Source organism: Lipophrys pholis (assembly GCF_963383615.2).
Source record: "Lipophrys pholis genome assembly, chromosome: 2".
NCBI classification, from domain to species: Eukaryota; Metazoa; Chordata; class Actinopteri; order Blenniiformes; family Blenniidae; genus Lipophrys; species Lipophrys pholis.
Genome location: NC_137636.1, coordinates 34,235,032 through 34,346,933, shown reverse-complemented (window position 1 = coordinate 34,346,933; position 111,902 = coordinate 34,235,032). Strand labels below are relative to the sequence as shown.

General features: G+C 46.2%; 6 protein-coding genes across 7 annotated transcripts; 5 read left to right on the top strand and 1 right to left on the bottom strand.

The window, feature by feature from the left end:
* Window positions 1-6,561: 6,561 nt before the first annotated feature.
* eprs1 (glutamyl-prolyl-tRNA synthetase 1) lies at window positions 6,562-32,974 on the top strand. The gene is made up of 34 exons (XM_080493382.1): window positions 6,562-6,703; window positions 12,588-12,672; window positions 12,784-12,883; window positions 13,395-13,551; window positions 13,626-13,768; window positions 13,854-13,948; window positions 14,028-14,154; window positions 14,241-14,433; window positions 14,948-15,119; window positions 15,465-15,698; window positions 15,773-15,857; window positions 15,963-16,022; window positions 20,172-20,282; window positions 20,549-20,685; window positions 20,761-20,968; window positions 21,042-21,154; window positions 21,226-21,343; window positions 21,677-21,847; window positions 23,777-23,941; window positions 24,945-25,142; window positions 25,225-25,455; window positions 25,970-26,232; window positions 27,662-27,713; window positions 27,810-28,019; window positions 28,305-28,377; window positions 28,558-28,637; window positions 28,714-28,815; window positions 28,911-29,066; window positions 29,135-29,332; window positions 29,495-29,668; window positions 29,737-29,897; window positions 32,233-32,311; window positions 32,393-32,457; window positions 32,542-32,974. The coding sequence occupies exons 1-34, from the start codon at window positions 6,661-6,663 to the stop codon at window positions 32,690-32,692; spliced, it is 4,710 nt and encodes a 1,569-aa protein (XP_080349508.1). The 5' UTR covers window positions 6,562-6,660; the 3' UTR covers window positions 32,693-32,974.
* Window positions 32,975-35,698: 2,724 nt separating this feature from the next.
* On the bottom strand, window positions 35,699-46,579 carry LOC308106528 (lactoylglutathione lyase-like). The gene is made up of 6 exons (XM_080458334.1): window positions 46,449-46,579; window positions 38,704-38,786; window positions 38,440-38,580; window positions 38,268-38,335; window positions 37,582-37,671; window positions 35,699-37,403 (listed from the first exon to the last, which is right to left on the bottom strand). The coding sequence occupies exons 1-6, from the start codon at window positions 46,515-46,517 to the stop codon at window positions 37,309-37,311; spliced, it is 546 nt and encodes a 181-aa protein (XP_080314460.1). The 5' UTR covers window positions 46,518-46,579; the 3' UTR covers window positions 35,699-37,308.
* Window positions 46,580-56,257: 9,678 nt separating this feature from the next.
* LOC308106396 (high choriolytic enzyme 1-like) lies at window positions 56,258-57,043 on the top strand (the record flags this gene model as incomplete). The annotated part of the gene is made up of 1 exon (XM_080458094.1): window positions 56,258-57,043. One exon carries the CDS (start codon window positions 56,258-56,260, stop codon window positions 57,041-57,043), a length of 786 nt encoding a protein of 261 aa, XP_080314220.1.
* A 1,492-nt stretch (window positions 57,044-58,535) lies between these two features.
* On the top strand, window positions 58,536-61,100 carry LOC308106395 (high choriolytic enzyme 1-like; the record flags this gene model as incomplete). The annotated part of the gene is made up of 2 exons (XM_080458093.1): window positions 58,536-58,572; window positions 60,332-61,100. Exon 2 carries the CDS (start codon window positions 60,393-60,395, stop codon window positions 61,098-61,100), a length of 708 nt encoding a protein of 235 aa, XP_080314219.1. The 5' UTR covers window positions 58,536-58,572; window positions 60,332-60,392.
* Window positions 61,101-64,589: 3,489 nt separating this feature from the next.
* LOC308125665 (solute carrier organic anion transporter family member 3A1-like) lies at window positions 64,590-86,068 on the top strand. The gene is made up of 10 exons (XM_080489584.1): window positions 64,590-65,180; window positions 68,655-69,114; window positions 76,064-76,162; window positions 76,939-77,208; window positions 77,299-77,463; window positions 78,021-78,219; window positions 78,671-78,806; window positions 79,307-79,479; window positions 83,059-83,123; window positions 83,368-86,068. Exons 1-10 carry the CDS (start codon window positions 65,022-65,024, stop codon window positions 83,742-83,744), a joined length of 2,103 nt encoding a protein of 700 aa, XP_080345710.1. The 5' UTR covers window positions 64,590-65,021; the 3' UTR covers window positions 83,745-86,068.
* A 14,134-nt stretch (window positions 86,069-100,202) lies between these two features.
* Window positions 100,203-109,934, top strand: LOC308128134 (COUP transcription factor 2-like). 2 transcript variants are annotated; one of them, XR_013936540.1, is made up of 4 exons: window positions 100,203-101,200; window positions 102,358-102,882; window positions 107,805-108,584; window positions 108,631-109,934. XR_013936540.1 is itself a non-coding variant. In XM_080493403.1 (3 exons), exons 1-3 carry the CDS (start codon window positions 100,690-100,692, stop codon window positions 108,077-108,079), a joined length of 1,311 nt encoding a protein of 436 aa, XP_080349529.1. In that variant the 5' UTR covers window positions 100,203-100,689; the 3' UTR covers window positions 108,080-109,934. The 2 variants fall into 2 exon arrangements, 1 of the variants encoding a protein (XP_080349529.1); XM_080493403.1 differs by having other exon boundaries at window positions 107,805-109,934.
* The last annotated feature ends 1,968 nt before the right edge of the window (window positions 109,935-111,902 follow it).

The following is a 111,902-nucleotide window of genomic DNA, read 5'->3' as shown; positions in this document are numbered from 1 at the left end:
CCCGCCCCGGCTATAAGCTAGACCCTCCACAGCTGCTTCAATGTGAACCCAACTAGAGTTCCACATGTCGGGACACTGAATCAGACTGACAACAAACTGTGACTGGGGGAAAGATCTGTGTCTGGAAAAGGGAAATTCCTCCTCCAGCGAGAGCCAATAAATATGACTCTGATCATAAAGGGAAAGTCCACTCCTGAAGGAATGAATTCAAAAGCTCCTGTGTCCACCAGGGTTCATGAAAGACTGGAAGATAAACACAAGTCTTCAGTGTTTGTGAGTCTGTGCTTTAAGCATGTCAGACATCACAAGTCTGTAAATTATTTACACCAAAACATCAAATCAATGGGTGAGATTGTATTTTTATTTCTTGTGCTTCTTCGGTCTGCCAAGCAGAAGCCTTCCAGACATGCTGTTTTGAGATTATTTCCGCTTTCAGTTGATGCCTTCAAAGTTTCTGTGTAGAAACAAAAAACAATTATAACCAATAATAAGGTGAGCTGGAAATGGCGGCATAGAATTGGAAACCAAAAACAATGAGTAGAAATAAGTGTATTGTGAGGTTGCTGGTTTTACATCACATGTCACAGTGCAGAGGATGACCATATGAGAACATACAGACTGTAAATGATCTGGACCTGTAGTTGTTGTCTTCATCAACACGGTTTTGTAATAATGACCGGATGTGGAGGAGCAGAGTCTGTCTGCAGGAGGAGGACGGATCAGTCCAACTGGAACACTGAAGAAGCTCATTGGAGCTTATTGAACTCATTGAAGTCCTGTTTAGTCGTCCCTGTTTCTTCATTCAGGTCGACACGTACTGACAAGTTCCTTCTTCAGTGGATCATGACACTGCCGACAGAAAGTATGTGAACGCTTTGGCATTTAGTTCTTTTCATTAATTAGTTATAACATGTTGTTTGATGCAGTGTAGGTGCGTGCCGTGTTTAACATGCCACCACACAAACTGCTATATTATTATTTCATGTTTTGTTGGTTGTGGCCAGGACAACATGCAGAGTGCGGCTGGAAGAAGTCAACGAACCTTGGATACATCAGGTGGTTGAACTTCCTTTAGAGCAATAAGTTGTGCTGATCAGGCCTGAACGATTCTCCTTCAACGTCTTGGCCCATCCATATTCTCATTTCACAGCTTTCAGTTAGATGTTGGTGTTCGTTGTCCTGCTGCTGACGGACGTCATCCAGCAGGACATCCTGGAAAACTGTTCATGGTGTCGTGCTGATCCTGAAATGATGTGAAGCGCCTTCAGGCAGGTTTGAAAAGCCTTCATGGCACCGAGTCAGCTTTATTAAAGGCCCATGGAATTCTGGTCCTGCTTGACAAACCACTGCCTTGGATACTGTGAACCACCACATTTCATGTTGATGGATCGTTTTCAGCATCTCATGGGCATTTGTGGTTCTGCTCTGGACTGGTTCAGGTCCCATCTGTCAGAACCAGGAACATTTCTGATTCTGAGTTCTCCATTTCTCCATTCCTTGTTGATATGGAGTTCCACAGGGCTCAGTCTTTGGGCCCCTGCTTTTCTCTCTTCTTTTACTTCCCCTGGGCTCTGTTATAACGTGTGGTGTCTCCTGTTGCTATACTGACGACAGTCAAATGTATGTACCTCGGAAATGGAAGGATGTTACACCACTACTCTGTTACACCATGACTTGAAAGGCTAAACGACATTAAATCCTGGTTCTCTTGTCACTGCATCTGAGGCCCACAGTCACCAGCCTGGGCTTTCATCTGGGCCACCAAACTGCCAGTGTAGTGCAGTCCAATCTTTTTCATCCAAGCCAGTTGGCTCAAGTGAAGTGAAGCCTATTTGTAGAGCGCACTTTTAGATAGCAGTCACTGGCTGCCCGGGTTCTTTGGTGTTCCTTAGTTTCATTTTAAACTTCCACCCGCCATTTCAGAGCTCCTGCTCAGTCTCTTGGGTCAGATGATCAGCTGTTCCTGGTGATACCCAGAGTAGAAGCTCGAGTGTTTTCCACTGGTTTTGAACATATGGAAGCACAGAGGAGACAGCTTTATCAATTTTCTGGTTTTAAAGGTCCCATATTATACAGTTTTTCAACAATTTCACGTTGGTGTCAGAGGTCCAACAACATGGTACTCGAAGTGTGTTTTTCCCAAATCCATCCTTGCTCTTGAATTTCATCGGGTTTACAAGTCCCTCTGGTGGCTCCTCTGAGAACAGGCTGTTTCTTTGTACCTTTAAATGCTAATTCGCTGTGTCTGTTTTCCAGTAGCTTGAGAGGAAAAAATGGCAGCCAGCCTGCTTTCAATTTAACAGTGCAGAGCTCCTCTACCTGTGGGAGGGTCAAAGTGAGCATCACTACCAGAGAGAGGGTTTTTTTTTTTTTTTTTTTCACCCAAGTGAGGTCATGCAGGGAACCTCTGATTGGCCTGTATGAGCCCACATTCACTGACAGGTGGATCAAGCAAGTGGGAGAGGACAGACTTCCTTCACTTGTGGGGCCTCCTGCAGGCTCTGACGGGATGCTGGGTCCTGGTCCTGCTGGTTTCATTGTGTCCTACTTCAACCCAGCTGTTGGACTTGCTATCAGGCACTTTGTTTCAACCAGTTCTGTGAGAGTGCGTTGTGACGACGCTGGATCGTCCAGTAAATACATGAAATGGGTTGTGGGTTCTCAATATAGATTGCATTATATTTTATGAAAGTCCAGAGGGTTCACATACTTTCTCTTTCCACTGGTAGTAAGTCAAACTGGAGCTTCCTGTCCCTTCAGCATTAGACGTCCTCCGATATTGATGCTGTGGCTTCACCCCTCCTCTGCACTCAGCCGAACTCCTTCATGTCTCAGGTCCTTTCAGAAACCATCAAGATGCACCACAGGATCTAAACTTCAAATATTTTCATTCAGTCGACATCATTTGTAAAATGATAAATAGCTACACAGCGGAAACAGACTGTTTCTAATGTCCAGGTTTCATCCCTGTATTTTCTTTGTATCTTGATTATCTTCCTAAATTGTTTAGTTTTTTGTTTCCTCTGCCTGAAGGATTTTAAGTTGGCTGATAACTTTCTGTATCTTTCAGGCCATCAGAGAAATGGTCAAAAGTTTCACTTATACAGCTCTTTTCAACTGCTTGAGCATTCCCAGAGCGCTTTACACCGTAACAGCAAGGTGCCTAATCCCTCCGTTGGCAACAATTTGGGGTTCAGTGTCTTGCTCAAGGACACTTCGACAGGGGGACAGGCCACGATGGGAATTGAACGTGCAACCTTCCAATTGGGAGATGACCTGCTCTACCCCGGGGTGGGTCCACGATGCCATGGTGCTGTGGGACGCAGGCTGACCTGTGGTGTGTTGGCGGTGCGGTCCCTGCAGTCCCATTGTGATTCAATCAGGCCAGACTGGAACTCGGCCTTCACCCCTGAACAACTTTGTAAAGCAGTAAAAACAGTGGCGTCCATTTCATTCAGCCAATATGCTCATCTGTGTAAAACTGAAAGTGTCAAACCTCAACAGGATCTTTATTATATCAGTTTATTTTTATTTTATTTTTTTAATCCTCTTGTGTTTTTCTATTTGAAGATTTAGTGCCTTTTTTGGACGGTAGACTGTTCTGTAATCTCAGTGTAGTGAAGCTACACCTGCCTTTTGTTACCTTTTCATCTGTTGGAGAAACCTTATTTGTTCTTTTTAAGGTGTGTTTTTATTGATATTTACAAGGGAATAAAACCTGACCTGAGTCCAGTGCTGTGTTTTCTTTCCTCCTCAGTCAGTCTCCAGAGTATTGAAGGATTTTTCTCTGCTCTCCCTAAAACACATGCACTTTCTTTTTCCGCCGCCGCCGACTCGACCCTCTCCTCCCACCCCCTCCTCCTCCAGCCCTGAGCAGAGCGGTGCTAAGAAAAAAAAAAACTTTGTTTCTGCATTTCTTCGGCATGCAGACGATTTGTGATGACAGAGGTAAATATCTGTTGATAAAAATGGGGGGGGGGGGCTAAACTCAGTGGCTTTGATAAATGTGTATGGGCCAAATTTTGATGATCCCATTTTTTTAAGAATCTTTTTAACAATATATCCAACACAAATGTAATCTTGGGTGGAGACTTTAATTGTGTTCTTGATTCAGTTCTTGATCGGCAATGCTCTCAAATGAATACATTGAGGAGCAGTATCGCTCTTAATACTCTAATACAGTCTTATAATTTGGTGGACATTTGGAGGCTCATTAGTTCCACAGCAAGAGATTTTTCCTATTTTTCATCCGTTCATAAATCTTACTCAAGGATTGATTATTTTATATTGGCTTCTAAATTATCACAAGTTGTGGGTTGCACTTATAATATTCTCATTTCAGACCATGCCCCATGTTTCTTTAACGCTCAATCAGGGGGAATTTAACTGGGGCTTAAATAATACTGTACTGAAAGAGAAGGAATTTTGTTCTTATCTTTAAAGCCAAATTGATCTTTACATTGACACTAATGATAATGGTGAAGTTAGCGATGCCGCACTTTTGGAGTCCATGAAGTCTGTTCTCAGGGGCCACATCATATCTTATGATGCGATGGGAAAAAGAAAATCTAAAGCTACGTTAACTGAAATAGATAGTCAGCTATTAGATTTGGAAGCACTATATAGAGTTGATAATCAGCCTGTAGGACTGAAGAAAATCTCAGCATTAAGATATGAGTATAATTCTATATTGTCCAAAAATGTTTCACGCTTGTTGGCCCAAGTGAAACAAAAGTATTTTGAGTTTGGTGACAAACCTCAGGTGTTACTTGCCCGCCAGTTAAGACCGTCTCAGGGATCCGAGTCCGTACATTCTATCAAGGGGAATGACGGGACCCCCATGACGGATCCTAAGAGAATTAATGAATGTTTTGCTGATTTTTATGAAAACGTTTAACAGTCACAGGGTGGATATGATCAGGGGCTATGGGAAACTTTTTAAAAAATCTGGCACTGCCTAAATTATCAAAAGAATCTTCCTCCTCATTAGATGCAGACATCAATTTGAGTGCGGTAAAAGAAGTGATTTCCTCTCTCCCCAACAACAAGGCAGCGGGACCAGATGGCTTTTGGATAGAATTTTTCAAGGTGCTGAGCCATAAACTTTCCCCACTTATCCTACGAATGCTGAATCACTCGTTGGTTAGCTCTGGGTTGCCCCCCACTTTATATAGGGCCAATATTTCACTTATTCCCAAGCTTGTCTATTGAAACAAAAACAAAAATTCTTGGGAAAATCTTAGCCAATAGATTAAAGGAGCACATTTCTTCTATTATCCATCCTGACCAAACAGGATTCATGCCAGGTAGGCATATGCACTTCAATTTGCGCCGCTTGTTCCATATTTTATATACAGAACACACTGAAGAGACGGTAATAATTTCTTTAGATGCACAGCGTGCCTTTAATCAGGGCCCTCCTTTATGAAATGGATTGAGCTCATCTATTCACATCCAACTGCCTCTGTCATAACCAACCAAAATATCTCATGCCCTTTTGCAATAAGTCGTAGAACCCGTCAGGAGTGTCTCCTCTCCCCTTTCCTTTTCTCAATTATTATTGAACCGCGAGCAATCAGTATGAGACAAAGTCGTCTAATTTCTCCTATCAACATTTATGGACAAGAGCATCATATTTCACTATATGCACTTCCGGGATGAAGGAAAAGTCAATAGATAAGGAGATAGGAGGGACAATTCGGACATACCCTCTGTGTAATATGTCTAGGGTCAAAAACAACGTGATGGCCTTTCCCTAACTCCTTTAAGAAGGGTGCATCCGAATAGTCCCTCCCATCTCCTTTCCTATCTACTTTTCCTTAAACTCCGGAAGTGTTTCAGTGGCGGCCATGATAACGTTTGAATTCTCAATAATCTCGGGAAAGGAGGCTCAATGCTTCCTTTATAACCTTCTTTAGAATCGTAAACACTGATGCATTCTTTACCAAAGGAGAGGAGATAATGATTCCCCACAATTCCTTGCAGCGACAACATTTAAAGGGACCCGCTCATCTGAGCATTCAGGGAAACTCACGATGACTCAATGCAGATCATGTAAAATTACCAATGCAATAATCTGCCTTGAAAAACTTTAAATAATCTAAAACCCAGATCCCAACAATGAATGTTCTGCAGATGTTGTAAAACAAACACAGTAAAGTAAGTTTTTGTGCAGCCTATTCTCAGTTTGCATTCACCTGGCAGCCGTTTCACTTTGGTTTGTCGTAGCCTGGAGCCTCTTTTCCTTTGATTCCTTTTCAAGCCTTGTGATATTTTAGATTATATCAGCGGTCAGAGGCACAGGGGAAAGTGTTAGAAATGCCTTTTTGTAGTACGTCACCTAGTGAAAGTGCAGTCCGACTGTCACAACAGCGTGGTCGCCTTTCCCTCTCGCCTTTCCTTAACCCCGTGACGTCATCCATGGGGATGAATGGGGAAAATTAGATAGGAGGGACTATTCAGAAGCACCCCATGTTTACGTTACAAAACCTATTGTTGTCCTCCTGACCACGTGGCGGCGCTGTGGATTCTGAGCTGTTGCAGTCTGTTCCGCTCACGCTGTTTGGTTGTGTGTGTGTGTGAGTTAGAGCATCCTGTGCGGTGAGTGTGTGTCGGAGGAGCTCTGCTGTTCCTTGTGTCAGTTTGAAGAAGATTGTCAGAATGTCTCTGAACCTCACCTTCAGCTCCAGCAGCCCTCCTCTCGGTGAGTGATGACCGGCAGCAGCTTCCTGAGCGGCGGCGGCTTCTCTTCCAGGAGCACGACTGACAGTGGTGCAGCTCATGCTAACGCTAACGCAAACGAACTGTCGTCGTGGCACTCGGGAGAAACTCTGCAGCGGCACCGGGGTGCAGGGGGACCGCGGGACCGGGAGGGGGGGTCTGTTGGAAGTCGCTGTTGAGACACAGACATGAGTATTATTATCCAGACCGGGAGGAGGACCGGGAGGACACGCTGATGTTCGCTCTCATTAGCTCACAGGGCTAACGCTAAAGCTAGCGTCCCTGCTGCTCGTGCTTCGATTAACATGGACCTTCTCTGTGTGTGTGTGTGACTCTGTTCTCTGACGGCGCCAGTGAAAACATTACATCCTTTCAACAACAAGTTTATTGAAATGAGATCATATGAAGGCGAGCATTGACAGAAGCTCAGCAGCACCGCCCCTGTTCACACGCGGTAACTGCAGGCTGACGCAAGGCGCTGCAACTGGAGAGGCACCTCGGCATGCATACCTTGAATAACTTTAAAAACATCAAATAACATTAATAAGCCCACTCAATGACACGTGCAAATGTAAAATAACTTACTGAGAGCCACCACAACATGTTTGAAAAGTTTTTATAGTTTGATTTGTATAAATGTGTTGAAGGGAGGTTTTGAAGGCTTCTCGTGATTATTTGCTGAATGTCGTTCTCATTGTGCTTCGAGCACAGGTGTGGCCAACCCGCGGCTCGCGAGCTGCAAACAGCTCCTTGCATGTCACTTTACGGCTCTTCCAAGTATTAATAGTTCTCGAGTTCAGATTTTCATAAGTAGTACTTAAATGCACCACTCAATGTAACGTCCTTCTTACTCTTGTCACATTTTAACAGGAAACCTGCTGAACAAGACAATAATGAGGAGAACAATGAAGGAACGACAACAGAGAATAAATGAACAGAAATGCTGAACTATTAGCTTTAACTATGCTAAACATAGAAATAAAGTCCTGTGAAATAACCCACAATCCTCTGCCCCGCCCCCTCCACTGCATGGACACAGTCCACAGCGTTGTCACTAGGGATGCACTGATCCACGTTTTTTCACTTCTGATCCCGATACTTGAATTTGGATATCTGCCGATATCGATACCATTCCGATACCAGAGCTCTGTTTACTTTAATATTATTATCAATATTGTTGATTTTATATGAGGCTGTAATAAACAGCAGTGTTTCCAGCTGCACAAATGATTGGGAATATTTTTAGGGAGTTTTGTTTGGAGTACAGGGCAGATTCACGGAGGTGTGAATCGTCTGCTAGAGCCTGGAGGAGCTGCTTTTCATTGTTTTCATGTCAGCGCTGTTCTCCTCGGCAAGCTGGCGTTTTTTAACTGTGACGTCTGGCAGCAGAGTGGCCGCCTCGCTGTACAACGGCTTTGCAAACACCCACGTTGCTGTGTTGCTCTGCAGTGTTTTGAGCATAGATGCGTCCAAACAGCGACATGTTGGATAGCACAGTGCTACTACGTCAGCCTGCTGGCTGGCTTCAAACTGTGGAATGGATTTCCTGACTCATTACTCCGTGTCTCATTGAGACCCGCCTCCGTTCAGGAAGTTCCTCTGGAATGAAACGTCAGCACACAAACCACGCCTCTTTTCCATCGGTGTGGGGGAGGCAATATACTACCAGCTCACTTTGTCCAAAGTCTCTATCTTTGCAGCAGCGGAAACAATATTGTTCTCTATGAGCAGCCGCTGTGACCAGAGTGCAGGGATCGTCTGCAAATTACAAACTGCTGCAAGAATGAAGACAGAAACCACAGAAATACCATGACTGGTAATCACTGTGTCACCAGAATCACTCCAGCTTCACTTGATCACACTGCAACACTTGGTCTTATAGTGATATGGTTTGGAGTGTCTGTCTTCACTGTTGTAGTTTGCAGACGGTCCATGAACATTAGTGTGGCTGAGGGTGAAATTATTCTTGTTAATGCTGTAAATCCACACCTTGTGACTGTTGTCTAACTTTAGTAGTTCCACATGGAGGTGTATCAGACATTATGTATGTATTTCACTTTATGTCATTTGGTGTCTGTGAGAGTTTGTTTATCAGCCCAGTTTATAGGCTCTTTGTAGGACCATCGACGTTCTAGTGGCCCCTGGTCTCTGACTGGTTGGCCACCCCTGGTCTCTGACTGGTTGGCCACCCCTGGACTAGCAGATCTTTGCAGTGTATGACGCTATAACTTCTTCAAGCTGGTGAGCTGCAGCCTCTTTCTTCTTTCTGTGGTGGTTGACGTTGTAACGGGGCCGCGGTCTTTACATGCAGCTTGACTCATACCTTCAACCCCACCGAAACATGTGTGAGCAGCTGTTGAGGCCAGTAAGAGATCCTTTCCCCGGGGGTAATGCCTGAGCGCTGGTTTAGGTTCTCCACGGTATCCCTGTTTGGCCTTAGATCAGCTCAGTTTCACTCTGATCAAACTGTCCAGTGCTGCTGTGCCGTCGACAGCAGCCTCTGATGCTCCTCCACAACCATCCAGCTGCTCTGTTACCTTCGCCAGCAAAAGTTGAGGGTAAAGTTTTAGTCTTGTCTGCGTGTATTTATTGGTTTTCATGTATGTATTTTACCAACTGTTCGCAAAAACTATTAACTTGAATTGCATGAAATCTTCAATCTCCGCTCTCAGCCAATCACAGGCCAACTGGCTCGTCCAAGTAACACGAAAGAATAGAAACTAACCAGTGGTGGGCCGTCAGGGCCTGCAAGGCCTTCTCTGAAAGCCTAAGAAAAAGATCAGAATCACAGACTGAAGTTGATTATATTGTGTCCATGAATACTTATAAAATATTTCCAAATGGTCTGTCCACTTCTATGGCTTCTCCCCCGGCTGCGCTGCTTCCAGACGCGTACTTCCATGTTAAAGCTTTTAACCAATCACATTTCAGCCATCACCTGTTGCCAGGGGTAAAGAAATCTGCCTGAGGCCTTCAGATTCAATTCTGCAGGCGTCTGCAGTGTAAAACAAGCGTCGGTCACGCTGCTGCTTCAACCAATCAGATTTAGATATTGGCAACTCAGGACCTTCTGGAATGCCTAGGGTGACGTCAGAATATTCAAGCTGTCTGATTGGCTCGCCAGAGAGTTGACTCTCCAGCTTTAGCTTACTGCATCTGTAGCGAGCTGCACGAACAAAAATATAGTTGTGTTTATTTAATAGAGGTTTTGTCAACCTACAATGGCTGAAGGACACGATAAAGACATTTGGTTGCAGATTTATTGTAAAAATTATTTCCAAGAGGTCATTGAACGCACTGCAGCGCCCAGGTGGAATTTATCTGCGCTCACGACAAACTCATTGGCAGGATTCAGGATTATATTATTTGCCATTATATTATTTTTAAGACCACGAAAAGCTGATGTTTGTCACCGTCCTCAACCCCCAGAAGTTTTGGGAAAAGCAGCCGCTATTTTATGCAGCTACAGCAGGTGAACTTGGAATTTTTTCATCAGTAAAGGTATTTATTCTGGCTACACGAGTATCTATCTGTAATGTAAAGGCTTTTTATTATGCATTTCTGCATAGTAACATGTTTTTTGTAGCCATAAAAAAAAGGGTGGATTGAGTCAGACCAGCACTAGTGAAGGCCTAGGTCTGAAATGCACGGCCCGCCACTGGAACCAACAGAACATCGTCATTTAACCTGAACATTGCATGGTGGTGTTGGCAAAGGTGTGCGCTCTACCGAGTGCCGCTCTAGTTTCCGGTTGCTCAAATATTTTGGAGAATAGCTCAATTCAACTGTTCAGTTCAATTCAACTTCATATGAACACAGTCAAAACAAGGCTTTTACTGAGAAAACTAACAATCTATATGAGCAAACAGAAGAGAAACCTGCAGAACCACTCAGGAGAAACCTGCAGAGCCGGACTAAGGAGAAACCTGCAGAACCAGGCTCAGGGGATCAGAAACCTGCAGAACCAGGCTCAGGAGATGATAACCTTGCAGAACCAGACTCAGGAGGAAAAACCTGCAGAACCAGACTTGGAGGAGCTTCATTCATTTATATATTTATTGTTAGAGATGTCCAGATCGGTAGATATCGGATCGGGGCCAATATTGGTGATTTGTGAGTGATCGGGAATCGGCAAATCCAGCCGATCACCCTGCCGATCTAAAAAAAAACAACCAAACTTTTTCACGTCAGCTGCCGTAAAGCGAGCCCCGTTTGCGACCTGCCGTAAACTGCCGTTAGCAGCCTAAAGCCATTGAGTGGATAAAATGTCACCAGTCTGGAGGTATTTTAAGGTTCACAACGAAACTGGTCCAGCGGCCAGTTGTACTCTTTGCTTCGCTACAGTCCCAAGAGGTGGAGCACCAGAGCTTCGTTTAACACAACTAATTTGATAAGAAATCTAAAAAGTAAACACATGTGGCGGAGTACGCTCAGCAAAGACCATCATCCATGGAAAAAAAAGATGACGTAATCACCCCCCTCCCCCCGCCACCGCGGTCCGCAACGTCACCTAATAACCACAACAATCAGGGACTACAAGCTCCGGTTGAGCTGCAGAAGCTAGAAGCAGGCGGAGCGGGGCCATAGACCTATAAAGCTAGAGTTATAATAGTAGTTTATGTGTTTATGTGCGGAAGTCTACTTCTAAATTTCTATATGGTCTGTCTTCTTCTGCATTTTTGTTGTGTTTGGGGAGTCACGGCGCCCCTAAAGGTCTAGCGTGTGTACTACATGCCCTGAAGCCTCGTGTTGAGCCGTGTTCATAGTGAGGTGTGGACAGAGGTTTTTTGGGAGAAGGCCAGGGAGGAAAAAGATCGGGGTTTTTTTCGTCGTGTGGATGTACCTTCAGTTTACAACAACAACTAAAGAAAAAGCCGCATCGAAGCAGCAAACTCGGTGCGGCTTTAAAATAAATGATTTTAAAATAAAGGATAAGTACCCACAGGGGAGCGATACGGTGAAAAAAATAACCCAGACGGTTACGCTAGTTAGAAGGGAGACTGGAATATTCTGAATTAAGTTTTTGAGAGAACTATGTTTAGACTACTTTTGTCAAACAGGTTTTACCACCTTGAAGCGGAATTAAGTGTTTATAATTCACATTGAAATGTAAATGTTTAATGACAATTCAGGTCAAACCTCTCATACTGCTTTAAGGTAAACTGAAATTTAATACACAAAGAAGTTACATTGGAGCCTAAGAGCATTTATGTTTAAGATTTACTTATTTATTTTTATTATTGTATTTGCACTTTTTTAAGAGTTATTTTCAACTCAACCAGTCAAAGACACTTTGAAGTAGAATTGGGTTCTTCTGATAGGTTTTACTGAATACTGTTTATGTTGTAGTTTTTTATAGTTTCTATGTTAGTCAAACTGATTCACTAAGTTTCATTTTTTATTTTTATTTTGTTTACCACAAATCCAGGTGAAGTTGTTCACGTTAACATAAATAAGAGATACAAGACGGCAGAGTGTAATTTTTTTGTTGTTATGACTGAATAAAGTTTAAATAGGTTCTTAAGTCATTCTGAGAAGAATTTTGATTCAATAAGTGAGTTCTACAATAATTTCTAGCTAAACAAAGCTTCTGCCAATAGTGCTTTTAGCTTCAGACATCTTCATTGCTCCAAAAACAGACTATAGAGTATATTTGCAATAGGAATGTAAGTATCGGCCGATACTCAATTCTGAAAAATCGGATCGGTATCTGGGGCAAAAAAGTGTGATCGGGACATCCCTAGTTATTGTCTTAATGTGACAGGAATCCAACATTATTGCATGTTGATCACACAGCAACCAGATGACTGGAGGATACGGGAGCAGATGTTGTGTTGTCATCCTGTGACGTGTATTTTTTTTTTCAGGAGCCCTGCTGGCTGCAGAGCATGTGAAGAGCAGTGTGCAGGTATCGGTGGAGGAAGGCAAGGACACGCTGCTCCACATCTCGGAGTGAGTGTCACGGTTCCCCAGGCGGTGGATCCACCTTATTCCCTCTGATCAATGCGTCGCCATGCAGAATGTGCAGTCTGCTGCATTTCCTGTTTGTTCTCCATCTTTCAGCTCCATCCAGTTCAATGACGCCAACTCCATCTGTCGCTACCTGGCCCGGGTGGCTCCGGCTCTCGGCCTTTACGGGGCCAACATGATGGAGCAGACTGAGGTGTGTGTTCTGTTTCTTGACCTGTCGGTGAGGAATGCTGGTGGTCACTAACCCGTCGCTGAGACGTCACTGACCTGTCGCTGACCCGCCACTGAGGTGTCGCTGACCCGTCACTGAGGCGTCATTGACCTCTCACTGACCCGTCGCTGAGGTGTCACTGACCCGTCGCTGAGGTGTCACTGAGGCGTCATTGACCTCTCACTGACCCGTCGCTGAGGTGTCACTGACCCGTCGCTGAGGTGTCACTGAGGCGTCATTGACCTCTCACTGACCCGTCGCTGAGGTGTCACTGACCCGTCGCTGAGGTGTCACTGACCCGTCGCTGAGGTGTCACTGAGGCGTCATTGACCTCTCACTGACCCGTCGCTGAGGTGTCACTGACCCGTCGCTGATGTGTCACTGACCCGTCGCTGACCCGTCGCTGAGGTGTCACTGACCCGTCACTGAGGCGTCGCTGACTTCTCACTGACCTGTCGCTGAGGCGTCACTGACCCGTCTTCCCTCTGAGCAGGTTGACCACTGGCTGGAGTTCAGCGCCCGCCGTCTGAGCGAGCAGCCGGCTGTGAAGGCTGCGCTGGCTGAGCTGGACCAGGTGCTGTGTCTGAGGACTTTCCTGGTGGGACAGGGCCTCACCCTGGCCGACCTGTCTGTGTGGGCTGCACTCAAGGGTCAGTATCATCCCGCTAGCTCTGTTCTGTCTGGTGGAAGAGGGAGATCCACAGCACGGCTTGTCTCTCTGCAGGTCACGGTGTGTGGCCCAGCCAGGACCAGGAACAGTCCTTCCCCCACGTCAGCCGCTGGTTCTCCTTCCTTAGCTCTCAGGTTCCCTTCAAAGCCGTGGGCAGCAGGTACCTGAGCAAGAAGGCTCCGCCCACCAAGTCCAGTGTGAGTACCAGCAGATAGCTCCACCAGTTGCAACACACACCACAGTGCTGACTCAGGTCTGTCTGTCCGTCCATCCGTCCCACAGTCTGATGAGAAGAAGCAGGACGTGGGGAAGTTTGTGGATTTACCTGGAGCCGAGGTGGGCAAGGTGGTAGTCCGATTCCCTCCCGAGGCCAGTGGGTAAGAGCTGATGTGGCTTCTAGAAGCTTCCATGAGTAAAGTGAAGGTGTAATTTCTCACGTGGTTCTGTGTCTGTCAGATATCTGCACATTGGCCATGCGAAGGCTGCCCTGCTCAACCAGCACTACCAGCTCACCTTCAAAGGAAAGCTCATCATGCGCTTTGACGACACCAACCCCGAAAAGGAGAAGGAGGACTTTGAGAAGGTGAGCTGGCCGAGGCTATGACTTGGGGCTGTCGCTGCTCTGGGCGGGCACAGCCCTCAGAAGCTGAAACGTCGGTTTCTCCACAGGTGATCCTGGAGGACGTGTCAATGCTCCAGATCCATCCCGACCAATTCACCTACACCAGCGACCATTTCCCCACCATCATGAGGTTTGCTGAGCAGCTGCTCTCAGAGGGCAAGGCCTACATCGACGACACTCCTCCTGAGCAGATGAAGCAGGAGAGAGAGCAGCGCACCGAGTCCAGGTGCAGGAACAACAGTACGTCACCGCTCTGCAGTGTGGCTCTCTAATGGCTGCACCCGACATCTCAGTCACCCAACGTCTCGGTCAGCCGACTTCTCGGTCAGCCGACGTCTCGGTCAGCCGACTTCTCGGTCAGCCGACGTCTCGGTCAGCCGACGTCAGATCTCCACCCACAACCTCTCCACCCTCTCAGCTGGGCTAGACCCCAGGAAAGCAAACAGTGGAGCAGCACAAGGGTGAATACTGTAGAGCAGGGGTGTCCAAATTCAGTCCTGGAGGGTTGGTGTCCTGCAGGGTTTAGCTCTCTCCCAGTTGCAACACACCTGACTGCAATGAAGGGCTCGTCATTGGGTTTTTTCACAGCCTTGGTGATGACATAATCATTAGATTCAGGTATGCTGAAGCAGGGAGAGAACTGAAACATGCAGGACAGGGGCTCTCCGGGGCCGAGTTTGGAGACCCCTGCTGTAGAGAAATGCAGTGTGAAGCGGGTTGGTGAAGTAGCTCTTTGTGTGTGCGTGTGTTGCAGCTGTAGAGCAGAACTTGAAGATGTGGATGGAAATGAAGGCTGGGTCCGAGGTGGGTCAGAGCTGCTGTATGAGAGCTAAGATGGACATGAACTCCAACAATGGCTGCATGAGAGACCCCACCCTGTACCGCTGCAAGAACACCCCCCACCCTCGCACAGGAAGCACATACAGGTACTGTGAGCCACGCCCCCGGTCTATGTTCCATTCAGATCTCTACAAAGAATGTGTCTGTGTGTCTCCTTGATCTCAGGGGTTGAGCTGTAAGTTCCTGACTCAGTCTAATCGATAGGATCTTATCAGAGTCCTGCTATTTTTCTCTGGAGAGTCGAGGACAGTAATGTTATGGCTGAAGTCATGGTGTATGTGGCCATGCTGGATTACAGTCAGTTGGGATTCTAGTTAAAGCTCAAACACTCTGAACTATCCAGTCACACTTGTAGAAATACTGCAGACTGCGCCTAAAGAGCAGGCGTTCATGTTTGTTCAGATACCAACAACCTGTCACCTCTCTCCCAGAGTCTACCCCACATACGACTTTGCCTGTCCCATCGTGGACAGTCTAGAGGGGGTCACTCATGCCCTCAGGACCACCGAGTACCACGACCGTGACGAGCAGTTCTACTGGATCATCGAGGCTCTGCGCCTCAGAAAGCCCTACATCTGGGAGTACGCCAGACTCAACCTCAACAACACTGTGCTGTCCAAGAGGAAGCTCACCTGGTTTGTGGATCAGGGATACGTTGATGGATGGTGAGTGCCGTTGCTCTGTGAAGCTCCAGGAAGTGTCTTAAATCCTTACTGAAGACCTCCGTCTCCTCCTGAAGGGATGACCCCCGGTTCCCCACCGTTAGGGGGGTCCTGAGGAGAGGCATGACCGTGGAGGGATTGAAGCAGTTCATAGCAGCTCAGGTAATACAGAGGAGCCAGTGAAGGCCTGAGCGCTGATAGTTTTCCACATTCCGCCGCATGTCCCGTCAGCCAACTCACATTCCTGAATTTTTCTCCTGTTTGAAGGGAGGATCCAGGTCGGTGGTGAACATGGAGTGGGACAAGATCTGGGCCTTCAATAAGAAGGTAGGTTATTGAAGCTCGTCTTGAAACTGAATCATGAGCTGGTGTGAACCTGTTCAGGCTCCGACTCACCAGGCCTGCTTCATGGGTAAAACGTAGAAAGTGAATGGAGCAGACTGATTGTAATGGAGAGGCCTTCATCGCTGGAATGGCTTTTCATGTGCTGTTGGCTTCCGTTTCCCGCCTCCTCTGCATCTCATTAAACCCTCCATCACCAGCGCAGGCTGGAAACTAGCACTGCTGCTTGTTTGCGTTGGTTTCTCCTCTGGCTTTGTGCTGGTAGCTTGCTTCCACCTTTTGACTCACTCACTCACTCACTCACTCACTCACTCACTCACTCACTCACTCACTCACTCACTCACTCACTCACTCACTCGCAGCAGCAGCAGCTTCATGCATGTTTGACTAACCTCAGCTTCATGCTTCTTCTCATTAACTGCTGTGTTTCAGCCTTATTTATCCACTACTTCACACATTTCTTTTCACTGTCCCACATTTCATATTTGCCTTATTTTAAATCGGGGTGAGTTTCAAAGTCCAGTGGAACCAAACCAACCAGTTTGTGTGGAGCCTCAGGGTTTCTGAGGGACCCGACGCCTCACATATCTGAGCAGGTGAAACCTACTAAATGTCACTGCTTTCAGTTTGAGCTGCTCCCAGTATCCATCTGATATCAAATCGCCACCAGAAAGGCTTTTTCCACCTGAACAAAGACATTTTCCACAGCGTGACAGTGGTTAGAATGAAGGCGATATCCTCTCTGAGGATTCTCAAGCAGGAGGTTTTGCAGCAGTTTCTCAGCTCTGTGGGGATTACAATCTCTCTGCTGACACAAAACACAGCAATTTACACTCTTTTAGCTATTTTCTTAGGTAGTTAATTTTTCTCCACTTATCCTACAATGAAAGGAAGCGAGTCTCCACATTGATGGAAACTCTTATTTTTCTTTGGAGAAAATAGTGCAAGCAAAAGACTTGTTATCTTTGTGAGGCTGTGATCTGGACATTAACCAGCTGCAGGGGGTTGCAGGCAGGTAGAGGTTGAGAGGTGAAACGGATCGTGGGTAAACTGCTGGAGCTACCAGACGAGAGTTTATCTGACAGATTGTTTGCTGCCGATGCAGAAAGAAAAGGGATTATTAGTGTTGCTGGAGGAGCTGTGAGGTTCAGCGGTCTTGGCTCCACGCTGCAGTTACTGAATGTGGCTCTTCTGATGGCTGATGGCTGATATCTGAGCTCACTGCAGCTGTTCAGCCAAGTTGTTCAATGACACCAAAACTGAACCGTTTCTAGGTACATCACTGCTCCTGCACATTCCCCAGGTTTGACTGCTGTTCTTTGAATGAAATCTTCTTGTGCTGCTTTAGTTTACCAGTGGCTCACTGAACATCTAATTCAACCATTCATTTCACTGTTGGTCTGTTGATGCTGAAGGATGAGCTGCTCTCATGTTTCTGTTTGACACAACGCTTTGTAATTTCCTGCTTTAACAAGTTTTAAGTTCACCTGCTGCACTTTTCCCTCATTGGTCAGCTTCAGAAAGCCCACGTGAAGAGTGTGTGTAGTTTGACACCAGCCTTGTTGTCTTGATGGCTGTTGCAGTCCCTGGAACTAATGAATATATGAAGAAATGTGGAGCACGTTGGCATCGATCCACAGCTATATTCTTGTGGAATAAAAACAGGATGTACAATTGGGCCATTTGTTTAAACGAGCTGCCATAATTTTCATAACTCCTTACCTCATGTAGAACCTCGGATCAAAATTATTGAAGTTGACTGTCTGCCTTAGTTTGAATCCGAATCAGCCACTTTGAAACACTTGGAAATCCCTCTTTATTCCACAGTTATTTATTCTCTTCTCCCCGAATGATTAATGATGTATTTGTGTGAACTAAACTGCTTTGGTCCCTTTTGGAGCACTTTGTGTGTTTGTCACCGGGTTGTTGGCTCATCTGTAGCTGCTGTTGCTTCTGAAAAAGAAATGGCTGCATGGGCATGGTAGTGACGCCAAGCAATACCATTGAACTGTGAATGATCCATTTCTATGTTGTGGCCCTCTCTTCCTCCCTCCTCTCTGTCTGACATTAAGAGCATCTCACTCTCTGTTTCCAAGCTGCCAGTTAACTGTCTGAAGGTACTCTTCCTCTTCCTCGTCCTCCATCATGCTTTGGTTTCCATTAAAGTCCACTTGCTGCCTGCACCTCCTCTACCAAGCCGAGACGTGTTGAGAGACCATTAAAACCTGATAACGGGAGTCTGCAGCCTTTTAACAGAGTCTCACTGTGATGTCGTCAAATCACCAGCAGGATCAAGTTAAACTATATTAAACCTAAAAACAGGCTTCAAGATGTTCATTTCAAATAATTTCTGGGGTGGAACACATTTAATCAGTGTCGGTACTTTATGTTTACACAGGAAGTTTTCTCGATGCACCGGACAAAGTTTCTTTCACTTCCTGAACGTGGACGTATCCGAGCCGACAGCTCGCCGACTGTTTCTTGTTTTTTCACTTGTACTGAGGATGGAGGTCTTTACAGGATTGAAATAACCAGAACTCCTGAGTTGACGGCACATTTCCACCTGGTTAGGTTTGGTTTAAGATCAAGAGCTTCTAAAGGAGCCGGCACGTCGCCTTTAACCACACCTCCCCCGCACGTACACAACTTGTGTGTAGAGATTTTCCTCAGGGATCTGATGCAGTGGTCTGATTTTTAAAGGTGTGGCTGCTGAGAGCGCTTCAGTCGGTACTAGTTAGTATTGTGGAGCTGCCTGGCTCCTGAACCCCAGGCTACTGATCCACTAAAATACTTCCCAAAGTCAAAATCTCATCAACAATGAATTCAAAGTACTTTATTCCTGTTCACTGAAGACAGACTGAAGGAGAGGCTTTCACCAGAAATCTCGCAAACATGTTTTGAGAAAATAGAATGAAGCTAAATCTTTTCTCGTTCATGACGTACTTATGGCCTGGTGGCCAACGGTGGCCCTGCAGAGTCTCCAACCCGGCCTGCTATCAGACCATTTATGTGTAAATTAGACTTTCCCGTTAAAGTTGCTGCCATCTCTGAAATATTTACTGAGAATCAGTGTTTTATTGAAAGAGGTAGACTCTGCCTCTCTGAGCCAACAGCTTGTGAAGCAGCATTGGCATGGAAGCCAAAATGTGCCAGTGAATTTGTGAACACATTCAGGAGTCATGCAAACTGAAGACGACAGACTTTTACCAACATTAGCCTGAAGAGAAACGCTGGCCTAGAGGATTTCATTGCTTTACTCTGATTTACCCTCACAAAAAGTTGTTTTTAAAAGCATTTTCTTTACAAACAGCAGAAAGGTGCTAGTGTACCACAGAACAACCTCCATTTCTACTGTATTTCACTTTGAATGTTCTTAGCAGAATTTACAGTAAAAGTAGAAAACAGCTACAGAGACACTTCAGAGTGAGGGAGAAACTTGAAGGAGAAAAGACACTTGGTGCGATGAAAGGTAATCATGAGCTAAAGGCTGGGGAAGAAATTCAGAATGTTGTGGACCAGCAGCTGATGGACCTGGGTTATCAATACTGTCCTCTGGACATGCAGAATGATGCTGTGACACTCCTTTGGTTGACTGCTCTCCAACCTGTTGATGCTCCTTATAGCCTGTCTTGTTTGGGATCTCTGGGTTAATACTACACATTTCACGTCTTTTGCCTTGTGTTCCTTTGTCCTGAAACACATTGCTGCATCGGATCAGAGAATGCAGACGTTCTATAAATATTTCCAGACTTGCTGGAATGTTCTCTTCGGGTTTCCTCTGCTCCTTGTTACTGGAAACACTCTTTTCATGTTTGCGACACATGAAATGTGTTTGTGCTTTTTTTAAATGGTCATTTTTTGTGGTCATTTTGGGTTTTTTGTCTGTAGTGTGCGACAAGTACAGACGGTCTGTAGGTTGAGGCCGCAGCACAGCCGGTCTCTCCTCGAGTCCTCCAGCCTCCTGTATGCCTGCGCTGATCTGGCTCATCTTCTCCACATTTGTGTTGCTTTGCTCTCATACCAAACTTTTAATGATTGAATCTGTTGCATCATCCTGTCCTTTCTTCTGTCTTCATTGAGATCTTTGTGAGTGACCTCGGGTGTTTCTCAGACTGACCTGTGTGTGTTTGGCAGGTTATTGACCCGGTGGCTCCCAGGTTCACGGCTCTGTCCAGCTCGTACGTGGTTCCAGTATTGGTTCCTGAAGCTGCTGAGGAGAAGAAGGAAATAGCCAAACATCCGAAGGTTAGCTCCGGTTCACTTTCAGATTTGAGCTTGTATGATATTCAGATGTTGAAGAGGTTTTTTTGCAGCTGAAATATTGGCTGCGCAGTGTGTAATTCACCTTTCTGAACAAAGTCAGCTGGCTGGGAGCGTTAAACAGCTTTTGGTAATATATTCAGATGAAATTGACCATTTCTGTAAATTGTTAATGAAATGACAGTCAGTGGTTTGTTTACCCTGTGTGCTTATTGAAAAGCATCATGACGGAGGTGGTTGTGCTGCTGCAGAACACTGAGGTGGGGATGAAGGAGGTGTGGTATGGACCCAGAGTTCTGATCGAAGGAGCCGATGCAGAGACTTTAGCAGAAGGCGAGGTGGTCACCTTCATCAACTGGGGCAACCTCATCATCACCAAGATCAACAAGTATGTGATGGTTGCTGGGCTTGCCAGCCTCTGAAGGACCGGCTGGAGGTCATTCCTTCTCTTCTGTCTCCTCAGAGGTGCTGATGGTAAGGTCGTGTCCATGGAGGCTCGTCTCAACCTAGACAACAGGGACTACAAAAAGACTGCTAAGATCACGTGGCTGGCTGAAACCAGCAGCGCTCCTCTGCTGCCCACCATCTGCATCAACTACCAGCCGCTCATCTCAAAGGCTGTCATAACCAAGGACGACGACTTCAAGGATTACATCAATAAAAACAGCAAGGTCAGATACTGTACTTTGCATGGCACATGTGAGACATGTCCTGTATGGATTCTCATCGTGTCCTGCTTTTCAGTTGGAGGAGAAGATGCTGGGAGACCCCTGTCTGAAGAACCTGAAGAAGGGAGACCTCATCCAGCTGCAGAGACGAGGCTTCTACATCTGTGACCAGCCCTACGAGCCAATCAGGTGAGGGAGAGGAGGACCTGAAGCTGAGTTCGTCTGCCACGCCTTCCTGCTCTGACTGTGTTGATCTGCAGTCCTAACAGCTGTAAGGAAAGTCCTTGTGTCCTGTTCTACATCCCTGATGGCCACACCAAGGAGATGCCTACTGCAGGGTCCAAGGACAAGAGCAAGCTTCAATCCTCCAACAGCACAGTGAGTGAACAGGAAACCATGCAGGCCAACTCCATGCGCTGACATCAAATACCACTGTTTAGAGGAGCATTTGGTCCTGTTTCATTGATTCATTGGCTCCCAGTCAAATGGGGCTGCTATCATACCAGGCTGCAGCCTGAAGAGCACTTTATGAATAAACTTCACTTGCACTCCAACACAGAACATTCCTCAGACCACCGGACAAGCTTCCTTTCAAGTCATCACAGCGATGTACTGTCGTACAGTTATCCAGCCTGGTTTAGGCTGAATACTTTGTGCTGCCACACATCTGGGATGAACTGCCTTTTGATTTCTTTTTGTTTCTTTGCTCAGCCTGTCACCAAGACCAAGACTCCTTCGGCGGCCCCGGCTCCAGCCTCGGCCCCAGCAGCAGACCTCTTCTCCAGTGTTGCAGCTCAGGGTGAAACAGTCCGCCAGCTGAAGGCAGCCAAGGCGCCAAAGGATGAGGTGGACAAAGCAGTGCAGCTGCTGCTTTCTCTGAAGGTGAGTCAGCTGAAGGTGGTGGCGGAGACTGGACTGTAGTTTGATATGATCTAGGCCCTGTCCACACGAACCAAAAGCATAACTTTTCTCCACTTTTCTCCAAAAAATCTCATCCACACGTCACAATGGTCAACACGAGGCCTCAGGGCAGGTAGTACATATGCCAGGCCTTTAGGGGCGCTGTGACTCACCAAATACACCAAAAATGCAGAACTCGACACAGAGCACATAGAAATATAGAAGTAGACTCCTGCTCATAGACTTGTATATAACTCTGTGTTCTATAGGTCTATGCTCCTGCTCCTCCGGTTAGCGTCAGTAGCTTCTGCGGCGCCATCTGGAGCATGTAGTACGCCATTGTTGTGGTTATTAGATGACATCGTGGACCGCGGTGGGGGGGAGTGGCGCGGCGAATACGCCATATTTTTTCCACAGATGATAGTGTTTGCTGTCCACACCTCACAGCCGAGCCGGAGTTTTAGAATTTCCCAACTCTGGGACCCGTGTTTTTAAAAAAAAAAAAATGTTCTGGCTTCTAAAACTGCCTCGTGTGGATGATCGGGGAAAACGGTGCATTTACATGAACCAGCGTTCTGGTGTGGACAACCCCTTAGAATGGAGAAGGGAAAAGAGAAAGTTCAAGAATTCAGCCAGAAGACACTTATAAAGATAATAATTACAAAGTTTCCCTTATATGAAGACAAACGTCATCATCGAACCAATAAATGAAAGCTGGACTGACTTTCTGAATAAATAGAACTCAATGAAAAACGACTAACACGTTGAGCTGAGATCTGTTTATCTATGGAGGCCCAAGTCTACTATTCTCTCTCACACACACACACGCACACACACACACACACACACACACACACACACACACACACACACACACACACACACACACACACACCCCTATCTGTTGGCCTCACAGGCTACAGATGCTTTCAAATGATCGTAATTTCCGGACTATAAGCTGCTACGTTTTTCACGCACTATGATCCCTGCGACTTATACAATATATACGGCTAATATATGGATTTTTAACGGTTAACGGGCTACATCGCCGGGCTTTATTCACTTTTCAAAGAGTTCCATCTCACCCACCCCCTGGTGCTCTGCTTCACACCCCTCGCAGGCCGCTGCTCAGTCCGAGGAAGGCACACCGTCCCGGACACGCAGCTCTCTCTCTCACTCTTGCTCTCTCTCACTCACTCTGTCTCTCAATCTCTGTCTTTCGCTTTCGCTTTCCTCCCTCTCTTTCCCGTCAGCTGACCCAACTCACCACAGAACCCATGTTTAAAATGAGTTTTTTCTTTAGAAAAAAAATAAAACCCACAATCCTGTAAAAATCCTGCCGTGTTACAACGTGGACACCTGCAGTCAAGTGCGGCCTATATATGTACAATTCTTTTTTTCTTTTAAAGTAGGTGGGTACGGCTTATATTCAGGTGCACTCAATAGTCCAGAAATTACGGTAAACCTAAAGTTTTAAGTTTTTTCTTAAATATCTTCTATGGTTCCTTTTAGCCCCTCAATGACCCTGATAACCTGAAGTTTCAACTGTTTGTGTGGGTTTTTTTTAAACTTTTGTAGGAGTAGTAGATTGCATGAATATAAAGTACAACTTTTCAGTCTTTTCAGCATCATTGATGTAGTCAAGCTAATCCATGTTCACCAGGCACCGTGAGGCCTACAGTTTTTAATCTGCAGTTAAACTTCCCTCTGGCCAGGTCTAGAATAAATCTTGGTTTAGACCTGGAATGGCTCTAGTCTCCCCTCAAGACGAGGACATGTTTGAGACTATTTTAATCTGAGAAAGACATTTCAGTTGTCCGGGTTTAAAATGTGATTTATTAGTCTAGAACTAGATGTAGGCCTGGTTTGGCGTTCAGGGATTAAGTGTTTCGTTGTCACCTTGTTTTGCAGGCTCAGTTTAAGCAGCAGACCGGTGTGGACTACAAACCTGGCATGGCCCCGCCCACTTCTGCTGCAGCCCCGCCCACTGCCCCGGTGTCGGCCTCGTGTCCGTACGCCCGCGTGGCCGAGCAAGGAGAACTGGTCCGGAAACTGAAATCAGAGACGGCGCCCAAGGTATGGACATAGGTTTGCTCCTCGATGGTGTCTGAGCCTGGTCCTCCTGGTCCTGTTGGCCCTGGTCCTCCATGTTTCAACGCAGCAAACAGACTCTCTAGGACCAGGATGAGACTCCGTCCACCTCTTGGTCTCCGCTGGGTTCCTCCTTCACCTCATCCTGTTGTCTAGCTTCCCCATCCATTGTCTCCTGTCCCGTTAGTCCTCATGCTCGTGTCTTTCAGTCCTCACACTCGTGTCCCGTCAGTCTTCACACTGCCATAACGTATCCTCCCTCCCCGCCCCGCTCTGGCACGTACTGTGCAGTGGAACCGCAGCTAAAATGACCGAGGTTGTACATGTGGACTGACAAACCAACTCCCTCTCACACACATCCTCGGACCTGCAGCGCCTCTCTCTCTCTCTCTCTCTCTCTCTCTCTCTCTCTCGCTCTCTCGCTCTCTCGCTCTCTCGCTCTCTCGCTCTCTCGCTCTCTTTTCTTCTCCTTCTCCTTCTTCTTCTTCTTCTTCTTCTCTCTTCTTCTTCTTCTCTCTTCTTCTTCTTCTCTCTTCTTTCTCTTTCTCTTTCTCTTCTTCTCCTCCTCCTCCTCAATGGAGGTAAATTTTAATTCGGTGACAAAAGCCTTGTGAGGATCAAAATGGAAATTGGTGCACTGGCAGTGTAGTGGTTTGATACAGGAAGTCAAGTGTTCGACTCCCCGCCAAGAGGCTTTTTTGTTAGTTTTTTTGATCCGCGACACACTGACAAGCAAAGAACCGCAGGTTGGCCACCCCTGGTCTACAGACAAAGTCTGATGTGACTTTAGAATATTGGTTTCTCTTAGACATGCACCTAGTTTGTAATAACTATCAAATCTCAGAGCAGGGATTTAATTGTATATAACCCAGTAAACACAGCCTCTAAATTTGAGAAAGTTGAGTATGTTTTCCAGAGTTCCAGATATTTAACATTGCAGAAATCTCCAGATTGTGAAATGTCAACTGACAGAGTTTTGCTGTTTCAGGAGCAGGTGGATGCTGCTGTGAAGCAACTTATGGCCCTGAAGGCCGAGTACAAGCAAGCCACAGGTCAGGAATACAAGCCTGGAGCGGCCCCCACTTTGAAAGCCCCCCCGCCAGTTGCCGCTCACGGCAACCTCTTCGACCGGGTGGCTCAGCAGGGGGAGCTGGTCCGGAAGCTCAAAGGGGAGAAGGCTCCTAAAGTATGAAAATCCCAGTTGTGAGCGTCTGGTGTTGGTGACAGCGGCGGTCTGATCCTGTGTATGTATCTCTGGCTGTTGGCAGGATCAGGTGGACGCTGCCGTCAAGCAGCTGCTCGCGCTGAAAGCAGAGTACAAGCAGCAGACCGGACAGGAGTACAAACCAGGACAGCAGGCCCCCGCCCCTGCCCCCGTACCTGTGCCCGCCCCTGTGCCCACCCCTGGCTCCGCCCCCGCATCCTCGGCCCAGCTCTTCTCTCAGGTGGCCCAGCAGGGGGAGCTGGTGAGGAAGTTGAAATCTGAGAAGGCCCCGAAGGTGAGCGGTCCTGAGTGACTGGCCTGTTCACACCACAGAGTTCCAAGTGGAAACGCAAATCTTTTGTTGCGTTTTGAGTGTCCGTTGACGCAATCGTGGTCGGAGCCACTGGACATGCAACTCCTTGGAGATGGCTCCCAAGTAAAACACTCCGACTCATTGGTTGTCTAAACGGGGGAAAACAACACGCTCTGGCTCGCTGCGACCTAACTGCACCACAGTTCTTGTAACTAGTTCCTCTGCACATGCTCAGTAGATGACAATAACAACAATGGCGACCTCCACAGCTCTGCGTGTGCTGCTAACGCCATCCAGAAGTGTGGCACATGTACAGTTGGTTGGAGGAGTGTTGGTAAATTAAGTGGCGAGTCAACCGTTAAAGTAATTCCACTTTGTGTCTGTCCACACAAACTTCTGTGTACTCGGCATTTTTAAATATTTATAGCGGATTGTTCTCTGCGTGCATGTGTGTGTGTGTGTGGTTCTTGAGTAACTACTGTTGTGCTGCCTTCAGGATCAGGTGGACCAAGCTGTAAAGACTCTCCTCGACCTGAAGAGCAAATACAAGACGCTCACCGGCGAGGACTACAAACCAGTCAGTGCTGCTGGAGCCACCGGAGGAGAGGACAAGACCCGCAAGGAGAGGGAGAACAAGTCTGAGAAGCAGGGAGCAGGAGGGGGAGCAGGAGGGAGGAAGGGAAAAGGAGACAAGGCTGCTCAGGGGAAGGACTCCTCAGGAGGCGCAGGAGACGGTCAGGGACCCAAGAAGCAGACACGGTGAGACACTGAAAGCAAAAGCAATGAGAGGAATTTACTGTCTGCTCATCTTCACCTGGTGGAATATTTACTTCTTGTCCTGCTCTGAAGTGTGAAAGTCAGAGGAATTGAGGAACAAAATGTTTGACATTTTGCATCTGTCCTGTCACTGTGGAAGTGTACGGTGGCAATACATTTATTAGAGGTCAAATAAATACCATGCCCACAAAAGGATCTTGTGCAGAGTGATCATGTCAGCTGTCCTGAGTGCTCCTTTAAATCAACGCCAAACAACGATTCAGAAGAGATTACCAGACCTGGGTAGGTCTAATATGGAAAATAGTCTGAGAGGAAATGTCTCTGCTGCAGGCGGAGGTACACACAATCACACATTTCACACATAAATCACCTTGTACACTGTACTTGATAAACTGCTCCCAGATGTTAATAGATTCTCTCCACACATCTGCTATTTTGTATTAATGAAGGCAAACACTAAACTGGCAATTTATCTTTCACTCGCTCTCATTAGATCAGCTTCGGGTGTTTAGTCCTTCACTACGTGGTTAAAACACACACATCTTCAGTTTTGACTTTTGATGTGGACAGCTGTAACAACAGCAGCACAGCTGTAACAGCAGCAGTAACAGCAGCAGCAAGCAGTAACAGCAGCAGCAGCACAGCTGTAACAGCAGCACAGCTGTAACAGCAGCACAGCTGTAACAGCAGCACAGCTGTAACAGCAGCACAGCTGTAACAGCAGCAGCACAGCTGAACCCAGTGAAGAGGGCTTTCATAACCACTTGGTGAGTCTTCGTGGTTGTTGTGGTGTTCACTTGCATTATTCCAGCTTGTTGTGTTTCGGCATTGTGTTCAAGACGGTTCAAAGTTGCATTCATTTGATATGTATGCTTTGTGTTGAAATGGCCACTGGTTGGAATGAGAGTGTTCCCAGTGTAGCCTGTGGACTAACTGCAACCTGGTGTCATTTTCAAGTTGTAAATCGTGAAAGCTGCGCTCCGGGTCACCAGTCAGTCTGAGGCGGCCTTCTGAGCATGTTTGCATGTCGGCATGCTGCAGCACCATATCCTGTCCTGTCTTCAGAGCTCATTCCCCACAAGTTCTGCAAGATGCACCAAACCAAACATTTTGTTCCTCAGTTCAGTCAAATTCAGGATGAACATAGGCTGTGAACGCACTCTGTTCACTCTTCAATGATGTCAGAGAGCAGATTCATAAAAAATAAAGGTCCAGTTTTACAATGAAAATCTAAAATGTTGATTTGGTTATTTTGTGTATAACAGATGCATCATTTTTGTGATGCGTTAGTGAGGTTGCACCTCTATGACTGAAGAGTGAACTCACCAGGCATGATGCTGTTTTCAGCTGTGGAAGATAAAATAAGAGTCACAATAGCTGGAGCTGAATCCCACTGTGTTTCTGTCCTCAGACTGGGTTTAGAATTTAAGAAAGAGGAGAACCTGGCTGATTGGTACTCTCAGGTGAGTCTCCGTCACTCTCCTCTGTCTGTAATGTCTCCTGAATACCCGTCCTAACCCCCACCACCACCCCCTGTCACCACCACCACCACCGCGCAGGTCATCACTAAAGCAGAGATGATCGAGTACTACGATGTGAGCGGCTGCTACGTGCTGCGACCCTGGGCCTTCTCCATCTGGGAGGCCATCAAAGAGTTTTTTGACAGGGAGATCAAAAAACTGGGGGTGGAGAACTGCTACTTCCCCATGTTTGTTTCTCAGGCTGCTCTTGAGAAGGAAAAGTCCCACATCGCAGATTTTGCTCCAGAGGTAAAACCACGTTTTGCATCATGTCGTTGTGATAAATGAGAGGATGTTGATAAATGTGGAGTTGTTTGTGTAGCGTGTTGAACAGATTGAACAATTCACTGTGTGTGTTTGATCCATTGGTCTTCAGTAAATGAACAGTTTTGTTTCACTCATCATACAACTGAGGCAGAAAAATACAATGTCGATCCGCCGGTCGCTTGCCCGGCCCGTCGGTCGGTCGGTCAGTCGGCAGGTCGGTCGGTCAGTGCTCGCCGTGTGCTGTAATGTTGCTGCGCCCTGCTTCAGGTGGCCTGGGTGACCCGGTCGGGGAAGACGGAGCTGGCAGAGCCCATTGCTGTCAGACCCACCAGTGAGACAGGTATGAAGCTGTGGGCTTCTCTGGTGTTTCTTGTGTTGTGTGTTGTTTTTGTTGTTGGGTGGTGGTGTGTGTACGGTTTGAATAGTTTCTCCTGTAATCCCTGCTGTCTCCTTCAGCGATGTATCCTGTGTTGTTGTTGGTGTGTGTTGTTTGAATAGTTTCTCTTGCCGTCTCCTTCAGTGATGTATCCAGCCTACGCCAAGTGGGTGCAGTCTCACCGAGACCTTCCCATCAAGCTCAACCAGTGGTGTAACGTTGTGGTCAGTGTTCACTCTCACTCAGTCCTGGTCCGTTGAAGCTTCATGTCTGAGCAGAGTTCTCCGTCACTTCTTCCAGAGGTGGGAGTTCAAACACCCGCAGCCCTTCCTGAGGACCAGAGAGTTCCTGTGGCAGGAGGGGCACACGGCGTTCGCCACCAAGGAGGAGGCGGCCGAGGAGGTGAGGCTTCCTGCCGCCGCCGCCCGGCCAGGGGCACTCTCCCGGCGAGGGGCGCTCTCCTGCAGGTCTCATCCAGGGCCACTCTGTGTCTGCAGGTGCTGCAGATCCTGGATCTGTACGCCCGAGTGTACGAGGAGCTGATGGCCATCCCCGTGGTGAAGGGCAGGAAGACGGAGAAGGAGAAGTTTGCAGGGGGCGACTACACCACCACGGTGGAGGCGTTCATCTCCGCCAGCGGCCGAGCCATTCAGGTAACACTGGCTCCCCGACACACCACCGGGGGACCAGAACCGGTCCAGTAACCAGGCTCTCTCTGCAGGGTGCCACCTCCCATCACCTGGGCCAGAACTTCTCCAGGATGTTTGAGATCATGTTTGAGGATCCAAAGAAGCCGGGAGAGAAACAGCTGGCCTTCCAGAACTCCTGGGGCATCACCACCAGGACCATCGGAGTCCTCACCATGGTCCACGGGGACAACATGGGCCTGGTGCTGCCTCCCAGGGTCGCCTGCCTGCAGGTAACGCTCTGTGGGTGGGGGTTAGAACGTTCCACCTTGGGAGCCGTTCTCTAAAAGTTTCCACTTGAAGCGGTCGTCGTGGTGACGGGCCCTTCAAGGCTGCGGTGGATGATTGTTCCTTCTGAAGCGGAGCGTGAACTCTGTCGGTGTCTCCTCCTGCAGATCGTCATCATCCCGTGTGGAATCACAGCCTCACTTCCCGAGCAGGACAGAGACGCTCTGCTCACTCAGTGCAACAAATACCTCCGCCAGCTGCAGGACGCTGGCATCAGGGCCAAGTGTGACCTCCGAGACAACTACTCCCCTGGCTGGAAGTTCAACCACTGGGAGCTCAAGGTCTGGGAGCACAAGCTGCACTTGTTGTGTGTTGGGCCGTCTCTGACCGGAGTGTGTGTGTGTTGCAGGGGGTTCCTATCCGGGTGGAGGTGGGCCCTAAAGACATGCAGCAGCGTCAGTGTGTGGCGGTGAGGAGAGACTCGGGGGCCAAAGTCACCGTTCCAGAGGCCGAGGTGGAGAAGAAACTGTCCGCCATGTTGGAGGACATCCAGACCTCACTGTACAAGAAGTAAGTGTCTTGACTTGACAGCAGCCGGCAGTCAGCAGCACTCTTCACTAGGGTGGCGACAGAATTCCATACTTTAATAGGAACCGACTGAACGCCGTCGGTACTACCAAGTACTGATTCACGTAAAATGAACACCATGTTTTGTTACCTAAACGCATCCTTGTGACTGAGGGAGTGGAATAGTTGGAGATTTTACGAGCCGGACAACGGAGCAACATGGCGGAGAGAAAGCTTAATATTTAGAACGTGAAGAGCAAGGCCAGCGGCGGGAAAACTTCTAATCTGAGGAAGCTCCTGGCACGAGATGTTTCTCCAGGATGAAGAGATGCTCATTTGTCAACAGTTCTACCATCACAGTTCTACATCACAATTCTACCATAGTTTTTATTTATTTATTTATTTTTTGCAAATTCTATTTATAAGGAAATATATCAATTGACTATGTTAGTTTTCCAGTTGTTTTTTTTAGCTTTTTCAGACACACACTCAAAAAGAAACTAAACAAAAAACAACAACAAACAATAATAAACACAGATTAAACCCAACAACAACCACCCGTCCCACCCGGCTCAAATGGAGATCACACAAACTGTGCTTGACAAAACAGCACTTAGTCTGGCAGGACCTGTAATTCCTTCAAATATGAAATAAAAGGTTGCCATTTAGAAAAGAACCTGTCGGTACACCCTCTCATCGTGTATTTAATCTTCTCAAGTTTAAGGAAGAACATGACATCTGTAATCCACTGTGATACAGAAGGAGGGTCGGGGGATGTCCACTGAAGGAGGCGGCGGCGTTTGACAATTAAAGAAGTAAAATTTCTAATTTCTCTTTGAGACAAATTTAGTTGTGTCGGCTTAACAGGAGTGCCGAAGATAGCAATACATGGGCAGGGTTGTAAAGCAATTCCCATTATGGTGGACATTATATGAAAATAACTGGACCAGTAGTTATGCAGGTGTGGGAAAAGAAGAACAGACGACTCAAATGACACTGAATCTGAGCAATGGTCGCATTTGTCCTCTAACTCTGGGATGACTTTAGACAACTTTAATTTTGAAAAATGAGCCCTGTGTATCACCTTAAACTGGATAAGCGCCAGCCGTGCACAAGATGAGACCGTGCCTGACCTACTCACCAATCGTCATCAATTTTAAGACCCATCTTCTCCTTCCATGCAACCCTCGTTTCTGAGTTGGAGTGATCCCTGAGGTTCAGTATGCGGTTATACGTTACTGAGAGAACTCTCTACTTGGCGTCTTAAATGTGAGTAGATCTTCCCATACCTGACGAGGGGGTACAACGGGAAAAGATTTAGAAATAAAATGTCTTACTTAGGAGGTACCTAAACAGATGGTTTGTGGGCAAATCATATTGTGATGACAAATTGGCAAAACTATTGAAAGTACTATCTGAATACATTTCAAGGAAACAATGTATACCTTTGTTGCGCCATACTGAGAAAGCAGAATCCATATGTGAGGGGGAAAACAGGTGATTACTGCACAATGGACCCAGAAGAGATGCCACATGAAATTTGAAATATTTCCTGAAGTGAAACCAGATCTTTAAGGTGTTGAGCACAACAGGGCTTTTAACGTTTATCCAGACTTTAACTGGAAGAGAGGTGTATGTAAGAGCAGGCAGAGAAGATGCGTTAGAACAAGATTGATTTTCCAGTTTGTACCAAATTAAACGAGGACAATCAATCCAAAGACAGATTTTATGAATGTGTGAGTTTTTATTATTAATCAGCAAATGAACATTTCGTACCACATAAACACACGAAAATTGGTCCCGTTGAGTACCGGTATCGGTTCTGAAGTGAAAGGGTCCATCTCTACTCTTCACCCTGTTTTGGATGTAAAGGCTTCAGTCAGTTCACCACTTTCCACCAAATCAAATTTATACGAAGCCATGAGGCGCAGTGGTTAGCGCCCTCGCCTCACAGCAAGAAGGTCGTGGGTTCAAATCCAGCCAGGGCCTTTCTGTGTGGAGCCTGCATGTTCTCCCTGTGTGTGCATGGGTTTCCTCCGGGTACTCCGGTTTCCTCCCACATTCCCCAAAAAACATGCACTTGGGGTATCTAGTCATTTCATTACATGTTAGTGGTCGTTAATATTGTATGTGACAACAGAATAGGACTCAAACCAAAGCAGGAGTGGTATGACTCTCTCTCTCTTGACTCCTCCTGCTTGTCCTGGAATCATTTCTCTGCTGGAGTCCACACACTTTACATGTTGGATGGAAAGTGAAGCCCAGCAGGGGGCGCTGCAGCCTTGTGAATGTGTTTGTGAATGTATGAGAGGATTAATGAAGCTGTGCTGTTCATCAGAGCATCAGATGACTTGAAGAGTCACATGGTGGCAGTGGACACCATGGAGGAGTTCCAGAAGGAGCTGGACCTGGGGAAGGTCAGCACACACACACGCACGCACACACACACACACACACACACACACACAGAGCTGATGAAGCCTCTGCTCTGCCTGCAGATGGTCCAGATCCCGTTCTGTGGAGGAATGGAGTGTGAGGACTGGATCAAGAAAACCACTGCCAGGTAAGTCGAGTGTGAGAGCGAGCTGAGAGTCCTGTTGACTCCCGCTGAGTCAGTCGGTGTTTTATGAGCCTGGTTCTTCTGCAGGGACCAGGACCTGGAGCCAGGAGCTCCCTCCATGGGAGCCAAGAGCCTGTGCATCCCCTTCTCCCCACTGAGGAGCCTCCAGCCGGCCCAGCTGTGTGTCAGCGGCAAGGAGCCGGCGCAGTACTACACTCTGTTTGGACGCAGTTACTGAGGATCTGCTCTTCCTCCTGCTGCTCCTCCTCCTCCTCCTCCTGTTCTTTCTTTCTGTTGTTTCCTCCATGTGGACTTTATCAGCCACACCCCAGAGCAAGCAGGACCGCCGGCAGTGTGTCGCCGTGTGGAAAATACTTCTCCTGTTTTTTATTCAGCCTTTTTCATATTTCAGCCTCTAAAGAAGTGAAGTGAGAAAAGTCCGAATGCTGGTTGTGGAGAATCAAACCAGAGAAACTGGTTTCAGCTCCTCATCCACCTGGAATAAAGTCATCTGAAAGCAAAGTGTCTGTCTCTGCTGTGGTTTCTGTTCCTGTTGTCAGACAGTCCTCTCTGATCCGTCCTGATCCCAGTGGCTCTGAGCAGAACTCTTCTGTAGCTCTTCTTCCGCTGTGAAAACAGCCTCCATTGTTACACAGCTCAGCTTGTTTCAAGTGGAAATGTTCTATTCAGGTCGTCCTGATAACTTTGGGTTTTCCTCTGTGACTTGTTGAGAGCTGATGTAAGATGTTTTTCTTCCTGTAGTTCAGATCCTCTATGGAGACCAGGACCAGGTCCAGCTCAGGTTTACCTGCAGTCTGGTCTGTGCCATGTCACATGATGTTCATCCTAATACCCTGGTGGAGACGACATGTTTTCAGTCCTGAATGTAGTCCAGCCGTTGGTCTTCATACATTTTCATGTAAATATTATTCACTGACTCCCATTTTAATTGACCACCTTGCATCATATTTTAATCTACCTGCCCAGTTTTTAGTGTCTTTTAGCTTTTTTAACAAGCAGAGTCCAGGCTGGTGTTGGTGAACGGACACATGTCCAGCAGGAAGCTTTCAAACTCAGGCTCACCTCAGGGTTGTGTACTGTCTCCTTTACTTTTTATCATGTACCCAGAACATCACAGGAAGGCAGCTATATCGTCAGATTCTCTGATGACACTGTCCTCCTGAGTCTTCTTCACATCCAAGACCCCGACCATGGTCAGGCCTTACCTGCTTTAGTGGAATGGTGCGACGAGAACTTCCTGGACTTAAATGTGCTAAAAACCAAAGAGCTAATCATTGACTTTAGGCAGAACAATGACAGGCCGCAGGAAATCACCATTCACAACCAAAAGGTTGAAATTGTAGACTCCTATAGATATCTAGGCACAGTGTTTGACTCACAGCTTAAGTTCGACTTAAACACTGAGCTGATTGCCAAACGGGGTCAACAAAGTAATGAGGAAGCGAAGTTCTTTTAGGCAAGGGGAGGGAAGGAGGTTAGGTTTAGGTAAGGAAAAAGGGGTGTGGTTAGGATGGGGAAGTAGGGAAGGGAATAAAATACAAAATCAAATTATTCAAATTCATAAATTTAAGAATAAAAGTCAATTTTAAAATGCGAGTTAAGCGTCGTTGGGCGGAGATGTATTCATCAGTTTATTTATTGAAGTTGTCCTGGTTGGGGTTGAGGACGTCCCCGGGGAGCTCAGTTGGTAGAGCATGAGACTCGTAATCTCCAGATAGAGGGTTCATGTCCCACGCCGGGCGCCACCTTCCCGTGGGCTCACCCCCCGCAGGAAGGGTCTTAATCAGTGCAATGTGATCTGGGTGACAGTGCTCAGACTGACACCCCTGTGAAACAGATAAGCGGGAGAAGATGGATGTTGGGGATGAGTTATTGGCCCTCTGTGTGGAGCCGGTGGGAACAGCCATTGATGGTCCAGGTGACGGTACTTGTCCGCACTCGGCTGTGGAGCCTCGTTGGAATGGGAGCCCGGCTGTGTGGTCTGTGACACAATTTCACAACATTTTTACCATTCTTTTATTAAAAGCCTTTTATCCTTTTCCTTTACCTGCTGGTACGATGGGCTGTCTGTGAAAGACAAGAACAGCTTAGATAATGTCAAACTGTGCTCCAATATTATTGGAACTCCTCAGATGGACTTGGGCGCAATCTGGGAGGAACAAGTAGCTAGAAAAGCAAAATGAATCACCAGCCAAGCAGACCAGGTTCTATCTGAGGAATTCTCTCTCATGCCTTCCGGCAGACGTTCTTTTATGCCCTAAAGAAATGTGTTAGTGTTCTCAGTCCTCGAGGCAGCATGAGGCGTGTCTACAACCAACACAAGTTGCTCAGGATGTGCAGCTCATCCAAGCTGTGGCAACAAGGTTAGCTGTGTCTCCCAGCACAGTGTTCAGAGCATGGAGGACACATCAGGAGACAGGCCAGGAGACGTGAAGGGGGGTGTAGGAGGGCAACAAGCCAGCAGCAGGACTACTACGTCCTCCTTTGTACAAGAAGGAACAGGAGCGCCGCAAGAGCCCTGCAGGATGACCTCCAGCAGGCCACTAATGTGATGTTCTGCTCAAACTGTCAAACAGAATTCACCAGGGTGCTATGAGGGCCCACGGCCACAAGGGGGGCCTCTTCTTACAGCCCAACAATGGCATTTCTTTGGATGGCCCACAGCCCGCCATGTGCTCCCCAGAGCTACCCTGACTGCCATTAGGTACCAGGATTAGATCCTCAGACCCATTGTGAGACCAGATGCTGGTGCAGTGGTTCCTGGGTTCCTTCTGATGGGGGACAATGCCAGACCTCATGTGCAGGTCAATCAGAATGTTTACAGATGAGTTGCAGTGTTTCCTGCAACTTGATTCCATTCAGCTTTATTTTTATTGCACCAAACAACAGTCATTTCAAGGCTTTTTCTGTGAAAGGCAACCAGGATCCAGTTTAGAGTACAAGCCACTGCAGTGACCCCAGGCTGACAACCTGACAATACACACCTTCACCCTGGGTGGGAATCTAGAGTGGATTCACTGCTGTAAACTAGTCTAATGTAATCTAGTCTAATCTATTCTGATGGTGTCAACAGATCAATACATGTGATCAGTACAGGTTGTCCCTCATTAAGGTGTGAACAGTTATTGATTATATCATTTACACACGCAAACAGCTGTTAAATACAGAAAATGCCGACTTGAAATTGTTCTTCCATTGATTTGACGCCCCTGGAGCACAGCCTCGAGTTTCTTTGTTTATTAGAGCACAGAGCAAACTTCTCCTGAGTCGCAATGACAGTAAAACCTCGACAACTCCATGAATGAATGAATAAGAGCATTAGTCAGTGACTCTTTAGACTTTGCTCTTGGTTTCAGCTGCTTGTGAAGCGATGAAAAGATTCATGTGTTCAGGTTTTCACTGCAGCAGCAGCGATTCAGTGTGACTCCGCTTTACTCTTAAAGGAGACATATCATGCTTTTAAATCCTTCCTTTTTACATATAAATCATACAGTTGTGGTCTATACAACGCGAAACTGCAATGCTTGGGTCTGAATTCCTCATTATTAGAGCTCCACAGGCCCCTTTTCAACCCCTTTTCTGATGCGCTTCTGAGAGCAACTCGTTTTGGGGCGGTCTCTTCAAATGCAAATGACACACTTCATACCCCTCCTCCTCTCCAGGTTGCAGAGGTGACACTCGGTTCAACGCCACCCTGTTCGGCCATCTTTGTAGTTTGATAGAACAGATACAATTATCTAGCGGCGCAGAAACTTTATATTCACACATTATTTACAAAATGTCAACGGAAGATTTGTCCATCCAGCCATACATGTTGGAGCCAGAGTCGGACCCGGCGGAGCGAGATGAAAATGACGATGATGCAGCTGCAGAACAACGTCTTCATATGGATGTAACGCAATGGTGTGTTACTATATTTACACTAACTTCTCCATCCATGCCCACTACTACAATACTGCCTGTATTACAACGACTATTTAACACAGAAGTTACATTATAATCTAAAACGAGCACACAGCGCTAACATATGAAGACGGTGCAACTGCTAATGCTAACAAAACAATGACAGGGACGTCTTATCATCACACTTTTTAGCGTTATATACAGCTTACCGAAGTGCTCTGTTCGTCGTCTCCATAGATAGAAGGAACTGACCGCTCAATCAGACCAAGTCTTTCGGCAAATCCTTCTTTATACTGGCGGAGGTTGCTGAAGCAGTCGTCCTTAAAGTGATTCGCGCACACAAAAATGACCATTTCTGTGAAAAATAAAACTCAACCAGGCACTTCGAAAAGGTTCTGATGCTGGGAGACGGTGTAACGAAGCTTGTGGGTTACTACATCCAACAACCGAACATTTCGACTTATCCTCTCGTAACTTCGGTTGGACTACAAAATCGCAGCGAGAAACAAAAATGGCGGATTGCTCGAAATGTCGATGTCCTAATTTGGCAGTTCCGCTGAGAATACTGTGACGTCATTGTTCAAAAAACGTAATAGAGAATAGAAAAATCGAAACCGATCGCAAAATATGACCAAAACAGAATATAAAGATATCAACGGAGCACCTGAAGAGACTACTTTGAACTTTTCTGTACTTCTAAACACTCTAAATATACAACAAAATGCATTTAAGGGCTAAAAAAGTGGATTTAGCATGATATGTCCCCTTTAAAACTACAAATGTTTCATTTTGAACTCAAAAATGCACTTATTCTGAAAAGCTGTCTTTGTTTTTATTACACAATAATTCCAGCATCACATTCAAACTGATGAATCCAACAGTGACTCAGATTAGTTACTGGAGTATCTAAAGTATTTGCACACTGCAGCTTCAGGTGGAGGTGATGGAAACCATATTGTTGGGACTCAGGATCTCGATCCAGTAACCGTCAGGATCCTGGATGAAGGCCAAGCCCTTCATTTTACCTGCAGCAAGCAGAGGGGACAGCAGTTAGCCGGGGGGGGGGATGTCGCAGCTCTAAGTCTTCCCCAACAAACAAAACGTTGCTGCTTTAACCAGGAAGTGATAGCAAGGACGCAGGGACCATGTGATTCCCCGTGAAGTGTTGTGTCCGTGTGCTCAAAGACACAGACAACTTCTCACCATCATCTGGCTTCTTCACGAATTTGACTTCCTGTTCTTCAAACAACTTGCAGGCTGCGTAAACATCAGGAACGGCGATCCCGATGTGACCTGTGGAGGGTCGGCAGGAGTTGGTTTGAGAATCACCTGACCTGACTGTCCAGGAACCTCCATCACGGTACGGTACAGTGTTATAGTGTTCAGGAGGAACCTCCATCACGGTACGGTACAGTGTTGAAGTGTTCAGGAGGAACCTCCATCACGGTACGGTACCGTGTTAAAGTGTTCAGGAGGAACCTCCATCACGGTACGGTACCGTGTTAAAGTGTTCAGGAGGAACCTCCATCACGGTACGGTACCGTGTTAAAGTGTTCAGGAGGAACCTCCATCACGGTACGGTACCGTGTTAAAGTGTTCAGGAGGAACCTCCATCACGGTACGCTACCGTGTTGAAGTGTTCAGGAGGAACCTCCATCACGGTACGGTACCGTGTTGAAGTGTTCAGGAGGAACCTCCATCACGGTACGGTACCGTGTTGAAGTGTTCAGGAGGAACCTCCATCACGGTACGGTACCGTGTTGAAGTGTTCAGGAGGAACCTCCATCACGGTACGGTACCGTGTTATAGTGTTCAGGAGGAACCTCCTGCACATCATCCTGGTCACAGTAAAGTCAACAACAGGAACCTGGTGGCGGAGAAAATCTCACCAAAGCCTCGAGGGTCAGAGTTTCCGTTGTGATAAGACTGACTCTCGTCGGCCTCGGAGCCCCAGTTACTGAAACACAAGGAGACACGGGTCAGAGTGACGGACCGACCCTCGGACCGACCCTCGGACCGACCCTCGGACCGACCCTCGGACCGACCCTCGGACGTCCTCACTGTGTCAGCTCTATGGTTGCCCTCCTGGAGAACGTCCAAGCCGTCTGCTCCTTCACGTCTGTGGGAATCTCCTTCTTGTCCTCGTAGCCCAAGAAGAAGAGAGAGAACCGCATGGAGGGGAAGTCGAACTTCTGCAGGAGACTGACAGACATTTCAGAGAGGATGGAGTGAACACATCACCATCCTTATGTGCAGAACAATAACGGGAGAGAACAACAGCGGGAGTGAACGACGGGAGGAAGAGGAGGAGGACGTCAGACTCACGTCATGCCCAAAATCCTGGTGTAGAAATCCAGAGACTTTACCGGATCTTTGACCCGGAGCATCGTCTGCTGCATCATGAAGTCCTGTGTGAGTGAGATTATTTTTAAAAAATGTTTTATTTACATTTCATATTCTGTCACTACTTAAAAAAAAAAAAAATAAAACATTTTCACGTTCAAATTCAGGTTTTACAAAAACTGTTCACATCGATTTTGACTTGTCCCATAATTTAGTGTCCATCAATAAACTGGGTCAGACTCGGGTCTGAACGGATTATTGATGGACACTAATGGACCAGGACCAGTCCAGAACAGTCCTCCACCGGGTCAGGACCAGTCCAGAACAGCAGAATGGTTGCCCTCAAAGGGAGGGACGGACACACACACACACTTGCCTGAATTTACTGAAATATGTACGACCCCCACAATCCCACAATGAAATTCAAGTCCCCCATGGTCCATCATTGTAACTAACTTCACTTCCAGGTCTTGAATGGCGTTATGACGGCAGGCTGAGGTCTGCATGAGGCTGCGTTGTGCTGCGCTGTGAGACGCTCCAATATTAATTTTTACCCACAGAACTTCTTTATAATGAAGTCATACTTTTGGTTCATCAGTAACTACTAAACAAACTACTGTAAATGAAAGCTTGGATTTTTTTGCCATAAAATGAGCCTTTTAATGTCTTCATGTGAAAGAACTTTAATCAGTGTGCTTACGTCGGTTGCCATTGGAAACGGCTGTAGAGCTGCGTTCTATCATTCTACACCTCCATTCCTCCATGTTGAAGACTTTGATTCAGACATCTAGAAATAAAGTGAGAGGAGCAGAAATTCCCAACGTAATGCTGAAATGTTGTATGCTGTGCCCCATCAGGCCTGCAGCCCTGACATCTCTTGTTAAACATCACGTCGTCACAGCAGCAGGTTCTCAGCTTGATGACAGGCTGGTCCTGTGGATCCTGGATTTCCTAACCAGGATCCACAGGACCTGGTTAGGATCCTGGTCTCTGTTAACTAGAACAGAGAGTTCTGGTTAACAGTTTCTCCGACGTCGTCTCCACATCAACTGGCTCACCACAGGGCTTCTCTCTGTTCTCTCCCCTCTTCTGTTCGTCCTCTACACCGATGGGTCCAGGTCGACCCACCTGGTTCACCGAGGACACGGTCCTCCTGTCGCTGCTGTCCGGCTCATCAAACCACCACCTCACTCAGCCCCCCAGGTTTGGATGTTTGTGCTTACATGAACTACTCAGTGTGGGCTGTTTTTTTGAAATGGCCCCGAGGGGATAAATAAAGTATTTTGAATGTTGAATCAAAGCACTTTCATTGATGGTAAAGAGGGGAGACGTGATTCGGAGCTGCTCAGAATTAGATCCTCTCTGTTTGGACCAAGATGAGTTTAACGTTTCTGTAATTCACATAGTTTAGTTAGAAAACACCAACATCTAATGTGCTCCGCATCATTTCATCTCAAAGCTCCATGACAGAAAACAAGACAGGAATAGAGGCGACACTGGTGAACAAAGGGCACGAGTGGAGGAGTTACTGTCTCGTGGCCTCGGATCAAATCATCTCCTTCCCTCGCGTCATCATGACTTTAACTCTATGGCCAATCTGGGGCGCCATAGAAAACCAGCCTAGTGAGTCATTCTGTTCTTTCAGGAGGTCGTTTGACTTTCACCACAAGCTTCTTCGGTCTGAACACTTCCTGTTCAGTAAGCCCCGCCTCTCCTCGCACCTTTATGTTGACTGACAATGTTTAAGAAATGTTCTGCGTCCGGAAAATAGTCCTTAATACCTTCATCTTTTTCGTTCTTTGTTTGTTGTAGGAACCGTTTCATTCCTGGTACTCTAAATATTTTTCAGTCTCTTCAGCTGAGCTCAGATCCGCTTCAGGATTCTCTGGTGAACTCACAGCTTTTCCTTTGTTAGAGTTCACTTTCTTTGCTTTGGGGCTGCTCGCTTCGTCCTGCTTCCTTTTGTCTCTGAGCAGCCTCCACCAACCTCTTCTCCACCTGCACCTCTTACTGGTTCTTCACTGCATTCTGCAGTATTGGTTCTTCACTGCATTCTGCAGTATTGGTTCTTCACAGCAGTATTGGTTCTTCACAGCATTCTGCAGTATTGGTTCTTCACAGCATTCTGCAGTATTGGTTCTTCACTGCATTCTGCAGTATTGGTTCTTCATAGCAGTATTGGTTCTTCACTGCATTCTGCAGTATTGGTTCTTCACAGCAGTATTGGTTCTTCATAGCAGTATTGGTTCTTCATAGCAGTATTGGTTCTTCACTGCATTCTGCAGTATTGGTTCTTCATAGCAGTATTGGTTCTTCACAGCAGTATTCATTCTTCATAGCAGTATTGGTTCTTCACAGCATTCTGCAGTATTGGTTCTTCACAGCAGTATTCATTCTTCATAGCAGTATTGGTTCTTCACTGCATTCTGCAGTATTGGTTCTTCACAGCAGTATTCGTTCTTCATAGCAGTATTGGTTCTTAATAGCAGTATTGGTTTTTCACTGCAGGATTGCTTCTTCACAGTGTTCTGCAGTATTGGTTCTTCACCCTGCTCTCGTCTCCATGCGAGCGGAGACTCATCAGTCGTCTCGAGGTCAAGGAGAGTTCTGGAGCTGCACTGAGGATTGTGACGAGAACGTGTGAAACTTTCTCTGAAGCTGAGAAATCTGAACGTGAGAGAAGCTGAGTGGAGCTGGACCCTCCAGATAAACTCACCTTCATATGAAGGGAGAGAACCGACAGCACAGAGTGTAAACCAGTACCCGTACCACAGACAGACAGGAAGTCACTTTATGTGCTTCACACTATGGGTACGTCTGAATTGTCCCTCCTATCTCCTGATCTATCCACTTCTCCTTCACACCGGAAGTGTTTTGTGTGGCGGCCATGATAAGGACGGTCTGAATTCTCAATAAGCAAAGGAAAGGAGGCTGGTTGCTTCCTTTAGACTCGCATGTGTCGAACTCCGGGCCTCGAGGGCCGGAGCCCTGCATGTTTTCCATGTCTCCCTGCTTCAACGCAGCTGATTACAATGAGCAGCTCTTTATCTGGCTTTGTGCTGAACCATCCGGACATTCAGGGGAGGGAGACATGGAAAACATGCAGAGCTTCGGCCCTCAAGGATCCGAGTTTGACACCCGAGCCTTCTTTAGCTTAGGAACCACTGATGCATCCTTTATCAAAGGAGGCGAGCTCATGCTGACCCACAATTCCTTGTGGCGACAACATTTAAAGGGACCCGCTCATCGGAGCGTTCAGGGAAACTCACAATGTCGGAAAAAGGGAGCAAATCATGTAAGTTACCAAAGTAATAATCTGCCTTGAACAACTTTAAATCATATAAAACCCAAATGCGCTTTTTGTAGTTCATTTTCTGAAACTTGTAGTTCTTTCCCCACCATGTCGTCACTAACTTGCGCCGCTGTCGCATTATTATGACACCACTCAGTGAAAGTGCGGTCCGACTGCCACACTAACGTGATCGCCTTTCACTAACTCCTTTAGGAAGCCTTCTGACGCCTTTCCTTAACCCCGTGACATCATCCAGGGGGTTAAGGTAAAGACCATAGAGAAGGAGATAGGAGGGGCTTTTCGGACGTACCCTCCGTGACGTATCTCTCCCTGACAGCTGGACCTGTGAACCAGCTCTCTGCTCAACTGTGAACCAGCTCTCTGCTCTACTGTGAACCAGCTGTGTGTGTGTTTGTTGTCCCCAACATCCTGATGACAATCTGAAGGTTTAAATTCATCAAAATGTTCTAAGTCAAATGTTCCCAGTGAGTTAAGCACGCACGCACAAAGAGTGATGAACTTTGACCTTTCCAGTGCTCACTCAGGAGTTAAAACATTCCTCTGTGTACTGCAGAACAAACCTCCAGAAAAGGTCTAAAAGTTCAGGAATAAAATGTACAGCTGGTGACGTCTTTAACAGACTGTACAGGGACTGTACCAGAGATTAAACACCAACAGGACTCAAACTGCTGGGACCACACCTAAATACCATGCGCTAGTCCTGAACAAATCGCTCAAAACTCACCAGTCATTTTTATTCACTCCCAATTCAACTGGCAACCAGAGGAGCCGGTTCACTCACACCTTTCTGAGTGCAGGTAGATCTATGGGGGCATTATTATAGCTAAACTATTTATCAATGTGTATAGACAGTTGTCTGTCTGTATCTCAATCCGTCTGTCCAAAGTCAGAGTTGTCAATGTGTAAAAGAATTTGTTCATGTGAACCTGAGTCTGCAAAAGTCGTCTCTTAATTTGTCTGTCTGTAATTAGGTATTTATATGTGTAACAAATCTGCTCATCTGTATTAGAATGTGTACATGTAATGAGATTTGTCAATACGTACAAAGATATGTGTAATTGAAAAGTCTGTTTTCAGCTTCAAATCCTGAAAATACAGACAACTCACCAGTTACAAGTGGCGGTGGTGCATTTCAGACCTCGGCCTTCACTGGTGCTGCTCTGAGTCAATCCAGCCCTCAATAACTGTTTTATGGCTCCAAAAACAAGTTATCATGCAGAAATGTATAAAAAGCTTTTGCATTACAGATAGATACTCGAGTAGCCAGAATAAATACCTTTATGACCAGTGGTGGACTTGGCTGGTTTTCTGAAGAGTGTTTATGACGAAGACTGTTTATGATGATGAAAATAAATCTGAGTTCAGTCTCTCCTTCTGCTGCAGCTGCATAAAAAAGCGGCAGCTATTCCCAAAACTTCTGGGGCTTGAGGAGGGTGACAAACGTCAGTTTTTCGTGGTCTTGGAAATAATTTAATGGCAAATAACATAATCCTGAATCTTGCCAAGGAAGTTGTTATGAGCACAAGTAAATTGCACCGGACCTCCATGCGCTTGGAGCGCTGCGGTGCGTTCAAAGTCCATCTTGAAAATGGTTTTGACAATAAATCTGCAACCAAATGTCTTTATCTTCTCATTTAGTCATTGTAGGTTGATAAAACCGCTTTTAAATCAACACAACTATATTTTTGTTCGTCCAGCTCGCCTCCGATGCAGTCAGCTAGCGCTGGAGAGTGAACTCTCTGATGATCCAATCAGAGGGCTGAATATTCTGACGTCCCACTCGGCCTTCTAGAAGGCCCTGAGTCTCCAATATCAAAATCTGATTGGTTGAAGCAGCAGAGTGACCGACGCTTGTTTTACACTGCAGACGCCTGCAGAATTAAATCTGAAGGCTTCAGGCAGGTTTCTTTACCCGGCAACAGGTGATGACTGAACTGTGATTGGTTAAAAGCTTTAATATGGAAGCAGCGCAGCCGGCCAGGGCAGAAGCTATGAGAAGAAGCGGACAGACAGTGTGGTATTATTTAAGCAGTATTAATGAAGAAGATATAATCAACATTAGTCTGTGATTCTGATATTTTTCTTCGGCCTGCAGAGAAGGCCTTGCCGGTCTTTTTCACAGCACTGGGTTGATCACACGCTGTTTCCGCGGTTCCTGGGCCGCCCCCACCCCCCTCCACTAGAAGCTTCTTTTATTTTTATTTGCAGACGCACCCTGATGACGTAACACGTCCGTGCACTCGGTCAGTGGTGTTTGAAGGATGGATAGAGTTCTGGAAATAGATGCAACAAAATGTGCGAAGATTGGCAACTTTTTCATTAAAACCAGCCTCACGGTTAGAAACTACAAATGACGATGGAACAAGTAAGATGTTTAACTTTGCCTCCAAACAACTGTTCAATTTGATTATCAAGTCGATGAATTCTGTGGCGTTGTGGCATTTAACAAAATGATATAATGTTCATGGTAGTCTGATGCAAGGCCACATAACTGGTAAACTTTGTCTTTTAGCTCCTCAGAAACCAGATCCAGCAGCAAGCAGGCAGGACTGATCTCAGGATAGATCAGATTAGCATCTTCAATATAATGAAGAGTAGGATGGAGACCTGCTCCATATGAGAAATGCCCTGAGATTCTAGATGATTCAGCTCTACATTAATGAAACTGACCTGCACTTTGTAAAAAGGACAGATTTGTGCTGAGAATTTTTAAAAAGTGATTTAGTGTGAGAAGCAGAGCCAGTGGTGATGAGGGGATTGATCCCGTCACTATGGAAGGAACAGCTGAGCTGTTGGAACAGTGTGTGAACAATCAAGCAGTACTTCCTATAGATGAGACGTTTCTCAACGGTACATTTCATGAAAAACAGACTCAGGAGCACTTTGACCCAGAAGAAACTTCATGCTCATGAGCACTGAGGAAGAAATCCTCATGTCTTTGGATAATGATATTGTCATAAACAAAGAGGCAGAGACCGGTGCACTGCTCATGGCTTATTCATGTTCCAGGGTCGGTCATGTTTCTTTGAAAAACAGATCATAGTGTTATAAGAAAGTAAATTTTTTTATTCTATATTATGAATCTAATATTTTATGTTTTTGTTTAATTAAGGTTTGGATATCTGTTAACACTTATTTGAAATATAGATTTTGAAATTATAAAAAAAGATGGATTGTATAATGGAGAACTTGTGTTGAACTAAATTTTCTTTTTTCAATTTTCTTTATGTGGAGTCACTTAACAACAAATACAAAACTTTCATCTTTAAATCGGCATGAGAAGCGATCCTCTTTTTTAAATAAAGTAGAAGGAATAACACAAATGCAGAACATGCACAACAGAACATGGGGTGTTTTACACTATATGAAAAAAAAGGAAAATAGGGGTTGCACAATGTGTACTTTTCAAATAAAGCAATTACAAAAATGAGCAATCCAAGTGGAATATATAACAAAAATAAATAAAAATAAATAAATAAATCAGACGAAAGACGGACGTTTTGGGGACCTTTTTCCACTCGTTCCAGATTTTGCTTTCTGTAGCCTTGTTGAGAAAGTGATTCTCTCCATCAGAAAGATTTCATAGGTGATATCATGTCATTCATTAGCAGATGGGCCATCTGGCTTAAGCCATTTTCTTGTTATTGCCTTTCTGGCTGCTAGAGTCAGTATTCCAAATAAGCACTTGACATTTGTGGATGTGGATTGGAGCAAGCTGAAAAAGAGTTCTTTCCAGTTAAATTAATTTAGTCTTTTCCAATTATAGCAACTATTTCTTTGTGGATCATGTGCCAGAAAGTAATTACTTGGTTACTTGGCCCAAAATAAGAGAAAGTGGTTGGCTTCCTGGGCTCCACAGTTCCTCCAACAACAGACTGGTATCAAATTCCACCTACCAATATCTTCCTTTATTTTTTGGTTTGGAACTAAATTTTCATTATGAAGCAACCCCTTACTTGCAATGAAATGGAAACTTTGTCGAAAAATACAAACAATTAGAAGGCTTTACAGAATAGTGCTATGAACGTCACATTTTTAAGATTATAATTACGTGATTTTAAAAGGTGGTGAACCTAAAGTGGGCCGGTCTGAGATATGAAACTCCAGGGCTGAAAGTGAGTCCCACTCCGGCCCTGGTTTGGACTATTTCTGCACTCTCATGGTGACTCGGTAAGAAGGTTCGACTTTCTTCACTGAGTGAGTCACAAAGTTCGACTCAGTGAACAGAGCGGAACTGAACACTGCGCCGCTCGGACTTGTACCGAGTCTGATGATGGAGCTTCTAGTTTCTCGCCACAGCCCAGCAGCTACAGCCGGCAGCGAGTGCCGCGGGACCCGATGGAGCGAAGTTCGCAGCCCGTAGCGTGTCCGATATCAGACGCAGGCCGGGCCCGCTGTGTGTGAACGGGGTTACCTTGGTGACGGGAGCTCCGTCGCTGCAGGCCGCAGCCGCCGCTTCGTCTGACAGGCCCGAGTCGCTCATGTTCTCTGAAGCTGACAAACTGTCACTGAAGCGCCGTAAACAGCCGGGACACACGCCAAGCCAGAGGCCGAAAGCGGGGGAGGCATCCGGAAAGCTCTGTCACAATAAAAGTCTAACACCGGAAGCTCTAGAAACATCCGGTTAGTGCTGTCAGAATAAATGTCTAACGCAGCGGGAGCTTTTGAAGTATCCGGGCAGCTTTGTCAGAATAAAAGACCGCTTTTCCAATTATAAGTACACAAGTACATATTCAGAAGCATAGACATAAGGTACCCGATACGGAGAAGCCTCATTGACGCCTATCGGAGCTGACGTCGCAGCGCGACGCCATCTTGGATGGGGCACCCTTTGCCTCAAGTCCGTTTATTGCTACTGAGGAAGGTGTAGTCCAACTATAGTAATCATCACTTGCCGAATTTTCACACACACAAAGTACGTGCTTTCATGCTGAAATAATTTGTATTATGCTTCTTCACAAAGACTGACATATGATATGTCATAAATGTGTAACTTAAGAGACAAATTGATTGATCATTTGGAGTTCACCTTCACTCCCTCTCATACACGTGCAAACACCAGTAACACATCGTCTTCATATTTTTGTGGGCTGAGTATATTTATTTTTTTGTAACATATCTATCTATCTTTTCATTTATAAGATGTGAAAAGTGCATGTGTGTGTATGTCTAAAAAGAGTTGCACAAAGCAGGGGAGAGATTTTAATATGAGCAGAATCATGATGCTCACAGTTTTATGCAACATATCAAATACTCACATCATCAAACTGACGTTCACTTTCAGAGAAAGGCTGCGGAAGGTCCACTGGTCGGTTCTCTCCAGCTTTCTTCCAAGTTTTTGTAAACAAAACACCGACAAAGTTGTCGTTCTGCTTTAAGTCCCGTTGACTCTGGCGCTATCTGAGAGTGAGATACCCCATCCAATATGGCGGCGACGCTACATCACTCTTCAGCACGACATGAGGAGTCTATCCTTTATAATGTCTATGCTCAGAAGTAGGAGGAGGAGGACCCTGTTGCCTCTTTGGTTCAGGAGATGGCTGATTTGTTCATGACATTACAGGGTGAAATAAACTATACAACAATGTGGTAAATTAGTTTGTACCCTTTCTGTCACATACACGTAGGGTTGCCAACTCCCTGAACACTAAATAAGAGACACCTCACTGTCAAGCCAGCTGACCCAATTCCCTTCACCCATAGTGAATTTTTTTTTTGCCCTTTTTCTCAGTGTGTGAAACAATTTTTTTTAACAATTTGACTTGAGCCTGAATTTAAGTAGATGCACATTTTTGTGATATGAACACATTGAAAACAAATGATTATTTAGCAATTTATGTTTATTGCCAAAACACATCGTTAACAGGATAAAATCAATATCTTTCTTAAATAGAAACCCGTCTTGCTTCATAGAATAAACATACATATTTCTTTAACAGAACTGTCTTGCTTAAATTCCAACAGAAAAAAAATGTATAACTTATCTGTAACAGAACTCTGTCCTGCTTAACTTAGAATTGTATACATTAATGGAAAGTGCTAACAGAAAGTGTGTGAGAAAGATCTAAACATAAAATATTTAGTCCTCTAAGGGAATGACGGTAGGCTGCAGTTGAAGTAAAAAGAAAAAAAAGATTGAACTCATGAACTCAAAAGCTCAAGCGGCATATGATTACAAGTTGAGCTGAGTCATCAGTGGCACCAAGGTCAGTTACAGTAGTAAATAAAAGGAACAAAAATTGTATCGTATATATTTATAATGTTGTATAGTATTGTAACTAGTTTACTTTATTTATTATTTATTTATCCATCCATATATTAAGTTGGAACTGTTAGAATTTGTAAATTTTTGTATAAAAGATCATATATTTGTGTTTATACTGTAAAGTAATTTCATGATTACGGTTTTATTTGTATATATTATCAATCAACTGTATTTGTATTTACTGATTGCACAGACTGAAACGTTGTGCTGCGATACATCACGGGAGTTTGGGTTGGTGGGGCTATAAATGCCATTATGAGGGGGTTATATCAGGCTGGTAGTGTTGTGAGGGATTGTGTTGTGATTTTGTTGTTTAGTTAGTCGAGTTAGTTAGTTGGTCTGGTTTAGTTTAGTTTAATAATTGTAAGTTTGCAACTAGGAGTTCGGAGGCTTGTGTGTTTTATGTTGTGCTGCCGTGGTGCAGTGAATCATACTGGTAAAGGTTTGGGTGCCTCTGCTGATTGAGAAGTTACTGTTAGAGTCTTCCACTGGTTCATCACTTCATACTCGTGTGATTATGCTGTCAGCTCATTGATCACAGAGCTGGCGAGACGCCGAAGTTCCCCGTCACTCATTAATTCCATTGACATTATTGACCATTTTTGATTCTCCCAGTAATACGGGCCAAAGTGCGTAACCCTAATCCTGACCCTTTTCAACTCGATACGGGACGATTCTGTTTTTCAACGGACAATTAGCAACGCTACATACATGCTGTGTATAGTACAGCGTATAGTACAGCGTATAGTACTATGTTACTATCAATTCTAAACTCCTGTACAGCCTTTATATTAGTAATCATCTCCTTGGAGCGCAGTAATAATACATTTCCTACTAATACAGCAATTATTTTACTGTTTGTTTTACTGAAGATCCCTGATGTATATTAAATGAAGTAACCAGCTTTTCACATACCTGCCTGCTTGTTGTCATCCTTCTGGTCATGTCATTAATATGTACTGGATTACATATGTTCAATATACATCCTGCAGTGAAACACATCAATCATTAGCACTAATCATTTCTCTTCAGATTTATGTCCCGCTTAATAAGAAAGATGCCTTCTCACCTCTTCTGTCATGCCTTGATGACATTAAAGCCTGGATGGCTTTTAACTTTTTAAGTTTTAACGAAAACAAGACTGAGGTGATGGTGTTCGGGCCCAGTGGCTCCTGTGAAGCCCCTCTTTTCGACCTGGGTCCCCTGGCCCCACATGTGAAGCCAGTGGTTTTAAACCTAGGTTTTACAATGGACAGTGATTTTAAAATGGACTCTCAGATGAGGGCAGTGGTTAAGTCCAGCTTCTTCCACCTCAGAAGGTGAAGACCACTCTGGCACAGCAGCACTTTGAAACAGTAATCCATGCTTTTATTACATCCCGGCTGGATTACTGTAACGTACTTTATGTTGGAGTCAGCCAGTCCTCCCTCACACGTCTCCAGTTAGTCCAGAACGCTGCAGCCCGCCTTCTACCTGGAGCAGGTAAGAGGGAGCACATAACGCCCATTCTGGCTTCTCTCCACTGGCTGCCTCTGCATTTTAGAATTCGTTTTAAGATTCTTTTATTTGTTTTTAAATCTCTGAATGGTCTGGCCCCGCCCTACCTCTCTGAGCTGCTCCACCCCTACACCGCTGCTCGGTGCCTCCGGTCAGCTGATCAGCTTCTTCTGGAGGTACTGAGGTCCAAACCAAAGCTCAGAGGGGATAGGTCCTTTTCTGTTCAGCCCCTCTGGTGTGGAATGAGCTACCACTGCCCGTCAGACAATCCCCCCACTGTCCACTTTTAAAACTATTCTTAAGACCTATTTTGATTCCTTGGCTTTTAACCATGTTTGAGACTCTGTGCCTGGTTTTATTGTTGTTAATCTTATTGTTTGTTTTACTGTGTTTCACTGTTTTTACTCTCCTATTGTAATTTTTATTTTGTCTATTATGTGAAGCACTTTGGCTTCAGCCACAGCTGTTTTAAAGTGCTATATAAATAAAAGTGACTTGACTTTAGAGTAAATACATGAATACATACATGGCTACACTGTGTGAGAGTAAATACATAAATACGTACATGGCTCATACTGTTAAGCAAAGAAAGATATTCAGCATAAACAAACAACATAAGCAACACAAATAACAAAGCAAGTCAGAAGTTAAAAGAAATTTTATTTAACAAACTGCAAACGAACCTAGAGCAGTAAAAACACAAATAAGTTAGAAACATTGTATACATAAGAAAAATAACATTGCTTTAAAAGTTCTTTCTTTTATTTCCCATGAACCCCTGCAGGGATCCACAGGTCAATAATATTAAATGGACTCACTTATATAGCGCCTTTTCACTTACAGCAGCCCTAAAGTGCTTTACATGGTTCATCACATTCACCCATTCACACACCGTGCAAGGTGCTGTCACTTCAATGGGGGCCGTTTGGGATTCAGTGTCTTGCCTCGGCATGTAGGCAGGCAGAGATGGGAATTTAACCTGCAACATTCAAATTGGGAGACAACCGAGCTATGCCGATCCAATAATGTTCCTTTCCTGGACACTTTTATTTTTCCAGGATGTGACGTGACTCCAGTTTCCGGGTTGGGAGCACCAATATGTTGACACTAAAGCCCCGTTTCCACTGCACACAATGTGCCAGGACGGAATGCGACAGTCCGGTACGGTTCGGGTTTTCGTACGTTTCCACTGCAAGACTTGTGGATGGTACCGAAAGAACCAAAGGTTGACGTTTTTTCGTCACTTTTCTGGAGCCGTTTGCTGATTGGTCAGTGATTTATACCATACCCGCAATATTTAAATATGTTGGCTGCATGGATCCTCTGTTATTGTTAGCACATTCAGCTTTGCACTGTTTTTTTTTTTTTTTTGTGACTGCAGAGCTACAGTCGCAACTTTAACGTTGGTCCTAAAAGAGTGGATGCGATGCAGGGATGGAGGGCTCGGATGGAGGCGCTACGACCGTAACCGAACCAGGACCGGAGCTTGGAGGTGGCCGTCGGCCAGCTTGGAGGAGCTCCGGTGCAGTACCGAGTCTGCCAGTTGCATCAGTTGCAAACCCGGTACAACAGACACCATGGAGGAGGAGGAGGAAGACAGGAGGAATGTCCAGGGAGGAGGTAGGTCCAGGGAGGAGAAAGGTCCAGGCAAGAGGAGGGGGAGGAATGTTCAGGGAGGGGGGGGGGGGGTCCAGGCAAGAGGAGGGGGAGGAATGTCCAGGGAGGAGGAGGAGGAGGAGGAGGAGGAGGAGGAGGAGGAGGAGGAGGAAGAATGTCCAGGAAGGAAGGAGGAATGTCCAGGTCGTTGGAACGTCCAGGGATGAGGAGGAGGAATGTCGAGGAAGGGAGGGGGAAAGTCCACGGAGGAAGAGGAGGAAGGTCCCAGGAGGAGGAAGGTTCATGGAGGAGGGGGAGGAAGGTCCAGGGAGGAGGAGGAGGAGGAGGAGGAGGAGGAGAACGGTCCAGGGAGGAAGAGGAAGGTCAAGGGAGGAGGACGAGGAAGGTCCAGGAAGGAGGAGGGTCCTGGGAGGAGGGTGAGGGTCCTTGGAGGAGGAAGGTCCAGGGAGGAGGACGAGGAAGGTCCAGGCAGGAGGAGGAGGAGGAGGAGGAGGAGCAGGAGAAGGAGGAATGTCCAGGAAGGGAGGACGAAGCTCCAGGGAGGAGGAGGAATGTCCAGGAAAGGAGGAAGAAAGTCCAGGGAGGAAGGAGGTCCAGGGAGGAGGAGGAGGAGGAGGAGGAGGAGGAGGAAGGTTCATGGAGGAGGAAGAAGGTCGATGGAGAAGGAGGAGGAGGAGGAGGGTCCAGGGAGGAGGAGGAATGTCCATGGGGAAGGAGGAAGGTCCAGGGTGGAGGAGGGGTAGGAGGAATGTCCAGGGAGGATGAGGAAAGTCAATGGAGGAGGAAGGTCGGCAGAACTACATCCCGACAGGAAGCTCTCCTCATCATGTTCCCCAGTCATGTGTAAATATATGTAGATAGAACATAACATTTTCCCATTTATTTCTCTGTCGATCTCTCGGTCTTTATCCACCTTTTGTAACATCACTCCCCTCTCTTTGACACAGTCGTCCGTGATTGTAAATAATTGTATTTGACTGTAAATTATAGTACTTAACACTGTTTTATTTCCAAATGCAACGTGTACACTCAAGGAACAACAAACTTTTGGTTCCATCGGAACTTTTAACCGTCTGGCAGATTTTAACAGTCAGTTGGAACCTGAGCCAGCATCTGAAACTGTAGCCATTGTGAGGCACTTTTTTAAAAAAAAAAAATAATTTCAGTAGCATATCAACAAAACACAAGATGCAAAAGAAAAGAAAAGGAATAGTTCATACTCAAAAGGAGTAGGTAGAAGTTCACTGAACTTGTGAAAATCCTACCCCTCGTCATCCATTATACAATACAATCAATATGTACATAGAGTGAGGTTATAGACCTCTGATTTACAGTGGTATAAAATAAATATAAAAAAAAACTGAAGCGAATAGCACTGAGAGTGTTTTCCTTTAGGGTCTAACAGAAAAAAAATACAATTAAAATGAAATGTATGTTGCTATTTAAGGATGTGCACATATGGATTTAAAAGTCCAGAGTATTAATAGTCAAGTATTACTACTTAGTTCCTCTGCATATTTATGCAGGAAGTAATTTTTGTAAAGCTGGTTGAACTGCACTAAATGTTTACAGGCTTTGATATCATCCTAGGACTATTCCCTGAGTCCACTGCACCTCTGTTGACACACAGGCTTTACAGTTGTTCGGTAGTACTGTGTTTTTGGGTAGATTTTTCCTAAAATGTTTGACTCTCAAATCTAACAATATTGTCAAATAGAAAGGTCGAACATGAAGCTTTGTACACTTCCTGTTTGTCACAACATAAAACGGGCACAGTAGACCATGATGGCTGATAATGGCAGTTTTAGCTCAAAATGTTGATAGAATTTGGGTTTCTGTTGTGCTGGTGAGTGAAAGCTTTGTGATTTTTAAAACGAAAACCTCCTGTAGAGCTGATCTGAAGACACAGGAAACATACCAGCGCCTCAGTCATGTTGTAAGAGGTTGTTTTAGGCTTTTCTTTGAATGTGTGAAAGTTTTTTTTTTTTTTTTTTATACAATAGCAACATTCAGCTGGACTGCTCACACATTCTCACTGGTTCTCACTGGTCTCATCTGGTTTCTGGTCTGAATCCTCAGGCATGAGGACCAGCAGACTGACGGGACAGTGGGATCCCAGCTGTGCGCTCTGGGCGCTCACCCTGCAGTCTTTGGCTCACAATATTCCTCGGACAATTCCGACGCTCTATCAGGACCAATTCAATAACATCTGAAGCAGCATAATCTATCAGGCGAACTGTGGACTCAGCAGGGAGAGCATCATTTCTCAGGGAGTCACTCAGACTTCGCTGTGTGATTTAAGATCAAGCCTGGTGCCTGCTGATGCAGTGCAAGCCCAGTGAAGTGATTCTTCTGGGATCCTCTTCATCACAAGGTCCACTGAAATAATGCATGTGTGCTTTTCCCCTGTTACACAGAAGGAAATCATCTGGAGGAGCAGGTGACTCTCCTGACTCGTAATGCCAAAAACCTCTGTAGCCTTCATATGTTTGGACAGTTGGAGTGCTCACTCAGGCCAGGTTTTAAAGTCGATGTCATTGTTTTAATCTCAGGGGCATTTTTTCAGATTTTCCACAAATGATATTTTCTGCATGTGCATGTCGGGTTTGTCTCTACTGATGCATCCATCCCCTCTGAAGCTGGTGTGACCGCTAACCTGAGGTCCTGTTGGTTTAGTTGAACCCAACCCAGCAAAGTCAGGTAATCCAGTTAATGACCAGAGCTAACAGAGCATATGGACGAAGGGGGTTTGTCTGAGGACTCCTCCACTAACACATAGACTCAGGCTTGTGAAGAACCCAACCTATAATCTAGCAGCAGTAACTACAACAATGCAATCAGTCCAGCATCCTACTTCATCCATTTCTTTAGTGTCTGAGTCTGAGCAGAGCTGGCCCAGACCCTGTTGGAATGGAAGAGATAATTTCCTCCGCCATAGAGATTATAATATAATCTGCATTTATTTTTCTGTCTGTCTGTTAACAAGTTATCTCAAAATGTAATGAGCAGATCTTCATAAAAACTGGTCCACAGGAGCATTTGGATCAAAGGAAGAAGCCATTAAATGTTGGTGGTGATCCAGATCAAAATAATTGTTACAATAGAAAATTTTCATTTTGCAATATATTGTCTTATCTTGTGTTCTTTCAAATCATGAAATGAAATCATGGGACCACCAAACTGAGTAAATGAATAAAAGCAGTTGATCTGGATGTGGAATATGCGTCATTTCATGTGTCCATGTTGACCCTTGGCCAAGGTCAGAACTGTCTGATTGCTATTATTATTATTATTATTATTATTATTATTATTATTATTATTATTATTATTATTATTATATTTTTTTCTGCTGCCCAAACTGCTGCATGTTAGATGTCCTAAACGATCTCAAACCTTTGTGAAGATTTACACTGACTTCAGAAGTGGCAAACCATTTTAAATGTGCATGTGTCTGGCAAAATGTCTCTATAGCGCCCCCTGCATTGTTTTCAAATTTGTAACATCTAAAATGGGCAACACCTGCGTCCTAGAAACTTGGTGGACATATGCAGCACGTCGAGCCGCACAAGAATGTCACTGAAACCAAAACTCTAAACCCAACAGGAAGTCCGCGATTTTTCATTATGTGTGAAAACGTGAAACACAATCCTCCCTGGGGGGGGGGGGGGGAGTCCTAGAGACTTGAAATGTAGCCAGGATATAAAACAAGCCTTCCTGATGAAAACACATCAAAATATAACTATAATATCAAAGGGTGTGGCCATGGCGCTCCAATGAATATCTGACTGTTTGCCATGAAACAGGAAGTGATGTAACGCTGCTCTACATTCTGATATCTGCCTGGAACTTCACGTGTGTCATCGCAGTGCTGGTCTGAACACATCCATGTGCTAATGTCCATTCACAGTCATAACGCCACCTATTGGCAAGAGGAATTCTTTTCAAAAGTCAAAGGGTGTGGCCATGGTGCTCCAATGAATATCTGATTGGTATGAAACAGGAAGTGATGTGTCACTCTGCTCCACGTGCTGCAATGGGCCTAAAACTGTACATGCTTGATCAAAGACGTCCCCTGACCAAATCCATATGCCAATATCCATACACAGACATAGCGCCACCTGCTGGCAACAGGAAAGAGCATGTTTTGCATTTTTTATGTGTTATTATGAACTACTTGACCGTATTAACGTTAAATGTGGTCTTGTGAGTTTAAAAGATGTTGATGATGATTCACGGTGAGAATTGTGACTTTTCGCCAAAAGGCACATCTGAACTATGATATGTTGGGTCTGACAGACACAGGTCCTTCAGTGAGCTGCAGGCCCACTCTGGTGCCCCGCTGAGGAATCACACAGGGTCATTTCCATGGACACTGTGACTTGAGGTTTTGCTGACGGGAGGGGGAGGGGACAGCGGATCAGAAATATGGCATTTTTGGCATTTTCATGTCTTATTGTTTGTTCACATTTCCATCACACTATGACCTGCACAAACCCTTAACATGCACCACGTTCCAACGTGCATGGGTGTACGAGGACCCGTTCAACACCGCTTGCAGCTTTAATCGTATTTTGTATATCTAGCAAACCTACTCTTCAGGAACTGAAATATGTTCACGAGTTTTCTCAATCACCTATAGGACAGAAAACGTCCAGAGGCCAAATGATCCAAGATAACAAAGAGTGTGGATAAAGTGGGTTTGTCTGTGGAGTCCTCCCTTAAGTAGTGTATTTAGGACTGACAATGAGGACTCCAACCCATAATCCTCCAGCAGAGGAGAGTATAAGACCCAGACTTGGAGGAGTCTCTCCACAGAAAGTCTCCACAGCAGATCCACTCTGACAATGACTCTCTCTGCCAGCCTCCTACTGCTGCTGCTGCTCGGCCTCTCTCAGGCCGTTCCTCTGCAGGACGAAGAAGAGATAGAAGACGACCCAGAGTTTGAGGACATCAGCTCCAGGATTCTCACCACCAACAATGGCAGTGACCAGTTCCTGCTGGAGGGAGACTTGGTGGCTCCCGTGACGAGAAATGCCATGAACTGCTGGAGTAGTAACTGCTTGTGGCAGAAAGGCCATGACGGCTTGGTGACGATCCCCTACACGGTGAACAGGCAGTTTGGTCAAAGCCAGAGGCAGACCATCGAGGGCGGTTTGAGGTCCTTCCACAGAGTGAGCTGCATCCGCTTTGTCCCCAAGACAAACCAGAGGGACTACCTGCGCATTGAGAGCCAGAGCGGATGTTTCTCTGCTGTAGGCCGACAGGGAGGAGGACAGGTGCTCTCTCTCAACACCCAGGGCTGCGTCTCCCGTGGCATTGTCCAGCATGAGGTCCTCCATGCTCTGGGCTTCAGGCACGAGCACAACAGGAGCGACCGCGACTCACACGTCAGGATCAACTGGAATAACATCATACAACAGAGTGCCTACAACTTCAACAAGCAGAACACCAACAACCTGGGCGTTCCCTACGACTACTCCTCCATCATGCACTATGGAAAAACCGCATTCTCCGTGGACGGAAGGCAGCCAACCATCGTACCCATCCCAAACTCCCGTGTCTCCATCGGTCAGAGGCAGAGACTGTCCAACCAGGACGTCCTGAAGCTCAACAAGCTCTACAAGTGTTAACAAGGATGCTGATGCTGATCACTCTCCCTTCTTATTCTAGTTCTTTATGATTCCTTTGGTTTCCTGTACTTAATGAAGAGCTCCTCCGAACTCAGCAGAAATTATATCATCCAAACACCTGTTTCTGCTCAGTTATTCAGAAAGCTGAAAGTGTCATTTCTTCTCCTTCTGAATCTCCTTACAAATCTTTAATAAAGCATTTTAAAATGGACACATTCTGTCTACTTGCTGTGGTCATTTTACTTTCACACTCATTGGCACAAGCGGGTCATTCTTTCTATTTGGTGCTATTTCAGTCTCCATGGGAATATTTGCTATGTTTGGGACGAGGGGCCTCTTCTGACCCCATCTTACATGGTTAATGCAACATCTCTATTGTCAAAGATAATGTACGCCGGCTGTCGCCGTTTAAAATAATTCATCTGACAATGAATGAAAATAGATTGTGCAGCCATGTTTATCCAATTCACTTCAATTTCATTTATTTTTTAAATTTTTCTTATGAAGAGTTTCTTTTACCAATTATGCTGTGGAATGTGTGCTACGCTCAACCAAACATAATGTCCAGATCATTGTAGTGCATGTAATGCTCTTATTCACTACAGCATGGAATGTATAAATCTTGCAAAAACTGAACCAAAAAAGAATGGTGACCAACCCAAATACAACAGAAAAAAGGAGAAAACACGTACCGACCCCACCCCTGAAGCTGAAGCGTCACCCCGAACAAGACGCACGCAAATCCCACAAGGTACAGAAAACGTCCCGACACACTGTGGAAATACTACAGTCTACTGCCTCCTACAGGCTGCTGCGATAAGAAATAACGTGAAACCAAAACTGTAATGACATCTGTAAAGTGAAAGCAAAAGTGCTGAGATGTGAAATAAAGAATAATAGCTCACCAGGTGGATGAAGAAAAGGAGGTAAACAAGCCGCTTGTTCACGGAAACGACAGCCAGTTACCAGACTTTAAAATGGCTCCAGAGGAAACTCCAGTCTGAATGATTGCTTTTACAAAGTCCATCAAACTTCATCCAGCGGAGGGCGTCCTTCAGCACCTCATCCCCCTCTGGGCCCCGACCAGCCTGCAACTGTTCTTCCTCACTCTCCCCTCCAGGTCCTCGTGTTCCTCCGCCAGCCGCTTCACTTGACCTCTAATCCCGGCGACCGTAGAGTCCAATGTGGTTCAATGCTCCCTGTGGTCCGTGCAGATGCCCTGAATCACCGATCGCTAGGTCGTGAAGCTGAGCTTCTGTTGGATAGGTTCAACTTCATGCTTAAACTCCTCCTGGACCGAGGAGGTCTCAGCCACAAGTCGCAGGACAGCAAGTCTGTCTTTCTGCATATCAACACTTTTAGTGCGTTCAGCAAAGCCAGAAACGGTTCTGCGCTTGCAGCTGCTGGCAGGTTCTCGCCATGGCGGAGCCTCACATGAGTGCCTGGACTGCGTGCGGCTGCTCATGATGAGTCCGCTTTAGTCTGTGAAGTTTCCATCAGTGGTCAACACGTCCCAACACGTCCACCCGGTGAGTCCAAATAGCCATGTAATGTCACTGAGCCCCGGTCAAACTAAGTGGAATAACTGCTTTGAAAAGTTACATTTATCACAAACTCCTGGAGCGAGAGGGAGACTCCTACATGCTCGCCCCCTTCACGTGTCTGATGAAGCCTGGGCGGAGTGTTTTTATATTTGGTGCAGAAGGAGGGCTCCTGTTGAACCACCTGATAGGAGAATCATTTCAGCAGGATCTTATCCTGCTGCAGCCGGTTGGGTGGACTTGAACCTTCACAGAGAAACGAAGGACCTGGAGAGTTTTAATGAGAGCTGGTGTTACAATGACATGATGTGCTCTTCTAGCATGTTATTGAACAGGAAGTAGATGATGACATCATCTGCTCAGTGGTGGCTGGAGGTCTGTATTTTAGAACTTTATTTATTGTGAAAAGTAAATGTTTTTGGAAAATTGTTTAAACACTAGAGAATAAAATGTTTAACACCCCCCACCCCACACACACACACACACACACACACACACACACACACAAACACACACACACACACACACGATGGGAGGAGCGTCTTGACTCCGCTGTCAGGACGCAGATTCGCAGCCTGGACGCGGACTTAGGAGAACCGGAGACCCACAGAACCGGACCCAATGGCCCAGCGGCACCGAGAGGAGTGTGTGGCGCTCCAATGAATATCTGACTGTTTGCCATGAAACAGGAAGTGATGTAACGCTGCTCTACATTCTGATATCTGCCTGGAACTTCACGTGTGTCATCGCAGTGCTGGTCTGAACACATCCATGTGCTAATGTCCATTCACAGTCATAACGCCATCTATTGGCAAGAGGAATTATTTTCAAAAGTCAAAGGGTGTGGCCATGGTGCTCCAATGAATATCTGATTGGTATGAAACAGGAAGTGATGTGTCACTCTGCTCCACGTGCTGCAATGGGCCTAAAACTGTACATGCTTGATCAAAGACGTCCCCTGACCAAATCCATATGCCAATATCCATACACAGACATAGCGCCACCTGCTGGCAACAGGAAAGAGCATGTTTTGCATTTTTTATGTGTTATTATGAACTACTTGACCGTATTAACGTTAAATGTGGTCTTGTGAGTGTAAAAGATGTTGATGATGATTCACGGTGAGAATTGTGACTTTTCGCCAAAAGGCACATCTGAACTTTGATGTGTTGGGTCTGACAGACACAGGTCCTTCAGTGAGCTGCAGGCCCACTCTGGTGCCCCGCTGAGGAATCACACAGGGTCATTTCCATGGACACTGTGACTTGAGGTTTTGCTGACGGGAGGGGGAGGGGACAGCGCATCAGAAATATGGCATTTTGGGCATTTTCATGTCTTATTGTTTGTTCACATTTCCATCACACTATGACCTGCACAAACCCTTAACATGCACCGCGTTCCAACGTGCATGGGTGTGCGAGGACCCGTTCAACACCGCTTGCAGCTTTAATCGTATTTTGTATATCTAGCAAACCTACTCATCAGGAACTGAAATATGTTCACGAGTTTTCTCAATCACCGATAGGACAGAAAACGTCCAGAGGCCAAATGATCCAAGATAACAAAGAGTGTGGATAAAGTGGGTTTGTCTGTGGAGTCCTCCCTTAAGTAGTGTATTTAGGACTGACAATGAGGACTCTAACCCATAATCCTCCAGCAGAGGAGAGTATAAGACCCAGACTTGGAGGAGTCTCTCCACAGAAAGTCTCCACAGCAGATCCACTCTGACAATGACTCTCTCTGCCAGCCTCCTACTGCTGCTGCTGCTCGGCCTCTCTCAGGCCGTTCCTCTGCAGGACGAAGAAGAGATGGAAGACGACCCAGAGTTTGAGGACATCAGCTCCAGGATTCTCACCACCAACAATGGCAGTGACCAGTTCCTGCTGGAGGGAGACTTGGTGGCTCCCGTGACAAGAAATGCCATGAACTGCTGGAGTAGTGACTGCTTGTGGCAGAAAGGCCATGACGGCTTGGTGACGATCCCCTACACGGTGAACAGGCAGTTTGGTCAAAGCCAGAGGCAGACCATCGAGGGCGGTTTGAGGTCCTTCCACAGAGTGAGCTGCATCCGCTTTGTCCCCAGGACAAACCAGAGGGACTACCTGCGCATTGAGAGCCAGAGCGGATGTTTCTCTGCTGTAGGCCGACAGGGAGGAGGACAGGTGCTCTCTCTCAACACCCAGGGCTGCGTCTCCCGTGGCATTGTCCAGCATGAGGTCCTCCATGCTCTGGGCTTCAGGCACGAGCACAACAGGAGCGACCGCGACTCACACGTCAGGATCAACTGGAATAACATCATACAACAGAGTGCCTACAACTTCAACAAGCAGAACACCAACAACCTGGGCGTTCCCTACGACTACTCCTCCATCATGCACTATGGAAAAACCGCATTCTCCGTGGACGGAAGGCAGCCAACCATCGTACCCATCCCAAACTCCCGTGTCTCCATCGGTCAGAGGCAGAGACTGTCCAACCAGGACGTCCTGAAGCTCAACAAGCTCTACAAGTGTTAACAAGGATGCTGATGCTGATCACTCTCCCTTCTTATTCTAGTTCTTTATGATTCCTTTGGTTTCCTGTACTTAAAGGGGACATATCATGCTAAATCCACTTTTTTAGCCCTTAAATGCATTTTGTTGTATATTTAGAGTGTTTAGAAGTACAGAAAAGTTCAAAGCAGTCTCTTCAGGTGCTCCGTTGATATCTTTATATTCTGTTTTGGTCATATTTTGTGATCGGTTTCGATTTTTCTATTCTCTATTACGTTTTTTGAACAATGACGTCACAGTATTCTCAGCGGAACTGCCAAATTAGGACATCGACATTTCGAGCAATCCGCCATTTTTGTTTCTCGCTGCGATTTTGTAGTCCAACCGAAGTTACGAGAGGATAAGTCGAAATGTTCGGTTGTTGGATGTAGTAACCCACAAGCTTCGTTACACCGTCTCCCAGCATCAGAACCTTTTCGAAGTGCCTGGTTGAGTTTTATTTTTCACAGAAATGTACCCACATCTGTGGGTAAGGTCATTTTTGTGTGCGCGAATCACTTTAAGGACGACTGCTTCAACAACCTCCGCCAGTATAAAGAAGGATTTGCCGAAAGACTTGGTCTGATTGAGCGGTCAGTTCCTTCTATCTATGGAGACGACGAACAGAGCACATCGGTAAGCTGTATATAACGCTAAAAAGTGTGATGATAAGACGTCCCTGTCATTGTTTTGTTAGCATTAGCAGTTGCACCGTCTTCATATGTTAGCGCTGTGTGCTCGTTTTAGATTATAATGTAACTTCTGTGTTAAATAGTCGTTGTAATACAGGCAGTATTGTAGTAGTGGGCATGGATGGAGAAGTTAGTGTAAATATAGTAACACACCATTGCGTTACATCCATATGAAGACGTTGTTCTGTAGGTGCATCATCGTCATTTTCATCTCGCTCCGCCGGGTCCGACTCTGGCTCCAACATGTATGGCTGGATGGACAAATCTTCCGTTGTTGACATTTTGTAAATAATGTGTGAATATAAAGTTTCTGCGCCGCTAGATAATTGTATCTGTTCTATCAAACTACAAAGATGGCCGAACAGGGTGACGTTGAACCGAGTGTCACCTCTGCAACCTGGAGAGGAGGCGGGGTATGAAGTGTCTCATTTGCATTTGAAGAGACCGCCCCAAAACGAGTTGCTCTCAGAAGCGCATCAGAAAAGGGGTTGAAAAGGGGCCTGTGGAGCTATAATAATGAGGAATTCAGACCCAAGCATTGCAGTTTCGCGTTGTATAGACCACAACTGTATGATTTATATGTAAAAAGGAAGGATTTAAAAGCATGATATGTCTCCTTTAATGAAGAGCTCCTCCGAACTCAGCAGAAATGATATCATCCAAACACCTGTTTCTGCTCAGTTATTCAGAAAGCTGAAAGTGTCATTTCTTCTCCTTCTGAATCTCCTTACAAATCTTTAATAAAGCATTTTAAAATGGACACATTCTGTCTACTTGCTGTGGTCATTTTACTTTCGCACTCATTGGCACAAGCGGGTCATTCTTTCTGTTTGGTGCTATTTCAGTCTCCATGGGAATATTTGCTGTGTTTGGGATGAGGGGCCTCTTCTGACCCCATCTTACATTGTTAATGCAACATCTCTACTGTTTTTGATTGATTGAAATGTTTATTTCGAATAAGGTACGAAAACAAATAAGGAAAAAAAAAAATTAACAACAAAGTTTTCCTCTCAAATAAATAAATAAATGAATAACAGTAATACTAATATAAAATAAATCAAGTCAAAGATAATGTACGCCGGCTGTCGCCTTTTAAAATAATCCATCTGACAATGAATGAAAATAGATTGTGCAGCCATGTTTATTCAATTCATTTCAACTTTATATATTTTTGAACGTTTTCTTATGAAGAGTTTCTTTTACCAATTATGCTATGGAATGTGTGCTACGCTCAACCAAACATAATGTCCAGATCATTGTAGTGCATGTAATGCTCTTATTCACTACAGCATGGAATGTATAAATCTTGCAAAAATCAAACCAAAAAAGAATGGTGACCAACCCAAATACAACAGAAAAAAGGAGAAAACACATACCGACCCCACCCCTGAAGCTGAAGCGTCAACCCGAACAAGACGCACGCAAATCCCACAAGGTACAGAAAACGTCCCGACACACTGTGGAAATACTACAGTCTACTGCCTCCTACAGGCTGCTGCGATAAGAAATAACGTGAAACCAAAACTGTAATGACATCTGTAAAGTGAAAGCAAAAGTGCTGAGATGTGAAATAAAGAATAATAGCTCACCAGCTGGATGAAGAAAAGGAGGTAAACAAGCCGCTTGTTCACGGAAACGACAGCCAGTTACCAGACTTTAAAATGGCTCCAGAGGAAACTCCAGTCTGAATGATTGCTTTTACAAAGTCCATCAAACTTCATCCAGCGGAGGGCGTCCTTCAGCACCTCATCCCCCTCTGGGCCCCGACCAGCCTGCAGCTGTTCTTCCTCACACTCCCCTCCAGGTCCTTGTGTTCCTCCGCCAGCCGCTTCACTTGACCTCTAATCCCGGCGACCGTAGAGTCCAATGTGGTTCAATGCTCCCTGTGGTCCGTGCAGATGCCCTGAATCACCGATCGCTAGGTCGTGAAGCTGAGCTTCTGTTGGATAGGTTCAACTTCATGCTTAAACTCCTCCTGGACCGAGGAGGTCTCAGCCACAAGTCGCAGGACAGCAAGTCTGTCTTTCTGCATATCAACACTTTTAGTGCGTTCAGCAAAGCCAGAAACGGTTCTGCGCTTGCAGCTGCTGGCAGGTTCTCGCCATGGCGGAGCCTCACATGAGTGCCTGGACTGCGTGCGGCTGCTCATGATGAGTCCGCTTTAGTCTGTGAAGTTTCCATCAGTGGTCAACACGTCCCAACGAGTCCACCCGGTGAGTCCAAATAGCCATGTAATGTCACTGAGCCCCGGTCAAACTAAGTGGAATAACTGCTTTGAAAAGTTACATTTATCACAAACTCCTGGAGCGAGAGGGAGACTCCTACATGCTCGCCCCCTTCACGTGTCTGATGAAGCCTGGGCGGAGTGTTTTTATATTTGGTGCAGAAGGAGGGCTCCTGTTGAACCACCTGATAGGAGAATCATTTCAGCAGGATCTTATCCTGCTGCAGCCGGTTGGGTGGACTTGAACCTTCACAGAGAAACGAAGGACCTGGAGAGTTTTAATGAGAGCTGGTGTCACAATGACATGATGTGCTCTTCTAGCATGTTATTGAACAGGAAGTAGATGATGACATCATCTACTCTAGAAGCACGTTATTGAACAGGAAGTAGATGATGACATCATCTGCTCAGTGGTGGCTGGAGGTCTGTATTTTAGAACTTTATTTTTTGTGAAAAGTAAATGTGGAAATGTTTTTGGAAAATTGTTTAAACACTAGAGAATAAAATGTTTAACACCCCCCACCCCACACACACACACATACACACACACACACACACACACACGATGGGAGGAGCGTCTTGACTCCGCTGTCAGGACGCAGATTCGCAGCCTGGACGCGGACTTAGGAGAACCGGAGACCCACAGAACCGGACTCGATGGCCCAGCGGCACCGAGAGGAGATGTAACGTCCCGGATGTGATCCAGTCAGCCGGTGTCCGTGGTGAAGGTCCGTGCGTAGCTCGGTGATTCGATGGGATGCGGTGGCTGGAGTGTCCGGTAGCGGAGAAGCTGACGGACGGTGCGTCATGCTGAGTGGACAGCGGCGCTCCTCGCTCCGTGTTCCGACCTGAGACGCGTCTACCGACACACTGCTGGCGTTTCTTCTGCAGTGCAGCTCGTCATCATCCGAACCAGATGCTCGCCGCCGGAACCGAGCCCTTCATTTCGCCGCCGTCCGAGCCCACCGGAGCCTGAGCGCGAGCTGCAGGATGCAGGTGAAGAATCAGATGTGCACCGAGCAGAGCGGCACCGACGACCCGGAGCAGGATGACAGCCAGAAGAAGACGTCGTGTTTCTCCAACATCAAGATCTTCCTGGTGTCGGAATGTGCGCTGATGCTGGCGCAGGGCACCGTGGGCGCATATCTGGTGAGTTGGTCTGGAGGAAGGTGGTGTGTGTGTGTGTGTGTGTGTGGGGGGGGGGTTAACGCGGCGCGGCGCCCTTCACACCGGCAGACACAGTAACGATGCGACGCGTCGGCTCATGCGGTTAATAGTCCTATTATTGTGATCACATTAGTATAATCTCATCCTCCAGTAAGCCGGACGCGCAGCGCTCCTGATTGATGACTTGCTGCGTATTATTCGTCAGGCCTCTGCGCTAAGTGCGCGTCACCGCCGCGGCGGGGCTCCAGCCTGTTGTAACGCTGCATGCGGACATGGATCGGTGTGCTGGATGAGAGCAGCTTATGAAACAGTGGGCAGAGGTCCGCTCTGCAGCCACAGCGTCACAGGAGAGGCCGTTGACACCGGAGGATCTGGGCCTGGGAGATGACGTGATCTCCACAAAACACAGGAGCTCCTCAGTGCTGCAAACATCGTGCAACACATGACTGCATATTTGACCATATTAGACAATATTACACAATATCTTACCATACTAGGCTATATTAGATCAATTTAGTTGATATTTGACAATATTAGATGATATTAGAAGACATAAGCAGATATTTGACTGTATTAGACCGTGGTGGGTGATACTAGACAATATTTGATGATCATGTAATCATTATATGACTTGCAACAATAAGTATTGAGTGTGTTGTGTTAATGTCTTTGTGAGTTGGTAGTTGTCCTTTCTCCATCAGGATGCTCAAAGCTCTCCTCCACTCTGACCTCAGCTGCTCATGTTGACATGAGGGGCATTTGGAGCAGTGAGGCTTCATCTGATTGTTCATATGTGTTGACATGCAAAGGTGGTCGGTAGAACGGTTGTCTGCCAACCTGGAAGGTTATCGGTTCGATTCTTATCTCTGCCTGTCTGCATGCTGAAGTGTCCTTGGGCAAGACGCTGAACCCCAAATGCTCCCATTGGAGTGACAGTGCCTTGCATAGCTGCAGCCTCAAATGGTGTGGTGGATGTGTGTGTGAATGTGATGAACTATGTAAAGTGCTTTGGGGCTGCTGACACAGCTGAAAGGTGCCATATAGGTGAAGTCCATTTACCATCTCCAGCTGTTTACATGTGAAAGTGTCCTTGAGCAAGAACCTGAGCCCCAAACTGCTTCCAATGGATGGACTGAGTGTGTTGCATGCCTGCTGCCTCCATTGTGTGTGAATGGGTGAATGTGATGAACAGTGTAAAGTCCTTTGGGGACTGCTCACGTGGTGCGGAAGTACTATGTAGCTATAAAAGTCACACACACACACACACACACACACACACACACACACACACACACACACACACACACACACACACACACACACACACACACACACATATGCATACATTGCATGTTGGTATTGTGATGACATTAATTTGTGATATTTTGACCTACTAAACAGTATTAAAACTACGCTTTCTGAAGCATCATTAAGAAATGGTATCATGAGCTAAATCCTCTGGTCAGTATATAAACAAATGAGTAAATCACTAAACAACATAAACCAATGAGTAAAATTAATATCTTCAGTGCATTCTCACACAGAATCCCTTTTGAATTTTAGAGTGCAGTGCAGAGGTGATGAATGGCTGAATGACTTGAGTTCAGGCTCCATCTGCAGCCCAGTAAAACCTTCATAGACTGCAGCAGTCCATTCATATGGCTGAATTACAACTCCCCATGATTTCTCTTTCTTTTGTGCAAAGATTTGAAGTGTCATTCAGTCGTCTTACAAAACCTGAAATAGTTCAATCTTACAAAAAAATGCAAACAAGTTTAACCTTATCCTGGTTTTATGCTGCGAAACACTGAGAAATCTGGGGAAACCATTTTATCCATCCATCCATCAAAATAAAACCACCAAGTTGGATTGTTATTACGGTGGCTGTCAAAATAAAAGTACTAAGTCCCAGGAGAATATGGAGCCATGACACCACGTAAGAAACTTTGTTCTGATTGGCTCTACTGATCATGTGCAGAACATCTAGTTACAACCAACGTGGAGACCAGGAGCAGCACCAGAACCAGGACCAGGACCAGGAGCAGGAGCAGCACCAGTATCAGGAGTAGGAACAGAAACAGGACTAGAAGCAGCACCAGGAGTAGGACGAGGAGCAGCACCAGAACCATAAGCAGCACAAGGACCAGGAGTAAGACTAGGACCAGGACCAGAACCAGGTGTAGGACGTGGAGCAGGAACAACACCAGGACCATTAGTAGGACCGTGAGTAGGACCAGCACCAGGACCATTAGTGGGACCAGGAGTAGGACCAGCACCAGGACCATTAGTAGGACCAGGAGTAGGACCAGCACCAGGACCATTAGTAGGACCAGGAGTAGGACCAGCACCAGGACCATTAGTAGGACCAGCAGCAGGAACAACACCAGGACCATTAGTAGGACCAGGAGTAAGACCAGCACCAGGACCATTAGTAGGACCGTGAGTAGGACCAGCACCAGGACCATTAGTAGGACCAGGAGCAGGAACAACACCAGGACCATTAGTAGGACCAGGAGTAAGACCAGCACCAGGACCATTAGTAGGACCGTGAGTAGGACCAGCACCAGGACCATTAGTAGGACCAGGAGTAGGACCAGCACCAGGACCATTAGTAGGACCAGGAGCAGGACCAGGAGTAGGACCAGCACCTGGACCGTTAGTAGGACCAGGACCAAGACCAGAAGCAGAGATTCCTCGGCAGGTTCTACGGAGTCGGCAGGTTGTAGGGTTGCAGGGTTCCCTGATTCCGGGCCTTGAGGCCCAGTGTCCTGTAGGTTTTAGCTCTCTCCCAGCTTCAGCACATCTCAATCTGATGTTGATGTCATCCTCGGGCTTGTAAGTAAGCCAAGTAACGAGGCCCTTATTGCATTCAGGTGTGTTGCAACTGCGGGAAGAAAGTGGGAAAACAGAGAAAACATGGAGAGCCTGCAGACGACCATGTGCAGTGAATGAGTGCCTGATAAACATTAAAGTGTCTCCGGAACGATGTGCGGTGGAGCGACGTGAGTCCGTCTGCAGGACCATCGCGTCACTCCACGCTCGTCTGCAACATGTTTGAGAAGGAGGAAGTTAATGAAGATGTAGAAGGAAATCGACGGTGCAACAGCCTCCAGCCTGTTTTCTATTGGATGTTACCTGATGATGAATGTTCTCATTATTTTACACAAAATATATCAAATGTGCGCTCACTCAAGAATATGTACAGGAATTAATAGCATTGAAAGTATATTTTCAAAGACTGGTCCAGTTTGAGCAGGTAAAGACAAAGTTACAACATCTCAGCTTTCACACACACACACACACACACACACACACACACACACACACACACACACACACACACACACACACACACACTGAAAGCATGTGTCAATGTGTCGTTTTATAGTCATCTCAGAGAATGGGCCCTGGGTGGAGTGTATGATGTTAAGTGTGTCGTCATGGTTTCTCTGCCAGGTCAGCGTTCTCACCACTCTGGAGAGACGCTTCAACCTCCAGAGTGCCGATGTCGGCGTCATCGCCAGCAGCTTCGAGATCGGCAACCTGGCCCTCATCCTGTTCGTCAGCTACTTTGGAGCCAAGGCCCACCGGCCCCGCCTGATCGGCTGCGGGGGGATCGTCATGGCGCTGGGGGCCCTGCTGTCGGCTCTGCCGGAGTTCCTGACTCATCAGTATGAGTACGAGGCCGGGGACTCGTGGCACGCCGAGGACGGCAGAGATATTTGTTCTAACATCACCAGGTCAGAGAACCGAGACTCTGGCTTCAAATGCGGCAACAGGGCCAACACCAACATGATGTACCTGCTTCTGATCGGGGCCCAGGTGCTGCTGGGCATCGGGGCCACGCCCGTGCAGCCGCTGGGAGTGTCCTACATCGACGATCACGTCCACAGGAAGGACTCCTCACTGTATATAGGTGAGTTTTTCCAAAAGGCTTCTCTGTGGAAGCTCAGTCATTGTTTCGGCTACCTTTTCATTTTACCGATGCTGTGGTTAGCACTTTCATCGCAAACAAGTCCCCAGTTTGAGTCTGATTTCGGGTTTGGCGTTTGCATGTTCTCTCTGAGCTGTTTTCACTTGGTACTCTGGTGTCACAGTTTAAAAACCTGTGTCTGGTGACTGTTAATGTCCTGCAGGTGTGGATGTGAGTATGTGACTGTCATCATGTCCATCCATCACCAACCTCAGTTCCGTCTCAGGTTCTCATGGTCCACAAGCTGGATGAGGTGGTGTGGATGATGGATGGATGATGCTTCTATCAGCCAGCCCTGGGAGCAGCTCAGCTTGAATTAATTGAATTGAATTGAATTTATTTATTTTCTACAATTTCACATGTACAACAATGATTTTGACTTGTGCATGAATTTTGCAAAATTATGAAAAAACGGACACCCAAGAAAGCTTGGAGCTTATCGTGTTAGAGTCCAACACACCACCACCCTCAATTTATAGGAATATCTCTTCTTCTGCCCACCGACACAGGAGCAATCACACTCAGGAGTCTGTGTGCAGAGCGATTCAACTTAGCTATTCCTTACAACAGAGGAAGGAAACACCAACACTCTTGAAAAAGTCCACGTCCAACAACTAACCACCCAGAGATATTGGTGAATGATTTTATATGAAGAACAGTTTAGCCATTGAAAAAGCATAATGGTACATCCTGTAGTTAGACTCAGTCTGTAACTTCTCAGGATATACATAGGAATGTTTAAACAAGTCTTTATAACCTAAAGTGGGTTTGACAAAGCTGGTCACCAGATATGAATTGCTAAAAACCAATTGACTACCACCAACTACTGATGGACTCTGAAACAAAAACATTTACTGCTCGTCTTCATGCTCTCACATTGGCTAGGCTGTTCCCCTGGAATAAAGAAGCTTTGCCTGTATTCTGTAGTAAACAAAACTTCACTCAATTGTTTGGATTCTAGTAGTATGACAGGTCAACACTGGTAGTAAAACTAATAATATAATGCTCTCAATGTCCCGCAAGCCTGTCTAAAGAGGAGAGTTGCAGGAGCAGCTGCAGCAGAGAAAGCAGCTGACATGAAAGAAGTGGAGGCTCAGGACACTCGTACAGCGAAGCACAGCCATGTCTGCACTCTGCCTCATGTTACATTATTGTTATCATTATTATCACTTATATAATCTCCACTGAGTCATAATTAATCAGCAGTTGACCAGCTGGTTAGTCATTTCTTGGACAAGTTGTAAATGGAAGATGGTGCAGCAAACAAAGTAAAGGACTGAGCAGTGGTTGGTCCCTGAGGGACGCTGCTGTCGACAGTATGTCTAAAATATTCAATATATCCAATATGTCCAGTCTGTCTAAGATATCTGTTTTCTGGACCTCCTACAACATGACTGCTGCCATGGCTCTTTAATTACACATGTTCCTGGGTTTCCGTTGCGACGTGCAGGAGGTGCTGCTTGACAAGCTTGTTGTGAGAAAACGGAATAATGCAACGGAGCAGTGAGGAGTAGTGAACAGTAGTGAGGACCAGTGAGCAGTAGAGAGGAGCAGTGAGGAGCAGCGAGCTGTCGTGAGGAGCAGTGAGAAGCAGTGAGCTGTAGTGAGAAGCAGTGAGGAGCATTGAGCAGTAGTGAGGAGCAGTGAGGAGCATTGAGCAGCAGTGAGGAGTATTGAGGAGCATTGAGCAGTAGTGAGCAGTCGAGAGGGCCAGTGAGGAGCAGTGAGAAGTAGTGAGCATTAGTGAGGTGCAGTGAGTAGCAGAGAAGAGGAGTGAGGAGCAGTGAGCATTAGTGATTAGCAGAGAAGAGCAGTGAGCTGCAGTGAGCAGTGAGGAGCAGAGATGAGCAGTGAGGTGCAGTGAGCACTAGTGAGAAGCAATGAGCAATAGTAAGTAGCTGTGAGGAGCAGTGAGCACTAGTGAGTAGCAGAGAAGGCAGTGAGGAGCAGTGAGCAGTACTGTGCAGCAGTGAGGAACAGAGATGAACTGTGAGGAGCAGTGAGCAGTAGTTACCAGCAATAAGCACTAGTGAGCAGTGAGCAGTACTGAGGAGCGGAGATGAACAGTGAGCAGTAGTGAGGAGCAGTGAGCAGTACTGAGCAGCAGTGAGGAGCAGTGAGCAGTACTGAGCAGCAGTGTGCAGCCGTGAGGAACAGAGATGAACAGTGAGGAGCAGTGAGTTCGAGTGAGGAGCAGTGAGCAGTAGTGACCAGCAATAAGCACTGGTGTGGAGCAGTGAGCAGTAGTGAGCAGCAGAGAGGAGCAGTCAGCAGTCGTGAGGAGCAGTTCAGCTCTCAGGTCACCCTGCACGGATCAATACTGCCTCCAAGGACAGACGGAGGAAACACACACAACTGGAAAGTAATACTGACAACAAACGTGTTGTCATGGCAGCAGTGACCCAGCATGCACGGCGTGTGTGGGTGCGTGTGTGTACATTCCCTCAGATCACACTAAACTCTAATATGAGCATATTGAGTGCCGTCAGTTAAAAACTCCTGTCTTGTATTTAATGTATTTTTCAGTAGAATAAAAGTTTCACTGAAACTGAAACCCTGACATGACTGTCAACTTCCAACGCCTGGGGAAACATGTTTGTCATATTAGATGACATACTGAAGATTTTCATACTGGACAGCTGGAACTTTAATGAGTGTATGAGATGCTGAGTCACTCCAGCCCAGTACTGTTGGTACTGTAAAGCCGCGTTTCCACCGCACTTTTTGTGCCTGGACGTCGCAGGGCGGGACGGGTTTTCGCATGGTCCGACTGAAAAAGTTGTGGATGGTACGGAAAGAATCCGTGACCACAGAGAACTTGGACGGAGTTGCGGCCGGTTAAATCCGGCCGCCGCTGGCTGCTTCCGTGTTCTTCACTCGACGCGTCCCTGAGTCGTCCACAACCCCGCCTACATTTTAACCGTTACTTTCTGTGATGGGACTGTGTGACAGAGTTGGGCCTGGGTACGCTTTGCTGTACCGTACCCTCTCGCTCCGCCACTCTCCGGCGCGTACTGCGCGGTGGAACCTCAATTTAAGTAAGTCCAGTCCAGTACTGTTGAGACTTTTGGCACCGTAAACAGCCTTAACTCCAGTTCAGCTGTTGTCAGTGTTTCTCATCAGACCTCAGCTCTTCGGCTGTAACTCACACTGCTCACATTACTGGACGGGATTCACGCAATACCACTGCTGCTGCTGCATTTTATGTACGAAATGTGTATTTAAATGTCTGTATGTTCTTCTGTCTTCTCAGTCTGCATTAGAAGAGTCATGAATCCACCAAAATACACTAAAATAAAAGCCAATAAAGACACGCGACTCATTTTAAAACCAGAGATTCAGGCCGCGCTGACACATTTAAAGTGACAAAACGTCGTTTTCACGTTTCAGTTTCAGAAAAGTTTCATACTTACAAACGGCAACATTTAGAAAACGATGTCCGTTTCCACTGCAACAGCAGCAACAATGAAAATGATGTAGTTTTCATGTTGGTCCACTCGTTCATGCTGTTGTCAGTTTTAGTACTGAAAGCACACACACACGCAGCAATGGGCCCTAAACATTAACAATGGGAGAACACGGACTATCTAGTGGACAGACGACCAAGTTGGATTGCTATTATGGTGACTGTCAAAATAAAACTAACAAGTTGGATTGTTATCACAGTGAATGTCAAAATAAAAGTAAGTCCAGGAGAATATAGACTGGGGGTACGTCCAAATTGTCCCTCCTATCTCCTGATCCATCGACTCTTCCTTAAACCCGGAAGTGTTTTTTGTGGCGGCCATGATAAGGACTGTCTGAATTCTCAATAAGTAAAGGAAAGGAGGCTCGTTACTTCTTTTAGGTCCTCCTTTAGCTTAGGAACCAGCAGGAGCAGATCATGTAAGTTACCAAAGCAATAATCTGCCTTGAACAACTTTAAATCATATAAAACCCAAATGTGCTTTTTCTAGTCCATTTTCTGAAACTTGTAGTTCTTGCCCCACCATGGTGGACGTCACTAACTTGCGCCGTCGTCGCATTATTATGACGTCACTAAGTGAAAGTGCTGTCCGACTGCCACACCAACGTGATCGCCTTTCACTAACTCCTTTAGGAAGCCTCCTAACACCTTTCCTTAACCCCGTGACGTCATCCAGGGGGTTAAGGTAAAGACCATAGATAAGGAGACAGGAGGGACTTTTCGGACGTACCCTAAGAGTCATGACACCACAGAGGAAACACTGATCTGATTGGCTCGACTAACCATGGGCAGAACTACTAGTTACTACCAACGTGGTGACCAGGACTAGGACCTAGACCAGGAGAAGGACCAGCATCAGGACCAGCATCAGGACATGGACCAGGACCAGCACTAGGACCAACACCAGGACCAGACCAGCACCTGTACCAGCACCAGGACATGAACCAAGACCAGCACCAGGACCTGTACCAACATCAGGACCAGATCAGGACCAGATCAGAACCAGGACCTGTACCAGCACCAGGACCAGCACCAGGACCAGCACCAAGACCAACACCAACACCAAGACCAGCAGCAGTGTTTCTGGAACCCTTCTAGTCCTCTCTGGACATAGCCGGAGCATGTTGGTAAAATCCCAGAACCGTTTCCAGTGAAACTTTCTCCTCCTCAACTGGAAGTTGAATTCACTGTGAGCTTCATGTTTCCTGCAGAGGTGTGAACAGACCGTGGCGGCGGCATAGCGAGCCACACTGTGTTAGAGTCCAGGACGAGGCGACGTAGGGAACCACACTGTGTTAGAGTCCAGGACGAAGCAGCGTAGGGAACCACACTGAGTTAGAGTCCAGGACGAAGCGGCGGCGTAGGGAACCACACTGCGTTAGAGTCCAGGACGAGGCGGCGTAGGGAACCACACTGCGTTAGAGTCCAGGACGAAGCAGCGTAGGGAACCACACTGCGTTAGAGTCCAGGACGAAGCAGCGTAGGGAACCACACTGCGTTAGAGTCCAGGACGAGGCGGCGTAGGGAACCACACTGCGTTAGAGTCCAGGACGAAGCAGCGTAGGGAACCACACTGCGTTAGAGTCCAGGACGAAGCGGCGTAGGGAACCACACTGCGTTAGAGTCCAGGACGAGGCGGCGTAGGGAACCACACTGCGTTAGAGTCCAGGACGAAGCGGCGTAGGGAACCACACTGCGTTAGAGTCCAGGACGAAGCGGCGTAGGGAACCACACTGCGTTAGAGTCCAGGACGAAGCGGCGTAGGGAACCACACTGCGTTAGAGTCCAGGACGAAGCGGCGTAGGGAACCACACTGCGTTAGAGTCCAGGACGAGGCGGCGTAGGGAACCACACTGCGTTAGATTCTAGGACGAGGCAGCGGTGGTCTGGCTCTGTAGCCGGCAGCTTCGCGGCTCTCCTCTGGCTCCATATGCTCCTATATTCAGGGCTATAATGCCAGTAATGAAGCTGCTGGAGGAGATCTCACTGCAGCAATATGTTTTTCCTGCTCTGCAGTTATTACTCTTCAGTGTAGGACAGCAGAGGAAGCATATTTGCACCTCTTAGTGTGAAATGATTCATGTGCTGCCAGTGTGACCTGCTGCTGGACCAATGTGACCTTCCTTCTGCACTGTAACATCTACCACCACATCTTAAGTTACATTACCACTAGTGTTCAAACAGTTCACTCATTCACATCAAAGTCATTCATGCAGTTTTGCCACAATAACTCCACTGACTTGAAAACACTCACATTTCTACTCTACTTATTTTCAAAATTTTATTTTACATTTATTTTACCAGAAAATCCTTGTTGAGATTAAAAATCTCTTTTTCAAACGTGTCATGGCCAAGACAAGCAGCAGTACATTAAGGTACATAAAATACATAAAACATACAAAAATGTCAATACATTAAAAACATGCATATTTGCAAAATTAAAGAAAAAAAAAAAGTCTATGTATGTATATATATATAGATATATCTATAAATCTATATCCACACACACACACACACACACACACACACACACACACACACACACACACACACACACACACACACACACACACACACACACACACACACACACACAATTAAATCAAATTCGGACTTCAAGGAAAATTTTGCCAATCATAACTTCTTTTTATTTCCCCTACCAACCAACCCCACAAAAAGTGCCTTGAGAAAGTCAGAGAAGCTAAAAATCAATGATGTCGGGTCTTAATCTAAAATTACCAATATTGCATAACGATTTACTTTTGTTACATTGAGATACTTGCAACACAGCCTGTGTCAAGAAATTATATAAACAATGACATTTATTACTCATAACTACATACATTCAATGCAAATACATGTCAAATAGCAGGAAAATCAGTTCAGGCAGACATACTGCTTGTTTGCGTGCTTGTTGCCATGGACCCCCTCTGAGGTTTCCTTTGACACTCACCAGATGAATTAATTAAAATTTGAATTAAATTAGTTTATTTTTTCCAGCTTTATTAGTCTTCTGATTATATTAAGACTTCCCCCCTCCCAATAATTCCTCCATGAGGTTTCCACAGGATAGAGCTTTTCCTCGGCTTTAAAATGAGGTATTATTTGTGTTGATACGTGGACGAGCAAGCGAGCTACAATTTGTTGTTGGATTTTCTAGCCTGGGATCTATATGTTTAGCACAAGCAGGAGGACCTCCCCAAGATGGCGGACGGCGACGCATACCACAGGCAGAGCCAGTAGGCATCTAGTGTTTTATATCTATGATTACAGCAGCAGAGCTGTGAGTCCCTCGGCCTGGTTTCCAATCGCACAGTAGATTTAAGACGATCAGTCTGTTGATGCATGCTGCCCTCTGGTGGGGGATGATGTGAACTGCTCCTCACTGAGACGTAACAAGGGTTCTGGTGGTTCTGTCTCTTCCAGGTATCTTGTTCTCCACGCTGGTGTTCGGCCCGGCCTGTGGCTTCATCCTGGGTTCAGTCTGTACCAAAGTCTACGTTGATGCGGTCTTCATCGACACCAGTAAGTGAAACAAATATGATCACTTTTCAAAGTAAACCGTGTTGAAATGGAGATGTTAGAAAAGATGTTTTGTTCAGTTTAAAACTTCAGATTGAAGATGAGCCATGAGGCACCTTAGCCCTGAACCTAACCCTGAACCTAATCCTGAACTTAACCCTAACCCCTGACCCTGCCCCCCCAACCCCTGACCCTAACCCCCCCTAACCCCTGACCCTAACTCATAACCCTAACCCTATGTCTCAAAAAGAACTATAAATGTAAAATGCAAAAAGTACTAGTGTTACTAGTACTACTAGTGTTACTAGTGTTACTAGTACTACTGGCACCACTAGTATTAGTGTTAGTATTACTGGTCTTACTAGTACTACTAGTATTATCAGTGTTACCAATATTATGAATGCCACTAGCTGCATTAGAGTGTTTGCCTCCCAATTGGAAGGTTGCAGGTTCGATTCCCATCTCTACCTGCTTACATGCCGAAGTGTCCTTGGGCAAGACACTAAACCCAAAACTGCCTGGTGAATGCAGTGTGAGAGTGAGTTGGTGGTGGCCGGAGGGGCTGATGGCACAAAATGGCAGCCTTGCTTCCGTCACCCGTGTCTACATACGTAATTTACCACCATCGAGTATGGAATGAATAATCCAGTGTAAAGCATTGTTTGAGTGTCCAGAAAAGCTCTATATATTATATTATATTATAGTAATTATTACTACTAGTACTCTTAGTGTTAGCATTGAGACCAATGTGACCTTTGCTCCGGTTCCTTCCTGCACAGGTCAGCTGGACATCACCCCCGACGACCCCCGGTGGATCGGAGCGTGGTGGGGGGGCTTCCTGCTCTGCGGTGCCTTACTCTTCCTGTCGGCCCTCTTCATGTTCGGCTTCCCCCAGGCGCTCGACGGCCAGGACCTTGACAGTGGGGGAGAGAGTGAGCAGGCCATGCTACCCTCCTCTCTGACGCCGGAGTACCAGGGCTCCAAACCCAACGGCGCCGTCCACGGCTTCGACGCGACCAGCGGGCTGTCGGTGTGCGAGCACCTCAGAGGTGAGTGGCCGACGGGAGGACGCAGGAAGTGAGTGACTTGGCGTCCGGCAATCTGGTCATGCTTTGTTTCTGCTCCTCCCTCTGACCCAGTGATTCCCCGGGTGACTCGGCACCTTCTGTCCAACCCCGTCTTCAGCTGCATCACGCTGGCGGCCTGCATGGAGATCGCCGTGGTCGCCGGCTTTGCTGCTTTTCTGGGCAAATACTTGGAGCAGCAGTTCAACCTGACCACATCCTCGGCCAATCAGCTGCTTGGTAGGCGGAACCGCACCTGCTGGGCCTCTTGTGGTTTCTTACTTTCTTTTTTTAACTTTTTTTTCTTTTCTTTTCATTTCTTTAACAATAACAATCACAAACAGTGCTAAACAATAATACAGTGGGGGCATCTCCAGGAGGCATGTTTTTCTTTCTCAGTCCATTAGATTAGTCCATTTAGTTCTTGGTGTCATGTTCCTTGTAGGTGTTCCATTTCTTCCAGTTTCTCTCAAATGTGTGTCCCTTGAGTTTTAAGTAATGAGTCATCTTTTCCATCGTGTAAATATCCTTGATGATTTCGAGCCATTGCTCCATGCTTGGTGTTTCCACTTCGTGCCAGTTCCTGATTATGGCCTTTTTACTGACAATAAGTACAATTTTAACCAGATATCTGTCACGGATTCGTCAAGTTTTCCCAGATACATGACAACACAGTTGTTATAATAGATATTTATAGTTATTAATAGTTGTATCACTATACTCCAAAACATTTTTTTTTTCAGAACAGCACCAAAAAGTGTTTCAGTGAGTGTGACCGTCCTCTGTGCTCTCTGCAGGCATGACGGCCATCCCCTGCGCCTGCCTGGGAATCTTCCTCGGGGGCCTGCTGGTGAAGAAGCTCAACCTGTCAGCGCTGGGCGCCGTCCGCATGGCCATGCTGGTCAACCTGGTGTCCACCGCCTGCTACGTCTCCTTCCTCTTCTTAGGCTGCGACACCGGACCTGTGGCCGGAGTCACCGTGGCCTACAGCAACGAGTGAGACACACACACACACACACACACACACACACACACACACACACACACACACACACACACACAGGTCAGATCTGTGAGATCTGTTTCGGCAGAGATTTTCCTCTGAGCCGAGACAAATGTTCCCAGGATTTCAGCTTCATCCAGAGACGTTGGTGAACTCGGGGTCGTGTGTTGTCGTTCTCTTCAGGTTGACTCAGACACTGAACCGGCTCAGAGCAGCCGAAGCTGAAACCTCCATGTCTCAATCAGTTCTTCAAGTTCAGATTTCCAATAGCTGCATCGGAGTCATTGATAGCATATAAACGTCTTGCTGTTCTGACGTTCTGCGGTCTGTGTGTATTGTTCTGTCCCTGGATGTGTTCATTCGCTTTAATAACTTGTAGTGTTGTAATAAACTGGAACGTTTCAGCTGAAAACCCTGAATGTTTCCTGACGCCCCTGTGTGCAGGACGCTACAGTCGTGGCAGCAGCCTGAGTCACCGTGCATCAGCAACTGTAACTGCTACACGGCATCGGTGAGCCCCGTCTGCGGCTCCAATGGCATCACCTACCTCTCCGCCTGCTTCGCCGGCTGCACCAAACCGGTGAGGGTAGCAGTGCCAGTCGTGCAGCTCCCAGCTCCGTCATATTCTGACTCTATTCTGACTCTGCCCTGACTCTGTTCTGACTCTGTGTCAGGTGTCTGTGTGCGTCTGCCCTTGTGTGTCTCACCTCACGTTTTCAATGATCCAATAGTCTTCTCCCTCTGTGTGCGCTTATGTGACATCATGAGTCCCACCTGTCTCCTCCCTATCCCAGCGTACTTAAGCCTCCCGTTCTCTGTTGTTTGTGTCGGTTCATTTCGTCAACGTCCCGTTCCCTGTCCCCCAGTGTTACCTGTTTGCTCTTTGGTTTTTTGACTCTGCTGTTTTTTGGGATTTTGACCTCTCTAGACTTTTATTTTGGTAATAAACTTGTTTGGGTCCACCCGCATTCCGTGACACTCTGTCCTGACTCTGTCCTGACTCTGTCCTGACTCTGTCCTGACTCTCTCCTGACTCTGTCCTGACTCTGTCCTGACTCTGTCCTGCTCCTTGTCCATCAGAATCTGAGCAGCTGCTCCTGCATATCCAGCAGCAGTGCCGAGGCCGTGGCTTTGCCCGGGAAGTGTCCCAGTCCAGGCTGCCAGCAGGCCTTCCTCACCTTCCTGTGTGTGATCTGTGTGTGCAGTATGATCGGAGCCATGGCCCAGACCCCCTCCGTCATCATCCTCATCAGGTAGGCTCACTCTGCGCAGTCTGAAGTTTGCTGGTTCGAACCCTGTTTTGTGTTGGAGAGACAAACGCTGATCCCCCCCCTCCATAGAGGTACCTAGCACTTAAGAGCGGTTCCAGAAGGCGGAGCTACAATGGAGCCGTCTGATGATTGGTCAGTGATGATCGTCACTCTGGAGAAGCAGCAATATTGAACTATCTCCTCGGCGTATAAAGCCCCTGTTGTTGTTCTCATATACCGCTTTGTGCTCACTGGATGTCTAGTGAACTGATTTATTGCAATGTGGTGCTGCACTGCCCCCTGGTGTTCTAATGAGGTGCAGAAGCTCCTCTCAGTGACAGGAGAGGTGGAGCTTCAGCAGGAGCTGGGGCCTGTTTTTATAAAGGTTGTTGATGCACAAAACAGGTCCTAAAAGATGCGTACGCACCCCCATCATTATCACACCTGTTCGGGCATTGACCAGTACTGATAAACTTTTGGAGTGACATATTTCATTTGTTTTCCAAACAATATGAAACAAACATTCAGCCAGACTTTAACTCGGCAATATTTGGCAACTCTGACTTGACGAGGCCCTTTCCCTCCCACCAAAAGCAGGCGCTCAATGCAGGCGTGGTTGCAGCTAAGAAATTGATATTGCTTAACTGGAAGTCTACAACACCCCCATGTTTCAAAAGCTGGCTCAATGACACGCTTTTCATTGCTAAGATGGAGCAGATTCATTTTGGCAAGCAGAACTCTCATGGTTATTTCATTAAGGTGTGGAAACCTTATTCTGACTATGCCAGAGAAGTTAATTGTCTGCATTGATGGTCTGTGCTGCTATGCTATATTTATATTATCTGTAAACTCTGTTTTATTTGGCATACTGACTGAGGATTTTGATTGACTCCCACCCATATGTGTGTTTTTTGTTTTTGTCTTGTTGTTTGTTTTCTACCCAGGAGAGAGGCAGTCTCTTTTTTTTGACATTCTTTTTGCTGGCTTCTGGCAGCTTTGGACATTTAGTTGTGTGCCCCTTGCCTCTATTTCTTTCTGTCATTGTGGGTAATACTGCTGGGTGTGCTTGTCTATCCTGTGTGTCTGTATTGTATAAAAAGCTAAGAATAAAGTAATAAAAAAAAGAAAGATGCGTACCCCACTTCCCACACAAAGTTTTTTGATATAAATAAAAATCTACTTTGTGGGAGACTGTGTGTTCCGGTACGGCAACTGTCGACCTTGCGCATGCACATTTTGTAGATGAGCGAAACTGGCTCCTGAGTTGAGGTGGTGAATTGAAGCCAGATTCATCTCATACATTTAATGTCTTCGCATATCGGAATTATTGATCCATGTAATCATAAACAGCCACGCTGCAGTGCAGATGTTCCTTTAGTGAGACGTTACTGCTGAATCAGCAGCACTATGTTCATATGTCAAACTTTCACCTTCAAACTTAGAGCGGTGGATAGAACTGATTATCAATTGTGACAAGGTGTGTAACAATCGGTCTTAATTCAGATGTACAGCGTGGTGACAGCCGTGCGTAAAGCTGCACCGCCATGCGCTCTAGATGCACTGGTGCCGAGCGCACCTCTTGTGGAGACAGACGACCTCCTCGTCACCCTCCGCCTCCAACTCTATGACTGAGGACACAACACAAAGTCCACTGAGTCTTTTTACAGTCCCTGTTCAAATATTTATTTATTCATTTAATAAATGGATAAAACTGGACTTTATTGATCTCTGCTGTGTCTACACCAAAATGTCTCCTTCCCTCTCTGACACTCTACTACACGCTGGCCATCACAACCATGGCGGCTGTTTTGGTGTCCTGAGTTGTGCTCGGGTGCTGGACCCCATGATGTCACTCTCCTCTGACCCCCATGATGTCACTCTCCTCTGACCCCCATGATGTCACTCTCCTCTGGCCTCCATGATGTCACTCTCCTCTGACCCACATGATGTCACTCTCCTCTGACCCCCATGATGTCACTCTCCTCTGACCCACATGATGTCACTCTCCTCTGGCCTCCATGATGTCACTCTCCTCTGACCCCCCCCATGATGTCACTCTCCTCTGACCCACATGATGTCACTCTCCCCTGACCCACATGATGTCACTCTCCTCTGACCCCCATGATGTCACTCTCCCCTGACCCACATGATGTCACTCTCCTCTGGCCTCCATGATGTCACTCTCCTCTGACCCACATGATGTCACTCTCCTCTGACCCCCATGATGTCACTCTCCTCTGACCCACATGATGTCACTCTCCTCTGGCCTCCATGATGTCACTCTCCTCTGACCCCCCCCATGATGTCACTCTCCTCTGACCCACATGATGTCACTCTCCCCTGACCCACATGATGTCACTCTCCTCTGACCCCCATGATGTCACTCTCCCCTGACCCACATGATGTCACTCTCCTCTGACCCACATGATGTCACTCTCCTCTGGCCTTCACCTTCTGATCAGACTCTTCTTCTCCTCCTCTGCAGTCTGTGATACCAAATAAGATCATTTTCCTGACCTCCACCTCGCCTATGATTATTACACTGTCGTGGTAAAATTATATCTTAGCCTTATACGCATATTTTATTATCATAGGCTTCCTACCTTACTGGCTTTAAGCTAGCAACTCTTGGCTCACTCCCTTTTCCAGCTGGCTTTCAACTAGCAAACATTCCCTCACTCTCTTTTTCTTCAAGGCCTTATCTGCCTGGGAACCAAGGTTAATTGTTTGCTATTGCTAAAACCAACAGTTTAATTGTTCTGTTTCAAACCCCTCCTTCTCCTCCCCACTGGTTAAGACTCACAGGCGCAACTTGTGAGACGCTCACTCTATCCTGCAGACAGCTGAATGCACTCTGCAGGATCCTGTGCCTTGGGACCCCAATAAACTTCTCCAGACAGAAAAACCTTGACTTAACACTTTTTTCCAAACAGCACAGACAATGACAAAATATCCAGGACAACACTCTCCATAAAAGTCCTTTTCTTCGTCTTTTCTGTCAGGATTAAGCATCTGAGGAAAATACACAGGATAATCTTTATTATTGTTAGTATTTGTTATTTAATATATTTTTAATGACTAAAAAATTTGCATTTAGAAATGCTGATCATTAAGAGTCATTATTACGTTTGTGTTTTTTTTTCCCATTTCAACATCTTTGACTGAAAGTTGTCAGATGTCTGGGATATCAAATCCTTCATGTTTGCAGTAACAGAAAATGGAAATAAACAAACCACACTGTATGTGCTCAGCACTGCCCCCTGCTGTGAGGCACAGGCACCTTTGCATTGTGTTTTATGTCTGAATGTGTGACGAACGCACAGAAATACATGAGCTTTTTCACCTGTCAAAACAGTGTCTCCAAACAGGAAGTGACACTCTGCTTCAGTTTGACTGGAACATCTGAGGTCAGGGTCAGGGAGGCCTGGTTTTTTGCTTTTGGATGTAAAAGATGAGGAAATGTGAAAGAGTGTTGGGGGTGTAATGTTGTTTAAACTCTGAGGTGGGGGTGTGGGGGTGTGGGGGGACTGACTCAGAAGATAATGAAAGAGACGATCGTGACTTGTGTGTGTTTGTCTTCAGGACCGTGAGTCCGGAGCTGAAATCGTACGCGCTGGGCGTTCTCTTCCTGCTGCTCAGACTCATCGGTAAGGAAGCTGCGTTTTCTACATCGGTGCTCTTTCATTCATACCTTGGTTTGCAGTGGTTGTTATTCTGCAAGTCTGGTGGTTTTGCTGTTGTTTTACTATCTGATGGGGATGTCAGACCGATGTTTCACCTTACTTCCAGTGAACTCCATCAGCCTGTCTGCCCAGATCCAGCCCTAGCTCAAACTGCTTTTCTCTTGACCTGCTGACCTGCTGTCTTGTCTCACTCCCCCTCCGTCTGCAGGCTTCATCCCTCCCCCCCTGATATTCGGCATGGGCATCGACTCCACCTGTCTGTTCTGGAGCTCTGTCTGCGGGGAGAAGGGCGCCTGTATGCTGTACGACAACGTGGCCTATAGGCACCTGTATGTCAGCATCGCCATCGTCCTCAAGTCGTCCGCCTTCATCCTGTATGCCACGACGTGGCAGTGTCTGAGGAAGAACTACAGAAAATACATCAAGAACAGCGAGGGGTACCTCACACCCACTGAGCTCTTTGCGTCCAATGTGACTCTGGACAATTTGGGCAAAGAGATCACCCAGAATCCAGCCAACAGGACAAAGTTCATATACAACCTGGAGGACCAGGAGATGTGTGACAACATGGAGTCCGTTTTATAGTCCTGCACACACCAGCTGTTTATGAGCAGAAACCTCATGTCCAAAGTCTCTTTGTCATGTCCATGCAGAGCCACGTCCTCAGTAAGGTCTTATGGTCTCAGAAAAACATCACACGCTTCAAGTTGCAACTAAATTCCCACCCCAAAGCTTGCATAGAAACTTTTGTTTCCACTTGTTCAGACAGTTTGGGAAAGTTTTTACCCTCGTTTGAAAGCAGAAGTGAGTGAAAACAAAGCAAAGCATCCTCCAATAGCAGCTCTCAGTGAAGGTCTTCTCCTAGAAGAGGTGGTTTTTAGAGATGGTAGAAAGGTAATAATTACGCTCTTACTGAGTGACAGTCTGGAGTTTTTGTAGAAATGCCAGATGACTTGAGGAGACCAATGTTTCATATCAGAATCTAATTAACAGAAGATTTATGTGCAGAAGTCATTAAGAGAATCGTCCTGTCATGGAGGAGACTTCAGGTCCGGTGGCCTCATTCATCCTGACAGGACATGATCTGATGGAGTAACTGATGCTGTGACCCTCCAGTTGCATACCTCCTCACGACCTAAACAAGGACGTGGCCGCCGATAGCAAATAGATCCCGGGATTCATGTCAACTTGTTGTTATACTTCAGCCTACGTGACGTCTACGACCTACATGACGCCTACAACATATGTGACGCCTATGATCTAGGTGACGTCTATTACCTACGTAAGGCCTACGACCTATGTGATGTCTACAATCTACGAGACACCTACGCGAAGCCTACGACCTAAATGATGCCTATGTGACACCTACGACCTATGTGATGCCTACGACCTGTGAGCCGCCTATGACTTACGTGACACCTAGGTGATGCCTACGACCTACGCGATGTCTATGTGACATCTACGACCTATGTGATGCTTACGACCTACAAGATGTCTACGACCTATGAGATGCCTATGACCTACAAGATGCCTACGACCTATGAGACGCCTACAACTAATGCGACGCCTATGATCTACGTGACGCCTACTTGATGCCTAAGACCTACGTGACGCCTACGACCTATGAGACGCCCACGACCTACGTGATGCTCACTACCTACGTGATGCCCACTACCTACAAGACTTCTACGTCCTACGTGACGCCTACGACCTACAAGACGCCTACGTCCTATGTGATGCATACGACCTATGAGATGCCTATGTGATGCCTACGACCCTATGTGGCGCCTATGACCTATGTGACTCCTACTTGACGCCTATAACTTACGTTGCGCCTACAATTTATGTGGCGCCTACAACCTACGAGATTCCTACAACCTACATCACCCTACGTCCCACGTGACGCCTATGACTTAGGAGACCACTACGACCTATGAGACGTCTACAACCTATGAGACGCCTATGACCTATGTGACATCTGCGACCTATGCAACGCCGAATACCTATGCGACTCCTGCAACTTATGAGACGCCTACAACCTACGTGACGCCCACGATCTACGAGACTTTTACAACCAACAAGACGTGTACGACCTACACAATGCCTACGACCCATGTGACGCCAACAAGACGCCTGCGTGATGCCCGCTGCAGCAGTGACTAATGGAAAACACAGCAACATGAGAAAGAAAAACAAGAGCCCCACAGTGTCAGGTGTCAGGGAGGTAACAAACAATAATCCGTCAATGAGACATTCTGATTGTAGCAGGCATCCAGTTGTCAGCAGCTAGCGGTTTGCAGGAGCAGCTGGCAGTCACCAGCTAGCGGAGCAGCTAGCAGTCAGCAGGAGCAGCTAGCGGTCAGCAGCTAGCGGTCAGCAGGAGCAGCTAGCTGTCTGCGGCTAGCGCAACAGCTAGTGGTCAGCAGGAGCAGCTAACGGTCAACAGCCAACGGTCAGCAGGAGCAGCTAGCGGTCAGCAGCTAGCGGTTAGCGCAGCATGTCCAGCCACAGTTAGTTGATTTAAAAGCATGCCAGTAATGCATGCAGAGAAAAACAAATGAATGATTTTCAGTGTAATGTCACTGAGTGTCACAGACGCTGGTTGTTTTGGCATCAGAATGGTTAAATGTGCAGTAAGAGGAACAGTTTCCCGACTCTATTTCTGACCACAAAGAGCTTTATAATGCATACTGCATTGTGACGTTGACAGTTTTTTTTTATTGAACCTCAGCTCATGATCACTCACACTGAAGTGATTGTTGAAATAGATTATTTTATGTTTGTTTATTTTTTGTTGAGGAATTCTATGAGATTCTGAGTTGTGACATATCCACAGCATATATATTGTTTTCCTTGGCTTACTCTGTAAGGATTTGATATGTTTTGCATCAAAAATGTGAACGCTTGTCCAGCTGCTCATCATGTTTCATTTTCAAACAGCAGAGTTTTGTTTTGAGGGTTAATTGATCAGAACAGTTAGAACAACTCTTGTGAGAAGCTGAACTCATAGAAAGGAATAATTCAAAGGACCACTTGTTATATTTTCACATACTTCCTGCTAAGGAGAATGAGGTGGATTAGGATTAACAGCTTCACAAACAGAACGGACAAAGTGGATTTATTGAACTCTGATGAAGCTGGACAAAAGTAATCAGGTTCAAATGTTTAATAGAAGACTGAAGACTTTATTATCGCCAAGCCAGAGGTCTGAAAACTCACTTTGCCACGTTTATCTACAAAATAATCACACTTGTTCAAGTCTTGAATCCCACAGTCTGAAAGCAAACATCTCGATTGTCCTGCAGACGTCAGGAGCTGAAAATCAGCAACATGAAATGCTTTTAGTTTTCTTTTCAAGCTTTGAACAACCGAACAGAACAACATTTCAAACTGCTTTACATTGTCTGCAGAGGCAGACTAACAGCATCTGTAACATCAGACGTACCTGTTACACCTGGAACTGTAACAGGTGCAACAGGTACACACCACCAGTCGTGTTGTGCGACAGTCACACCTCCTCACCCAGTGATCTGGCAGCGAACAGAGGACAAGTATCCTATTACCCAACACAATGTGACACACACCAACCCCACACAACGTGACACACACCAGCCCCACACAACATGACACACACTGACACAACACAAAGTGACACACACCAACCCAACACAACATGACACTGACACAACAAAATGTGACACACACCAACTCAACACGTGACACACAACAAACCAACACAACGCAATGTGACACACACCAACCCCACACGTGACACACTGACACAACACAACGTGACACACACCAACCCCAACACAACGTGACACACACCAACACAACACAATGTGACACTCCAACCAAATGCAATGTGACACACACCAACCCAACACAATGTGACACACACCAACACAACTCACACAACACATGACACACACCAACCCCAACACAACATGACAGACACCAACCCCAACCCCAACCTCAACACAACACAACGTGACACACACCAACCCCAATACAACATGAAACACACAATACAAAGTGACACACACCAACCACAACACAACATGAGACACACCAACTCCAACACATGACACACACAACACAACATGACACACACCAACGCCAACACAACATGACACAACACAACATGTGACACACAACAACCCCAACACAACATGACACACACCAACCACAACACAATGTGACACACACCAACGCCAATACAACATGAAACACACAATACAAAGTGACACACACCAACCACAACACAACACGAGACACGCCAACCCCAAAACGACACACACAACACGACACACGCCAACCCTAACACGACACACACAAAATGACACACACCAACCCCAACACAACATGACACAACACAACATGTGACACACACCAACCCAACACAACATGTCACACACCAACCCCAACACAACATGTGACACACACCAACCCAACACAACATGTCACACACCAACCCCAACACAACATGACACACACCAACCCCAACACAACGTGGTGACACACAGCGGGGGAAGCACATTGAAGACTGCTGAATTAGGAGCTGAGATGTCCAAACCAGGAGGAACGCAATCTTCCAGTTATGGTGGTGCAAAGCATCAGCAGGTGGCGCTGTGTGTATGACGTGTGAAGTTCAGTGTGTCGTGCTGACTCCTCTCTTCATGATAGTGCCATACAAGTGCCAAAGTGACACCGTCGAAGTGTGAGACTTTGAGCTGGAGCTCAGTGTGGATCCAGACGTATGTAGCCTCTCTGTCATGTCCTCCTCTCACCGCGTCACACTTATGTGTCCCCAAAACACATTGCCTATAAAATACTGTATATTGGTCTAGAGGAAAGTATTATTTAGGATGTAATAACTGTTAATATGTAAGACTCTTCTACTAGTGAAGGTATTGTCTCCTTTAGATAAAAAGCACTTTGCTTGACATGACCGTGGTGGCTGTCACAGTTCATCCACAGCTCCCAGGTAGCAGTGTGTGGATGTGAAAGTACTCGCAGTACTCTGATGCTGTGCCATATCAACCTGAGCACTGTAACGTTGACCAGGAGCCGACTGCTTCCCGATCCGACCACACGCTGGCCGGGGCAGCGCCTGCATCCACCCACGGCGACAGGACTGTTTCCTCTGGCACCAGACGGTGCTCCAGACGTTCTGCCTTGTGATAAGAAGAAACTATTTTAGTGCGTAAACTTTGTACATCCTGTTTTTTCTCATTCTTCTCTTTTGATGGCCTTGCTTGGGAACAGGTTTGACTTTAGTGAAGTGTTCAGCTGTGAGCAATCATTCGAGGCCAACACGTCAGGATCAGTAGTTGTTGCTGTAAATGGAGGAAAGTCTTAATATGCTGGTGTTTGGCGCCTTCAGGCAGCATGACGCCTCTGGTTTGATCTGTGGACCGTTGTGCTCGCTATGTACTGGAGTTGGAGGACGTCCACAAGGCTAAAGTTCACTGGAACAAGAAATGATCACCTGTACTTTCAGAGCATTACAAAGATGTCCATCCTTTACATTTCTTTTCTTTTTATTTCAAGTGACATGAGTTTATAATTCAGAGATTTAGGTTCGGTATATTTCTTGGAAAAGATTACATGATTGTATGTTTATTGTAAATACATTAAATATACTATTTTTGTTTCTAATTCATCCTCGTTGCCTGATCATTAATAACAAAAGTAGGATGATTTCTTCAGCAATACAAAATGTTTTAGACAATTAATGGACATTTTTACAAGGGCAGAATATCACTCATCACAGTAATACAATATAGTGATTGGATGAAACGCAACAATTATTTAAATTTTATATTATTTAGATTATTTTATTCAAAAAGAGCGTGTGAATGCTGTCCGCCCAGCTTCTTCTCTTAAACATGATGGCAGGTAGCTCGCCGGTCTGGTAGAACTGGCCAGAAGCTTTGAGGTCAAACACGTCAGAGAAAAAGATCATAACTTGAGTTCAGATGTGAGTTACAGTATCTTTGTCACACACTGCTCTGCTCACATCCAGACTCAAACTTTAGTTTGGCTAAATTCTGCAGTTTTTAATGTCTCATTCTGAACAAGTAAGAAAAACACAAGAGAACAAAACTTAGTGTTGGGGAGATGATTTTATTTTGGACTTTAAAGGAGTCATATCACACAACTTTTCAACACTTCCGCATGGTTCTTATTGGTCCAAAAATATTGTTTTCAAAGTTTTTCGCCCCAAGTCTAGCTTGTCCTTGATTTTTAGCCTGTTGAATATTCGATCGTTCGAGCCGCATTCAGAATCTGCTGGGTTTCGAGGAGCTGGACTGGCTCCGCCCCCATATGTCCATCTTGGGAAGAGGAGGAAGTACTTCCTCTCCTGGTGCCATGCGGTATTGTTTACATCCTATCTGTCACCACCTTGCAGAGAAACGCTGTTCAACCAAACCAATATGAACCAGAATGTTTGCCAGAGGGAGAAGCTCCTGAAGAAGTTCTGACTCTGCTGCTGCAGCAGGACCTTTCAGAAGGTTAGTAAAACATAGTGACTGAATATGTTAATAAGCTGCCCTGAATATCTTCTTTAGAAAGAAATGTGCTGTTTTAGCAGCAAATAAATTACTATTCAGACGAGCCTGAGTGACTATGCACTTATCTAACTATGTGCATGCCACATTGAGATTGGATAATTAAATTATCCTCCACTAAAGATCATAAATGGTAGCAGACAGGAGACTATCCTGAACCACCATAGAAATAATTAAAATGATCACCTCACAGTTATCAAGCCCATACACAGACCTCAGTCTCTGCAAAGCCTACATTGGATCTACAGACTTTCTTCACTTCTGGAGTGTTATTCCCAGGTATGGGAATACTGTAGCCATGAAAAATGTCCCAAAGCTTTTCCTTCTCCGGGACGTTTGTTTGGTGCGTCAGTTGAAAGAAGTCTAAACAAACGTCCTATTACGTTACTGGGTCAAACATTTCTTTTTCTAGATTTCTGAATCACATTCTGAATCCTCACAACAGTTTCTGTGCCGCCGATGGTCATCACCTCCTGAAATACAATCAGTTAACTTCACATCTCCAGGTCTCAGCACAAAGAGGCTCCTGCAGGCGAGGCTGGACAGGAGGGCCGCTGGTCGGGTGAAGGTTTTGTTGTGGGAACAGGCGGATGACTGCAGTGTTTCACATGTGGATGTTGGTCCTGGTGAAACTCTGACCTGCACAGTCTGAATGACTCTCTGGTCTCTGGACCATCAGCGTTATCTGCACCTTGTGAACACTATTCCATTTCAAGTCGTCTGTTATTTGAGGAGAGTCAAGCAGGAAGCTGCAAACTACTTTATGATGTATTATGATGATACAATGCTCATGACGATGTGAAAGGGCACAGAGGGTAAAGGGAGTTTTTTTCTCTGACAGAAGACGATAAATTCTGACGTGAATTTAACCAGAATGTGATGAGCCGTGGTGTTCTCTGGGCCTTGCGGTGGTGTCCCCGCCACCCTGCGGTGGCGTCGTGGCAGGTCATCACCAGGGTTACAGAGCACCGCTGGATCATGGCGTACCTGGGCTCTGTGTCGGGGGCCAGGTCAGCCGGGCTCGGAGCTCTGCTGTTTTTTTCTCATCGGGGCCACGATGCAGTGAAATGGAAAGCATGCCATTCCCTGTTCCGCTTGATGCCCAGTGACTGTGAGAGGTTGTGTCATGTTCCGTGGCTATTGACTCAATGACTTGGGACTTCAGGACAGAAGGCTGAACTCCCGGCGTGCTGACAGAGGAATGTGTCTTCCACTTGTCTTCACATTGACCCGAGGACTCTGCCGGATTGATGGGTCCACATCCCCAAAGTCTCACCTCCTGAACCCCAAAATAACCTTTCCACGACCCCACCTGTCTCTCATGCTCCGCTGGCCCCGAGCCCGGCTGCCTCTGAAACAATTCACTCAACTTCAAGGATCTTTTTCAGAGAGAGCCATGGATTAGCTGTCTGTCGCAGTCAGCCTCCACAGCTCCTGCTGCATGGTGACATGGCCGAGGATCCCAGGTTGATATGTCAAGGCAGGGAGTTAGCACGGGCCATTAGCTGCTACTGAAAGGACCTCATCCAGCCTACATGCCTTCTTCTGGTGGTGGAATTTGGAGATTCAGACTCACCTTCCTGCCAGCAGACCACCATCTATTTTCTGTATATTGCATGCAGAAGAATGTGTGATTAATTCCCCGTCCTGTGACATGGCTCCGACAGCTGACCTGATTTATTGCAAGGTTTCCTTGCATTGTTAAAACTGTCTCTGACTCTGTGACAATGGCCCAATTAGTCCATTCCTTTCATGCAGAGAATATCCATATCCAGAAGAGGCTGTGTATTGCAAATCCAGTTGTACGGTGTCCTTGCTCTCCTCTAATCTAATAATGTGATCCATCATCTGAGCAGTGGCACTCTACAGCGGCAGCATGCTCACAAATCCCTCCCAGGATTAGATGAGGAGGTTTGCATATCCAGATATTCAGCCTACAGAGATTATTTAGAGGAAAACACAGAAAGACATGTTTGGAGGAGTGAATCACATCATCCCTTCGCTTTTCTTGTATATTTAACTTTGTGAAAATGAAATTCCCCCATGAGTGGTGAGTGACCTCAATTCAAGTGTTTGACATCTACAACCAGTGCTGATGTCTTCCACAAACCCAGTAGATTCAGGTTTCATTTCTTGACGGTGTGAAATTCTGGCCTCCTGCCCAGTGGTGGCACTGCTGGTCAAGGAATGGTTCTGTTAGCAGAATCATCCATTACACTGATGAGCCGGCAGCCTCTGAGCTGTGACAGCGCAGCCACACCGCCAGCCAGACAGCCCGCACTAACGCTAAAGCATTCATCACACTAATTACCCACAGTGCGGAGCAGCAAAGCTTCGGATGCTCGTTTGGAGGCCGAGGTGAGGAGGGGAAAGCCTCAGATGAGTGTAAACAAGAGGCTCTACTGCCTTCCCGGCTCTTCTGCACATAATTAACTCAGTGCTCCTGCAACTTGACAAATTGGAAAGATGAATCTGGCCTCTATGAATAGACACAAACACACGATCAATCAAACGAGCGGCCAGCGCTCCAAGTCTGAGGAAATGTACCGCTGTGAAGGACAAAAGAAGTGTCTGTGCTGTTTGGCATCTGGTCGTCTGACAAAAACTCTGAGCTGGAGGCAGAGCGGGTCCAAATGTGAGGACGAGTCAGTCTAAGTGTGGCTGCAACATTTCAATCACTACAATTCCAAATAAATACCTTTTCTAGCGATCAATGGCTTCTACACATCCAGCAAGCAATCTGCCTCCCGAAGGCCCAGCAGACTCCTGAACAAGAAAGTTCTGATGCCAGCCAGCTGCACCAAAACATTCTAGTTTGGCAGGACGCTTCATTCAGGGCTGTCAGGAGCTGACAGCCCCGAGTGATGCCTTCAGGAGAACCACGTAACCTTTGATCCATGCTACATGCTAATGAGCTCACACAGTCACGAGGCTACATGCTAACAAGCTTCAGGACTCGCACAGTACCAAGGCTACATGCTAATGACATTTGGGGCCCACACAGTAGCGAGTCTACATGCTACATGCTAACGAGCTATGGGGTCCACACAACAGCGAGGCTACATGGTACATGCTAATGAGGTTCGGAGCTCACACAGTAGCAAAGGCTCCATACTGCATGGTAATGAGCGGCTTCATGCTACATGCTAACAAGCTGCAGCGCTCACACAGTAGCGAGGCTACATGGTAAACATGATTAAAATATGGCTGATACAGTCATTAGCAAGCCGGAAAATTCGTGCACAGCGTAAATACGAAACGCACAGCCCTGCCGTGGACTTGTGGCGAATGTGGAAGTTAACAAGTAAAGTCTGACCAATAACACAAGATTTTGCGGAGAGACTTTGGCCCGGAGGGTTCGCCCTGCCTAACAGCTTTTCTTTTGCCAGAAGGAGCATGGGGAAGAAAATGACGTCATTTTGTTGGGCCAGAACCTGGAGTGTCAGAACTTTCTTTGGTTTTTATGGAGTATGAACTGGCCTTTAAACTCCTTCCTGCATGCAGAGGAAGGAATGACACCTGACCTGGAAACGGCCTTTACCTGTCCATACTGTTGCTGTCTGAGGCGATGGAACGTCCTCTTCATCAGTACTTCCTGTGTTGCTCGCAGCCTGAAGGAACAAAAGACAAACCTCTGTAGACACTGAACAGACCCCAACCAGCCATGACCCTGGAAACACAACCATTTCAAAAGTGTTCAAATACATTCCAATGAATTTTTTCATTATTTCCTGTTTCTCTCTTTTAAGTTACAAGATATGTTTTTAATGACTTGAAACTATTTGGAGACTTAAGAAGGTTCCTTGAATTACTCCCTCAGTGCCTGGTTCTGCAGTTTCTCCTCCTCTGGTTCTGGTTCTGCAGGTTTTTCCTCCTCTGAGTCTGGTTCTGCAGGTTTCCCCTCATTATAGCCTGGTTCTGCAGTTTCTCCTCCTCTGAGACTGGTTCTGCAGGTTCCTCCTCATCTCAGTCTGGTTCTGCGGGAATTGCCTTCACTGAGTCTGGTTCTGCAGGATTTCCTCATCTGAGCCTGGTTCTGCAGGTTTCTCATCTCAGTCTGGTTCTGCATGATTTTCCTCATCTGGGCCTGGTTCTGCAGGTTCATCCTCCTCTCACTCTGGTTCTGCAGATTTTCATCATCGGAGCCTGGTTCTGCAGGTTCCTCCTCCTCCAAGTCTGGTTCTGCAGATTTTCATCATCGGAGCCTGGTTCTGCAGGTGTCTTCCTCTACTTGCTCTGTGAATTGTTGGTCATTGTTTGTAAAAGTAGGTTGAAATGACTGTTATGTTTGATGTTGTAGAAATAAAGTAGAATTTAATTGAAAGATATAACTTCTTACGTTACAATAAAAATGCATTTATTTGTTCTTAGTTTTATCATTAAAATATTAAAGATCTGAAATCTCTGAGTTTATCTGAATAAAATAAAACCCTCTGGATATTTTGAGTTGGTCTTGAGAGAATTTGCTGAGTATGACTGAAGGTGTGCTGAACATGAAGGTGTTGATGAGCACTGAGGTTCATTATAACAGTCACAACATCCTCTCCTCTCCTGGATCAGCCTCCAGGCCACTTAAAGGAGACATATCATGCTTTCAAAACCTTCCTTTTTACAGATAAATCATACAGTTGTGGTCTATATAAAGCGGAACTGCAATGCTTGGGTCTGAATTCCTCATTATTAGAGCTCCACAGGCCCCTTTTCTACCCCTTTTCTGATGTGCTTCTGAGAGCAACTCGTTTTGGGGCGGTCTCTTCATACCTCGCCTCCTCTCCAGGTTGCAGAGGTGACACTCGGTTCAACGCCACCCTGTTCGGCCATCTTTGTAGTTTGATAGAACAGATACAATTATCTAGCGGCGCAGAAACTTTATATTCACACATTATTTACAAAATGTCAACAACGGAAGATTTGTCCATCCAGCCATACATGTTGGAGCCAGAGTCGGACCCGGCGGAGCGAGATGAAAATGACGATGATGCAGCTGCAGAACAACGTCTTCATATGGATGTAACGCAATGGTGTGTTACTATATTTACACTAACTTCTCCATCCATGCCCACTACTACAATACTGCCTGTATTACAACGACTATTTAACACAGAAGTTACATTATAATCTAAAACGAGCGCACAGCGCTAACATATGAAGACGGTGCAACTGCTAATGCTAACAAAACAATGACAGGGACGTCTTATCATCACACTTTTTAGCGTTATATACAGCTTACCGAAGTGCTCTGTTCGTCGTCTCCATAGATAGAAGGAACTGACCGCTCAATCAGACCAAGTCTTTCGGCAAATCCTTCTTTATACTGGCGGAGGTTGCTGAAGCAGTCATCCTTGAAGTGATTCGCGCACACAAAAATGACCATTTCTGTGAAAAATAAAACTCAACCAGGCACTTCGAAAAGGTTCTGATGCTGGGAGACGGTGTAACGAAGCTTGTGGGTTACTACATCCAACAACCGAACATTTCGACTTATCCTCTCGTAACTTCGGTTGGACTACAAAATCGCAGCGAGAAACAAAAATGGCGGATTGCTCGAAGTGTCGATGTCCTAATTTGGCAGTTCCGCTGAGAATACTGTGACGTCATTGTTCAAAAAACGTAATAGAGAATAGAAAAATCGAAACCGATCGCAAAATATGACCAAAACAGAATATAAAGATATCAACGGAGCACCTGCAGAGACTACTTTGAACTTTTCTGTACTTCTAAACACTCTAAATATACAACAAAATGCATTTAAGGGCTAAAAAAGTGGATTTAGCATGATATGTCCCCTTTAAATAAACAGAAGAGTTATTGATCCATATCCTTGAATATCTGTAAGAGAAATACCAAAAGAAAGGTGTGAAATGTTTTTATCACAGAAACATGGCAGTTTCTTTCTCACTTGTGTTTTTTTTCCACTCCCACATGGTCTCAGTTCCAAACTCAGCTGTGTGTGTTTCTATCATTGACTCAGCAATGTGGGTTAATCTCCCTGGGTAATGAGTTCTAGGCTGAGTGAGGTCAAAGGTTAAGTAGGACTTTGTGAGAGTCCTAATGAGAATCCCAACATTTGGCCAGGATGAATCTGTTCATATCAGTTGGAACGCTGGCATAGCGTTTTCATTGCACACTGACCTGGAGCAGAATGAGCCTCTCAAGCATGAAGCGTGCCCCCCCCTCCCCCCCCCCCCCACCAGAATGCTGCAGGACCCAGACAGAGCGGGGGTCAGCATCCGGGGTCAACAAGGGCGAGAGATGGTGAAGCGGTCGCAAGTGAATCTGCAGCCACTGATTGACCTGTGCTAATCTAACCAACAAACTACTGCTGCTCGCTGGCCACAATCTGGCAACGCTTAACCGCCCGAGAGGTTCCAGAGCAGGTCAAGAGCAAGAACATGAACCTCAGACGGTCCTGACGGTCCAACATCCACTCACATTACAGACACCCCACCAGGAAAACAAGGCTGCCTGACAACACAAACACACCACCGGGGGGGGGGGGTATTCCAGAGAGTGAGTTTTGTGAAAACTCAGAGCACTTTAACCCTGAAATGAGGGAAACTCAGAGTTTTCCGTTCCAGAGAGAGAGAGCTGAATAAAGCTGGTGGTCAGTCACCACGGTAACAGACTCTGTGAACAGAACCTGCTCACTGGCAGGTTTTGTAGAGGAAACCCTGAGGTTCTACTGGCTCCTCCCACCTGAAGCAGCGGCTACAAATGGATTATCTGTTATTTCTAAACCCGACAGACAAAGAGGCAGAAATGAATTCAGATAACTTACATCACAAGAGAGTCTCCCGGCCCAGATTAGTTATTGAGTGTTGATGAACACATCCTCACATTTTAAATACTCTACTTCAATAAAAATGTCTAAACACTATGTTAATCTACTCAGTAGGATATTAACAGAGGACGAGTTCAAACAATATTTTGTTACTGGTTTAAATTACTACTTGAACTCGCTAATGAATAACTTTTTTTTTTATTTAAAAGCTTACATCAATTTAAATACTAAAATTTAAATCACAGTGAGGTACAATCAGAGTTTATATACATATAAGCCTTTTCATTGTAAAAGATTTTTTATATTTCATCTTTAGCTGCTTCCAAGTCGCCTCCCTCATGTTGGATTGCACCTAAATGACATTCAGATTTTACACCTATTTATTTTTTCTACCTGTATGCTGCGATCTTAAGTTAGATCTTAATTCAATGGAGTCGATTATTCAAACTTGTGCGTTGACTCTCGTCTCTCTCCTCCGCTGCTGCAGCCGGGACTTTTACTGCCAAATAACTGGGTTTTATTTCTGTTGCCATAGTGACTCGTGGCATCAGGGATCCATTGATGGTGGCTTTTTATTGTGGTTATACACGCACTTAACTCAAGGTTCACATGCTGAGAGTTGAAAAACCCAGTTCTTTCACAGTAAAGTACCAGCTTAAAACCGGCGGCGCCCGGCGTGGGACATGAACCCACTACCTAGAGATTGTAAGTCTCATGCTCTACCAACTGAGCTCGCCCGGGGGCCTTCGTGTTCATGATTGTGATTATTGAGATAAAGCAGGTTGCCAGTACAGTGATATAATAACAACTGTGAGCTGCAGGCTTGGGTATAGTACTTCCTCCGTCACCAAGGAGAAAGTACCTGGTGGATACATTACTTCCTCCATCACCCAGCAGAAAGTACCCAGCTGGTACCAGTACTTGCTGGTACATGGAGGATCTGCGCAGGACAAGAGCATCCTGCACGGATCCCCAGTTGCCAATGTACACGTCAATAAACCTCAGATATTATAGACTCTTTTTTAACGACAGGTAGAAGCAGGAATGATTCTACCTTGCTGACATGTTTCAGCTTCATCTGTAGTCTTCCTCTGAGCTTCATCTGGTTGTGATGGCATGTCGGTCTTTATCAGGTGACTGGCCAGATGACGCTCTGAGGAAGACTACAGATGCAGCTGAAACATGCAGCAAGGTAGAAACTTTCCTGCATCTACCTGTCGTTAAAAAAGAGTCTATAATATACATGTTTAGAACGACAAAATGAACAATTCAACCATCAACAAACCTCCTTTAGCATCACAAATAACTACACTTTGATAGAGGGGGAAAGTTTTCTGTTTAGGTAACGTGTTGGGCTCTGCAGGAGGAAGAATTAGAAGGTGACACCATCAACAGCCCCAGTAGGAGGAAGAATTAGAAGGTGACACCATCAATCAGCAGTACAGCAGAATGCCTGATGACCAGCAGGAGCATCAGTATCAACATAACGATGCTCCTGGAAACCCTGAAGCTGGAGTCACGACACCTCCAGAGGAGAAAGTGTCCAGGATAGGAACATTATTGACCTTTATATCACTGCAGGGGTTCCTGGGAAATAAAAGAAAGAACTTTAGTATTTTTAAAAACAATGTAATTTTTCTATGTACATAATGTTTCTAACTTGTGTTTTTACTGTTGTAGGTTCTGCTGAAGTTAATTAAATAAAGTTTCCTTTATCTTCTGCTTGATATCTTTCTTTGCTCGACAGCATAAGCGATGTGTGTATTTATGTATTTACTCTCACACAGTATAAAACATTTATGGATTTATTCTAAAGAGAAATGATTAGAGCCAATGATTGGAGTGTTTAACTGTAGGATGTATATTAGACAAATGTAATAGAGTACATATTAATGACATGACCAGAAGGATGACAACAAGCAGCAGGTATGTGGAATCCTGGTTACTTCATTTAATATACATCAGGGATCTTCAGTAAAACAGTAAAATAATTGTTTGTATTCGTAAGAAATTTCTGATCAGCTGCTTTAATTATTACTGAACTCCAAGGAGATGAATAGTAATATACAGGCTGTATAGGAGGCTAGAAGCAATAGTAACACTGTACTATACATGGTACTATACACTGTACTATATACAGTACTGTACATAGTACTATATGGTACTATACACAGTACTGTACACGGTACTATACACTGTAATACACACAGCATGCATGTGACAGAAAAGGTACTATTTTACAATAATGTTCAAAAGTTTAGATCATCATATAAAATATCAGGTACAAATCACCTTCCTACTGAACCAGAGAGGAAACAGGTTCCTCCTCCTCCTCCTCCTCCTCTTCCTCCTCTTCCTCCTCAGCTTCAAGGTCCTTCATCAAGTACTCGTGTTCCAATTCTCCATTAACGCCGATGCGTCCTCGTAAATTTCCATTTCCGCACTTCCGAAGACGCCCTGCAAGTAGTTACTCATGACGCAGGCGAGTACATACTGGCGCTCTAAGAATTGAACAACGGCCCGGATTGAGATGTTCTGAAGCTGGGAGAACTAAAACGTGCAGGACAACGGCTCCCGAGGCCCGGATTTGAAGACTCCTGACCTAAACCCACGTGACAGGTGACACTTCAGTGAACTACTCCCCCCAGTGGTCAAAATAAGAATAAACCAGACTAAACAAACCTTAAACTAAAGTGAGACTAAAATGGCTCCAACAGAGAGTTCACTCTGCATCTGTAGCGAGCTGCATGATCAGAAATATAGTCGTGTTGATTTAACAGCGGTTTTCTCAACCAACAAGGCTGAAGGAGGAGAGACAGGGATTTGGTTGTAGATTTATTGTCAGAACCATTTTCAAGACGGACTTTTCAAGGTCACCGAATGCACCGAAGTTTCTTGTGCTCATTACAATTAACTCCTCTGCAGGATTCTGAACTACACTAATCACCAGACAGATCAGGTCTCAAGACATGAACAGCGGATGTTTGTCTCCCCCCTGGACCCCAGAAGTTTCCAGACTAGCAGCAGAGCTGCAGCATCGGTAAAGCTCTTGATTCTGGCCATACGAGTGTCTATCTGTGATGCAACGGCTCTTATGCTGCGTTTCTGCATCATAACCTGGTTTTTAAAAATGATAAAACATTATTGATGGTGGATTGATTCGGACTGAGCACTACTGGAGGCCCAGGTCTGGAATGAACAGCTGCCACTGGATTGTGGACAGGAGGTCCTGTCACTGGGCCGCTACTGCTTTTCAGCAAACACCATCAGTTGTGTGAAGAACCTTCTCCGTCCAACATCACAACCTCCGGCCTGTGCCCGCTGCAGCCAGAGGAACTCTCAGCATCCAGGCGCTCAGAGCGCCATCTGGTGGTGACTTTTGTTTTCTGTCCGAAAACAATCCAGCAAGGAGCCGACGGTCCATCAAATAGGACTTGGACCGGAAGCACTGGATGTGAGGTGGTACAACTAACCACTGCTGCCCTGTGCCGCCTCCTGCTCGGCCTACAGCTGGACGGCTGTCGGTTACTGAGGCCACCAGGGGGCGTCACACCACTGCATCAGAACAAACAGATAAATAATGGCTGCTCCTAATGTGCTTATGATGACACACACACAGCTCCTCCTGGCTGACTGAGCTCCGCCTCCAAACGCGATGACGTGTGGACGCACTGTCCAAAGCAAAGCATCATCATCCTCTCTCTCTCTATCTGTCTCTCTCTCTCTCGCTCTCTCTCTCTCGTCTTTCTAATGTAACTTGTGACTGATCGGGAGCGCATGGCGCGTGCGGAGAGCCTGGTCCGATGCCTCCATCCCTGATGAAGGCTGCGCGCTGTTTAAAGCTGGACACCGGAGAGACTGGCTCACATGGTGTTGATGTATTCGGGGATATCGGGCGTTCTCCGGTGGATTCGGGCAGTGAGGATGTTGCAGTGCTTCCAGGAGCGCGTCTCCTCGGTCCCACTCTGAGTGACCGCTCGCTCTCTGCTGGTGAAGCCGCGCGTTAGAATGTTATGACGGCTGTCTCGTGAGCTCCTTTCGTTTTTATTGGAATTAATTTTCATCACAATGTGGCTGCTGAACATGTATCACTGATTCATGACAGAAAAATCGTGTGCGTTAAAAATCGCTTAAAAAGAGAAAACTTGTGCACAAAGTTTTGGAGACGGACGATATGGCGATGGTGGCGTGGAGAAACAGTGAGGGCGTCGGAGACCCTCCGGGGGGTCTCTCCTCGCCGGTGGCCCGGGTCCCCGGTGCTCTCACTCTGCCCGGGGAGCTAACGGGACACATGAACCCTGCGACCTCTCTGGATTTACCACAAGCGGCAGCGGCAGGCGCGCCTCAAGCGGCACCGCCGAACAATCCGTCCGGCCCCGCCGCGACCACCACCACCACCACCACCACCATCAACGGCACCTCATCCTCCTCCTCCTCCTCCTCCTCCATGGACAAGCAGCAGAGCCAGCAGATCGAGTGCATCGTGTGCGGGGACAAATCCAGCGGGAAGCACTACGGACAGTTCACCTGTGAAGGATGTAAGAGCTTCTTCAAGCGCAGCGTCCGGAGGAACCTGACCTACACCTGCAGGGCCAACCGGAGCTGCCCGGTGGACCAGCACCACCGCAACCAGTGCCAGTACTGCCGCCTCAAGAAATGCCTCAAAGTCGGCATGAGGAGGGAAGGTACGGGGAGGCCACCATCGGCGCAATCACATGAAGATATCAAGCGCTCCAGTCGCTGCTGGACGGAGCTTAGCTATTGTGTACACACACACACACACACACACACACACACACACACACACACACACACACACACACACACACACACACACACACACACACACACACACACACACACACACACACACACACACACACACACACACACACTGTCACTGTGAGCATGCTAAACCTCTGTAGCCTCGGCTCGGAGTGCTCTTTGTTCCCCCAGCAGTGTTTATATTTAATGTGCGGCAGTATGGCTTTACGTCCTGCGTCCTGCGTCGCGCCGCTTTGCGCCGCGTGCAGCTAGCCTCCTGTAGCATGTTGACGCATGTTTGTCCATCTCACGGTCACTGTGCGCCGACACACTCCCCTAATGTCACCGTCAAATCTGCCTGCATTTAATTTAATCCTCATCCGTTTTATTGTCAAGACTACAATTTATTTTATTTTGGCAGGATTGTTCATGCATGTTATGTACTTTCGTGGGTGTACGTTTATCCAAAAGTCCAAACACAAAAACGAGGCCTTTACGCACCAGAAAGCACCTGAAACACAAAAAACCTGGTCAGGCCAAACAATTCGAATTTTATTTTGAATCGGAATTGTTTTCCTGGCCTGTAAATATAGTCACATTTATTTTTGGGGGGAGTTTTCCCCAAAATTTCTAAACAGATAATCGAGCTCAATGAGCTCCAGAGGATCTATGTGTCTTCTACCATATTTGTATATTGTTTTTTTGTTGTTGTTTTTTTTTTTTTTTACAATTTTGTGTATTTATGTAATATAAACTAATTACATTATTAAGCTAGTTACTTTCACCATTTCGTATTTTTTCAGGCAAAATGTGATAAATCTGTAGAAGAGGAAACACCAACATTGAAATTCTTATAAATACATTTTTTATCAGATTTTTTCCCCCTCAGAATTCTAGAATTAAAGTCAAAATACTGAGAAAATGAAAAAAAAAAAAAAAACGAATATTGGGCTTTAAATGTTAAATTGTGTGAATAATCATGTTCCGGTGTGTGTGTGTGTGTGTGTGTGTGTGTGTGTGTGTGTGTGTGTGTGTGTGTGTGTGTGTGTGTGTGTGTGTGTGTGTGTGTGTGTCTCAGCCGTCCAGAGAGGCAGGCTGCCCACCCAGTCCTTCCACGGACAGTTCGCCCTGACCAACGGAGACCCCCTGCAGTGCCACTCCTACCTGTCCGGCTACATCTCGCTACTGCTGCGGGCCGAGCCCTACCCGACCTCCCGGTTCGGCTCCCAGTGCCTGCAGGGAAACAACCTCATGGGCATCGAGAACATCTGCGAGTTGGCAGCGCGGATGCTCTTCAGCGCCGTGGAGTGGGCGCGCAACATCCCCTTCTTCCCGGACCTGCAGGTCCCGGACCAGGTGGCCCTGCTGCGCCTCACCTGGAGCGAACTGTTCGTCCTCAACGCGGCTCAGTGCTCCATGCCCGTGCACGTGGCGCCGCTGCTGGCCGCCGCCGGCCTGCACGCGTCCCCGATGTCCGCGGACCGCGTGGTGGCCTTCATGGACCACATTCGGGTCTTCCAGGAGCAGGTGGAGAAGCTGAAGGTGCTGCACGTGGACTCTGCGGAGTACAGCTGCATCAAGGCCATCGTGCTGTTCACCACAGGTACGATGTGACCCGGATCCCTGTTGCCTGAACAACTAGGGCCAAAGATCCTGGAAAGACCCGCAAATATTGCCATAAATAACAAAACAGGCAAAATAGAAAAACCACCGGTATATATTCCCTTAATTAACAAAACAACAAGAAAAATAGAAGAACCATCCACAAATATTCCATAAATAACAAAACAACCCGCAACATAGGAGAACAGTCCGCAAATATTTCCATAAATAACAAAACACGCAAAACAGAAAAACCACCCGCAAATATTCCTATAAATAACAAAACAACACGTAAAATAGAAAAACCACACGCAAATATTTTGATAAATAAAACAACCCGCAAAATAGAAAACCACTTGCAAATATTCTGATTAAAAAACAAAACAACCCGCAAAATAGAAAACCACACGCAAATATTCTGATGAATAACAAAACAACCCGCAAAATAGAAAACCACACGCAAATATTCTGATAAATAACAAAACAATCCGCAAAATAGAAAAAACCGCACGCAAATATTCTGATAAATAACAAAACAATCCGCAAAATAGAAAAAACCACACGCAAACATTTTCATAAATAAGAACACACAAAAAAAACCACACGCAATTATTCCCATAAATAACAAAACACGCAAAATAAAAAAACTACCCGCAATTATTTTCATAAATAGCTGAACAAAACAAAACGCAAAATAAAAAAACCACCCCTAAATATTCTCATAAATAACAAACAATACGCAACCTAGAAGAACAACCCGTGAATATTCTGGAAAACAATAAAATAACACGCAAATAATGACCGAGGCGCTCGCACAGAAATAACACGCAAACAGAAGAGTGACGCAGAAACATTCTGTAAAACAACACGCTAAACTAAAAAAACGAGTGCATTTAAAAAAGACTGCAAACCTAAAACACCCAAGGTTTATTATGATCGTGATTAAAGTGGACTCTTTGAAACAACAAATTATTAAAGGTAAATTCACGTTGACTGTTTTTTGGTTTTATTCGTTTTCTGGGTAATTTCAGTGAGACAAGAGGTCTGACCATTTGGACCATTAGAACGAATAATTATAAATTTTCAGAACACAATCTTCGCCTTCATGATATTTTTGGTGTCCTGCTCATGTACCTTATGTAATATGTTTACTTCAGACGAGTCAACTGAAATGACCCGAGTCAGACTGCAGCTCCAAAAGCCACCGCTCCTCTGCGCCTCACAAACCTCCCGTAAAGCCATCAGTCAGTTCTGCACAACACAGAATATCCAACAGTCTGCAGGCATCACACAGGATCTGCTGCAAACCAACACAGATCTTTTGGGGGAAACGCTAGATTTAATTTGTTTTCTGCTCTGCATTAAAAAGCTCCTGACTTAAATGTTTCACTTGAGCATTTGATTATTTCAGTGCTGTGGACAGATGAGATGAATTCACAATTAAATTAATTTGTTAATTTATATGTTAAGTTTTTGCTTTTTTAAAATGAAATTTCTAATTATTATTGTATGGAAATGCAAAAGTTTTTATATACATTTTTAAATATTGGCTGCTATTTATCAGACAACAGAAATCTATCTATCTATCTATCTATCTATCTATCTATCTATCTATCTATCTATCTATCTATGTATGTATGTGGATATATATATATATATATATATATATATATATATATATATATATATATATGTATGTATTATCCCCACAAGCATGACTGAACACGTGTCTTTAAACTGGGACACAGTAACCGTGCTTTAACCCTGCTCCCATCAGGCCTGCAGCGTCTCTCTCTCTCTCTCTCTCTCTCTCTCTCTCTCTCTCTCTCTCTCTCTCTGTCTCTCTCTCTCTCTCTCTCTCTCTCTCTCACACTAGACCTGCTCACAGAGTTCACAGAGTGGTGAGCCGTGATGGTCAGGGTTGGGGTCAGGGCTGCGGTCGGGGTTGGGGTCAGGGCTGCGGTCGGGGTTGGGGTCAGGGCTGCGGTCGGGGTTGGGGTCAGGGCTGCTGTCGGGGTTGGGGTCAGGGCTGCTGTCGGGGTTAGGGTCAAGGCTGCGGTCGGGCTTGGGGTCGGGGCTGCTGTCTGGGTTAGGGTCAGGGTTGGGGTCAGGGCTGCTGTCGGGGTTGGGGTCAGGGCTGCAGGCGGGGTTGGGGTCAGGGCTGCTGTCGGGGTTGGGGTCAGGGTTGCGGTCGGGGTTGGGGTCAGGGCTGCGGTCAGGGTTGGGGTCAGGGCTGCGGTCGGGCTTGGGGTCAGGGCTGCGGTCGGGGTTGGGGTCAGGGCTGCTGTCGGGGTTAGGGTCAGGGTTGGGGTCAGGGCTGCGGTCGGGCTTGGGGTCAGGGCTGCCGTCGGGGTTAGGGTCAAGGCTGCGGTCGGGGTTGGGGTCAGGCCTGCGGTCGGGCTTGGGGTCAGGGCTGCGGTCGGGGTTGGGGTCAGGGCTGCAGTCAGGGTTAGGGTCAGGGTTGGGGTCAGGGCTGCGGTCAGGGTTGGGTTTCAGGGTTGGGGTCAGGGCTGCCGTCGGGGTTGGGGTCAGGGTCAGGGTTGGATTGCTGGATGTCGTGAACAACAGGCGTTTACTTCACTGTTCTTTTATCGTCTCCTTCAGACTCACAAATGTCTAAATTATACACACAAGTCGCGGAGTGGAACCAGTAACAGTTCTTGTGAATGACGCCATCAAAGAATGAGAATAAGAAGCAAGATTTAAAGATCCAGACCATTTCTAATGCTGAGGTGCTTGAACTGTGTGAACTGATCCTTTAGCGCGTCGTTATGCTGGACGACTTCTTGAAGTGCAGACAACTTGAGAACGATCGTCCTGATCTGTCTGCTGGTGTTTCTCTGGTACTCACAATAATACTTCTTGCATTCTAACCATGTCACCATGTCTGCCAGCGTGTGTCTCTTTCTAAACCAGCCTTGGTATTTCAAGAAGACACTACAACGTTGTGCAGATGATCAGTTAGCTGTGTAGTATTTCTTGTAAAAGTCCATCAACGTTCCTTTCCGGCCTCGCTGCTTCAGCAGACGCTTCTCTGTTCCCAGTCTGATCCCTGATCAATGTTTTCATCCTCAAAGTAGAAGAACGGAGGCTGAAGAGATTCACTGTGACACAAAACTACTGCAAGTATTTAAACACCCAATCATATTCATTCAGCATCTGATGTACTAGCTGCTGGTATTGTAGGAGAGGCAAACTTTAAATATATATTACAGATATTTAAAAGCAATTATTAGATATGTGTGATTGTGCTCGGTTTGTACAGTTTGCCAGAAAGTGTACTGTATAATTATTACACAATATATAATACATTAGATAATAAATAATATTCTAATGACTTGGCCTGTAATGACAAATACCTTTAGGATGAAACTTTAGTTTCTCACAGAGACTGAGAACTGTTAGTGACCAGTACTTCACCATGTTAAAGATGATATACAACTGTATACTACTCACAGTATTGTGTGGAATGAATGAATGAATGAATGAATGAATGAATGAATGAATGAATGAAGCCCACACACACCCAAAACCTCAGACTGAGACTCAGCAGTCGGGTCATTGAGGGGAAGGCTGAGATACACACCGTTGCTTCGGCTGCTGCTGGTCTGGCGTTTTCCTGGAGCTCGTTCTCACAGCTGACTCTGGTTCTCCCAGGAGGCTTTTCCACCAGAAAGAACCAGGTGCTAGTTTGGGGCCAGGGCCGTATTTAGCACCAGTTCTTTTTGTTTTCACTGCCAAAGCCCCGGCCTAACAGGGTCTAAACGGGTGCTAAGCCTACCTACAAGGCTGTACCTGCATTTTGAAATCTACAGCGACTACAGAGCCCCGCAGTGGCTATAGAGAAAAAATAATAATGTGTGGGAACGAGATTATAAGTTGTTACCTCAAGTTAATAATGCGAGGGAACAAGATAATTTAATCCGTGTCCATGAGATAGTAACTCGTTGCCACGGATGAATTCCGTGGAGTTATATGGTAGCAATGGCGAGGTGGTGGCTCTAACTGTCCTGTCAGCTGCGTCGCATATATAATTTAGAAGCAGTTTTCCATTGTCGTTTTTTTCAGGCTTTTCATGGTACCTTCATTGTAACTAACTTCATTTCCAGGTCTTGTATGGCGTTATGACTGCAGGCTGAGGTCTGCATGAGGCTGCGTGGCGCTCCGCTATGAGACGCCCCAATATTTTCTACCCACAGAACTTCTTTATAATGAAGACTTACTTCATACTTTTGGTTCATCAGCAACTACAAAACAAAGTACAAACTACTGTAAATGAAAGCTTGGATTTTTTAGCCATAAAATGAGCCTTTTAATGGCTTCATGTGAAAGAAAACTTTAGAGCTGCATTCTGTCATTCTACACCTCCATTCCTCCTGATGTTGAAGACTTTGATTCAGACATCCAGAAATAAAGTGAAAGGAGCAGTAATTCACGATGTACTTCTGAAATGTTGAAAAATAAATCCCAAGCTTATTCACGCGTTATTATTATTTTTTCTCTCTATGGTCACTCCGGGGCTCCGGGCTAAAACAAGAAGGACCTGAAAAAAGAACAATGGAGCAACGAGGAGCCTCAATGTTTGGTCTGCATCCGAGGTTCAGGCCACATTAGATGGAGCGACCCAGACAAGCTGATGAATACTGTCCGTCTCTTCGTTCCTGTATGAGTGCTACATTGGTGAAATCAGTGACATATGACGTTTTGGAGTGACACAATGACGTGGCTCTCATTGACAATGGAAAAACAACCGGTTCTTTGCCGGTGCTCATTTAAGAACTGGCCCTGGCACCGGACCTGAACTAGCACCTGGTTCTTTTTGGTGGAAAGAAACAGCTGACTTTGGTTCTCCCAGCTGACTCTGGTTCCTCTGGCTTAGTCTGGTTCTCCTCGCTGACTCTGGTTCTTCTGGCTGTCCTGCAGATGCGTGTGGCCTGTCGGACGTGTCCCATGTGGAGGGTCTCCAGGAGAAGTCCCAGTGTGCCCTGGAGGAGTACGTCCGCTCGCAGTACCCCAACCAGCCCAGCAGGTTTGGGAAGCTGCTGCTCCGCCTGCCTTCCCTGCGCACTGTCTCCTCCTCCGTCATCGAGCAGCTCTTCTTTGTGCGCCTGGTGGGGAAGACCCCCATCGAGACCCTGATCAGAGACATGCTGCTGTCCGGCAGCAGCTTCAACTGGCCCTACATGTCTCTCCAGTAGTGTCCGGTGGTTCCTACCGCCAGCGTTCTGGTCCTACATGTCCCTCCAGTAGCGTCCGGTGGTTCCTATCCCCAGCGTTCTGGACCTACATGTCCCTCCAGTAGCGTCCGGTGGTTCCTATCCCCAGCGTTCTGGACCTACATGTCCCTCCAGTAGCGTCCGGTGGTTCCTATCCCCAGCGTTCTGGTCCTACATGTCCCTCCAGTAGCGTCCGGTGGTTCCTATCCCCAGCGTTCTGGTCTCTTCTGGAGCTTCCGAGCTGCAGAGGAGACCTGAGTGTTGATGAGAGTGACAGCTTTAACATTACTCCCTGCTAACCAGTTAGCATTAGTATCAATGCCGTGAGGAATCAGGAAGTCTCATCTCATTGAACGCTGTGCAGATTCAATCTTCTGATCTTCACTTCACTTCAACAGAAGAGAAAACTGCAGCGTTTTGTTATGGCACTGAAAGGGGTTTTAAAGGTTAAGGCGGTGGAACAGGTTCCTGGTCTGTCCTCGACCAGGCTCCTGGTCGGTCATGGACCAGGCTCCTGGTCAGTCATGGACCAGGCTCCTGGTCTGTCCTGGACCAGACTCCTGGTCGGTCCTCCTGGACCAGACTCCTGGACCATTTGAAAACGATCTGAATACTCGGACAACAGAGCAGCATTTTTTATGAGACTAAACAAAGCTTGTGACAAAGTCTTTCTGCAGTGTGGTGACCTCTGGTGACCCCTGGTGACCTCTGGTCTGTTTTTTATTTTCGGGATAACAGACAGTATTTATTGGACCTGTGTTTATATTTATTGTGCTTGTAAATTATGTTTTCAATCCTTTTTTAATATTTCTTGTATTTCCGCCCCACCTTGTGTGAAAACTGCAGGGATGGTCGTCTGTTGCTGTGGTGTTCGGTTGTTGTTTTCAGACTGTTGACGAAAAGCACTTTGACTGAAGGTTCCTCTCCAGTTCTGAAGCAGAGAGCTGAGGTTCCACTTTGCTCTGGGTTCTGATTCACTTGGCTGGGCAGAAACATGAACACAGAGAATGTGGATGTCTCTTGGTCAGTGTTCGCACAGTAATAGATTACTTGTTGAACACATCTTGGGTGATGTCACTACTTCTTTACAATATTTCTATTTAATGATCCATTCACACTCCAAACAATCTGTCCAGCCGTTGACTTCCTCCGAATCGGTCTTGTCTCGTCTGAACCCAGAAACGACGGCGAGGTGAATCACTGCAACAGTGCATTCGAGTTCAATCTCTGTCAATGAGTTTCATATTTTTCTATGTTGGGGGTGAGTCGCAGTGACCCCTCCCCCGCCCACAGGCCTGGTCTCACAGTGAGACGTCAAGACATGAGATTAATAACAAATGCATTACCAAATATTGGGATTACTGCGTTTCTAGCACTGGAACTGATGTAGAAGTAACGTGTGTCACGTGCACGTCTGTACACATCTGAACACGTCTGTACACGTCTGTACACGTCTGTACACGTCTGTACACGTCTGTACAAATCTGTACAAGTTTGTACACGTCTGTACACGTGTGTACACGTCTGTATGTACACGTCTGTATGTACACGTCTGTATGTACACGTCTGTATGTACACGTCTGTACACGTGGTCCAGCGCCAGCAGCTCTTTCCTGTCACTGTAAGCCATGAAAAGGCACAAACCTCTGCAGGGTATTATTCAATCAAGAGCGTCTGCGTGTGTGTGTGCAATTTTGCGTGTGTGTGTTTTCATGTTTACTTCTTTTTGAGATGCACTCTGATGTACTGTGAAAGCTTATTGGTTAATATGTTTGTACGATATTAAATTATAACTCAAGATTTATAAATAAAGTGGATTTGGTTTATTTCACCATTTCAATGTTGTGTGTGTGTGTGTGTGTGTGTGTGTGTGTGTGTGTGTGTGTGCGCGCGCGCGCGTGCGTGCGTGTTCATGCAGGGTTCAGGTTTTAAATATAAACTCAAGTTGAAAATGGGACATCTTCACACACTGAAGCTCTTTCATCTGTTATAGTAAAAGTACACAAAAAAGAGTGATTATAGCTCCTCTACTGCCCATGCAGAGGACGGTGGATTCTCCCTGGAGAGGCTCTCCCGAGAGAGAATGTGGACTCTCCCTGCAGTGGACTTTGGACTCTTCGTGCAGAGGACAATGGACTCTCCCCGGAGAGGACGATGGACTCTCCCTAGAGCAGACGGTGGGCCCTCCCTGGAGGGGATGTGGACCTTCTCTGCAGGGGACGCTGGGCTCTTCGTGCAGAGAACAATGGACTTTCCCTGGAGAGGATGGTGGACTCTCCCTGGAGGGATATGGACTCTTCCTGCAGAGGACGGTGGACTTTCCCTGCAGAGCAGAAGGAACATGGAGAACGACTCGTGTCAGTGGAGGCAAATTGAGGATGACAGAAGGATTAAAGCAGTTTCTCTGCTTCTTAGCGGTCAGAGAGCTAATGAGAGGCCCCTGAGTGCTCTGTCACCACCATTTACCCTACAGAGGATGAAGCCCGGCAGCCCCCACCAACCGCCAGCAGCCCCCACCAGACCCCACCAACCCCAGGCAGCCCCCACCAACCGCCAGCAGCCCCCACCAACCCCCTACCAGCCCTCTGCAGCCCACAGCAACCCCCATCAACCCCCAGCAGCCCCCACCAGCCCCCACCAGCCCTCTGCAGCCTCCACCAGCCCCTGGCAGCCCCCAGCAGGCCCCAACAGGCCCCACCAGCCCCCTGCAGCCCCTACCAACCACCGGCAGAACTTGACAGACCCCACCAGCCCCAACCAGCTCCCGGAAGCCCCCGGAAGCCCCTGGCAGGCCCTGGCGTCCCAGAGGCTCCCACAGGCCCCTTATGGTGTCATGGTGTCCCAGTGTTCAGGTGTGACGGTGTTATTGTGTTATGACATCCCGATGTCATGGTGTTATGGTGTCATGGTGCTATGGTGTCATGGTCCATAGATAAGGAGATAGGAGGGACAATTCAGACGTACCCAGAGTGTCATGGTGTCTCTATGTTATGGTGTCATTGTGTTATGGTTTCATGGTGTCCCGGTGTTATGATGTCATGGTGTCATGATGTCATAGTGTCATGGTGTTATGGTGTCATGGTGATATGGTGTCATGGTGTCTCTGTGTTATGGTGTCATAGTGTCTCGGTGTTATGGTGTCATGGTGTTACGGTGTTACGGTGTCATGGTGTCTCTATGTCATGGTGTTTTGGTGTTATGACGTCATGGTGTTACGGTGTTACGATGTCATGGTGTCTCTGTGTTATGGTGTCATGGTGTTTTGGTGTTATGGTGTCATGGTGATATGGTGTCATGGTGTCTCTGTGTTATGGTGTCATAGTGTCTCGGTGTTATGGTGTCATGGTGTTTCGGTGTAACGGTGTCATGGTGTCTCAGTGTCATGGTGTTTTGGTGTTACGGTGTTACGATGTCATAGTGTCTCGGTGTTATGGTGTCATGGTGTTACGGTGTCATGGTGTCTCTGTGTCATGGTGTTTTGGTGTTATGACGTCATGGTGTTACGGTGTTACGATGTCATGGTGTCTCTGTGTTATGGTGTCATGGTGTTTTGGTGTTATGACGTCATGGTATTATGGTGTCATGGTGGCCAGCGGCAAACAATAGAGCTGTTTCCAACACAGAAACCGACGCGAACGAGGAGCAGGAGAAGAGGAGCTGTGCAGGAGGACAAGAGGAGCCATGCAGGAGGAGAAGAGGAGGAGAAGAGGAGGAGAAGAGGAGCTGTGCAGGAGGAGAAAGGGAGGAGAAGAGGAGCCATGCAGGAGGAGAAGAGGAGTCATGCAGGAGGAGAAGAGGAGGAGAA

Excerpts from the sequence above, each read along its gene's own strand:
- eprs1 (XM_080493382.1), top strand. The coding sequence starts at position 6,661 with ATGTCTCTGAACCTCACCTTCAGCTCCAGCAGCCCTCCTCTCG. Across the intron at positions 14,434-14,947 it reads GTCCAGGTGCAGGAACAACA|CTGTAGAGCAGAACTTGAAG; the intron begins GTACGTCACCGC and ends CGTGTGTTGCAG. Across the intron at positions 32,458-32,541 it reads ATCAAGAAAACCACTGCCAG|GGACCAGGACCTGGAGCCAG; the intron begins GTAAGTCGAGTG and ends GTTCTTCTGCAG.
- LOC308106528 (XM_080458334.1), bottom strand. The coding sequence starts at position 46,517 with ATGAGCGACTCGGGCCTGTCAGACGAAGCGGCGGCTGCGGCCTGCAGC. Across the intron at positions 38,581-38,703 it reads ACCAGGATTTTGGGCATGAC|TCTCCTGCAGAAGTTCGACT; the intron begins GTGAGTCTGACG and ends AATGTCTGTCAG. Across the intron at positions 38,336-38,439 it reads GCAACCATAGAGCTGACACA|TAACTGGGGCTCCGAGGCCG; the intron begins GTGAGGACGTCC and ends CTTGTGTTTCAG.
- LOC308125665 (XM_080489584.1), top strand. The coding sequence starts at position 65,022 with ATGCAGGTGAAGAATCAGATGTGCACCGAGCAGAGCGGCACCGACGAC. Across the intron at positions 77,464-78,020 it reads CTCGGCCAATCAGCTGCTTG|GCATGACGGCCATCCCCTGC; the intron begins GTAGGCGGAACC and ends TGCTCTCTGCAG. Across the intron at positions 78,807-79,306 it reads TCGCCGGCTGCACCAAACCG|AATCTGAGCAGCTGCTCCTG; the intron begins GTGAGGGTAGCA and ends CTTGTCCATCAG.
- LOC308128134 (XM_080493403.1), top strand. The coding sequence starts at position 100,690 with ATGGCGATGGTGGCGTGGAGAAACAGTGAGGGCGTCGGAGACCCTCCG. Across the intron at positions 101,201-102,357 it reads AGTCGGCATGAGGAGGGAAG|CCGTCCAGAGAGGCAGGCTG; the intron begins GTACGGGGAGGC and ends TGTGTGTCTCAG. Across the intron at positions 102,883-107,804 it reads CATCGTGCTGTTCACCACAG|ATGCGTGTGGCCTGTCGGAC; the intron begins GTACGATGTGAC and ends GCTGTCCTGCAG.